A 144,179-nucleotide genomic window follows, 5' to 3' on the forward strand; every position below is an offset into this window, starting at 1 on the left:
AACCCATTCAGCCCTCTCACTACCCACACTGTGATCTCTTTAATTACAGGCACAGTATGTTTTATAAATATTAGTTTACAGCCTCCTGCATGACAGCAAGGGGAAAATATTGAAAGAAATTTTTATAATTACAGTTCAATGATCTGCATTTTAATTGAGATTTTTTACCAAATAATTTAATAGAAAGACAGGAATGTTCCAATAAAACTGATTCATGGTTAGGCATTTAGGGTTTAAATTGTCCTACTTTATTATATTTGGACCTATAAGGACATGGAGACAGGGACATCAAAATATTTCTCAGTGTTAGGGATTTTTTTCCTCACTCCTATTTGCAATATTCTAGAAAAACACATGCTACTTTCTTATGTCTGCCTACTTCTGAACAGTCAAAGTGAATTATACAGTGTTTTGAAGAAGCACTTTAATTAAAGTTGATAGTGGGGTCTCAAACATACTTGCAAAACACTTGACTCTGCTTCTGGTATTCTCTGAGATACCCTCTCTGTAATTCCACTTTGCTGGAAAACCACACTTTCTTTATTTTGCACTTGCCTACTTATCCAGTTTCTGCCCTATTTTCTCAGCTAATGCTTACTTGACAGATATTGTTATTTACCAGATAGAGAGTTAACAATGAGATAGGAGAGCTGACAGACCTTCTTCCAAGATAATTTCTGCTGCTGGGAGAGTTCCCATGTTGGTTAAGCAAGCAGAATTGGACCAAGATGTCTAATGGCCTGTGCTACTATTATTGAATCCTTATTCAGAGCTGTAGCAAACTCCTCTTGCTGTCCCTGTGGTCCAATGGATGAACACAGCCCCAATAATGCTAAACTTAATGATTAACTCCATTAAATTGTGTTGGAGAAAATTTCTCAGAGGGTTTTTTTTTTTTTGTATGTTTGTTTGTTTTTTTCTGTATTTCCTACGCTAACTAAGTGTTGACAAAAAAATTCTGGCTACCTATCCTCTGCTTCTCTTATCTCTGGTATCTGTGATACCATTAGCCAATCTTAACCAAATCTGCCAGAAACATGGAGCTTCTTTTCATGCCAACAAGCTGTGTCAGAAAGGGAGGCTCAAGATCAGATCGTGTCACTCTGTTAGAGGTGGTGAGTTTGCTTTCTGTTACCATATTTAACACATCTCAGATGAAGATCGGGTAGAAATCAGGTCTCAATAGGTGAGATATGACAAAGCAATTACCAGTCAATTGTTTGCTTGCCTTTATTGCAACTTTTTTTGTGTGTGTTCACATTTCAGATTAAACTCAGAGTAAAAGACCAGATGAATGCAGCTTGCTGCTTTCAAAGTAGTTGTCTAGTAATTCTTGTTTCCCTACTGCTGTGTTCAGAGTTCTCAGCTTAAATGTCTTTATTTTCTTTGTGATTTTTCCTTACTGCCAACTGCTTAGGCACTTTACAATTCCTACAAACACGTTTTGTGATTGCTCATTTCCAACAGGTGCAGGAATTTCTTTTTCTCAGTATAGACATAGTAAATCCAAATTTCTTGGCAAGTGCACCAAATAAAAATGCAGTTCCACCTTCATGTATATAACCATTCAAATACATCTCTCTGGGTATGATCCTTTTCAAGATGTGCAAAGGGATTGCTACCCTTTTGGATTGCAAAGATCACAACTGGAACCAGACACACTGAGAATGTATTGGAAATTGTGCTTCAGTCTGGTTCTTGTAGAGATAAGGTTGTAATGTTGGATCTTTTTATGTTCCACTTTCACTTTTCCCAGAAACCTTTTTAATCTCTCACCTTCAATATCCAGACTTGCATTTTCTCTTGTGAGCTCTCATCTATTTAAATTAGTAATCTTGGTCTACAGAGGCATAAACAGGAAATAAGAGTATTGTCCTTTCTGGTCATGGTGATTTGCAATTTGTGAATATTCACTGATTTCTGCCAAGCCTCCCTTATAGAAGGCTCTGACTGCAAACTTAAGTTTCCAGCATGTATTCTTTCTATGAAATGTTAGATTTGGAAGAACCACCTGAGTCACACTAAGTACATGATGGGCAGAAAGCTCATACTCACTTTACTTCAGGTACTTTTCTAGCTGTGTGCATATGTAAAAATAGGTTATGTGCATACACTATGCATAGAAGTCATCCATAAATAACCTTCTCATTTGGTTAAGAAAGAAAATTCATCTCTCTCTTTTCCACATAGCTTTTATAATCATGCCTTGGATATTATCCTATATCTGATTTTAATTAGTATCTTTCAAGTTAAATATCTCTTTTCCTTGATTATCTTCCTCCTTTCTTTTTGTAAGATGAGTTTTCTCTTCCAGGCATGATGTATAGCTGTCTCAAGTTATACTGTAGCTGACAGTCTCTGGCTTTCACTTCCTGTGATTACTTTTGTATACTTGTGTTCAGAGAGCTTATTCCATGCTTTGTCGTATGCTAAGCAGGCAGTCTGGTGAAAAACATGAAGTAACCAAACAAACTGGTACTTAAAACCAGGAAAATAAATATTGCACTTAATTATCTGTACTCTCATTTAACCCTAGGTGATATTCTCTTAGGTTCTGATTGAAACTTCCAGCAAGTGTGCATGCACCCCAGGAAGCAATTAGTGGAGAGTAATACCGCACTCTTCTCCAGAATGAAAGCACAATCTCTTCACTCAAAATAATACTACTTATTATTGATGTTACATCTTGGCTGATAATAAGAATGTTCAGTTGCATTAGAAAAATAAATATTAGAAAAATATGTCATGAAGGTTCTAAAATTCAGTACCTTAGACATTTTTCAAATGACATAATGATAATTTTTTGTCTTTTTTTACATTAAATTACTGACCAACAGTGGAAAAAAAGATAATGGCATAAAGTTAGTATCACTGTGGTATCATAAAGATAATTCATGTTTGATCAAATTTAGATGTAACAAGTTGAACTGTTCTTCCTGTACTAAAATCAGCAGCAGAACTTCCAGTGGGACTGGGGCAAAGCAGCTGAGTCACTTACTGAAAGCTGTAATTTTTAGGAAAAAAAAGAGAGCTCAGACTACGATACTGTCCTATGACTAAATATAGGTGAAAACTAAGCCTTTCTGTCTTTTTTTTATGATTGCAGCATGGTGAAATTCTCAGAGGATGAAAGAACAGATCTGAATGTGATATTTCCTGAGAGAAGGATATTAGTTTTATTAATCTAAATATAGAGAGAGGACGGACTGCATGAGAGTCACAAACTCCTAAACTCAGTGTGAGAGAATTATAATCACCAGAAGTATAAAACTGATATTTGTGTAGCATCAAATGAGTCCTGACCCATGCCACAAAGAAAGAAGACAGAAAGAAAGAAACCAGAAAGAATCCATTTTCAGAGTCACATTATTCACTGAGAGGAGCTCCTAATGTAGGCAGAAGGATGTGCCCTACAATGGATTGAGAATGGATTTCCTACACAGAAAGTAGATATGTATAAAAAAAGAGATTATGAGAAAATGCAACTTTGTGAGAATCCAAGGATCAAAAGATTAGCTCAGAAACTGAATCTAAACAAAAACCACTCCACTCCAAAACTGTTTTTATACAGAGAGCCAGATTGTATTCCAGAGCCTTTCAAACTTCTTTTCTCACTTAACATGTGTTTACTTATTACCAGAAAACACAGAGCAAGTTCATTTTATTTTAGTCTTCCTCCTCTTCAGGGCAAGAATTAGTCTTCATGAGGTTTTGGTTTTTTATGCTGACTCCTCCATCTCCTTAGTTGGTATTAGCTCACACTCAGAGTTATAGTAAAGCTCAGGTAGGTTACTTGAGGAGAGTTTTGTAGGGAGGCATTGTCCTTTTGATTGCAAAGCAACCTGTAAAGAAAGTACTGTGACTTTACACCACTTCTTCCCAGGGGTAAAAAAAACTTATCGAGAAGGTCCTAAAATCAAGTTATGAGGGTGAGAAACTCCCTTTCAGTCTAGAGAGAGGGTGGTTACTTCACAAGCTGGTGGTCTTCCCTTTTCTACTACCAATAGATATTTCTCTTCTATTGACAAGACAGAGAAACCAGGACTACTCCTACACTTACTGCTCTCCCCATTCATTTTTTCATACTGTGGGGAATTGGGCAAGAAGCTCACCCCTCTCGTTAAATGCAGAATTTGTCTGCCTGAGGCTGAGTGATGTTGCATTGAACATACTCCACTGTGCTGATCCATTGCACCCAGGGAGGGCTGTTGAGTTGTATCCCTTTGAAATAAAAGGTTTGTTCCCTCTCTGCTTACAGGGCTTTTTTTCCAAGTCCAACAGCATGGATCACTAGTGGTTTTTTTCTGAGTTGCTAGTTAGGGAACAGTTAGAGAGAATTATTTGCCTTGAGGGAAACACAATTAAAAGTCCTTTCAAATCAAAAAGCCATGTCTCTTCTCTAACACTCTTTATTTTTTAAAAAACTTCAGTCACAAAATAAAAAAAAAATAATATTGAAAATATAATGGGGAAATAATGGGGATGGTGAAGAAAATTATTTGGTGGCCTTAATGAGTCATATCACTGCTTTGCTTACCACCTTTTTCAGTTTCTTATTGGCAGACAAATGGACAGACACACAGGAGCATTTCCTCACTCTGGCTTGTAGCAGAGCTCTAGGTTCAGCTGCTTATGATCCCTCAGCCAGTCATCTCCTTTGCCTTTGGATAAGTGACTCCTCAGGATGCTATTGCACTCCTTGGATATTTGACCATTTCCAAAAATAATTCCTTGTGAACGTCCCTGAGTTTGTAAATTAATCATTTGAAACTATGAATCACTGAGATGTGCTACAAAGGGAAAACAATAGCCCCAGTCACAGTAAAATTTATGGCTTAAAAGCTATAAACCCAAGGCTTGCAGAAACAGAATTCTAATTTGGCTAAATACTCCAAACCCACAGCGGAGAGCGAGGGCAAAAGCTGTCTCTGAGCAGCGTCTCTTCGAGCAGCTGAAGCTGAGGCTGTGGTCTGGGGAGCTGAGCTGCAAAGCTCTCCTGTGCTGCTCCCAGGAAATGCAAATCTTCAGCCTTCCCTGCCACTCGGGGTTTAGCAGAGCAAAGATGGGACACTCAGTTCTCCTGGGAAGCATTCAGATGTTTAATTCCCAGCAGATGCAAACAGCACTGCCACTGATGACCATGACCTGGGTGTGTATTTCAGGCATGGACTCATGTGGTATCTTCTGTTTGCATTGCCTGCTGTATCTGCAGCATGCAGGTTGCCATAATTAGGCCAAATTGCCTCTCCAAAACAACATTCTTTTGCACTGCCTCCATGAGCTGGTAATATCAACCACAACCTAGTCAGTCTTAATGAGATTGTTGACACCTTCAAACAGACAAATAAAATAAAATAGCTCTCCTGGCTACAGAAACTGCTATGATTTACATCAAAAAAGCTCAATAGGCCCCAAGACTGTGGTAGAACATTTGAATTTCTGCTACACACCATTGTTCTTCAGCTTCATCTGTGAGTTTTCAGGTAAAGTAAAATGTCATCCTATTTAATTATCTGTTTATGGGTATATGTGTTTTTCTCAGGAGAAACACATTATAGTGTACCTGCCATAGAGCTCAGAGCCAGGACATAAAGTTTTATAATTGTTTTTTCCTCTCTTCTTTAAATCCCACAAAAAATATTCTTATAAATTACTTCTCCATTTTGTCTTCCTAACACTTTTTCCTCCTCTCCCAGCCATAGTGGAACTATCTACCGCATTCCTAATTTTTTTTATTAACCAACTGCATTTTTGTACTTTGTTACATATGGGTTGTTTTTCAATCTTTTCCAGCAGTGCACTTTTGTAGATGTAAATATTTTTTTTGTTTGTCCTGGCATTCTTCTTAAAATGTCCCTAACTGATATCACCACATGTTTAAAGTGCACAGAATGCTAAGTGTGGGCATTTGTCTGTAAACATATTTTATAAATACATTACTGTGCGTGGAGAAACAGGTTTTTTCTTCCATGATTACACATTTTTCAAATATGCTATGATATGATTACATTTAGAGGGACCCTGAGGATCCAGTGTGTTAATTCCTAGGGTGTGCTAGTGCATTCTAGGGAATGTGCAATCAGAAAAGACCAAACCTTTTAATATACTTCATAAAAAATGTGTGGTTACTGAAAAACATATGACTTAGTTGTATGTGCAATTACTACTTGATTGAATGGCAGATATGATTTTATCTATCTTTAAGTAAATGTTAGGGATCTGGAAAGTAACCTATGAAATGAGGTTGTCATTGCTGAACTGTTTGAGATAAAACTGGATGGAATATTAGATTAAAGCAAAACTTTTCAGTAACATTGTTCACTACCTGGAAAATCAATTTTTGTATGACCTAACAATCTCCCAGTGGGGAACTAAGTTCAGGAAAAAATAATTCCTTCAGGAAAAAATGAATCTCATATAATATTCTTTTTCATATTTCTTGCAGCATTTTCAAAGTGAAAACATTTTCTCTCAAATCCTCATTTTAGATCATGGTAAACAAAATTAAAATTTAAGAAAGAGGTACCAGCACTAATAGAAAAATGCAGCTTTCAATTCTAAAACAAAAATGGTTATGATTTTTCTTTAATCTAGTGATGAGTTGGAGGAGGAAAGCACCTTATGGAAACTACATTTCATTTGCTGCTGGCTGATTTATGGTTTCAAACACTAGCCCAAAATAATCAATTATTTCTGAAGTTTCATCATTCCAAGAGCTATGATGAAAAGTAGCTTAACATATTTAAGACTTTAATTAATTATTCCTACAACTATGGATGTCTGTGTTCAGTGTTCATAGAGAATTTGGAAAATAGCAGGAAGAAAGCTTAATGTCTTTCTTTTAAGTATGGAATTAGAAGGATGTGTCTAAAATACTCGTGAAATGACCTGTTTTTGCTAGACAGAGAGAAATTGTCAAAACTGACCAAAATTTACAAAAAAACCCTCCCCACAGAAAAAAAAAAAAGAAACAAAACAAAACAAAACAAAAAAAAAAAAACCAACAAAAAAATCCAAAAAAACCTGCACCCATCCCAAACCCAAAACACTACAAGACCTTCATAGAAATATTAAAAGGGCCTCATCCTGCTATAACTGATTCCTGAGCTTCCCAACTATTAAAATTCTTCCATCTTTGATGAACTGTTTCATTTAAGCAAAAATAATCTCCTCCTGTCTACCTCCTCTAAGAAAAATCAGCTGTAGGGAAAAATATAAAGTGGTAGGTAGTTTTATGTTGGGTTTTTTTGTCAGGAAGTTCAGGTTAATTATTCTATGTGTTTTATCACATTTCTTAGGAAAAGAGAAGCCATTTTAGAAAGTGTTCTGGATTCTTGGTTCTGAAGTGATAAAAAAATGCTATAATAAGATGTCAGTTTCTTTAATCTTCTTTTTGTGTTTTTCTCTAAATATATTGTTTTGGCTACTGAAAAGAACGGAGAGAAAAAAATCAATAACAGGAGATCATCATATGATTTCCTTGTCAACCTTTTCAGAAATCAGCTGTCAGATCAAAACCAAAAGAAACTAACACAACAAAACCAAAGAAAACAGTAAAAAAATCCACAAACTCCAACCAACAGAAAAAAACACATATGCTGTTATGCTGGCACCAGGGAGAAAAAAAAAAGGCATGCAAAGAGTTTATCTGGGACTTGGCTGTTTATAATCTTGTGGCTGTGAATCTGTAGAAGTGAAAATTGCTTTGACATTTCATGGTAGTGATGGTGTCTACACAGCCCTGTGAAGACATCCCCAGCAGCAAGTTCCAGGCCAAAGGCCTCACCTGTCTGCCTTGCTGTGAAATTCTGGGAATGCCATTGCAAGAACATCACCTGGCAAGCTGGGAGTCCACAGAGGACATTTTTTGTGCACCTGCCCCTGTTGTGCTGACAATAGGAGCTGGTGAGATCAGAATGGCTGAAGGCAGACACGAAAGTCCCCTTCCCATTCTTGTGGGTCCCTTCCAACACTGATTATTCCGTGATTTGTGATACTCTTCCCTCCTAGGGCCGTGCGCTCCTGGAGCACGGCCATAAAGCACCATCCACGTCCCTTGACCACCCTTTGCTTTCCCCACGTCCCTTGACCACCCTTTGCTTTCCTGGGCAACCCAGGGGCTGTGGCAACACCAGCCTTTCTGCTAGAGCTGTGCCTTTTGCAGGCACCTTTCCTACTGCCTTCACCTCAGAAGGAACATGTCCCATCCACATGGGATGCCTGAACCTTGCCCTTCTCATCCTCATCAGCAGACCCCAAACCACAGAGCTGTAATAGTTTCGAACAGCTTTGCTTCTGGCAAAGAGCTACAGAAATGTTTAATAATTATGATCTTCCATGATATGCAACCAGCTTCTCTTTGCCTAAACTGTTTTTTCATTTTTTTTTCCTTTTATTGGTTTAATGACAGATTAATTAGTTTTTAAAGCACTTGTATCTCTTGCCTGCTTTAGTGCTTCTTTAGATGTTTGTGAGTCTAATCTGAGCACAAGTTAGGTGGTCCTCATATTCCAGGCCAGATTCTGCAAATTAGTTTAATTCACAGTAAGTATTGAGGCACCAGGCTAAGAGGCTGGATTTTTAAAGACCTCATGAAGCTGGACTGTGTAGACACTTAAAATTCCACCAGGAGCAGTAGGATGTTTAAAGTTTTCTAGTTTTCCAAAACAACATACAAAAAAAAAGAAGTTATTTGTCTTGGTAAGAGAAGAGAGAAATGGAAAAGTCATCCTATATTTGGAGACACTAATCCCTAGAAATGGCACTACAAATACTCCTGGATTGATTGTTCAATACATTAGGTGAAAACCCAGTTCTTCCTATCACTAATAGAAAGTTGCAAGTCTTGTGCATTCTGCCAGCAGAGGAAATTCATCTACCTTTGTTATCAAGTCTTCTAGATTTTTCTTTTCAGAATTTAGAAAAACTTGTTTTTCAATCCAGAACAATATTCAGGCAAGTGAATTTTCACTTCTAGTTTAATTGGAGGCCAGCATATCTGGTTGGATTCATTTGATGGCTTTTGCAATTCCTTGAGGTTCCAGTGATTTGTGATGTCTTTTATTTGTAAATAAAGGCACAGCCAGCTTTTTTCGAGGCCTTGTTATTCTGTTATAAAGCTACATAATGGAGTAAATGCCTATCGGTAATGAGCAAGAAGCAATACTGTTGTGTAACCAAGTCACCCCCCTCTTCCTGTATTTTGATTTAGTCTTCAAAGTCCCCTTTTCTCTGCAAATATTCTGCTTTGCGCTAAATAGTTGCTGGTGCTTAGTGGATACAGAAACAGCAAGGTTGGCCTACAAGGTGGTATGAATCTCTAACTCATCCCTGTAGGGGCAGGGCTTTAGCATAAGCCATACCCAAGGTAAGTTTGAATGAGTTTGCACTTGGGATCATAGGCCAAAAGGGTCCTGGTGGTGGGCTACATGGGCAAGGAAAACTGTGCAAGTACTGATGCTGTCTGGAGATAATGACTCACTTCTTTCCAAGCATGATGTATCACAATCTAATGTGGTTTGCAGCATTTCCTGAGAGACCTGTGGGTATTATGCCAACCTTAAGATAAAAAGTGAGAGAGCGGTTCTTGATTCAATTCCACTTACAGAGGGGAAGTTTTCAGTTGTGTATTGAGGAAATGTATTATTTCCACAAAGTGGTAGCATTTAGAAAAGGTCTCCACCAAGCATCTAAAATGTCCTGTATGCAGCTGGGAAAGAATGAGGACTGGAGAAATGGGAGAGGAAATGTAGAAAATTGCATTAGGAGATTTAAGAACAGAACTGAGCACCATTTTCCCCCTTTTCAGCAAATTAAAGAGATAATTTTTAAATCCCTAATTCCTTTCCATCTTTCCCTTTTTCCTCCTAAGAGTCAGTAGGTATTACATGCCCTGTTAGAAACTCTGTTCTGTTTCTTTGTAGTCCCTGGCACATTCAGGACCCCTGCCATTCATTCTTCTAGGTGACATTAACAGCTGTTTGTCAGGAATGGTTCTGTAGTGACATTCTCACGGAGACACTGTAAGAAGTCTGCTGCTCAGGAGACAATTATCAAGCAGTGAGAACAGCACAGAAGGCAAGCATTTCAAAATGGAGTCAAAACTGTAATGAAGCATTTGCCTCAAGCTATAATAAGCCAGGTAGACTAGAGCTGAAACAATAGCATGGTGCAGACACATGTTGAGTAGATGTAGCATTGTTATTTTATCATAAAATCTTCCATATTTCATAGTGTAATGTAAAAAAAAAAAAAAAAAAAGCATAAGTTACACAGCACTACCATTCTGTACTATCTCATGGCAGATTGACACCCTGCACTGGCTGAGGGCTACCCAAGTATCATCCAGGTCCAATAATAGAAAGCCACTCAGAATGACTCACCTTTCAATATGCTCACATTCTATATACTCACTATCCTTCTGACTTCAATAAGGTGTTTGTTGTTGGGGTTTTTTTTAATTGATTTTAAAGTCACACTGGTTCTTTTCTGTCCCTTCTTTGTTTTTAACCCAAATTATTAGCTATAGGAGTTTTATTCCAGCGTATCCAGCAAGGTAGCACAGGTAAAACTTGTGGTGCTCCGGCTGAAATTAATAAGAGGACTTTTCATAACAACAGGACTCCTGGCATGCACTTGGGAGCCTGTGAACTGAATGGTGGCTTTTAAGCCAGAGCCCTGGTGTCTAATTCCTCACAGGCAGTGGGAGAGCAAGCTTTTAATCTCCATCAGAAGCGCTTCCCTTGTCCTGTGTGTGGACCTCTTGTGTGGGTGGTGAAAAGGGAAGAAAGCCCTGTCACTTCTCCAGACTTCTTGTAAGATTTCTGCTTTCCCTTCATGATGGAAACAGTGAAAGAATAGTTTCTGAATGACCTAAAACATAGGGATTTCTCTTGTCTGACCTCCCCAGCTGGCTGGTTGCAGGGAGGAAAACTGTGCAGTTAGAGATGTTAGAAAGATAGATGAGGTGTTTTTTCTTCTTTTACTTGGTAGTATAGAGGCATAATAGGACTTGAGCTGTAATCTTTCAGACTGATATTAGCCCTGGGGAGAAAGACTTGTACAGTCTTACTGTAATGTGTGTATGCATTGTTTTGATTGTGCAGCAGAGGAAAAAAATATATATCTACATTTATCACCTTTAACCCTACTGACCATATATAAGGAGATCTTAGCATTTGAGAGCAATTGAACTTGTCCTGGTCATACTCTAAATATATGAGTGTAGTAGTTGTTTCTAAGATTCTCATTCTTAAATGTTATGGCAGTACCTGAAATGAGTCAAAGTCCAGTGTAAATGTTATGTGCTGTCTGCTCTTATGTTGATATTAAGGTGGCATGTTTCCCAGTAGCAAAGTAAATAATTAGTACATGAGAAATAGTTATTTCTATTAATAAACAGCTTACAGTGCCAGTTTGCCCAGCATAAACCTATTGGATCTGTATGCCTAGGCAGCACAAATAGTCCATGGGGGCATGGCCTCAAAAATTCTAATAATACAGATAGAGTAAGGGTGGTTGCTAAGTGTCTGGAAATCTGGAAACTTGGAGAAAGAAATAATTCTGTAGTTGTGCTTCTACCTCAAATTCACCAATGATCAATTAGCTCTTGGGGATTCTCTCCCTCTGGATACACTGCCAGATGATTACCACTCAAAGGCTCTGAAGAACAGCAGGCAGAGCATGGTCTCATATGCCCTGCCATGAGAGTGGAGTTTCCTATCCATTCTAATAAGGATGATTGCAGTAATGTCTTTCTCAACTTCTTCTTCCAGCCAAACTGAACATAGTGAACCCATCTGTGTAAACTGGTACAGACCAGCTTGTCACACAGCAAAAGGTAGTCTAGTTTGGCAGAGGAGGCTGTGCAGCCCCCTTAGAAAAAGTTTCCAAGCAAAACCTGTACCAAAGCTCAGTTTGGCTGAACAACTCTTTTTCTAACCCTCCTTCAGCCTCCTTGAGAAGAGGTGAGGGTCTGGCTGAGAGGAGGGGATGGAGACTGAAGCCCGACGGCCTGGCAGGCCACCAATCAGGTTCACTGTGTGATGCAAGGAGGGAGGGCTGTCTGTCAAGAGTAGGATGATGATCTCTTTTAAATTAATTTACAGTGGTCCAGATAAAATTAACAAAGATGTTTCAGCCCCTGAACTTCTTGCTATGTGATGATGAAAGGAACAAAAGCAAAGATCGTCTAGAGTCCGAAGAGTCACCCTCACTAAGCTGCATGTGCCCAAAACATGACATGAGGAGGGAGGAAGAGTATTATGGGATAGCAGTGAGGTTCAAAAGAAATACATTAATTAAGATGATTCCTTTCCTAATAGGAATAATAGGGGTGAATTTCCTTTTACTTGAAGATGCAGCTTTCCAGATTCTGTAACACACTCTTAACAGTTGCACTAAATGATCTTAGGGGTCTTTTCCAACCTAGAAAATTCTGTTATTCATAGACTCTTTCCATCCATCTGTCATATGGTTATCAGATGAAAGGGTAGCTGGTTTGAGCTTGAAAGTGAAGACTTCTTTACCTTAGAAGTACTATTTCTCACTCCTCTTTGTCATCATTTGAATCACTGCAATATGCGAAATTGCTAACCTTAGCTCTCCTCCTCCTAATTAGGCAACAGCATTAAAACTCTTTATTAATGGCACCCTCCTGGGTGGCTGCAGATATATATACTTTCACAGAGTAATTGCTATCTGGCCCTCATTTTAATTGGAGCCCGTGGGGGGCCTGTGGAATTCCGCCTTCATCTCCCACTGGCTCATTGTGCCTGTGACACAAATTTAGAAACAGGGAACTACTTTCCAGATCTGCATCTGAAATAAAATGTAAGTGAGGGGCAAAAACTAACAATAGTTAGTAGATAAGATGTAAGAGGAATTAGACTGGAAGAAAACAAAGTCTTTCACTTTGGTTCCTTCTTTCACTGGGAGAAAAAAAAATGTGAAAAATTTTCTGGCATTTGTTTTCTGTCTTTTGTCTAACATGGTGCAGCTTGTAACTAGGTTAACCAGATCCTAAAGGAACTTAAAGAGCATTAAAAGCAAAGCTTAAAGAAAACCTATTTTGCAAATATGACCCACAGCTTTCTAGGTCCTTGGAGCTCAGGCAAGGAATGTAACCCAAATATGAAAGGAGCTGCCTCTTCCAATTAAGACTTTGTCAACTTTAGTTCCAGAAAAAAATGTTTCAGCTTTATTGAAAGTTCATATTTTGTTGAAAATGGGCCCTTTTAAAGGCACTGAAAGAAACTATTTGGCTGAATAAAACATTTCTGTCAGTGGAACTCCAAAAAACCAACAGGTTGGAAGAAAAACATGTTCATGCTTGATTACACAGACTATAGTCAGGGCAGTTTTATGCATAGAGACAACTCTTGGTTTTATGCTTTGAGTTTTTGAGATATGTGCTTTAGCTAGGTATTTCAAATTAAATGAATAGTAGTAAAATGGTAATTGTATTGTTCTTATATGTCTTCAGAGTTAATATATTCTAAGATGAGCTAATTCATATCCACCAAGGTATTGTTTCAAGCAGTAACTGCAGACATTTCTATTCTGTATAGTGCTCCAATTAATGTTTTCTAAATTATAGTCATAATCATAAGGGCTGGAAACTATAATTTTTCAGAAAAGTGTGCAGATACAATGGCATGAAAAGAAATTCTGTCTCATTTCAACATTTTAAAATAAGTTTTGTTAAATTCTTTTTGTATCAACACAGAAATAACTTCATAAAACTGCAGGTATATAATTGCCTCTTTTGAAAGTTTTTTTTTCAATATCTCACAGTTTTGACAGTTTTCACTTAATTCCACTAGAATTTAATATACATCCTTCATTCTTCTTAATCTTTTTTATCTCTAAGTCTAGGTACTGGAGCAGAGTTTTACAACAACCTAAAAATGCCCCAGTGCCACACACACAGAGATAGACAAGGCTCTGCACCTGAGTGTCAGTCCATAGTAATTGTGGTACTAGTGTTTTGTTTCTTGTCTCTGACAAAAAGCTGATTACCGTTGCCATCTCTGTGCACAGTTGGGTCTTTCTAGAGAGGTCTGTATCTCCCCATCACAACTATCTAATTAGGCTGATTGGTTCACAGTGCTGAGCCAGGTGTGTTTGGCTCAGTGTCCTTATTTCTGACTGCTTTTTTGTGTGTTAAATGAACCTTTGCTGAGGGCCTTTGTGAGCCACGCTGCCAGCTTGAAGCAAAGATGCGTGACTGCTGTAATGCTGAAGAAGTAAAACTCATCCTGCTTACATGCTGTGGGTGAACTATGCTACAAATCCACTGAGGTCTTAGTTGTTAAGTTGTGACTACACTGAGTGAAAAAAACAGCCATAGAGTTCTAAGGATTTGGACAGACATTCACAAAACAGGGATCTAAACATAGAGATTAGTGTGAGCTGATTAAACTCATTTTCCACTTAAAGGTAGTTTGGCCATCCCAGATTGCTTTAGATCTGTTTTGTAGAAGGTATAAGCAAAAAAGCCCACAGCACTTGTTTCAGGGGCTGTGAGCCTACAGCTGATATAGCTTCAGGCTGTAATTCTTGCAGTCCTTTCATAACTCAGTGATCCCATTCAACTCTCCTCCAAGGCCTCAAAAACTCAGCTTCCAGTGTTACATAAGAAATTTTTCTAGTAGAAGTATCATGAAACCATATGAGAAGGTTGATGATGGGTTACACTGGAGCAAGAAAAAGAATGAGACAGGGCTGTGCCTGTGATACAAATCCAAGAGGGAAACAGGAGTGAAGGAGGCTGCATGGTGTGAAGCAGAGTTCAGGCATTGGTTCATCATTTACTTTTACATCCAAAACTTAGAGATGTTTAGATTAATGAGATGTATTCAATCCATAGTGGTGGCCCAGGAGCTCATTCTCTGTTGGATGTAATTTTTGTAGTCAACATAATTATTTCAGCACATCGTGCCTAGAAAAGCATTTGCAGCATATATATATGTATAAAATTGGATTTTGAACTCTCCCAAATGTGCAATTGTTCTATTCTCAGAGAAACCAATGCTCTTGCATTACAGCCTTCAAGTTATCCATTGACTTTGACAAGCAGTTGCAGGAATGCTGTGCTATTTAATATGGGCTGTGAATTTAATATGGGCAAATGTTCCTTTTTGTTGAACCTTGTAATGAAAATGTCTCTAAATATCGCTAAACCTAAAACTATCAAGTGCTCTACTGGGTTCAAGTTCTGCTACAGTTAAGTAACAGTTAATGTCAAGTGCATCAAAATTTGCAGAAATCATTCCTTTAAAACAGATGAACCACCTGACAGATTTACATCAAAATCAGAGACACTTTTTGCAGTTTCATTTGATTGCATGTGAGTGTTTCATAATCTGATGTTCTGCTGTGCAAATTTAGAGTGCTGCCATTAGCTTTGAAAGCACTGCTGTAAATCCACCATCCATGTATCTGACTCAGCAAAACTAAACCCCACATTCCTTTTCAGAAACTGAGTTCATATTATTCTGTTCTTTTACCTTTGTTCTTAAGATATTAAAAAAAATTATTTTTTTCATTTTGGAGAAGGAGGACGTTACAGCTGTACTCTGTGCAACATTTGATCCATTTTCCATTTCAAATATACACTGGTATGTACAGCTGACATCCACAAAGAATTTTGCATTCAGAATTAAAAGCTCATTTGCACACAGTATACATAGTGCATTACCTCCTTTTATAGAAAGACCACTGCTCATGAGTAGCTATCTAGATAAGATCTTGCTTCAGACACATGACAGATAAGAAATCAAAGTGTTTCCTCAAGCACACTCCTTCCTCCTTTCATGTACCCACAGGGCTTGGACCAAGCTGTAGTAACTCACAGGTTTGAAAGGCTTTGTCTATGTCATAAATGTTAAACACTGAAGAGATTTGTCTGAAGAGATGAGATAAATTGTGCAAAAGTATTGCAATCAAAGGCCAAGGTAGAATGTGGGTGGGAGAGGGCAGTTTGCACTGGTGTAAGAGTGAGAGAGTAAGGAGCTATGTTTGGTGTCTCAATAAGTATTATAGGTATTAGTCTTCATGCCTGCATGGCTTAAGGCATTACAGCTGAAAAGCTGGGCTTAGGGAAGGCTCAACAGTCCTTGATAGGATACTTTACATTGTTGAATTAGAATTTCAAGGAATAAAAGACCACCTTTTTCTCTCAGTTTGAATAACAGACCTTCATGCTAGCATCAAGCTGAAACAGCCAATGAGCCTATGGTGCACAGATGTTCACTTTTAATAAATAGGAAGCAGTTTTTCCTCTCACCTCCATCAGCTAATCACTGACCAAACCCAAGCTTTCTCCTAAACATGTTTTGAAATCTGCCTGCAGTCTGCTCCTGAGTCCACGTGGTGTGAACACAGGCACACAGGTTCTATCAAACACATTGATAGACTAATCACTCTGTAACTCCATTATTTCCTTCCCCACCTGGGGAAAGAGGGAAAATCCTCAAGCAGCAGCTCAAATGGACATGCTCACATGCCTTGAGAGAATGTCCCCCAAGAAGGCTTACAGCTCATGGATTTCTTCCAGATCTCCAGTGAGTCATTAACAAAGGCCAGGACACTGGCCATGCTCTTGCTGAGCAGCAATTCACCTCCTCTACATTGGGAAAACTTATCCAGCTGGTTACAATGCTACCTAAACTGGCAACCATACTTCTTCACATCAGCCAATAAATCCCAATAGGGATTATAGTATTGTAGTATAATCTGAGTGAAAAAAATAGTAGGTTAAATTTCTTGGAGAGACCTGGAAAACCACTTGTTAGATAAGGCCCCCAGGATCGAAACTACAGTTGTGGGGAATATATAAAATATTTACATGTCCAGGGCAGATAGCGGAATATGAGCTGATAACTAAGGTGACTAATTAAAGCAGAAAACCTTTCCTTCCTGAATTAACATATAACATTTGAATGGAATTAATAGGAACCCCTGAGGTTGAAATAGGGACATGGCTTTTAAACTGTGCTGAAATGCATTGAAATAGTTACACTTCTTTGTAAGATAGACTATAGAAAAATACAGAAAATAGGAATGTGTGCTAAAAACAGACTGTCCTTTCTCCATTGGAATGTCTGACAGCTAAAACAAATTGGTTTGGCTTTGTCATTTAAAACAGTGACTGATATTTTGTCAAGTTGTTCCCTTGTGGATAGGTTCTTACAAAATGAGAGCAATGATTCCATTAATTTGTGTCTCATCTGTGGTCCCAGGTGATGTAGTTAATATAGTTTCTGTAATGTCAAGTTAATACTTTTTCCTCCTTTTGGTGAATTCTTTTACAAACTTGCCCTCAGCTTGTATTATACCCTCTGCTAGTAGAGGAGTTGAACTTGGGAACAGAGACTTTAAGCTTGAGATAAAAAAAATTATACTATCTAAAGAAATGAAACTTTCACGCATGTCTTTAAAAGCAGGCTGGGTTATGGCTCTCCTCTTTCCAGTGGAGGGCCAGCCCAATGCCTGGACATTTCACAGAGTTTTACCTCTTCTTCCGTTAATTTTTTTTCATTTTCTGTGTGAAAAGCATAGTCCCACATCTTCACTAAAGAGGAAGACGAGGTATATCAGCTGGAGACAGTGGGACAAAGTTGCCAAATGCAAATGTGCTGTTGACATGGACAGAGCTTCCCAAGAGGCCTGGTCCTTGGCCCAGGGAGCCTCTAGGGGGAAGATGGGAAGAAGTAGTACTCATCATCAAAATATCTAACTAATTTCATGAAACAAGCTGGACATCTATTCAGAGAAATAAGTGCTTTCAGGAAGAAATTTGACCTAAACTTTAATTTCTGTTTTAAATATTAATCACAATTGATAACCTTTACTATTCAACAGAGCAGTTATTTGTATTCTTCTACCCCTTTGAGAATTTTTGAGTGATCTTCTCAGAGATAAAATCAATGCTGGTGTAAAAGTGTTACACAAAATAAATTTGTATGTTTCAGGAAATACTTCTCTCACATGATGGAAAGTAAAAAGTATTTGGCATAATTTGGTAAAATCAGATGGTGCAAAAAGCACTGGAAAGAAGTAAGCAGTTGAAAGTGATAAATCCAAGGATTTTTTTTTCTATTTTTTCATTCCACTTGAAAAAAAAAAACCTGCAACATAGTTAAAGCATTATCAGAATTGATGTTGATTTCTCTGGCTAACATTTCAATGAGTTAAAACTTCAGGGATGTTTGGCAGTATTCCAGTCTTTTTTCAGTTCTGTGCTCTTTTAGGAATTTTAATTTTTCTTGGATAATTAGATCTCTGACATTAGACGCATATAATTAACAGGGAAAATGGCTTGCATGCTGGCTATAATAGCCCTGTCTGATCTGTTTGCCAGATAACTGTTATGACCTGTTTTTTTGGAATAATTTTACTCCCACAGATAGAAGCAGACATGCTTAACTGGAACCACTTCAATTTGTTTGAAAGGATGAAATCCTGGGACCTTTTACTGATTTCAGTGGTCCCAGGCTTTTGTATGCATTCTCAACATTTCCCTTTAAGATAATACTTTTTCAACTTTTTTTTTTTTTTGATAGTTGAATCTGAATGACTCCCCCATGTCAATAGAATAATACAGCTGAAACTTCATATGCAAAGCTGTATTGCTCAGAGATGTTTCTTAGAACTGTCACAGAAGCTTTTACTGTAATTTTCAAAATGTGCCTGTCTGGGTAGGAGGGAGATGTGTTCTCTTTAAACTAAAATATTAGCTTTATCTGTTGTTAACCAAAGTTCAGGACTTCAGTGTCATTCATGTCTTTTGCAAAATTGCCCCCAAGACTTTTTTAATAGCCTATTTACCAACTGCTAAATAAACACCACCTGACAATAAAGGACTTGAAAAAAATGTTTTCAGTTGCTTGTTACCATGTCTCTTATGCTACTTCCAATTCACTTTTTGTATTTAGATCAAGTTTTGGTTCACTAAAATAAAACTTTCACTCCTCATGTTTTAAGGAGTAAAAAATATGGCTGTGAGGTGAGTGGAGCCAGCACCATATTACTTTTTTTTTTTCTTTTTTGTCTGAGCATGGGTACAGGAAGAATTTTTAAGTGACTAATAATAATAATAATTTTTTAAAAAATTAAAATAATAACAAACTGAAATTAGGCTGAAAGTATTTTGGACCAAAGTGGTGTTAGGATTTTCAGCTGAGTGCTTGATTATGGTTCTGCTTTTCGGTCGAGGCCACAGGAAGCAGGTTTCACATCTGTGGCATAAGAGAAAGGTCCATTAAGCATTTTTGAAAAATCCCAGGATGATTTGAGAACAGTGTATTACAGTTCATGGAGAAATGGCTGTTAAGACATCTTCCAAGCATCCTTACAATTCCACTGGGTGCAATAGATTAAAAAAATAGATCACAGAGAATTCAAGACCTTTACCAACTCTGCAGTTAAAGCATATCATTCACATTACCCCATATTCTTTGCTTTTCTATGTGGAAGATAAAAACAGATTTCCTACAAAGCTCACATTAGAGGGTCAACAAATACAGAGCAGAATTTTTTTTTCTTAATCAGATAATCCACTACACTACTACTTTTGATGTATGGAGTTCCTAGTGCAGTGATTTTTTTTTTTCCCTATCTCTCCTGAACATAATTCCTTATCTTTCAATATGCCTACAATACATGAAGCCACTACTGTGCTAAATTTGCAGCATGTGAACATATGTGGAAGTGTATGTATATATAGTTACTGTTTAGATTCCACCTTTTTATTTTAATGTCTTTGATTAAGCCATCAGGTTTGAAAACAACACTATTCTTTTTTTCTAAAAAGAAAAATGGTTTTATACTTCTTCCTCCAGTTTCTAGTAGTCAGTGCAGAACAGCACTTTGTTTGCCATAACAAACTGAGAGGAGGGGAGAAGCAAAGGGAAAATTTTTGGTGACAAGATTTTTGAACACAATTTTTTATTGCACAAGTTAGATTTACATGCCACTGGGATTGAATAGACACATATCTGCTTTTTAAAAGATCTCATTTTTCCTGCAATATTTAAGATCAGACAGAATTCCCAACTATCTGCTAGTTTCTGTACAAGCTCAAATTAGAACAATACCTAGCTCGAAGAGCTCACAATTTGCATACAAATTTTCTGTTTGCAGAAGTTCATATTGGAGGGCTGATCATATCCCTTTGTGAAGGCAACCTCCTCTCTATCCCAGTTTGATTGCTAGAACTTTACTTTTGATATTTTCCTGTGAATCAAAGTATTTTTCTGACAGAAGTTATCTTTTTGTAATGTCTCATCTCTTGAATGTTGAAGATGGACTTCAGAGTCAGGTGGATTTCCTTGTATCTGGCATTCCAGAGGAATGCCCAAGTTTGAAACAACCCCTTAGATTAGGAGATGATGGGTATCCCTTCTGCTATAAGCTTCTGTTTTCTTTAAGTTCTGGTCTACTGTGTTTACATGTCTAACCATGTTTTTATGTCCAACCACCGGCCCTCAGTTCTGTTCTGCTTTTGGCTAAATTTCAACCACGCTGATGCTCATTGCTCAGTAGTCTGTTCTTTCCTCATGGTCCAGGTAAAGAGGCTAATAAGACATATAAGTGCTGTGGACTACAAAATGAAAATAGAATTTTGAAATTATAGAGATGTATTACCTAAATCATTATTCATGTAACTTTAACTGTCTCAGTTATCTTAACAAAATTATTTTGACCAATTATATGGATAAATCTCCAACATACTTCAGTATCCAGCTTATTCAAAATCTGAAATCATAGGTCTCAGTGATTAGGCATGTGAATTTGAGATATCCCTTTCCATGGAAACAGCAGGAAAGATCCAACTCTTAGTGTGTCCAGTGTGCACTCCCATTCTGCCTGAAGAATTCAGACAGATTCTGAGACATCAGAATGACAATTATTGAGTGGTTTTACAGCAGGTGATATGACTAACAAATATAAGGAAACCTTGAGTTATTCTTTCTTGATTCCAATGAAAGCAATAGTTATGAATGAGGAAGGTAAAGGCACTCATACTTTGGACAATTTCCCCCTTATTTTTGTTTTATTTTTCCTCTTTTATGACATTTGCATTCCTAAAATCTTTAATATCTTTGATAGTAAAATCATTTGGTCTTGTATCTGAGCTTGACCCCTTTTAATAATAAGAGGCTGTGATCTGTAACTCTCAAAAGAAGCAGTGAGTCCAGGATGCTCTGTGTTGAGATTTCAAATGGACATCAGTCATCACAGAAAAAACAACTGTATGAAATGAAGCACAATAAAAGTAGCTGTTACTTCTATGAAGAAACCAGGTTTTAAAGGTTCCCAACTACAATGCTTAGTGGTTTAAATACTCCTTGTATTCTTCATAGTAAAATCTGATTTTTTTCTATGTAAATTAACCTAAATACTTTTAAATGGTATATTTCATAGGCTCATAGGATTGTATTAATCTTGTCTTTATTAGGAAGACAAACATACCTTCATATTATCATTTTTCACAGAGTTCTAAGACTTTTTATTGTTTTAAAACAATACAAAGCATTATAGATAACCTCTTGCAGTGTTTTTAAAGTTTAGTTTTTGCTCAATTACAATTTTATTTCAATTTCTATTTTGAATTGGTAAATATGTGGACAGCTAACACCCCAGCTACCGTCATTATCTTTTAAATTTTACATCTTATCAAAGAATAAACTGAAAATATTTGGTTTTCAAGATATTCACTTTTTCATCCAATTTATAAAGGGCTGAACAATTACTTTCTTGAGTCTTGTTGGAGATCTGTGATAGATCTTTATATTAAATTACATAATTGTGGGCAAACCTCATCATACACACTTCTATTCCAGTTGACACATGCACTAATCTGATAGAGTGAAATGTAAATCTTGATAATAATTTCTTCTATTTCTACAAAGCTTTTCATTCTCTAATGTCCAAAGGCATTCAGAAGATTTGCTGTGCACTACTGAGTTCTACAAACCCCCTTTCCTGACCAAGGTCATTAGAACAATGAGAAATCTTTTTTTCATCCAAAGAAAAATACATTCTTAGTATAGCAGTTGCAGGTTTGCAGTCAACAGTGAGGTTCATTTTGCATTCAGCAGGCATGTTTGTGCCTAAATATTACAGTGACAAGCATGCTGTAACTACCTAAGACAGGAAATACTGTGCATCCACAGCCTGTTAAAAATTGGTGCATAACCGTAAGATATAAAAAAAGCCAGCCATATATATGGAACACATCCTTGTGTTCACCACTGGTTATGCTGGGAATGTTTGCCAGATTTTATTTTGGATTCTATTTACAGTCTAAGCAAAACATTGCTCTCAATGCATTTTCACTGACATTGGTTAAGAAATAGCTCATGATGACGGTATTCAATACCAGAGTAAATGGAAAGAACAGGAACCTGAAACAAATCCAGTAAAGCTTTGCAGGCTTTAATACCCAGCTCATGCCTGGAAAAGCTAACAACCAGACAAAGGAATTTAAGGAGCAATTCAGGTCAGGAAAGGTCGAGGGAAGAAAGAAGTGATTGAAGCCCCCTTCTATCAAAAATGTTTCTAAAAAAAAAAGACTGAGATCCAGCATGGTTACCCTATTGGTCCTTCCTCCTACCATATCCTGGAAAATGCTGAGGATAAAAGGGACACACACCTGGCTGAGATGTTATGATTATGTCAGGCCATTCTGACTGCTACTGAGAGTCACCAGGAGGAGTCTTAATGACTTTCCAAGGAAGTAGAAGTGAAGCAGAATCTCAAAAGAGAAGAGATTATGTTATTTATCATAATTCTGTTATCTCTCTGTGGCATGGGTACCCTGAAAGGATTTAGTACATGGCTAAATCAGCACTTCAGCAACCCACTGAACTGTTTCAGGTCATTCCTGTTACAGTCATATTGGACCAAATCACTAAATGGCTATTAAAAGGCAGGAATTTCTAGGAGCATCTGTGAGTTGCAGGAAATGTTGCTACTGATTCTTCTTTTTATATCACATTCCTATAAAAAGTGAGAAGGAATCTTATTGCCAGCAGAGATGTAAAATCAGGTCGGGACTGTCGCTGGTTATTTAAAGGTATTGCCATGCTTTTTGTAAGACTGAACATATTACATGCTGTATCTTGGCTAAATTCCATCTTTTATAATTACATCCTCTTCTCTCCTTCTCAAACATTTCTCACTGTCACAAGAGGATGCAGCACTCTTCTTTTTCCTGGTCTCGATATCTGTGTAGCAGTGTCTCAATCACATCATGACCTCCCTAAAAGATATATTCAAGTTGCCCAAGATGCAGCGTGATCTCTCCATCACTCCCTGTGGCATTGCTGTGGATGGAGAGAAAGAGGGCTTTGAAATTAATACTCAGTCAGAGGTTCCAGGTTCTTTTCCTGCTTAAGTACAAGCACAAATCTGTTGGTTTGGCTTCTTCCACAGTTACTCATTTGCTACACTCCCTGGAGCAGTGGGAGGCTTAATACTTTGCCTCTAAAAATTACTTTGAGATTATTTAGTCAAAATGCAGGCCACCAGTGTTCCATTAGTACCAGGAATGCTTTCAGAGCATTGACCAGCTTTTGCTTCCAGCTTGATGAGTTGATGATTGTGGCCCTGAGATGGCATTTAGATATGCAGAATCCACAGGGATTTGTTGGTATGTTAGCTGCTCAATGAACTGCCAAGATCGTATAGTAAGCAAACGAGGGGAGGGTGATTATTGTTAAAAATGGGACCACACTCCCAGTACTGAAAGTGATTTCAGCATTTATTATAATAAAAAGGTCTAAAGCGTGGGGGCTCGCAGTCCAAGCAGGAGAGTTCCCATCGAGGATGCTGCAGAGCCAGCGCTGGGTCTTCCTGAGCAGCAATGTCACCAAAGTTCCAGGTGGAGCAGCACAAATTCACTGGGTCAGATGCCCTTTTTATCCTGTTTTTTGTCCCTCTGGATTGGTTCCTGTTTGAATCCATTCATTTGCATGAAGGTTTAAAGCACCTGATTGGCCCATTACAGTTCTGTCCAGGCTGACTCCTTTTGTCTGGGTTTTGATGCACTTTTACTTAGGTGTAATACAGCACGTTGAGTACCGTATTTCTTATAACTACTCTTTTAACCCCTTTACAATAGAATAACTAAACCAAAAGTACATGCTTAACAATTATCAACTATTTTACACCAGTTTCTAGACTATTTTTAACAATTATAAATAAAACCCCCAGCCACGGGATACTATTTTAATCTTGTTTTCTCTGTGGGTACAATGTCTGCTGCAGAGAAGAGCCCACTAGCCTGTCACTTGGAAGAACAGAGAGATACTCAGCAATGGTCTTTGCAGTCTAGTAGCCAGATGTGGGTGAAACAGATGTTTGAGAGAAGAGTCCAGTGAAGATATCAACCACCATTTCCGGCCAAAAGCACCATGCCAAAAGTAAAATTCTCATCACAGATGGCACAAGGCATCCTCTTGTCATTTTCCACAATGACATATATTTGACAAAGAAACAGAACTACTTCTCACCTGGAATACTCAAGAAAGAGAACTATTTCTTACCTGGAATGCTCATAAATTGGCCTGAGGGACTTAGGGTGAGGCTGATCAAGTTTCACTGCAAGTGCTACTAGGACAACATTTTAATTTTTGTCTGATAGTTTCTGCAGCTCTTAGTCTGCATCCTCTTGGAGGCTGGATTCTGTGAACTTGATTCTGCTCTCTTTCAAGAGTCTTCTTTAGAGGAATCCAGACTGCAGCAACCAGACTGATTCCTCACTGCTTTGTAAACTTCTAGAGAGTGGTACATAGTAATTTAAACCAACACCATCTACAAGCAATATCATCTCTATGAGCTCCCTTAGACCCTCTGTTCAGAAGCATTGAATGGTTCATGCAGCAAGTTCTGAATACTCCCTTTCCTTTTTCCTTGTTATTTTTTTCTCTACTAACATGGAAGTATAAACAAAATCAAAATATTTGGTAAGTACTGATTTCTTGTCATTCCTTTAGTGAAATATAGCACTGTGCATGTATATCATTGGCAGAGAGGTGGTAAAATATTTCAAAGGAATGTCCATAACAAAAAAGCAAAAAAAGGGATGCAAAAACCATGCTATAGGCCATATCTCACCAGCTTAATCTCGCCACTTTGAAGGTCTCCAGCATGTAGGACTTGGCAGCACAGCAAGTGTGTATATATTCCAGGAGTCAGGAGCTTCAGGGATGCTCTTATCAGTCTGGCTTCAGCCAGAGCTTAGGAAGAACTACAGCCCAGTGAGGAGGGCTGTGCCACACCACATCCTGTCCTCTTTGTGTGTGGGACCAGAGAGGGGGAGTGAAGAAGGGCAGACAAGCCATGGCACCCATGCAGCCAACATCAGACCAGGGCACCCATGCAGCCAGCATCAGACCACCAGCAGAGGAATACTTGGCAGGGCCTCCAGGCAACACACAACAGCCTTTACACAGCCGAACAACTCCAGCTGGGGGCTGGGAATTGGTGCTCATGTTTTATTCATCCAAATTGCTTTTCCCCACTCTAGAAATCTACACTCTCTACGCTACAGAAGCTGTTCAACTTCCTCTTGTTTAGCACTGTGCTGCACTACTCCCATTTCCTCTGAGCTCCTTTAGGTAGAGTCTGATCAGCAGTAATCACAAGTCCAGCTTCTCTGGAGTGAAGCGTGGGTGAGAGACGTAAGTTCCTCTAGCTTGATCAGTCTGTTTTGCTATACTATATATTAGATCTTCGATAGCCAGCTCCCATGGAAGGAAATGAAAATGTAACAAATCCAGTTTCTTTTCCTTTTTGCTTTTTTGGTAAAATTTTATGCTTGACTCATCTTTCCCAAGCTAATTGTCAAGAAACTGACAAATCCATCGTGGTTGACAAGTGAGTAATTGGGGGAAGAGAAGGAGTGTAGCAGGTGTTAGTACTAATTTGGTAAAACAATTAAAGTAAAGAGTGGTATGATAGTCACTTACACAGTCATGACGTTACAAGCTCTTCATACAAAATGTGTGCAGGATTTTACAACACTTAGAGAATTAACTATTAACCAGCCACTCCCCAACCATTTCAAAGGTAACCTCCAAGTTCACCATAAGATGTTTTTGAACCTCTTAACAGGAAAGAGTCAATCACAACACTTGTGGGGAACCAGACTGAATATAGTTTTATGATTCTCACCTGTCAGGTTGCTGGGCACACAGAAGAGTCCTTGCGGGGGGCAGACCCCATGTGCTGGCCATGGCTTGGCTGTTCTAGGCTGGATCATCAGGGAAGGATGCTACTGCCAGAACTGGAGCATTCAATTGCGGTTGCCCTGCCAAGATCTCCGTTGCTCACAGCTGCCCTAATTCTCCAAAACTGTGGCTCTAACAAGTCACTGCTCATTGCTAAGAGGATGATTTTACAGCAAAGACCAAATCTTACTTGCTGAGTGAAGAAATTACCTTTGCACCTGGAGAATTTCTCCACCACTGAAGGGAATGGTCTAAGACACTGCTGCATTTCAGAAAGCAAGCCCTTGGAAATAAATTCTTCTTCTTTACCTGCCAAATCTGCCCCTCTGAGCTCTGTATTTCCTTTCTTCAATCTCAGTTGTTACTGCCACTGCCTCAAGAGCAAACAGTGTTCTCGTTTTGATCCCTGTAATCGTGTTAGTGTCTACAGGCCAAATAATAGGTTCTACTGGCAGACCCGTAAGACACTCTTTTGCTCTGAAGTAGCTGTACAAATAGCATTGCAGCATTTCATCTTTATTGTCTGCTAAGGATTTTGGTATTTTATATGCTCTGTTTCAAAAACATAAAGATCTTTTCCCCATCTAAGTTCTAGTCCTGAAGATTCACTGGGGATTCAAAGAGAAGCTGAATTTTTTCCTGGCTTCTGCATAGCTATTAAGAATACAGAGGCTGCAGGGCAATTTCTGCTCTTGCTTTCATCTGTATAACCCCTACTATACTGTAAACTTGCTTTCACTTTCATACATTGATTATTTGAGGTGAAGGAGGCCTTCAAGGCAGCTCCAAGTAGCAACTGTGTTTCTAAGGGATGGGGACAGAGGGGAATCTGGTATCCTCTCCCAGAGCTACAAGGTACTGAAGACCATCTCTGACTTAGATCTGACCAAATCACCTCCAAACACCTGTATACATCCACTAAACAACTATTCTTTTTCTTCTTAATTTCCAGTATGTAACTATGGCTATTAAAAACATATTTGGGTTGCTTTTTTCTGCTTTCTTTAAATGAAAGAAGTCATCTCCAGCAGCCACATGGAGTGGCACCCGCTCAGCAAGGCATATCTGGTGGGAAGCACATCCATTCAACCTTTTGCAATAGAGACCTCAGTTCAGCAGGGAAGAGAGCTGACAAGCACCTTTGCAGCAGATTTAAATCAGAGGCAGAACCTCGAGCAATATAAAGCAATCTGAGGCAGACAGCAAAGTCACGCTGACCTTCTGCCAGCAGTACTGCAGACCCAAGCGTGACTTCAGGTGCTGCATCTTCAGGAATGACAGCACTGGGGGAATCCAACAGGCTCTTCCCAATGGCTGCCTCTGTTCTGCTGCTGCCTGATGGAGTGTTATCACTATGACAACCTACAGGTATAGTATGTGCATGATAGTGAGAGCTCCAGATGACCCAGATTGCGTGTGTATGGCTCAGAGCTGGGCTTCCCTGCCTGGGAGGGGAGCAAGGAACACGTGGATCCACAGGTAACTCTCCCCTGACTCTGTCTTGTCGTTTGCTAGCAAGCTGGGGATGTGGGCAAGGTGGGAGCCTTAGAGACACTGAGTAGCTAGGATTTTAAATAATCTCTGGGACAAGGAAAAAAGAGTCATTTTTCCTCTTCTTCAGTAAAAGACATGAAAGAATATGAGGGTACCCTTCAACTCTGTCTTTGCTAGTGTGTTAAAAAGGTAAAATGCTTCTAAACGTCGTAGTCACTGCCTGCCTGTGTGTGTGTGTGTGTGTGTGCATGCACGCGTTACTTTCTTTCACTACTATGACAGCACATGCTCCTCCAGAGCTATTCACAGCATTAGAAATACAACTCCTCCCTCCAGTGCCGTGTGTGTGTCTGTGTGTGTGTGTGTGTGTGTGTGTGTGTGTGTGTGCATGTGTGCGTGGCTTGGGCTTGCTGCTTCAGCTCACTCCCCTCTGACTGTGGGGCTGGCGGTCACGACACCGCTCCGCACTTCCAGGCTTCATATGGAGGGGAGGAGTATCGTGGAAAAGCAGGCACACGAGTGACCTACAGAACCATCGATAACTTACTCCCTCGCAGCACAATCGCATAGGAAAGGGGAGGGGAGGAAGGAGGGGAAGGAGGAGGAGAAGGGGGGAGAAAAAAAGAAAATCCAGAGAATTCTACTCTGGCAAATACAGTGAAACCAAGCGGTCGGAGTTCATTTGCTCTAAAAGAGCAGAGAAGAAAGAGGACGTTACGTGAAAAAAATCAAGAACCATCTGTAGCCTTTTTTTTTCCCCTGATAGTAGCAGTGTTTTAGAGGTAAAATGATTCCTCCGAGCAGCACGGCTGAAGTCAGCGTGGACAGTGTGGAGAAAGAGAATGAAGCGGAGAGCACAGAGCAGCCCCCGTCTCCAGCATCAACTACCAGCCAGGAATCAAAGGTACTCAGAGAATGAGATTTTTTTTTTTTCCCTCTTTCTTTGTTTTGAAAAGAGATGTATTGCTTTGATTTTCATTTGGAGCCCTGTGCCAGGATCAGCGGCAGAGTGCAATGAGCCACCTCTGACTGCGGTGCCTGCTCCGACACTCCTGCTTCTTCTGAATTCTCTCTGTCACCTCAGGAGTCTGAGCTGGGGAAATACCTGCCTTCTGAGATGCTTGGGTTTGTGGATTTTTGCCTCTGTTTTCTTCTCCTTGTTATGGTAACATGCTGGGGTAGTGACGGGGCTCGGGGAGGGGATCGCTGTCAGTGGACGTTGTTAGCTATTTTCACACCAAGTATCAGATCACTTAAAGGGTTTTTGGAAAAAAATTCTTTTCCTCAAAGGTTCAGAGAAAATAATTCTGTCTGGGGGCTTGGGGTATTTCACTTGACTTTACTTCTCTGGCAGACTCATCAGTGAACTTTCACTGTTTAATGAGTCTGCTAAAACGGGAGATAAGTCACAGCTTTACAACAACGAACCTTATGTACACCACACAGAAAAGGATTTTTGTTTTCTTTTTGTGAGTTTTTCTGTGTGGTTCAGTTTACCTTATTGAAAATCAACTTTCAGCTCAAATGGCATGGCCTCTGAATTTTTAATTGACTTGCATGCGAAAAGTTTTTCTGACTGCCAGGGTGTAACTTGGAAGACAGAGGTAAAAGGTAGAGTAGTAACCTTACACAATGAAAGTTCCTTACAGCTGACTTGGATAATATGCTTTTACTGATGCTCTGTTACTTATGATTGATACCATGATAGCACCTGACAGATCTTTCTGTGAACTTCATACTGTGATGCTGTGTAAACTTGTAAAAATAGGGGGGTTCTTGTCACTAGGAGCTTACAGGTGGGTAAAGCCTCAGGAGGTGTGAGCAAAACAGCTGCTTGACAGGGAAGGTCTTGTGCTGGCCTGAGTTTAAAGGCAGTGGCTGCCTGAGTCTGATATAGAAAGACTGTTACATTATTCTGCAGTTACAGCTTTCCACTTTCCGGAGAGTGAGCTCAAATTATCTGTCTGTGTGGGTAGAGTTTTGATGTGGGCTTTGAGCTTCATTATTTTATATATTTATTTAGAAGCTATACTCCAAGGAGGAGAGCTGAGGTATTCCCTGTGTAATGCAACCTCTTTAAAAGAGCTTTTCCAGTAATAATAGCATACAATATTCACTACACACATTTAGCTCTACTGGAGTTTCCCTGGTTCATGGAAAATGAAAAGTAAATGGATTATTGGTATAAGCCTGGGCTCTAAAAGGACACGGTACCTAAATCCCACCCCCCTGAGTCCACTTCTCTGGAATTACTGAAGTGTTATATGGGCAGTGGAAAGCTTTGCCTGTAGTGAGGTCCCAAAAGTACCTGCAGCTTTCACTGCATTGCCAGCACCAGCTGCTCAAGTGTTCTGGGCTGTGCATGGGGCCTGGTGGGCTGTGTGCTCCCCGTGATCCCAGCTGTGATGCTCACCCTGTGCCAGAATGGCTAAGGAACTCCATGTGCCACTTGATAACAATGGTGCTTGAGGGATTTTCCTGCTGGGTCACGGAATGCTGTTCCCAAAAGAGACTGGCATGGATCCAAAACTCAAGAGAAAGTGAAGAGCTGCTCAGAGGGTTCCCCCTTGCTGTTTGTGCACCCGTGTGTTTCCAAGGATGACAACAGGAATTAGGCACATCTGGCCAGAGAACAAATAGGCTGCAAACTAGCTTATAATCAAACATTGTGATCATCAATTTTGTTCAGTCTTTTGAGCATTTGAAGCAATACACTGGAATAGGCAAAAGCTATGACAAAGCAGTTGATGCCATTACTTGGATAGAGATATTCTTAATAAATGAACAATCTGTGTATTCACATTTTAGAGCTGCAAATATAATCAGATAGCATGATGTATTGTCATTTAAATAGATAGAGTCAAAAGACATTTGTGATCACTGGGGTAATAAGCTTTATTTTTCTGGTCCAAGGAAGTAGGAAGATGGAAAAAATTTTGTGATTTCATGAAAATATGGTTTATGCTTGGAGGCTTTTTTATTTTCTATGATTATTTCTCAGGTACATCAGAAACTAGAGTCTGACAGAAGCATAAGTCAGTGCTTTTATCCTGTGGTATCCCATGCTGAGGGAGCGATCCTGTCGTTCACAGAAAACTAAGCTTTCTTCAGGTACCCTCTGCCGCCCAGGTTGACAAATTCATGTCTGCTGCATTTACTGCAAAACTGTTTGTGCAGTATCTAAGTAGCCCACAACAACTTTTTTCTGTGTCAAAACACTTCAAACTTGACTTTTTTTCCTGTGGCAAAGCACTCCACTTATTGTGACTCCAAATATACAAACAGAACCAACATGGATAATAGCAACCTTCAAAATGCCTTTGAAAACACTTCAGCAGAAAAGCAATTTTTAAAAAAATAATGCAGAACTAATAGCTGCAAGCTTCTTTCCAATCCAGTGTAATCAGACATTGGTGACACATAATCCCTGCTCATATTAAAGTCCAGAAATGAGTTTTATCTCGCACCCTCCAGAGTGTACTAAGATGACAGGGAGCAGGTACTGCAACTTCTGACTAGCATTGAGTTTGAGAGACAGAACTTCAGGCTGCTACCAAGTAGCTGAAATTTGGAAGGATGACTCTCCTGTGTTAGTCACACACCTTTGTTGCTGGAAAGCAGCTCACTCTTAAACACATGCTAAAGCCTCCCACCACTATTTCCTGTGGACTAGGAGCATAGTTGCAGGTGAGCACACCTTGGCTGTTGAAAGAGCCATCCTGTGGTACTATATGTACTGCTACTGTGCTAAAAACCCTAAAGCCTGAGTGACTAAGAATCTTGCAAAACTAATAATTAATTTATTAAACTAATCTATTGGCTCTTGAAAACATGTACTTCACACATCAGTATGACTTGAGTGGATACGTTAAAGTTTACCATGAGAATGACTTTAGGAGGGTACCACACAAATACATGCAATTGCTAAATTTCTTACATTCATGTAGTTGTAGTTATGGCTCCCACCTGTTTGGGACATTTATATCTGGTTTCCAAGAGGGCAAATTACTAGTTTGCCAAAGTCTTTTGTAAATTTATAACTCAGTAAGGGAGGAAGTCATCAGTTAATGAATCCTGAGGGAAAATTTCTTCTGGGTAGTAGCAATTAAAGACACACTGCACATTCATTTAACCACTAACTTAGCAATATAAGCAGAAATCTAGTGGCAGTAGAGATCATATTTCTGATGCCTTTTATCTAAATGTACCTTGGAATTTAGTGAAGAAAACTAAAGTTTGAATGAATATGTGTCCAAAGAAAGGAATCCTACACATGGCATGAGTTCTTTATGTTTTGGTGTAGCTGGCACATAATTCTGTTAACTTTATTTTATCTTACTGACTTTTGTATATGAAGAGGAAAGAACACATTTCTTCTCATTTATTTAGGTATGAATCAAGTTGTTATCACTCATCTGTGAGCAATGACTGGGGTATTCCTAAGCAATAGGGTTATCTTTGAAAATTCCTTTAACATTTTTAAGTTTTAGGGGACACCTGAGCATCTACAATGTTTGAGCTAGTGCCACTAGGGTGGATTACCACTGCTGATCTTCAAGCTATTAGAGTTCCATGTCAATATGTTAAAAGTGTTTCAGGCTTTCTCATATACCTCAGAAGGAGTATCAAGTCCTGCCCCTAACACTGTAGGCAATCTGTCATGTGAAAGTTACTTATTTGAAAATACTGATTGATTTATGTGAAGACCAATTATTTTTTTCCCACAGTTTTCCCATTTCCATCTACTTTATTTGATAAAACTGAACTATAATTGTGTTGTACTGTAATCACATGTCTTTGGAAGGATTCAAAATTATCCTCTGAACCACAAATTCATGGGTCAAAGAAATTGCTCACACTCAGGTCAGCTCGGTAATTTGAGCTGCTAAAAAAATTGAAGAACAAAAGATAAATTAGATCTCCAAATACATATGGTATCTGGACTGTGTATTTCAAAAAATAAATGAGTCAGCCTCAGTATGATATTTTCACACACTGACTACCTAGTGGACAATATTCAGGGAAATGCAGACCATTGTCTTCAAATTCAGGTATGGCAATTCAGGATAAGCAGCAGTTGTTCCAACATAAGCTAACCTGATAAGCAGTACATAAAATGGAATTTGAAAAGAGTAGGAAGCAAATAAAAGGATTAAGCATTGTCAAGTTCAAAATGTGAACTTCATTTATGAATATCCCCACATCGATCACAAAGACTGAACTTGCACACCTGTCCTGCTGGATCAATAGAGCAATATTGCTTACTTGAGGTTCAAAACCAGGTGTTAATATTGGATATTGAACTAACACAAACAGCTTGAAACTCTTTGGGTTTTGTGGGATTTAAATTACATAGAATTTGTGCTATGCTGTTAAGCAGAGATCTTCCCCACTTAAAGAGTTAATACTTTATGAGGCTCCATAGATGGTTACTCATCAATATTTTAAAAGGGCAGGGAGTATGGTGTGCAGTTAGTGTTTCACCCTCCACACCAGTGATAAATATCCAGCATGTAAACTACTGCTGTAGTCTTCAAAGGAATACCAAACAGCTTAAAAACATCCCATGAAAGGGGAAGAAAGAACAGTTTTCCTTCTCAGTGTTACTTCCATGCCTCTGTGTCAAATGGTGAGTACGTGCTGTGAAGGTAAGACTAAGGGAAAGAAATTAGTTTAAGTATTTTTACGTGTTTTGCAACAAATTATGCAAAGGAAAGTTTCATTAAAGCAGGAAAAGAATATTCTAACCTACCAATGTCTCCCCAGCAGACTCATTCTTGTGTTTACACTTATTTTGACATTTCTTTCTTACTCTTGTTCTGATAGAGACTCTCTAGTGTTGTTTTTACTGTGATATATATGTCAGATAAGTTTCTAGGCACTTTGAGATATCTAAGACAAAATAGAAATATGATCAGTTCATTCTCTTCTATTCACACTTTCAATGGTGCCAAAATGGAGAAGACATCTATTACATATCTACAACTAAAAATTACTTGACTGAAATCTGTTGTGGCCAAAAAAAAAAAAAAAAAAAAAAAAAAGATTTTTTTAAATAGTGCAAATTTTTACTGAAACAAAACAAATTATTTACACAGCTGGAAGAGAGTTCAGTCCACTGTCTCAGTCTCTTGCACTGTATTCTTCTTCATAAACTAATTCTGTTGAATTCAGCTTTTTCCACTACTTTTAAAAAGCTCTGATAACACCAATATGGTCTAATAATGGCTAAGAGATGTACTCTGTGCTTCATTCTCTTCTAATTCCAGTATACATTTATTTTTTGCTAGCTTGTGTGGCATTTTAATTTTAATAATATTGCTTTAGCTTAAACATCTCCTTTCCATTTTTGGTGCAGGTTTCCATCACATAATAGACTTTCATATCTCTTACCAACCTTTAATTTTTTATACTAAATAATCTGGGTTGAGATAAAATAAACTCTCTGTTCTTCATCTCATTCTAGTATCAGAGCAGTGCCCCCATTTCAGTATTGAACAATCTTTCTTGAAAAAGAGTGACTGAGTTTGTGAATGGTATTCTCTATGAGAGCTTGTACAGTACCATTAATTCCCAGAAACCTTGCTTCTGACGTTTATGTCTCCTTGGTGAACCAGAGGTCTCCATTCTATTTTTCTGGAATTTCCAGGGGATCCAGGCAGGATACATTTGTCTGTCCTCATCTGCAGTGGTTTGAATCAGGTCTGAAGCACAGAAGTTTGTGTTTCCAGGGCAGAATTTTACCACATTTTCCTGACTCCATCCCTCAAGATCCACACCTCCCCATATGTGACAGTGCTTCCTACCTCATTTTAAAGAAACTTCCCCACCTGACCATCCAGGAACCACTCTGGCACAGTCCCTCTCGGACCACCCAAGCTGGGAGCAATGCCTCTTCCGAGCTTCACATCCCACACTCAAACAGTCACACCAGGCTTCCTCACTCACTTGACCCCAGATTTCCCATAGCACATTCTCAGATGTTTCAATCTTTAAAACAATTTAATCACAGTGCAATAGCAAAATAAGAGCTTGAGGCGGTTGCCTCCCAGGAGGGACCCCAAGCCAAAGAAAGCCTGGGGTTTACACCTGTACAGGTAAGCGTGGGAGGTCTGGAGTCCTGGGCTCCTGCTGTGTCTCAGTGTCTGGTCACCAGGCTGTGCCGCAGGTCCCCATACCCTTTGTTATGCAAAGGGTCATCTGTTCACAGTCTTGCCTGGGGTCCTGCCACCCAGAGCTCTATCTGCAGCTGCACACAGAGCTGTCTGTGCTAAATGTATTCCTCAACAATGCCAGAGGGAAATGGCCTTATGACCTGCGTAATCTTTGCAAAAAATCCAGTAATAAAACTAGAGAGAGCAATATTGACCTTAAAACTATGTCAGTGCTGCTCTTTGAAGAACTCTACCAATGACCAACCCTCAACCTCTCCTTTCAACAGTATCCATCTCCCACTGAACTTTCCATAAAACTTATTCACAGCTTTACTTATTTTCTGTCTTTGCTAATAGATTCTTTTTCAGCAGTGTATTCAATAATTTAAATTAAGTCCAAGTAGGCACAGTCTACCTTTGACCTAATACATTTTCTAGAAAATTGTCTAGGAATTTGTACATCTTATTCATTACAACTGATCTAGGAGGATTTCTCTTTTTTTATTGTTTCATTTTGATTTGGTTTTGTCAAATTCTGTTGAGGTCAGATCTGCAAATCTGTATTTGCTGGGATCACATTTTCTGCTTCTCAACAGAGAACTCCATTTCACTTTACATCATTTCTTATTGATAAATCTTGTTAAGGAAACTTGTTTCCAGACTTTCAAAGTAAAATTTTGTAACAGAGTTTACCTAGTTTCTTTTCTCCCTTTCGCCTCAACAGACACATTAAACAGATGTTTTAATGTCATGTCATAAATTTCTGTAATCTCTTTCCCATTGTTCCACTTGTTTTTCCTCTGGATCATGGTTCTGGGAAGAAGGTAAGCTGAAGTGTTTGCTGAAGGTCCAAACCAGATTTTTATCCTGTCTTACTCTACCACAGCCTTTGTCTTTTTCTTTCCCTGCCCATTGACATCTTCTAAAAAACATTTTCAAAGAATTTACTCAACTTTTCGTGACAATTAATATCATTTGACCTAAGGAACTGTGCTTGAAAGGTCCAGTTTTATTTCCACAGTATTTGTTTTACTTTTTTTTCTTTCTCTTGTTTCCCTCCCCACCTTCTTTGTAGACTCTTTTCTTAGTCTAAATTTCCTTTTTGAGGTAACTATTTTCATGCAGTTTTCTAAGAGCACACATTCACCCAGTCTTTTTATTTATCTTCATTTCATAGCGTTAGTATTAGTATTAACAGCTTTGAAGAAATTATGTGTCTCTCACACATCCAAGCACATTCAAGACAGTTCTGCTGCTTTCCAGACCACTGCTGAAACATTCAAACTTTCCTACAGTTTGGGTCCTTCTGTGTCACACTCCAAAGAGTGATGCAGTCTAAAATATGCCTCTAAGTGTCTGAGAGTACTGAAGGCCTGAAATTTCTCAGGGCAATGGAGCACATCAGTTTTGGATTTTTCGAAATCCAAAACATGGTTTAGAGGTTCATTTTTACTGTGCACTTTATTTAATTTAAATGCAAGTAAGTCACAATAATTTGATAGAAAACTGTAATTCTTTGTTTGACAAGGGTTTTGCCTACTGCCTAGGAGCCATTGCTGCATACTCCTGACAGATATAAGATTGCATATTTGATAAATTTATACTCATGTTTGTCAGGCAGAGGACTAGGCATTCAGATGTGAGCATGAGTTGAATATTCTTAACACCGTACTCAGTCCTGCACAACTTCCAGTTGCATAGGCAAGCAGTCATTCAGTGTTAAATAAGCACTTCCCAGGAAAGTGCTGAAGCATAAGCAAACTTTGCATGTTCATTAGCAAAGAGGACCAGCTGTGAAAATGAGAAATCTATGTGTGAGTGACTGAAATAATTAGATTTTTTTTTCCTTTGACATAAACCTCTGTTGGAGGAAACGCCCTTTTATTCAGTAGACCAATTGAGAGAGTAAATGCTCCTTGTCAGGGAATTTAACTCAGGAACTCTCTAAACTATATTTACAATGGATGTCTAAAAAACAGATTTCTTGTGTCTCTGACATCAGCAGTTAAATGTGATAAATGGCTTGCGCATCTTCTTATTTATTAAAATTGGTTTCATGTCTGTAGTCTCATATTACTAGCAGCTCATGGAATTTTTCTCAACAGGTCAGCATTTCTTAGCTGACCTGTTTTTAAGCAATGAGAGTCATTTGCTAAGTACTGTCAAATGAAAGTGTTTCTGTTTAGGGGCTGCAATGGTGTTAAAAATACCATAGCATGAATAATTGTGAGACAGAGGTATTTCCCGGCCACAGGAGGCTGCAAGTTCAATATGGGATTGCAGTCCTTTAGGTGAGTAACAGCAAAAACTTTAATGCTTTTCTTTTTTGTAGTCATAATGTGCTCCATCTCTGAGTGCCATTTAAAAGCTTTATTAAAATGCCACACATGCACTGCTTTATTAATAAAGATCATTTTAGCAGTCTAGTATTCTGAATAGAAAAGGAAAATGAAGCTGACCTACAGTAACTGAAGATTAGGCTTAAGTAAGAAAGGAGAAAAATTACTATAAACTGGTGTTCACAGAGCTATTAAAATTTGCATTTAGAATTTTTTTTTCACTTATTCATCAGAGTAAGACAAAGAAATGTATGCTTTAGAGGCACAGCTACAGGCGAGAGGGCAAAGCCAACCTGACAGACTGTTACAGCAAATGCTGTTAAATATGATCTTATAGACAAATGGCCATTACCTCAGTATTCAACTTCCTTTTTTTTTTGCAAAAATTGCTCATTCATAGCTTGTTCATCAGCTTTTGTCAAACAAGGGTTGGACTTCTGGTGTGATGCAAACAAGTCACCTTCTAAAACATCACTTATATAGGTGTACTATTCATCATTGATTTGCCAGTGTTTTCTGTGCTGGTTTAATTGCTGTGGTTCCCAAAATCAAAATATCTTGAGACTGAAATGAGAGTCTCAAAGCCCTGACCCAGCCTCTCTTGCCTTTGTGCATACAGTGAGTAATGGCCTTGGACTGGGCATCTCTATGCTCACAAGTAAACAAAACATTAAGCATGGTAAACTTATAAGTGTCCCTGTCTGCTGTGCAGTTAAATTGAGAATCCAGTTGTTAAGATGTTTCAGGCTCAAATGCATTTTTAAAATGCACCTACTCTTACCAGTTAGTATCAGTCAAGTCAAGGACCTGACATACACAATTTTTGTTGTATCTCTTAGTGTACTTATTTATATTACTTATAAGTGATATTAGATGATTTCTCACTTATAGTCACACATTATCTTTTAAATTATTTAATTAAGGTATAATTTACAAGTAAACATAAGGTGACTTGCAATGATTTGCCAAATATTTCTGATAATGAGCATTCCAGTGAAATGCATGCTTGTGGAGTGCTTAAAAAGAAAACACATTCTGCTTATTTTTCAATGTCAAAATATCTGGTCCTGAGGATTTTTTCAGTTTCTAAAATGTGTAAACTTTTTCTAAGGAGCTTTCCCAGATTGCAATTGAAATTTCCAGACAAAAGAGGAGGGGGGAAAAAAAGCATGCCAGGTTACATTGTACAGCCTTACCTGTAATTAGAAACCAACTATAGGTAGGTAAGTTGGTAGTCCAGTCCCCCTCTTTTATAAATGGAACGCAGACCAAAACTTCTTTATCAAAGGTGACTTAGAGGAAAAGCATGCTTTATGTGATCTAAATTAGCCCCTCTGAGCTGAAATCTTTTTTCCATTGACTAGAGTAGGCAGCTACAGCTGAGTTAAAAGGTGAAATTTAAGTAAGGTGAACACCACTGAGATTCTGTCAGAGTGAGGTCTTGAACCTTGCCTGCAAAGGTTGGTCAGCTGTCTGTTCCCCTGCATGGCTAGTCTGTCTGACTTCCTTCTCTCCTGCCCAAAGACGTGCTGAAAAGCTGCAGTTGTTGGTTGGTTTGGTTTTTTTTATGCCAACAAAATAATTTTTGTTTTTATGCCAACAAAATCATTTTTTTATGTGGAGGGAAATCATTCAAACTAAAAATTTCTGCTAAGCAAAACTGCTGTTTGCAGACAGTCCTATAATGGAAAGTTATGTACCTATGAGAAAAAGAGAGAAAACCATAAGCCTATCCAGGCTTCAGAATGTGAAGTGCTGCAGTTAAGCTATAGCCCCAAGATGAATCATGTACCAGTTTCACAAAGTATGGGCACGGAGGAGTCTTTGGCAGGTTCACAGCAGTTAGATCTACCTCCTGTAGCTGGTTATAATGACAAACAGATTTCATCCTTCTGACCATTAAAGATTCAGGGAAAAAGTTAACTTTTGTGCTACCTCACCCACTCACACTCTGCCTTTCAAGGTTTCTCTGTTCCTATTCTCACACTAATGCTTTAAACCATGACCAGACTCTCTGATACATGAGTTTTTACAGGAAAAACTTCCATGTTTCCAGGCTTAGCCAAGTTTAGAGATTTCTGTTAAGAAAATGGACGGTGGTTCTTCTGTTAGGGAAAAGGACCTTACATAAATAATGTGCGGATGCTGACACTCATGCCATAAGTACACTTGGAAAAAAAGCAAACCCCACCATTTGTACTTTCCCTTTCACTTATACTTAGTTATTCACTTATACTTGCATTATTCACAGAGGAGTGTCTTCAGTTGCATTTAATTTCCTCACATTTTCTGGTTTTATATGGCCTGCTCCTTGTGTGTGGATACCTATTTATCCCTTGATGTAACCTCATTGTGTCTTTGTATGCCAGGAAACTATTCAAAAATTTAAAACCTGAACAATTAGATACTACAATACATTCCTTATGGAAAAGAAATAAAGCCCTTTTCCTAGTTTCCCCATCTTGTCCCCTCCTTTTGGGCTAGGTAGCTGAGGACCAGGGCTACTCAAAACAGCCCTTTTCAAGTGCACTCTGCTGAAGGTCCTTCGAGTTCCTGCCTTCCCCAGAAGCTTAATTCCTACAGACTTCCTGAGGCTGCAATTCAGCCTTTCAACAGCACTGGCTTTTTTAGCAGTACCTGCCTGGCATCCAAGAAAAATGCTCTGGCCATCTTCCTTAGAGATTATGAATGCCAACAACTAACATTCATGTTAACACGAGTGCCAACAGCTGTAATAGACCTACCCAAATCCAGCTAGAATGTACACAAATGTAAAACATTTTGTAAAGGTCCAAAAAAATGACAGTCAAACATTAAATGAAAAATCGTAACAGAGTGATTTTCCTCAGAGGAGAATGCAACTATAACTAGACGCTGGCCATAAGAAGTATGGCCAGTCCAGTCAAAAAAAGGATCAGTTCTTTTTTAAACAAGATGAGAAAGGTAGCCTATTTTTTTTTCCTGGAATTTTAGGGAACACAGTGTAATAAATACAATATTCCTGAAGTAGCAATAGAGGTAGTGTCATTATATCTTTACTACCAGCTGCTGAATTCTAGAAAGAAAAAAATCTCTTTTTCATGAGTTAATATCTCTCCAGTACAGTCCTATACATAGACACTGCGGCATATTAAAAAAAAGCAATTGATGGGAGAAGATTGATATAAATTTTCAGAATTTAGCACTGCACTTGCTCTTTAGTTCAGCAGTAGACAGTAACTGTGTTTCTGCTGTAATATTTCACATGCCTTTATAAGTCAGTGTTACTCAGTTAATATCAAGAATTTAAGAATTACACCTACTCTAACAATAAAATAGATGAGGAAAAAAGGGAATCACTTCATGGAAAAACCCCCCACTTTCATAGGATTCATATTCACATTCTTTAAAACTCTTTCTATTAACTTGACTTTCCTTTCTTCTTCCTTCTATGTCCCTACTTTCCTGCCTGCCTGAATCCCTCATGCAGCCCCATGCAATATGCTGTTCCTCTTGAAGTTGCAGATATTATTTTCATAAGACAAGGCTTTACAGCTTTACTGGTTCAATATCCCTGCCTTTCCTATCAAAGCAGTAACTCTTATTAAATTAAATAATTGGTAACTTATGTCAATGACAACAGCTCTTTTCTCTTACAACAGCAAAATTAGGAAGCTTCATTTATTAAGTGAACACAGCATTGTGTGTTCACCTAATAAAGTATTACAAGCTTTTTTTTCCAAAACATTGTTACAATTATTAGATGTTCATGTGCAAGATTTCATTAGCAACAGTTTCACTTTAGAGAGTTTTGAGGACCTTAAAAAGTCTTAATAGAAAAATTAATTCAGTTCTTCAGAAATAGTTATCATCTTAAATTCTCTACCTGTCTACATATGATATCCTGTATGTAACTATGTTTTTACATAAAACCATCTATCTCAGTATGAAACCACATTTTTACAGTTCAGTAATTATAATCTGGAAATTTTGATAGAGGTAATTTGAGAAGCAAAATTGTGCAGCTGGTGAGGATAAAAATAAAATGGCTTTGTTTTGCAGGGTTGATCTTGAAACAATAGCTGGCTGAAGACATGTTGAGCAGCTTGGAGGTTTAGGAAAAAAATATAAAATAAATGGATTAGCCTGAGCCAAAGGAGTCAAAGATAGATCATAAATCTCATACTTAACAACTCCTGCTAATTAACATCTCCAAATATACATGTTTATATTGTCAACTTTTTGAAGCAGTGTTTAGGCCTTCAAATGTCTCCATGAAGTGCCAAGTAACTGTGTGTCTGTCATCTGTATGACAGTATCATCAGCAAGTTAAACAGATTTTCCATGTGGAGTATTGGCCTATTCTTTATGTAGGACATTGAATGCAGTTTTTGCTTGGCATCACTAAAAAGTCATAACAAAAAGACAAAAGACAGAGTTAGATGGAAACTTTCTGTAGCAGTAACAGAAAAAAAACAGAAACTGGTACTACAAGCATAATTTTCCCAAAAATTTTTGGAAATGCTTTTTGAAAATTAGAAATCTACTAGAGTAGATTTGTTTAAAGGGATAATAAATGCATACTTTAAGTTGCACTTTGAGAGGAATTTTAATGGAAAATATTCCAGATCTGCACTGGATCTGAAAATAAATATATCTTTGTCATGGTGGACAGTAAGATAACTGGATGCAGAACAAATGACAAGGAAAATGTTATCAAGGTAGAAAAAAATTTAGTTGACACAGCATTTGTTATGTATGTGGTAGCTGCTATAGGACTTAAGAACTGAAAACATGAGATGAAGGACACCCTGTGGGTACCCAGGTAAAGCATGGAGAAGCCCAGAGGATTAACTAGCTTTGCTCCTCAAGTGCTATCAGCTCTGCCCCCAGATCCAGGACTTCATGCCAGAGTGGTTTTAGGACAGCAGTGTGCTCCAGGATGGTTTGACCTTATGGATCCTGTTAGACTTGTGGTGTCTGAACTGGCTTCCTGAAGGGCTGGCAAGAAGCAGTTCACATGATGAGACATTATTAGTCTTCAGGAGGGGCAAAAGGAAGATAAAAGGCAGCAAATTAGCTACCAGATTGCAAAGCTATGCTTAAGAAGAGGAAGGGTACCATGAAAAAGAAAAAATGGAAGGGAGTCAACAAATACTGCTAATATTCTGTAAGGTATAAGTTTCTATGCCATCTCTCACTGAGAAGGATTTGAAATGGGAACATGGGAACAAGTAAAATTTGGATCTGAGTCCCTGTTTGTGAACAGGCAGCAAAGAAAGAAGTGAAGAAACCTGTGGGATTGTGTAAGACAAAATATTGTCCTCTGGGCTTCTATTAAGCCAATAGGCCATATAGCATCCAAATTCTGGCATTGTGTTCTAGATCTTTCTTCGACTGAAAACCAAAGTAATATCATCTCAAAGTTAAAGCACAGAAGATAGGCAAGAATTGGACAGAATATATTCACACAAAGTATGAACTGATACAAGTGTCTAGGAAGGACAGAAGAAGCGGAAGCATAATGTTACCTGGATCTATCTATATTTGGTTGTGGAGCAGCACAGTTTAGAAAAGAGCAGTTTAAGAAAAAGCGGAGGGAATTGAAAAGTCAGATAAAGTCAGCCAGGTAGCAGAATGTCAAATGTGGCCTGGTGTTTTTTCATGCTGCATGCAGAAATCCTTTAGTTTTAATGCATAATATAAAACATTTTTAAAAGTATCATTTCAAAACATATAAACAACAAAAACACCTCTCCAATATGCCATCCAAACCCTGAGCCTTTACTCAGGGTATATGCTCACTGAAGTCAGTGGGAGTTAGCAGTAAGAAAAGATCTTTAGGATTTGGCCCAGCGACAATTATTTTGTTGTAAAGCTGAGCACTTGCATGTTTTCATTGCAAAGCAATTTTAACAGTGTAAGTTTTGAGCCCCAGAAGTAAGAGTGGAAACACTGACAGAGCATTAACCATAACAACTCCCAGCAGATCTCGGACTTCTTTTTTGTTTTAAGATGACACAAATGTGATAATTCAGTATGTGGGTTGTGGTGTTCATGTTGATTTGCCCTTGGTTAGTATCAGCCTCTCTGCAAGCTGTATTTCCATATTTGCTTCAAGAGATAAACTACCATTTAAAGTACTATAAAACAGCTCTGTTAGCAAAAAATAAAAGAAAAAAAAAGAAAATAAAATTGATAAAACATATTAGTGGAAACTATTGCTGTAGGTAGCCCAGCATTTTTTAGCAGAACACTGTTGTATTTTGGGTTTTTTCTTTTGAAGTCCAAGGGTGTAATACTGAGGCATAAGATCAACAGGGGAAATGCACATTTCATAGAGGTACAGACATGAGATACAGTCAAGGATGATTAATATTACATTCACAATCACATTTGCTCCAGATTATTCATGAGAAGGAAAAGAAACAAAACTTAGGGCCTATTATTATCAATCTGGATGACTCTCAGCAGGTAGTCACCAGCGTAGCTTCTTTCACCTCAGTGGGACTGCCTGGATTTACATCTCTCTGAAACCCAGCCTTTTAATCTCTAAATTTCATTGTGCCACATCCACCACAGTAAAGATTAATAAATGACTGAATTAGGAGTTACCAAAGGGGAATCAGTGTTCCATTTAAGAGCTGAAATGGAAAAGAGCTATCCAAAAAGAGATGCAAAATATGGGATTCCCGGAAGGGACCTCAGAGATAACAGTCCAGATGCCTTCTACATCCAGAGGCAAGAGATAACAACATCCTGATAGAGACAAAGTATGGAGATGACTTGCTGCTTAGCAACCAGGTGCCTGAGGTGGACCCCAAAGTACAAAACAAGATGTTGTAAACATCTACCTGTCTTGAAATTGAAAGTACAGGCTGATTTTTTTAAAAAATGGAAGGACTATTCCTAGCCATCTCTTGCTTTCTTTATGAGCTTTTATTTTAGTTTCAGGAGGAAAAATTTGAGACAGTTCTATTATCAGACTATGAAAGGGAGCTGCATAAGGTCTGCACCAGACACCTTCATAACCTGAATTATAAAGGATGCCCTGAAGCTGGTGCCACCCATGTGGAAACAGTTATTTAGCAGCTGGGAGAATACAATCCTGGATATAGCTACAGGATTTGTAGTCTTTGCTCCTGAGAGAAGCAGCCTGTCTTTTGTTAGGTGAGGCAGCAGGGGAGATCAAAGAGACAAAATATTTTGCAACCCTGATATTTGATAATGACTGAAGGGCTCTTTAGTTTGAGTTGAAAAATATTTTGTTTTATGCACATGTTGACAAAGGAGGGAGAACTGATGATCAGTGAGCTCAACACGGTGAACTCAGTAGATCTTTTTTGGGACTGTTAATCTGATTTTTGTCAATTGGATTGCAAACTTTGGAAAGCTACAGTACAGATTCTCTGAAAGATACTGTGACTTATTATCTTGAAATACTGCAAATTTGAGAAAGATTCTCTGCCAGAAGCAGGCTGAATGCAAACCATGGTTGAGGGTTATTACAAGCATTTTCTCCACAAAAAATAAACTTGAATCAAACCTGTTAGGAAGTTTCAAGAAATACTGATAGACACTAGACCCCATTAAGACAATGTAATATGCACTCTTTTCTTTCTTAATTTCTAATATGGCTTGGTTAAAAGAAATCAAAGGAATACATCAAAATAGAGCTGTTCAAAAAACACAAAAGCAAAAATTATGTTAGATATAAAATTTGAGAGCCTTGCATTTTTCTTCACTTTCATTCATACAAGTATTTATTTTGTATATGCTTCCTCCTTTTTATAAACTATTTTAAACTTTTTAAATGGCTGTGAATTTTTGAAGTTACAATGAAAATATGATTTAGCAAGGAAGGTAATGTGAGCTCAGGATAAGTCACAATTACAGAAAATCTGATAGACTGTCTACCCTTTTTATGCCTTAGGACTAAGTAGACAGTTCTGAACATAATAGAGAGAGAAAAGGATTTCCCTGAGATTTCATGTCAATTGATGCACTCAATAAATTGTGTTTCTTCAAATCTATCATTCACCGGACTGCATTACTTTATTCTGTCATATGTGATGCTGAATTTTGAATATATATAAAGGAATTCACATCACATAAGAGACTTTTTATATTTTTAGGCCTTAAAACTTCATGTACTTTATTTCACATTTACCTCACATATTTACTAGTCCTGGTTCCTTGAAGAGTTAGATGACACACATTAAAATGTAGGATAAGTTCAAACCAAGTGCAGGAGCAATTGTTGAGCACCAGGTGAATTCTTAGCTTGGTTTAAACCAAACCATGGTCATAGAGAATGAACAGCTCTGCTAAGCAAACTGCCTGTTTGGCTTCACTTGCAGGTTCACCTCTTGATAATTCAGATGTCTGCTAACTAGAGATGCAAATGCACAGCTGGCAAGGATGTAGTACAATAGGAGAGGGCTGAGGACATGGGACTCACAGAGACGTTTGTGGGGACAGTGACACCTGGGTATCCCTTCAGATTTCATGCTTTCAAACCCTGAGGCTCTTTCAAGGATTTTTGCTGCTACATCTCTCATGTCAATCAGAGCATTTCATTGTCATTTAGGATTCTATGTGTGAAGCAAAATCACGGAAAGAGCCCTGCCTAGAAAAGTTTATATTCTAAAGAGGTCTGAGAATCCATGAGTGGATTTAAAAAATAATATAAGATGGGGAGGAAAATCTGAGGACAATAATCAAAGCTGTGAGAGCCAAATAGAGTAGCTGAAGGTACCCAATGAATCACTAATAATATTATTGGTAGGTATTATGGAAACTGTCTCCTCTTTGGCTATTTCAGGACAATATTCAAGCAGAAAGTTTGACTTATTTACTTTTCACAGCACTAACGTGTTTGTTCTAACAACAGCTAAGCAATCTATTTGGGAAAATACACAAATATAATATATAGCAGTTTCTGCAATAATGGAGACTCCCTCTTTGTCTGTAATGGATTAAAAGGATACAGCTTCCGAGAGAGCTGGCTAGAGCAAACACATCTGCATGATAGGGCCAGATTCTCAGACTGTATAAATCATCTACAACTGAAGTCAGTTTACCTAATTATACTAGCAGAGTATTTTGACTATTATTTAGAAAGAAGATGGTAGAAAAGAAATCAGCTTTGCTTACAAGTTTTATCATGGGTGCTTTGACTATAAACAATACAACCCCTTAAGTATTAGAAATATCCTTTTATCTTGTTAATGTTATAAGACATGGTACTCCTCTCATCAGCAGGCAAACACACATACTGTTTATGAAATTGCATACTGCCTTTAGGCATGTTATAATCTTATTTTTGCTCATTAAAATGTCAAGGCAGAGCATTTTCAACTCAAAATCTGTAGAAAACCCACTCTTGTCTGTCCTCAAAAATCACTTGCTTTTGTATCTCTCAGTTTTAAGAAGAGAATCATTAGCCTACGTGCTCACAAAAAGTAAGCACTCCTGTTTGAGCTGGTTCCCTGCTGGCTCTAGATCAGCACAGCTAGCTGGAGCCCAGAAATGCCGCCAGGGCAGCTTACATCCTGGTAACATCCAGTCCTTCAACAATGCAAGTAAACAACTGAACTATGTTCTGAGAGTTGCTAATACAAATTGAATGTTCCTTGACCCAGAAAATGCACTGTACTCAGTAGAGGTGATGCCATTCATCAAGGCTTTGTTCTCTCCCTTGTTTGAACTACTTTTGGTCTGAGTCCCTTTTGGTAATAGCCCCTGTACCTGACATTCTAGCAAATATACACAATATCATCTGAGCCATGTGTGTTGAAGTCCTTCTTTTATAAAAATGTGAGAGTCAAATAATTTAGAAATTTACTCTAAGAAGCTGCAAGGAAGAAAAAATGGTTCCTTACAGAAGGTGGATGTTTATATCACATCAGAGTGAAATCTGTTGACAGAGCATTTTTAGTCTGCATACTAAACAAAATAGCTATGTTTTATAAGGCTTGCAGGATTCAAACGGGCTTGATGGCTCATTCCAGCTCTGTTAATACCTTGAATTACTTGTAGTGAATCTAATGATACTGTTACACCAGTGTAAAGAAAGGGACAGAGAACAGCAAGTAATTTTTTTTTTTTTCGTTTATTGCTAGTGCAGTAGCAATATAGCAAACAGCTGATGTCTGAAAATAAGGGCTTGGTTATATGGTGAGTCAGTGAATTAGGGTAGATAAGTGGGACTCATTTATTCATTTCTCCTGGAACACAGTTAAGAGTGGAAATGTACAACCGATCTTGCCATTGGCCCCACACTCCCCCGGAGCCTGTGCTGCTGGCTGGGATGGCTAGCAGTGACTGAGGGGGCAACAAGACCAAGCCTGTTGGGAAGCCACCTGATGTGTTCATGCTGGGTGCTCAGCAGCCCCTTCCTGCTTCGTTCTGCCCATCTGCTTCTACTGAGCAGACTGCTAATATAGGCAAGCACCAAGGGGGAATTTCGTTCCTAGATATCAGGGAGCACTTAGGAGCCTGAATAAAGTACTCTGCAGGGTGGATGCAAAGCTAGGGATTATGATGCAGCTCAAATCACATCTTTCTGATTTTTGTGGGAACTTCTTAAGTGAAAATTGTAGGAAAGCATTGGTGGTTCCAACAATTACATCAAATAAAGTCCTAGTGAAGGCAGGTGTAATTCCCATTCACAGCAAAAGCAGTGACATGTAGCTAACACTAGCAATGAATTTGAATAGCTGTTCTTTTGCTGCCTTCTGTTTTCTGCTTACAGCAGCTAAAGAGTTGTAGTATAGGAGAATTTGGAAAGGAGGAGTGCTGATAACAGAGCTTCCTGATCCCTTGAAGCTTGAAAATTCAGTGACTGGAAGGAAAATTGAGATTGTGCGGCAAGGTACAGAAAAAAAGATTAATCAAGCTCTGAGGTTGAGCTATTGCACTTATCTCTACCTTGCTTGTGGGGTTAGTATGTGCAGTCACTGAGAATCTGGGTGACTGATAAAAAGCTTTTAACTAGAAACAATGATTTTTCCCTTAGTCTAATTTCAAACCACAGGAACATCCTGGCTTTAATATCAAGGGTTCATGTTACTGTGGTGTCAACATCGTGAAGTCTCATGATGCTACCACAAGTCTAGAAAACCTCCTGTGCTTTTGAGAATGTTATTTTTATTTAAATGAAAGCTAAATTGTAGCCTCGCTCACAATGGAGAAAATGTTAAAGTCTTAGAAGATTTATTTCAAGTATGTTTCTTAAAGCCTTCTTGTACTTAGTTTAGAGGTTGTTTCAGTCCCAATACATGATTTTTCACTGAAGAGTTGAAGTATTGAGTGTAGAACAACCCTAGCTGCAGGGTTTTTTCACAAAGTTTTGTAATGTTCCTTCATAAGGTTTAACTTTGGACTCATTCACTCTGCAGAAATAAAGTGTAAATGATAAAATTTGCATACGTTCCTCTCTATTGAAATATTTGATTCCCACCTCAGGCAAATGTTACAGCATCCGTGGCATCCCAAGTGCTTTAACTCAGTTTACAGCAGAACAAAGTCAAACATATATTACATTACTCATTACCTGTATTTAATTAAATTTGAAATCTGGCAATAAAAGAATGAGGATAATCCACAGCAAATTTCAAAATGAGGAGATGGTGATATTTAAGTAAGGGAAGTGATGCTTACTCAACTGCAGTCTAATAATTACTTAAGCTTTTATGGTTTTATAGTTTATACATAACAACCAGCCCTTGCCCTTGCTTGGTCCAGCTTTTCCTAAGTAAACAGTCACATACCATTGCCCTATTTCAGATTCTCTCATGAGCCTAATATGAGAAAGGAAAGTTGGATCTGATCTTAAAACCTGATGCCAATCTTCTATGGCCCTGTATATTCTCTCTTACGCATGAAGAGCATAAAACCTGCTGATCTGAGAGGTATTTTTAACAGTAGTACTCTGTAATTAGCTGTGCAAAATGCTAGATTTTGCCAATATTCTTCATTTTCTCCAAGTCACTTCTCTACACATATAACCTATTTGGGATGTAATAGTCCCAGATTTCCACTGGTCTTTTAGGTAGCCAAACATGTATGTGTCTTCCAGTCTGAATGAAAATGGGCATGAAATCTGTATTTCAGCTAATCAAAAGGATGCCCATCTTGTCTGGGAATTATTTAACCACATGAACCCAGGATGGTTCTCAGTGAATTTCAGAAAGGGCCTCCCAAATATGTGAAGGTAACTTGCTCAACTCGTTCTTGGGTGTGTGTCCTCTGAGCATTCTGGGAGGGAACGCACAGAATACACACAGTTTTATGCCCTTTAATGTTTTTCTATAAGTTTGGGCAGGTGTAGCCTAACTTGACTTTTCTGCTTGGGGGAGGAAAAGCTTCTGGTAGATCCCTTGACTGGTAAATGGCTGTGCACAGGAGAATGGGATAAGGATAGCAAATGCAAAGCTTCTTAAAATTACTGCATACATTATCCAAACTAGCAGGACTGTTGTTTCATGATAAAACAAATACTGTATTGCACAGCTTAGGTTTCCTTCTCTGGCAGGAACAGCATTTTGAAATTTAATTGGCTTCATGTGGCACAGTAGAAATGGATGGCAAATCAATAATGGATGCCATTTCAGTCACCTTGTGGTGTTGTAATTCTCTGTGTTTTGCTGCACTAATTAGGTTTGACTTCAGTGAGAAATGTTTCAGGAGCAAGGAGGTGAATTATTGCAGAGTTCCTGGCTGTCACTGGGGAGATGAAGTAATCTCAGAATTGACTAACCTCAGTGATTTCAAGAGCCAGTAACTTAACATCCAAGAGGAAAAGGGAAGATCTCACATTCTGATGGTGCAGTCTACAGTGAGTTTTAGGCTCAATCAGTCCATGGCTTAGGCTTCACCTGAAAGAGCATCAGAAACCATAAACTGCACTTACCTTATAGTTGACATTTAATTACTTAATTGCTCGTATTTTCACATTCTCCTAGAGACTGAGAATTTCTTGCAAATGGGTCTTTCCTTCCTTTGGATCCAGGTGGAGAGAGGTGCACGTGGGATGGGCCACAGGTTCTGATGCCTCCCTACTCCCAAAACCATTGTGAAGGAAGAGATCAGGAAGTAGAAGGCAGTTTGCTTCCATGTAGCAAATCCAAACACTGTTAACTGGAGCCAACAGCAGCTCCTTTTCCATTTATTTGACTCTGGGATTTTAGTGTGAAACACTGGGTAGAGAGTTGGTGTCTCCCTCTCCAGGAACAAGCTGCTTGCTTCTGAAGGTGGAAGAGAGGCTTTCCCCAGAGTGTCTTGACTCTCCTCTCCAACTGTGTGCTGTCAGCAACATCATAAAGAAAATGGATGGATAAAGAACAGATCTAGGGAGAGCAAGTATTCTGAGGCCGCTAAGTCAGTGTGACGAACCAGTTCTATGCTTTTTTGGGAAAGCATGTAAACTCCCTCCCTTTATATTAGCATGAATTATGATTCCAAATAATCATTGCTTCTAACATAAACAGTTTCTAATATAAACCGTTCCTGCTGGTTACCACAGAGGGCCTGAGCAGCATGGAAAATTTCAGTTGTTACATCACAGTCACCCAGAGAATAGCAGTGGTGATTGAAATTATTTTGCAGTGGTTTGAATAACGCTGAGTGAAAGGTGATACAGAATTATTGCACTTCACAGAGAGCAAACACAAAGCAGACTCAGAGCTAGCTTTCCTTTTACCTGGCCTCTCCTTGTGGGATTTTGGAGCAGACAAACCCACAAATTCTTGTGGCTAATTTCTTAATTATTTCAGTGACTCATCCAGAACCCTTCTCAGCCTTATACAAAATTGGGGAAGAGAATGAAAAGTGAGAGGATGGCTAATATGGCACAAGAGCATTTACAGATAAAGAGTCTGAGTTAACAACTCTAATTCAGTAATGCCTTATTGTGGTGGCTGATAGTCTGACAATCAACACACAATACAACATACAAGAACATATGTGAATGTGTGTTACCTAGTATTAAATTAAAACATTAACTATCAATTGGCCAGCTACTTACACTCTTGCTGCTGTTAAGATTTTTGTCCTTAAAAAAATGAATAAAAGTAGACTTTCTTAGTCAAAGCTAATGAAATGCATATAATCTAAAATATATATAATATAAAATGTATATCATCTTTGTTTCTGCCAAAGTCAAGACATTTAAGTATATCAAATATATTTACTGAATTCACTTGTTGTGTATCACCATTTAACAGCTATTCCGTTAATGGCTTTACATACTGATTAAGTACTCTTAGGGGATGAATAATAAACTCTTAAGTTCCCTCATACTTGAATCCAAAGGGTGTATTCTCCCCATGCCTACAACTTTCAGCAACACTTCTTTGCTGTTGTACCTGCAAATAAAGACCAAAAGAAGCATTCATTAGGACTATCAAGGTTATTGTCAATCAGAAAACATATGCAGGGTAGGTTGTTTTCTGATTGGGATCTGTTTTCTTTGCTCAGAAATTACTGGTTTAACTTTAAGGTCAGTTTTATTGTTAAGGTCTGACAGTAGCTCCCAGGTTCACTTGGCAACAACACACCCCAAAACCAGGAGCCTTGCACTGCTTTTAGAGTAGAAAAAAACAATAGTAATTATAACTGTTTTATTTGTTGCAGCTGCAGAAACTGAAACGATCCCTCTCCTTCAAGACTAAAAGCTTGCGGAGTAAAAGTGCAGATAATTTCTTCCAGAGGACTAATAGTGATGTGAAACTGCAAGTAGACTTGATGCCTGAGGTGAGCACAAGCACTGGGCAGCTCCCCAACTCAGACAGCCAGGCATCTTCACCCACTAGAGGCCAACAGTTGCCAGAAAATAGCAAGACTCACATCTTCCAGGAGCATATCTTCAAAAAACCAACCTTCTGTGATGTCTGCAACCATATGATTGTTGGTAAGAAGCATTTTATTTAAAATCTCATTGTGCGTCCATGCTAGAACTTGCAGGATGACCTTTAACTTCTGTGAACCCAGATGTCTCCTTGAGAATATTCATATGGATTCTGGATTTATGTCATATCTGCTGCAGGCTAACAGAAATTCTACATTTGTTGATAGATGTCTTGCCTCGTAGACACATATGTTACCACACATTACAGGTGAGGGACTCCGTTGGAATCAAACTTCTGTCATTCGGGTTATACTGAGCACTAAAAGAAGCAGAAATCCATATTGCAAATGAGTCCACTATCCTCACTCTTTTCCACAGCAGTAATTTTAACATTCTTCCTCCTCGTGTCTGCCCTCACACCCTACATCGCCCCCAGTTCCCTTTCACTGTGGTGACCATACCTACCTCCCCCAGCTGTCCCTTAAGGGACAAGAAGAAGCATCTGCTGGGTGGTAGGCTCTTATCTGCTTGTGTGGGTGTGGGTGTTGGCTGTCTAGGATGAAACTTTTGGGAGACCAGGTCAAAAACCAGATATAAGAGCCGAATTTACACTGCAGACTTTCTTGGGATTATGCTAATGGATTCCTCCTATGCACAAAACCTCACATTAAATTTATACCTTTGAAAGATAGTCCTATCAACTCTCTGGAGCTGTCTATGAGTATGTAAGTTCTGGCCAGAGACTGACTGACAGACAGGAAATAATTTTGTTATTGTCTCTAGTGTGCATAAAAAATCTCCCTGCTGAGCCCTGCTTGTAAGGTAATTTTCAGTGCAATGTGAAGACCTAAAAAGCCAGCTTTCATGCAGATCATCCATGGGGCTGTGCAAGGAAAGGTCAAGAGAGAAGTGCAAGTGCCTGGAGGTGTAGAACCTGTGTGGCCGCAACAGTGGGAAGCTGCAGGAATTGCTATTCAGAAATCTGATCCTGGAAATTCACATCCTTGTGGCTAGTGTTGTGCACATGATTTGGTCTTCCCGCTTGCTTACCATCTACTTGTCCCAGCACAGTAGAGCATGAGTAAATTCAGTGTCAAATTACCTATGTGAAAGTGAATGACAAAATTTCCAAGCTTTTAGGCAGGACAAGGAGCTAAACGTGTTAATGATTTAGCTTCATGTAGAAGTGGTACAGGTCTTTGAGTACAAAATATTGTCTGCAATTTGTATAATTTACTGTAAGCAATTTACATCCCTTAGCATGGAAGTCACTGCCTTTTAGGTAACAGTATGGTAAAATCTTGAAAGATGCTGATAGGACTGATCAACATTTTTCAAATGAGGGTGCTCAGTGTTCCCCACTTCTGTGAGGAATTTGTGGTCTTTGGAAAAGGCAGCTGTCTACAGAACATTAAAATTGATGCAAGACAATCTTGTTTCCATAAATTAACTTATATTCTCACTTCACCACAGCTGTACTGAATCCAAGGAAACTAAGGAATTTTAATCACTTTTTTTTTTCTGTCACTTTCCAGTCTTTTAAGGTTTTTTTCCTACTTGAAGTGGTAAAATAAATGAAAGAGGGAAGCAGTAAAGTATCAGTATCAGGGAAGTTCAGAATTTGACAGGAAATCTGGAAAAGTAGTTAAACTGAAATAACTTTATATATGGGGAAAGGCCCAAAATTTCTCTCCTTCAGTAATGTGGATGGATGTTCTATCAAAACTTATTTTCACAAATATATACTGCAAATATAAGTTCCTTGAATTTCTGGCAGCTTCTTGCGAAGTTGTATGGAGATAAATATCATCACAAATCTGCATGACTCAGCAGTAGTGTTTCAAAATAGTGCTGCTCATGACGGATTATTGCTGGCAGCAAACTTTGCAGAGAGTAAATCCAGTTCATAAACACTCCTGCCCTTCTCCTTTGCTGGGCAATCTGTGTCCGCCTGGAATAGGAAAGTCTTGAAGCACAGCTCTAAGCTTCAAAACATCAGCTTTAACCTCTTGTGCTCTCTGAATTTTTTTCTGTTCTCTCTGCTGAGGGCTTTGTTTTTCTGTTTTGTATCTTAGCCACTTCATTAGCTAAAGAAGCCTTTTATAATTGCTGAAGAAGCTAATGTGACCTATTTTGTCTGTTAGCAGTCTGAGTCAGGTGAATTGCTCTGACCTCCTCCAGCTCATCTTTGCTTGGAGGGGAAGCAAAGATGTTGAGAGTTTTACCTTAAGATGCCTTAGAGTATTGATGCCCTGATTTTTATAGACAAACATCTTCTCTATTCCTGCCATCTTCTCTCTTTGATCCTTACTGCAGGCACGCCTGGTTTTATATAGTATTTTAAGCAATGTGGTAGATCTCAATGTTAACTGTTTGCCATTCAATTAATCCATATAAGTTGTGCAACTGTGGGTTATAGGAATAGAGAGGCAAAACAGGCAGGTTTCAGGAAACCCAGTCAAGCCTGCTCCCAAAGACAGACTGAAAAAGTCTCATTTCTGTTCAGGGACTCTGACTATTTGAAACATGGAGCTGATTTGTTCTTTCTATTTGCATTTTTCACAGGCAGTGACATTTAAGAGTAATGAGTCCATGACTTTAAATTCCTCATTGATGAGAATAAAGGCAAAGACAGATACATGTTTTGAAGGCTGGAGGAAAGATTCCAGGAAAATTATGTCTTGACTTTAGATGGTTTCAATTTTGCCACCAAGAATAATTCCAGGTTCACCTTAAAAGGCACTCTGATCTATGAACTAAGCAGCTCTGGTACATGGCAGCATAATGAACACTGCACAGCATGAATGTGCAGTGGCTGCTTCAGTCTCACTCGTGGCAGAATCCGTCTGTAGCTTCAGAGTGAGCAGGACACACGAAGCAGAGGCAGCAAGTTCCCTGTGCTGCTCTTTTCACAGCAAAATTAAAGAACTTGAAACATTATCTTACTAGAAAAAATATGTGCATCATCTCTCTTTGTGCCTGGGCACTATGAGCCAAACATTGCCTTTGGGATGCAGTGTAATCAGCATATAGATATCAGTATATTTACTCTTTCAAATGTTTTTCATGCATCCCAGAGTACAATGCAACATAATAAAAAAAAAAAAAAATATTTATTGATGTGATGCCAAAAAAAGAAAAAAAAGTATTGATAGTGTCCTTCACACCACACTTTAAAGGCAGGAGTTGGAGTGTTCCTATTAATTGTGCTAGACTGGGACTCAAGATTCACCTCAGTAAACAGAAGAAAAATTTGATACAGAAGCAGTAATTTTCTGTCAAATGAAATAATGGAGGAAATTTCACATTTGAGGGAGCTTTGAAGAGTGCATGCAGAATCCATTTTACATTAATGGGGCCTTCTCACAGCATCTAATTCTCCAATAAAACCATCGTTTCTAATAATGAATTCCACAGTAATAATTCACATAATTTCAGAGCAAAGCAATAATGTGTTGGAGCAGACTCTACACTCCTTTCTCCCACTCACTGTTTTGCTGCTGTGAGTGCCTAGCATAGGTTGGTTTAGGACTGGGGTTTCAGCTCCACAGTGGGCTACATATTTTCCTAAACATATCCACCCTTGAACATCCTCTCACAGCATGTCTCTTAGAAAACCATTAATTTGCTAGTTTTAGTAGTAATATTTATTACTATTTTAATATCTAACCCCAGCAAGGGAAAATTTTGGAAATCAAAGTGTCTTGTGGAATGTATTACTAGGTCATCATTTAGGAGGTACTGGTTTTATGGGGCTTTTATTTTACATCACAGTGAAAAGAAAACCAAGTCAGATACCTTCAAGTTTGCATTGTGTTATCTGCCATTTTCTGTGATTAGCAAGAATGTGGTAAGCTTTGGCAATGGCAGATTAAGAGAGGCAAAACTGCCTAGCACCAGCAAAGATAGATAACTGTTAAATTAATGTTGCATCAGATTATGTTTTTAAACTATGCTGATCAGAAGCAAGTTCTTGCTTTTCTTCAATCTCTGGTGTGTCATCAATCATCTTTGTGAGAATTCACTGTTGAAGAAAACATGATGTCAGTACTCTATAGTTGTAAAACATTGTGTATTTTTAAAGGAAAATCTTCATCTGTAGAATTCTCAACATTTTTCTCATTTGCAGATCATTTCCTGTGCTGATTCACATGGAAAAAATGGCTTTTTCCACATATTCCAAGCATATTACATGCAACTAACGTATTCCCATCTAAGTCAAATATAATTAATCCAGAAAAAAAAAAATAAGGCACTTTGCTTTTAAAAATATATTACTTAAAAGTCAATCTTTCAAAGCTGTGTTTTAAAGAAATATATCCTTGTTTATATTGTAGATTTCTTTGTGTTTCCAAAGTGTATGTAACTGTTTCACTCCATTCTTAACCTTAACTATGGCACAGAATTTCAATCAAACACCCGGGGGTTTTTTTTTGGCATTCCTGTTAAAGCACTTTTGCCTGGAACAAACTTGCAGGAAGAACAGAAAAAATTGTGGTCTGCAATGTCCAGTAATAGTCAAAACCAGGTCCTTCTGGGTCATGCCACCCCTGGCTAAGGTAGCTGACATATATGCATTTATAGGTATAATCAGGGTAACTGGGTTTCTGGTTTGCATGCAGATTCTCTGGACCTTTGCAGCTCTGAAGGTAAATAACTCAGTACCTGTCTTCTTAGGGAACTAACCAGATTGCAGTTAGAGAAACCTGTGGAAAACAAATAAACCGGTAAAAAAAATAAAACCAAAATATGGCAATAGCATAGCTTCCTTTCAGTCTATTAATCAATAGTGCTTAAGCAGTGAAATTGTGTTATCCCTTCAGAATTTACTTACTCCTACCACCGTCTGTTCTGGTTTAGCCAGTCATTCTGGAGGTTCAGACAGCCAAAAAAGTACCATGAATAATTCTTTCTCACTTCATCTTTTAAAAGCATCCTGTATTTCTTTATTTCATTGTGCAGTTGTAGCCACTAGAACTTTCAACCACTTTTTTCCCCAAAGCTGTATTGTAAAATCCTCCAGCAAGTTAGGGTCACAGTTGATAAATTGGCCAAGCTTTTCAAATACAGAAATAAAGGAAAGAAAGAGGTCTAAATTGAAGCTATGGTTCCCTTTTTCTGTTAGATCCTGCATTTGAACTCCTTCTCTTAGACTATCAGTAACTGGGACTAATAAGTACTGGAAAAACTCCATGGTGAGAGGAAGTGTTTATATAACTGTAATTTATGTGGATGTTTATTAAATATAGAAAAATTTCACAGGAACTATGACACTGTGCTTTCTGCCTCCAGTCTGATCAGCTCTCTCCTAAAAAATATGCTTGACTTTTTTTAAGTTTTGCCTCATTTCATGAAGTAAGCATTCTGGTTTGGTCCAAACCTGCCTATATCCAGTGTTATCCAGGTAGACAAAGGTACAGTTAATGGTTACAGATTGATCACCACTTTTTGGCAGCAAGACAAAGTAGAAGTACTCCTGGAAGCATGACTGTAACTGGCTTTTTCCAAGGCTATGGTAGTTTGGAAGACTCTTTGGACAGAGATCTTGGAAAACACAAAACCAAAAGAAGGTATTTTTGTTTTTCCTGCAGGATGAAGGAAAAAAATAATGTTATTCATTCAGTCCTGCCCTCCCCTCTTCCTAGTCTCTCCATCATCTCCCAACACAGATGACCTTGAAGGAAGAGATTCTTGTTGCCACTTCATCAGAACAGAGTTGTTCCCTGTAGAGAAGGGTAAAGAGCTTCCAGCAAGGGGGACATACCCCTGGAGCAGGGCTTGTGTAGTCACAGCCAAGCCTTCCCACATCTATTCTCTGAAGACACTATTACTACTACAGTATAAATTTGTTTTGTTTATTGTTAAGAATTTCCCTATTGAAAGAAACTTTCAAAAGCAGCTGAATCCTTTTTTTTCATTTGTGAGGAAAAGTAATAAAATCATGCTTGACCAATCTGATATGATGGCATGACTGGCTGGGTAGATGAGGGGAGAGTGGTGAATATTGACCTCCTTGACTTCAGCAAGGCTTTTGACATTGTCTCACATAACATCCTTGTAGGCAAACTCAGGAAGTGTTGAATGAGTGGTTGTTAATACGGATTGAGAACTGGTTAAATGGTAGAGACAGAAACTCCAGTTGGAAGTTCATTCTAGAGATGCTCCCCAGGGCTTGGGACCAGGTCCAGTCTTCTGCAGCACATTCATCCATGACCTGGATGAAGGGAGAGATGCATCCTCAGCAAATTCACTGTCATTACAAAACTGAGAGGAGTGGCCATTGCCCCAGAGTTCTGTGCTGGCATCCAGTGAGACCTGGACAGCCTGGAGAGTTGTATGGAGGAGAAGCTCCAGAAATTCAGCAGAGGCAAATGAAGGGTCCTGCACATGGGGAGGAATAATCCCAGGCACCAATGCAGGCTGGGAGCTGACCTGATGGAAACCAGCTCTGCAGGTCCTACTGGACAACAAGCTGTCCAAGAGCCAGCAGTGTCCTTTGTCCCAGAAGGCCAATGATATCCTGGAGTGCATTAGGAAGAGCTTTGCCAGCAGGCTGAGGGAGGTGGTCCTGCCCTTCTACTCAGCCCTGGTGAGGCCTCATCTGGAGTGCTGCATCCAGCTCTGGCCTCCTTGGGCAGGAGGCACATGGAGCTCCTGGAGCAGGTCCAGTGGACAGCTGCAAAGATGTTTGGGGGCCTGGAACACCTCCCTTAGAGGACAGGCTAAGGGAGCTGTGGTTGTTCAACCTGGAGTAAAGACAAGTGAGAGAGGATCTCATCAACATCTGTAAGTACCTGAAGTGGGGGTTGCAAGAGAATGAAGCCAGGCTCAGCAGTGCCCTGAGAGAGGACAAGGGACAACAGGCACAAACTGAAACAGCAAGATCCACCAGAAAATGAGGAAGAACTTATTTACTGTGAGAATTACAGAGCACTGGACCAGGCTGTCCAGAGAGGTTGTGGGGTTTCATGTTACAGAGATATTCAAGGCCTACCTGGCCATTATCCTGTGCAACCTGATCTAGTAGAACATGATTCAGCAGGGGATTGGACTAGATGATCTCCAGATGTCATTTCCAAGCCCAGTCACTCTGTGATTCATTGAAAAAGGGCCATTGTGTAACCTTTTCAATAACTGGTACCAGGTGCCATTCCATACATTACTAAATGATCTACAATCCCTGCCTCTGCCTCCTCCTTCCCTCCACTAAATTTACTCCTGGATTTAGGACACTTAATTTTAGTTGACATCAATGAATGGTTCTGGGCACCGAAATCTTCTGGCACTTTTGAGAGGCAGTGTGAGTGAGAATGGCTTAAGTCATCTCTCTCTGCTGTGCTATGGTTTAGGGCAAACAAAAACATTGTATTTTTTAAACAAACATCTGCAAAAAATGGTGTAAAATAATGATTTTACCCTATTAGATTGAAATTGAACCTGACTTATCCTACAGTCTCTTTCTTGAGTTAATAAGTCTTCATAACCATAGACCTTCCCATTTCTGAGTGGAGCCCTGTAAGAAGGGCCAAACAAAAGCCTTCTGGAAATATGAAGCACTAATTTACCCAAACTGTACAGTATGCATTTAACTGTTAGTTATAGACCAGTCAGGTATAGGTAATATCACCTGGACTCTCCAAAATTTTCCAACAGTGGATATTTTGTCTGATAAAATAAATAAAATGGGAATAAACAGAAGTAAAGATGTAGGAACACATATGGTATGTGCAGTATAGATGTGCTCCATCTATTCTACTCCTATTTTTTGATAAACATGGTAAAAAGTATCCAATTCATGCAGTTCCACATTTGTAGAAAAGCTACAGGGAGACATACATTATCTCTGCATCAAATCATTACTTTTCTTTGTTAACAAAGAGTTAAGCATGCTTTGAAGCAAATATTGAAAAGAAAATATTTAGTTTGTTTATCCTCTGGGAGGGCTTCCTCCTCTGAGATGAGGCAAGAATGTTATCAGTAAATTGGATAATCAGGAACTGCTTAGCTGAGAAAAGAGGGTGGAAATACATTTTAAATTCTAATTTGTTCTTTAACAACATCAGACATGTTTCACATTTGTTACTAGACAATTTTCAAGCTCACTTTAATTTGGGAGAAATTGCTATTAAAATGAAACTGCAGTTAATCCTCAGTCAAAAGAGACTTTAAAAAATGTTGACCAACATTTGCTATTTAATTAGATGGAAAACAGTAAGCATTTCTCAAACATCTACAATTAATATTTTAATATTATGTTAGCCATGGTGATTTTTAACCAAAAAGTACATTAAAACAACCAAACACCCTATTCAGTAGTGAGTAGGCTTCTGGTACCATTGCACCTGGTATCAGCTCTAGTGAAGGATATAATGGCAAGCTCAAGGTTTTTTAGAGGCCAAGGGATAAAGCAGAATGCAAGTGGGGTTTTTATGTCCTGCTATGTACTTTTCCAGAGCTCATATGGGATATTGGGTGTTTACAGATAAGCAAATTAAGTGCATCTTCTTTCAAGCTGACCTTCTTGTAAAAACATTATTTTTCTCTTTAGAGTCCTTATCTACCAGAGTGTGACTGTTATGTGGATAATTACAATGCTGAATAGCTGACAAAAGCATTATCCAGAAGCAAAATTATTAGCAGCTTTACCTTAATCTGAGTTGCAGAAATCTTGAAATGAGGCACTTAAGAGAAATGCTTCTGCAAGAAATAGCACACTGCCATCGTGTAGAGTAAAATGCCTACCCACATTTGCTTGCTGCTGTCCTTAATATAGAAGGATGTCTCAGAGAGCAATGATCCTTGCTGGTCACATGGATCATTGCATGTTTTTCTACTTTGGTGATAGGAATGCAAGTTACCACAACTTCACCAATGCTCTTCTCTGAACTGCTGAAATTTTATTTTTCCAGGTATACACAATACGGAGCTGTTTTCCACTTTGACAAAAGTTTATCTTGTCATCAGAAAGTTTATCTTGTCTTCAGAATAAAAAGCATCTGAAGGATGCTTTTAATTCTGAAGACATGCTCAGTTAAAAATGGCATGTAGTTAAAAATTGTGATTTCAATGTAATTTCCTTTATAACATGCAAGGAATTGTCTGTGTCCATCATTTGACAGAAGTTTTTCTTATTTATTTAAATAGTAATTGGTGCCACATGGAAGTGTACCTGTAGGTATGCTTTAGGCCAGTAGTGCTATGTGCCAAGTACTGAATTCTCCAGGTTATAATATCTGTTTACAGCAGCAAGGTGAGATATTGTCTGTCTTGCAGTGTTTATTACACAGTAAAAAATTCCAATGTGGAGAGCATCTGGGTACTAGGTTTTATTGAAGAAACAATGACATTACAGATTTTACCCTATTTAGTTTTTCTTACATTAACTTTCTCCCTCCCCACCAGCCTTTCATCCCCAAGTCTCCTCCCTGCATGGAGGGGTCACTATTAGTGACATTGAGACAGAAAGTAGTATTTTGTTCCTGCTGTGATGCTGCTTGCATCTGTGCATCTGTGCTGCTTGCAACTGTGCCCTCTCAGGCACAGTCCTGGGCATCCCCTGTCATTGATGTCCATCACTGAATGTCCATCACTGATGTACAACATTGATGTCCATGTCTTCATCTTCAGGATCTTCCTGCATTTCTCAGATCCCTCCCCAGGCCAGGAGCTTCACCTTTGGCCCCCTTCTTCTTTCTGAGAGCACTTCTTTCTTTCAGAAACTCATCTCTTGGCATCAAAACTTCTTTCTGGAAACCAAGCTCACAGTTCCTCCAGTCTACATAATGTATATGCATAAGAACAGCACATGATCAGCCTTTTAACTAATGCTCTGATCTCCTGTCTCTTTATTAATTGGAGGATTTGGGATACACTGCTTTTTTTTTTAGTCAGTGTTATCAACATTTACAGCAGCTAATAGTGTTTGCAGCTTGCAAGCAGCAGCCTCTTGTCTGAGAGTTCAGGGGTTCAGTTTCATACATTCACCCACACACTTACACAGCAGTTACCTGCTGCCTGCTCCTGTTCAGTATTTCAGCTGTTTCTTGCCTGTGACAGCTCCTAAATCTTAATGTCTGTATAGACATTCAGCTCTGTGCCAGTATCTTCTTACACATTGATCTGCTCTTTGCTGGACTTTAGTTATATGTTATAGCTTGGTACCCTGTACAGCTGTACAACAGACAGAGAGTACCTTCCAAGCCATTTGCTGCTCCTGTGGGTGTCCCTACAATTATGGTTAATTAAGGTTTTTGGACAACAAACCACAATGGTCCAAACCACATGTGTAGATGAGAAAATCTATGGCTTATGTTGACTTGGCTTGTTCCTACTGGAATCCAGGGTGAATTCAGGTAATGCAAATACTGTCTAAATATGGACAGTTTATAAGTAATGCATTGAATTATTCATGTTGATTGACAAAATTTTAAAAAGCAGTTTTTTAGTGATTTTGATTAACTATTTAAATATTTAGAAATAGAGTGAAATTTAGCTTAATGTCCCCATTTTTTTCACTGTTCAGATTGACCCTTGGGTACGTAATGTTCCTTTTACTTTGCTGAGCTACATAAACTTCTGTACAATCACTTGACAGAAGCTTTTCTTATTCATGTAATTAGTAATTTGTGCCATATGGAAGTGTACCTATAGGTGTGCTTTAGGCCAGTATTGCTATGTGTCAAGTAATGAGTTCTTTCAGGTTACAATAATGAAGGCTGAGATTGCCTCTTTGACAGTTGTAAATGAAGTGGTTTTACTTCCCAACCTGCGTGATTTCACTGAAATCAGTAACTATTTCTGGAAAAAAATTACCAAGACTCCACCCCTCCCTCACTCCCCCCAACCTGCACTTGATATGAAAGGTTTAACTTGAAAAATTTTCCATTGCTTGGAAATCAGGAAGAATTCACAGAAAACAGGAATGTTATTGGAATGGGCTGCTCAGGCAAGTGGTGGAGTCACTGTTCCTGGAAGTGTTTAAGGAAAGATTGGATGTAGCTTTCAGTGTCGTGGTCTGGTTGACAAGGTGGTTTTAGGTCATAGGTTGGATTGATGATCTCAAAGATCTTTCCCAAACTAGTTGATTCTGTGATTGAGCATTTCCCACATGGAAAAAAACCTGAAACACATTTTGTTATAAAATGTGTTTGTAAAATTCTGAAAGGTAGACTAAATGTAGAAATTACTAAATGTAGAAATGCGACTAAATGTAGAAATAACTTCCCTGAAAAATGATTCCACCAAAGTGGTGTAACTACCCAGTTACTTATGGTGGTGCCCTGAATTCCCTTTAGTGCAAGCAAATCATGCTGTCAATTACACCTGTAGCTTCTGATGAGATTTTCCTTAGCTATGTGTGATCCAAGGGAAGAAATGGCTTTGGAATGGAATTCTGTGCATGTGGCCAAATCCTGACGAAGCACTAGATTTTAGCTACATATCGTTATTTTCTGTTGCTCCATTTCCCATCTCCATCACTAGCTACTCTAGAATGGAAAAAGGAGGGAGGAAGAGGAATTGTTGTCCTGGTAAGTCATACTTCAGCACTTTGCATGCAAGACCCATTGCTGCAGGCACTGGCAGTCAGTTTGTGCTAGCACAGATGTTTTCCAGCTCCTCTGTAATGGTGCAAGGCCCTTGGAATATAAAGGTTTTGGAACATGTGATCAGCCTTACAAAATTCAACTGCTTTTTCAAAGTATTTCAAAACACAGGAAAAAAAAGGCTGCAACTGATGACTTTTCATTTCAAAACATGTAAGAACACAGGTGCAAATAACCTGAGCCTGTCAAAATGGAGATCTTATTTGAAATCTGACTTTCATCATCTTCACCTCAGGAAGAGTTACTTAAGATGCTGTGTTTACTAATACTACTGAGACCAACATCAGCCATTCATCTCTGCTTGTCCTCATTTGAAATAACACATTAAGCTGAATTTTTCCATGTTCCCTTGTCCTGTTTAGTTCTGTCACCATCACTTCACACAGTCAAGTTTATGCCTATCCTCTTGGAAATGTTTTCCTTTTCAAGGGCCTATAAGCACAAGTTCATCAATCTTGAAAATTATCTAGAAAAGTAGGTATCAATAAATCAGTGCCAGTTTGTTCAGAGCACAGAACGTTAGACATGACTTAGCATGTTTAGTGTTTAGGGGATGGGGACTTTTTCTTTCAATAATAGCTGTTGGTTTATTTACCATGGCGTACCAGCATCCTAATTAACATTTAGATTATCAAAACCTGAGATGATATTTTAAGAAATGCGGAGGTGGATATTTCCTTTCAGGGATAGACTTTTATAGCAAAGCTGCTGAATATGTGAAAAGCACATTTTGAAAAAAAAAATTCTTATGGCCAAATTTTTAAAAGGCTTTATTTTAGCAGGGATATTTTTCATCTCTATAACCGTCTTGCAGAAAAACCTGCCTATTACTGCCTCATTTTTTTCTCAGCATGTCATTTCTAAAGAAAACTATGTCACTAGGAAGTCAATTCTAATTTTATGCACTGTTTTGTAGCCTGCCTACATGCAAGGCAACTTTTCTTGCTATTTAAACATTGGATATTGTTATGGAGAAGCTGGGGTAGGGGCTCAAATGGACCCACACCTCTCAGTGACATATAATCTAAAATTCATTCATTTGAAAGGATAGGTACCATGATTGGATATCAAGTCCTACTCTACAGAACATAAATATACAAGCTCCAGCTTCTATCCACACCCTGTTTTGTTTAGAGTGGCACAAGATAAACTCAGGGGAACAGGACACTTCAGGCAGTCAAGGCATCATGTCAAGACCTAGCAGCTTGCTCCCAGGTTTTCCTCCTCTCATGCGGTTGGACATTCCCGTACAATGTGCCTCATCCCAAGAAATTATAAATTTAACACACCCAAAGCTCTGTACGTTTTGAACTGGCAGACTTAACTGTGAAAAAATCCAACCCACAATTTAATACAGAAAAATAATGTCCCTACTAAAGAGTAACTGTCCATCAATTTGAATTCTCCATCAGGTAACAGGCAGCAATGACGTCCAGTGTTCAGCCCTCTAGGGTGGCTGGGGAAATCTGTGTTCAGGCTTTGATCTGTGGCTCACCTGATGAACAGCTGAGGATCCATGCCTCTGTACTCTCCAAAATATCAGCTGGGGAAAGCAGCATCAGTTAAAAAAAAATAAATCAGAAAGGTGCCAGGTATTAGGACATTCCCAAGGTGGCAGGAGACACTCAGGGAGGCTGGAGGCTGAGGAAGGATGAGAAAAGGACTTCCCAGCTCATTCTTACAAACCAGCCTAGTGGTTTGGATGAATTAGGCTCAACATTTTTAACTTTAAAAATCTGGATGTTCCATGTAGAAAATGCTATTTTCTGATCTCCTCTCTATCTCTTGATTGAGATAGAGCAGGAGAAGGAGAAGTGCTTGTCCAACAGCAGCCAGCCACAGAGGCAGGAAGTGGCTACAGAGGAATTTTTAAAAATAGTAATCTCTTTCATCATCAGAGATTTTATGCAAAACCAATTAATTAAAAACTAAGAAGGAGGGATGAGAGTAGACTGGACAAAGGCTTAGTGATAACTGCAGAGTCACCAGTCCCCTCTTTTGTTATGGTGACATTCTAAATCCTTCACTGCTGCAATACTGGCCCAGCTTGCTTAAAATTCTCCATTTACCATAAAGTTTGGCATGGATGAGGCTTTCTGGTGACAACTATCAATGCATTTAGGGAGAAAGGGGCGAGACACTCATTATTTTTATCAGCCTCCCACAGCAGAAGTTGGAGTTCTCTGGAAATTATGCAATTTTAAATATGTTTATTTTTGAAAGTTTTAAATCAAAACAATTTCTGATTGGTATGTTCCTCTCATCTGGAATAATAAAAAATAGAAGTTGGGTCATAGCTACATTAGCTGGAGACAACAGTCTCCCTGTGTCTCTTTCCCTTCCTCTTTCTCTCTTCTATAGACCTGAATGTTTTTATCCTCTCCTTTCTGTTTTTTCCCCCACTTTGGCATAAGTGCCTAATATAGTTATGTTTACACAGTCATTATAACATCATGTTGTTACCAACATCTGCAGTTTTCTTTGAAATTTCTCCAGGCTGTAGGGCTCATTCTCCCTCTCCAGTTATTAATCTTATGTTGAGACTTGGAACAACAGGCAGAAAGCACCAGCCAGCAGTGCTGTGGCCATAGCTGTGCTGGCCAAGAGGATGATGCAGGTTCCTTTTGTGTGTGTGTAAAAATCAGATTCTCATTTGCATTCCTTAGGAAAAATGTGACTTTCCTGAAATGCACAGTAGCTACTAAACTGCTTTTGTAGGAAACACAGACAAAAAAAGTTGGAATCAAATTCTGCCCTGTTCCCTCTGTCTTTCTCTGCCTCCAAATATTTCCATTCACCTATATTGAGGTGTTCTCTTTCCATTTAGGCTTTTTCCAAAAAAGATTTAAATTTACAAAAGTGATGCAGTGTGTCCTTTTAGGTATTTAAGGTCATATTATCAGAACAGTTTAAGATTCAATTTTACATGACTGTTCTGGAAAACCTAGCCACTGGTTTAGATATTCAAATGGGAGCTGACCCAGTCACAGAGTATTTCTAGTGAGGTGTTATTAAACATGACCTGCTTCTCAAAACAATGCATCCTTCCAGACCTAGGTGCCTGGATACATTAGCTGATATCTGAAGAAAATTGATGGGCAGAACCTGATTTGTAAGTTTATTTAAGACCTACTCAGTATCCTGGCCTGAGATTTCCTCCTTTTATTTTCAGTGAACTGTTTCTTTTGTCAGTTTTGCGTTTTTTATTGTTTGAAAAAGGAATAACAGCCTGTACAGACTTGGAGATAGTTGATACATTAATGAATAGGTCACAGAGGACATTTGTTCTAATATCTGTGTGGTTTTTTTCTCTGTATGAATTTCATAACTACATAGACACTACTTCATTCACTGAAGGGAGTATGTTAAGTGTTCATAGACGCTATAAGTCAGCTAAACATGTCTAGTAATTTCCATTCTAAACTCCCACTTTTAGAGTTTGCAATTTTTATAACTAAAACACCAGCATCTGGGCCAAAATTATATTAGTGCAACCTCTGACAGTTTACACCTTATTGCCCTAAATGAGACCCATCTCATACAAGTTTTGGCAAGCAACAAAGACGGTGAGCCCATAAGAAAACTCTTGAGGCCGTTAATCACTTTGTATTTGGAATAAGGCTAACTTGGGACTCAAGAGATGATGCTTAAAGACCCATACTGACTGAGGAAAGTGAAAAATAAATGTTGAATAAAACTGCCCATTCATCAAACACTGTATGCTCTGTTTGGTGAATGATGTAGTGTACCTTGAATAAAAATAGTGAAAATCACATCCCAGACAGCAACCAAAAAGCAACTGAGAAGAATTTTGTTCTGTCCCGCTCAGTATTTACCAACCAGTTTAAGTAACCTTAGTAAGGGTTTTTAAAGAAGAAGGTAGGAGCGGTGATTACTTTTTGAAGGTAAAGCAAAGCTATCAAAGCAACAGTTTACTCCCCCTTTGAATGAAAACCAGACAAAAAAGCAGTTAGGTTACTCCAAGTGGAACTTAATTGTTAAGCTTTTAGTTCCTCTGTTTCTGATCCATCACTGACTGAAATAATTCCAGGTGGGCTAAGATATAGCAGTGACTACTGTATGTGAGTATCAGTAGCTTCCAGCTTTGCTTTAAGATTGGTATAGGGGAATACCTGCTGGTGGGAATAAACAGTAGGCTGCAGTCAAGCTATCAGCTATTTAGGGGCATAGGAATCAACCTAGACAGTGATGGTCAGGCTTGCAGGTCATCAATGTGTGTTCAGCAGATGTCCCTGAGGAGACTGTGTTAGCGTCTGAGACTTCACTAATTGGAACACTGCAACTTCCAGACAGCGCTGTAACTAGCTCAAATGTGAACTCTCTCTTTACCCTTCTCCTGCCCTATGCTTCAATCCACAGAAAGATTAAGCCAGTGGGAATAAGCATGCCACAGAGAGGCTTTCAACTTCAAACAAGGCCTGGTACCCTATGGCAACAAAGGAAAATGATCCTCAAATAGTCTGCCCTATTGTATTGTTGTAGCAATTGCTATTATAATTACTATCTTTGTCAATTTTTTTTTACTTTTCTGAATCATTAATACCACTTATTTTCTATTATTTAATGTATGTTCAGACCAAATTCCTAACTTTATTGGGAAATAATGTTTCAACACATTGTTATATCCTATGCCACTACTTTAGGTATAATGAAATAACTCTCTCATACTGGTGCATGACTGTAGAACTCTCACTGTACTCACCCAGCTTTAAATAACATCCTTGCAAGATCGGTGTTCTGCCTGCTTTTTCAATATTTTAAACTACCAGATGTCTCCTAAAACCTACGCATTTAGGCATCTGCAAGGTCAATGAGTGTGCATAAATGGGAGGCCAGAAATTGATGCAATGAGTCAAACCCTGGTCTCATTTACACCTGTACTGAATGCAATCTCTTAGCTGTGATGTGAGCTGTGATTGCACCTCATTTCTGAATCTCAGAAACTTTTGGGTCAGGTACATTACCAGTATGTAGTTATCTGATTCCTGGCGTGCACTAGTTTTGAAACAGCTTAGCCATAGTTCTCTGAGTGATTTAGTGTAATGGGGAAGAGAAACTGAAGAAGGAATTATTCTGGGGGAAAAAAGATTTTTTGTTGTAGAAATGCCGTATTCAGAGCTTGAGATATGGTGGTTAAACATAAATACAGCATAAATTATTGTTCTCCAAGCTGCATAGTTATTCCTCAGTGGGACACAGGGAAATGCAGGAAATTTTTTCCAAGCTAGCCCTACCATAAACCAAGTAGTTAGAACTGAAAATAGGTTGAAGATTGGAGATTTTTGTAGTTACAGGGATTTCATTTTGATTTACAAAGACTTATTGTAGACCCAAGTGTGTGACAAAAATACTTTTTTTCTCTTTGAAGCCACTACTTAGCACTCAGATATAAAAATATGGCACTTAGCAATGGAAATATATTGTTGTTCTTTTGTAATTAATTGTCTTACACATTTCCAAATGATCACAGACTTCTGTTCTGAAAGAGCTGGGGTTTGATTTTTGAAAATAACTCAGATGCTTCACATTCATTTTGCACATCATTTGGGTGCAAAATTGTTTAGACAAATGTGTATCTTCTGTGATCACATGGTTATAACATGTAAGGACCAACATCCACCTTGCAAAGTTAGCATTAAAATGGCTGGAAGAGCATGACATAGCCAGCAGGAAGTACTGTGAGACTGTCTGCCTCGTCACAGCTGAATCTTAGAAGTAACTTGGTACGGACCAGCATGAGAGGAGAATTAGACCCAGTGTAAGCACTGACGTGTTGCACAGGCCAACTGTGATGTCATTTTCCTTTTCTCATTCTGCCCTATAAATATAATGAAAAACTGTTAGGGAACCACTCTTTTCTCAGTGCCAATTGTTGATCACCAGGAAGGGTGATTCAGCACTTCATCATCAGTAATAAAAGCACAGAGCCACAGAAGTCAATATTGGTTTGGGCATGTGTAATTGAAAAGAAACTGTAACTGAAAAAATCCTCACAGCGCACTAATCCAAGTGCAACCATGCAGGAAAAATAAACCAACAAATAGGCATAACCAACAAACAAATAGTGTTCTATTTTTTCTATCCTGTGTTTGTTAGGAAAAAAGACCCCAGAAAAAAGGATAGAAAGAATGCCTACACACATTGAAATGTGGCTAAAAGGGGCAACAAGTGGGAGCAGACACTCACCCCACTCCCTTGAAGTCCCTGGGGCACACCCCACACTTAACCCCATTCGGTCCCTATCACTCCAGCAGTCTCTATAGGAAAGTGGGGAGGATCTTGGTTCCCTGTCCTAAGGGAAGCACACAGGTGAAACGTCTTAGCCTGGCTCACTGCAACAACCCATGGCTACCTCAGCCTGCCTTACCTGGCTTGCAGGTGGCCACTCAGACACCTCTTCCTCTGAAAGCGGAACACAAAGCTTGGGTATTGGCACCAACTTGATGAAACCTTCCCTGAAGTGCTTCTTTCTGAGGTAGAACTTCAGTGAATGAAACTGGCAGTATGTACTAATGAGCTAAATGAGTACTTTCAGATGCAGGATCCTTCTGACTAATATTTATCATGTTTGACTAATGAGGGCTGGTTAAAATGTCAAGAGTTTTTAGGATTTTTTATTACCTTGTTTCATACTCACTCTCACAGTAGATATAATAAACAGATCTGTTATTTACTCCTTCTGTTTACCCAGTCCTGTAGGAGATAAAAGAGTTGCTGCAGCATCGCTGCTTCTGCATAGTTTAAGTAGTGTTGTGGTTGTATGAATAAAAGTGACTGTTCCTGCCTGGAAGCAAGCAGACTTGGGTCTGTCATTTAAGAGTAGGTTCTCACTGAAGCTAATGCAGAACTACGTTTGGCCTAGTGGGAGAATTCAGCTTCTTTAAAGCAAAATTTCTGCTGTAGCTCCCCTACCTGTGACATACAACTTTTCCACTGACAAGGGAGGAGAGCATGGGCAAACTCGTGGCACCCTCACTGGCCCACTCAGGGACATGGAAGGAGCCCTTCCTGGACCCTCTGAGCACCGGCCCAGGATGGTGAGAGCAGCAGTCCCTGGGAGCAATGTCAGTATTGTTTTGAGCATGTGTAATTGAAAAGAAACTGTAACTGAAGAAATCCTCACAGTGCACTAGTCCTGTGTAACCACAAAGGAAAAAGAACCCACACAAACAGGGATGTGTTTGCCTGTGGGTGGATATGGCAAGAGAGCTGGGTTAACCCTCTCACACCTGCCTGTAGCTACCTTTTCACCCACAAAACCTGGGCCTCTGCTGATGGCCCAGCTCCCCAGAGCTGCTCGAAAGCCTGGGTGCTCCTTCAGTGGCCATGCACAGCAATGCCAAGACCTTTCAAAATAACAAAGGGGTTTTGCTTGGTGTTCATGAGGCAGAGGCACAGTTAGTCAGATTATCATATAGCATGGCATAATCCAATATAAATCTAAAGGCAGCAACAGCCTGGGGGACAAATGGGGAGGCTGCAAAGAAAATGGGTGTATGGACGTGCATTTTTAAAAGCAGGTAAGGCAAAGAATGCTGTCAATAGCTGCTCTACTGCAAGTGACCCCATCAGTTCTTTCAGGTCACTTGTTTAAATGGACAGAAACTATTGATTTTGTCTAATTCAGTCTCTACTGTGCATTTCACAGGGACAAACGCTAAGCACGGGCTGCGCTGTAAGGCATGCAAGATGAGCATCCACCACAAGTGTGCAGACAGTATTGGACAGCAGCGTTGCATGGGCAAGCTGGTAAGTGAGCAGCCCAGGACAGCTTGTGCTGGAGCCATTTCTTTGTGTGTCTAAGCCCCAGGTGTGCATTTAGCTGCTGCACTAACAGAACCCACACCAGATCACTTTACTGAGGCAGGAAGAGTGAAGCCAGGTGGTGCCCTGCTGTCAATTCAAGCAATTGCTGCTGCACAAGAATGCAAACAAAACCAAAGCACAAATGTGGTCTGCTTTGTTGATGTGAAAATACAGTTACAGAATACAAATTTAGCTAGCTAACGTAATTCATTACTTTGATTTCAACTGTGCTTGCTGCAGTGTAAACCTCTCAAAGAATGCTATAAATTAATCATAGTATTTCTGTAGGGTTTAACAAATAAAAAAAATCCTTCAAATTATGTTTTGTTGTTTTCTCCACTGTTAGGGCTTGAATAAAAAAAAAAAAAACATAATTCACCTTAAAAAGAAAACCAAGGGATATTTCACAGTAAGACACTACAGACTTTGAAGCAAATTTTCAGCAGGAGTCTGGGAGGAGCCTGCCTCTGTAAGGGCACAGCACTTTAGGGCCTGGGTTGCCTTCTGAGTGCCAAAATCTCATGATTGGCAATGACAATACACTGTGTCTGAGACAATTCTAACCCACCTTGTTGACTGTTACAGGACTATGGTTCCTTCTGGTTACTTTTGGAAAAAGAACAATTGGAATATGAAAAGTGATAAATAGATTCATGTTTCAGATGTTCTCAGATTTGCTGCAACTTGAAGGCACTTGAGACAACTAACACAGCACAGTTTTACTGTGTTAAGTGATGGGAAATGCAAGCACTGACTTGAAAAGTGCTACAAACTCCACCTTTCACTGGAAAGATCTTTTCTGTCCAAGAGTGTTCACTGAAAGCTGTTGTTGTTTGTATCCCTGAGGCAGGTCTCCATGTATCTAAGCCGTAACCATAGTTCTAATATGAGGTATTCTTGTACAGGAAGAGCTGAATGTCAAGCCCTGGACAAGGCAAATATTATCCTATGTTAATTGATTCATGCATTTCTTGATTCCAGCCTCAGCTCTTGTAGCTACTAGTTTACAAAAACAAAAAAAGAGAGACCAAATTTACATCAGGAAGTTGCCAGCAAAGTCACAGGAGTTTTGTGAACTCGTGTTGATGCCCTGTCTGAATCTAGCTTGGGGGCAAACAAAGGCTGAAAAGTCTGGAATTTATTCCTCTAAGACTCCAAGATTATCAGTCCTCCCCTCAGTCTTTTTCAGTCTTTTTTGCAGCTCATTACCTAAAGAACTAGTTGCGTATCAGGTTTTGATGTACACTGAACAAAAGATATGGAAAATATGCACATCTCTTCAAATCTTCCTCACTTTTCACTGTCACTAGAAGTTCTCACAGTCTGCAGACTTAGAAATTGGAGAGACCATTTGTGAAATTCCAGTGCCTTGAAGGCATTCATTTTGAGTACTAAGAATTTGCCTGAACTGAGATATGTTTTTTAGAGTGGTATAGGCACCATTATTTGCTATATTATGGTACTCTTTAATGATAGAGCTTGAGTTGTTATGGTGCATTTTTCTACAAATGGACACTGTAGAAACATCTGGTAACAGCTTGGAGAGCTTTATGACCTTACAAGCCAAAAAAAAAAAAAAAAAAAAAAGGCAGTGGAAGCAGCAGTAAACCTTAGCAAAACCTTTAGAAAGGCTCTAAATTTCTTGGGTTTCACATGTGCATATGTGGGAACATGAGGATTTGGAGTTAGGGTGGGGAAGGATGTTTAACAAATATGTTAAACATATGTTTAACAAATACAACACAACGCAAATTCACATTCTATAAGAAGATAGGGAGAGGGAAACTTTCCAGAACCACTAATGATTCAGCATTTCTACTGCACTTAATTAGTATTGCTTTTATGTAAGACAAAAGAAAAAGGAGAGCTGGAAATGAGCCCCTCCTTCCACACAAATATAGGAAATATATTTTTTTCTAGGCAAAAAATCAAATAAACATCTGATCTCTAAACCTCACAGAGACTGAACAACAGGAGGCAAATTTCCAGCCTCACCACAATGTTCCACCATTAACCATAGAGCTGAGGCTATTTCTACTTCATCAATCAAGGCAAGCAATTCAACTCACTTGTTTTTGCTTTTTCTCCCTCCAGCCAAAGGGATTTCGACGATACTACAGCTCACCACTCCTCATTCACGAACAGTTTGGCTGCATCAAAGAAGTGATGCCTATTGGTAGGTTTTTTGACTGCTTTTGCATTCAGTCTTCCCTTGGCAATGCTCTGCAACAGCAGCAGCAGACTTCCAGCCATGGTCTTTACCCCCAGCAGCCATCCAGCCCCTTTCGGTGACTGGATGCCCTTCTGCCATCTCAGGAAATGATCACTTCAGAGATACAAAGCTGGAAGAGGAGAGGGTGTGCTCATTGTGTGTTGCACTCAAAACCCTGTATACATTCCTTCTATACCTCCTAGCTTTTACCCTGCTTATAATAACAACTACCTGAGATCAAGGTAGGAACTTAAGAGTGAAGAAATGCTGAAATATTGAGATGAGGTTCTGAGCTGGTTAAAAACAGATAAAAGACAGGAAGATAAAAATAGCAGGGGGCATTTAAATCACTGGTCTGTCTTTTGAGGGATGCTGCTAGGTTCCTGTCCTTTTTCATGCATATTTCTTACTTTCTTCATATTTTTCCTTATTGATCATGTCTACATATTGTCTGACTACTTGAAAGACCACTTTTTCCTCACTGTAATACCAAATTTCTGAAAAGAAACATTTTGAAATGGAAGAGTTAAGTTTATTCTGAAAAATATTTTTCCCCACCAATACTCAAACCAGGCACACCTGGATGTGCAAAAAATCAAAGCTAAAACCAGGCAGTTAGTTTAAAACTACTTGTCCGATAACATTTGTATTGGTACTGTCAGCAGTTTAAATAAAAATTAATTACAAGGATTTAACCTATGTTTCTCTTTCTCAAAAACACCCATCATTTTTATCAGAAGTAACAGAAACATTTTGAATAAACTCTGGCTAAAAAATGAGGTGTGTTTTGCTCTAATCAAAATCTAAAATCTGTTGTATTTTCTCAGTACTTTGGCTAAAATTTCCCTCCTACATAGTGCTACAAATGTACCATTTTCTACATGCCCACAGGCTTGTGTCAAAGGAAGTTGAGGTCTAAGAATGCAGCATGTGGAGGAGAGTTTGAACTGAATTTGCTTGTTCCCAGTGAAGGCATCCATTTCTCTTCCATTTTTGTGGCTAGCTATGAGGGAAAGCTACTGTTGAGAGCAATCCAAGAAGTCACTGGTAGGGACAAAAATGGATTAGAACCTCCTGGCACTTCGTCTTCTTTACCACCACATAGGTTGCACCAGTGATGATTAGGGAAGGAGAATGGCAGGTGAAGAGACACAAGGCAATGGCTGAGAATGGAAGAGCCAGGATGAGAGGATGATCTTCATGGGAGTAGAGAGGCAGCAGAAAATTGATATAAATTCCATTAAGTTCAACACTCACTTTTTATCAGGATAAGTCTCTCAAATTGTTTCTAAGCAACTTCTTGTTAGAGGTAGGCATTGCTCCAAGTTAAGCAGGAACATGACCAGAAACATCCTCAAGGTATTGATTAATGCATGTTTTGCTCCTTCTGTTGCAGCCTGTGGAAATAAGGTTGACCCTGTGTATGAAACTCTCCGCTTCGGAACGTCCTTAGCCCAGAAAACCAAAAAGGGAAGTTCTGGAAGTGGATCTGACTCTCCCAACAGAAACTCTGTAAGTATCCCACATCTTTCTTCCATTTTCTTTCTGGTGGAGCAACATATTCATTCATATGACATTGTGTCAGAGCTCAAAAAACTTGTATTTCAAACTGTAAAAAACCCTAAAATCTTACTTTCAGCTTCCATATTGAGACTAGAAAATTTGCTATTTTTGCAAATTCAAGTTTTAAGTTTTAGTGGGCTCTTGAGAAAAAGAAAAAAAAAATATTAAATTAGCAAACTGTTTTTATCAGATTGGAAAAGGAAATATTAATATTTTTATTTTTCATATCCATATAGAAGTGTAGCAAAGATATTGAACTGTCAGGCTCGAGCAGATGCATACTGCCTGTTGTTGATGGTCGCTATTTGCTCTTCATACAAGTGATAACAATGAGTTGGAGTCCTCAGAACAAATATTTAAAAGTAGATGATCCCAGTACAAGTCAGACAAAATTAAGACACTGCTGCTGAAATAAAACAAGGGACTGGGACCTCCACCCCTTTCCAGTGCAGAATCATGAGGATGGCATTACAGATCAGGGCTTCTCTCTCCAAACCCCAAATACAGTAGGTGTGGTTAGGTTGCTGTATCCAGACAGGGAGGTTTTAGCCTTAATGTTTGTCATTCACTCTCTCCAATCATAAAAGTCACTGTCTTAAGGACCATGGCAGAAGAGGTAAAGAAAAAGGAAAGTGATAGTTCGCATGGCCATGCCTTTGCTGTATCCATACCTTGTTCAACAGTAGCAATTGCCAATTTCTTCCTTACAGAAGAGGTTATTTATCCTAGTATTGGGATTCACGAGATCAGGAGCTCCTTCATGGTGTTGAAAAAACATTTCCTGCCCTCAGCCTCTCATAAACAGGCACTTAACACCTGTGTTTGAGGTTCTCTTCCATTCCCAGGAGATCCTCCCCATGCCACCCCGCTCAGATCCACATTATCAGAAAACTCTTCTGTGCACACCTTGTAAGACAAATCACTGGGCACAGAGACATGATGAGAGTTGGTCTCCAGGTCTCAAAGAAAATATTGATATGCTTAATATCAAGTCATGCTAATATCTGTATATGTTTGTTACATTTCCCTGGCATTTAAATGCATGCTCGCTCACACAGCTGATCTGTTATCTCAGGCAGTATAGGTGGACTCTAAACAAGCATCAAGTCATGTCAGACAAGAAAGAAGACAAACTAATTTAAGCAAGAACTAAGTGAAGTCTGCAAGGAATTTATTAAGGGACATGTCCTCTATCCACCCCCATTTGTGTCTTAAAAGGAATTTGCTAATTCCCTTTTTTTTTTAAACCCAAAGTGACTCTACCTTCTGTCTCATTATTACATTTCTTTCTTTCAATTATTTAATTTCCTTTGAAACAAAATTTCTACAAATGTAATTATTGCTTTCTAAATCAATAAAGATTATGTTGAATTATAAATGAAAACTCAAGCGTAGAAATCACTAATGCTGTGTCAGCTTACTCTAGGGAGCTGATCATAACTAGGTGGAGTGTGGGTGTAGAATTAGGAACGCAAGTTCATTACAGGAATTTCTCCAGGGTATTGAAGCTGAGAGAGAATGTAACATGTGTCAGCATACAGGAAATAGAGCACATTATAGAATTAAATAAACAGGCCTGAGAAACCATAAATTCTGCCAGCACAAGCTTGTGGATTGAAACAAGGTTAAAAAACAAGGCAGACACAACCGTAAATGAAATGATGGAGCTGAGGACCTTTAAAATTGATGGGTGACCTGGGAGGAAGTACTGACCAGTGACTGCAACAGGGGTGTGGCACAGAGCCCTTAGAAGTATGTGTAGTTAGCAACTCACAGGGACTAGACCTTTCCCCAGTGATCCTCACTTAGGGCTGCTCTGCTCCTCTCCAAGCAGGAGCAGCAATGCAGCTGTGCTGAGTCCTAGCTCTGTGAGATTAAATGTGCTTCAAGGTTCTGCCAAACTAGGGACACCAGGGACATGGGGACACCTGGGGTACTACTTCGCCTTGCAGGTGGTGTCCAAGCTGTGCAAAGCCTCGCTCTGGGTCAGCACAGCAGAGCTGCTCCTGATGAAGGTGATGAAAAGCAAAGGTGACTGACTTAGGAGCTGTACCTTGCCTCTGCAGCCATGAAGATTCCATACTGCATGCAGTTCCTGTAGACAACCTCTACTCTCTGCAGAGACAGCCACCTTCCTCTAAACTAGCCAAAGTATTTTTAACATGACTGAGCTGTGTGGACTTACTCACTGATTTTTCCGCCCGGATTCTGCATTTCCCATAAAAGAAAGTGGCCATATGCTCCAGATTTACTACCTACTGCTTGCTTCAAAACTGTGCTTCTGCAACCCACATTTATACGAAGAGGCACTTGAGGTCATGTAAATGTGAATCTTGTTAGTTTTTTGTGGATCAGGTCCTCTCAAAAGCAGCTTTGTACCTATATCATTTTGATTAGACCATTTGTCATGTAGTCATTCAGTGAAAAATCATTAAAGGTAAATGAGGTTGCCTCAGAAGGTTTTGGATGAGGTAAACATTGAAGAGACAGTCACTACACATCCCATATGCACTAGAACTTAACAAAATAATATTAATTGCTAATCAGCAATTATGAAGCTAGTCTGTGAAAACTGAGGAACATGTTCTAGCAATGAGCTGAAAAATAGCTGGGACTTAGTCTTTCAACAAAGCCAGTCTTTCTCTTCTCCACCCAGCAACCAGAATCCATAGATACGCTCTACACTGGATCTGTGTAAACTTTGCTAGTGCAGTGCCTTCTCATCCTCGGGTGACCTATTTGGGCAAGATGCAAGACAAACATGACCTGCTGCAAAAGGCTGAGTCTAAAAACAAGGAGCAACAGAGCAGCAAAATAAAGTATATATTCTCAAAATAGCAAGGGCAACAAGATAGCCACAAGACACCTGTGGCACAAATCTACTTTCAACACCTTTTTTCATTGGTTTCCTTCATGGAGAAACAGCTAGGAAAGTACTAGATAGGAGAAATAAAATTGTGAAAGCACTTTCTAAAAAAAGCTTTGCTGTCAACATTAGTAAAAGGAAAAAAAAAACAACATAAAATCTATAAAGTCAGATTCTGTTCCCTAAACAAAAACAGAAATGTTCCTGTGATGCAGGCACAGGACTGCAAAGCAATAGAGCAAGTTGTGTGTACAGTACAATAGTAAAGTGTCATACACATTAAATCCTTCTTGTGACTTAAAATTTGTGAGCTAGAAAAAAATAAATGTTAGGAACAATGTAAGTACTTACATTTATTCAGATTAGAGAAAGCACCTGACTCAAGTTCAGTCTTTGGGTTTGTTTTTTCTTTTGTTACCAAAGGTGTAGCAGGTTCAGTGACTGAAGTTTTGTTAAGGTCAGACTGGCACAGAGTTGTTTGGAGCAGCTCCTCATTCCTCTTGGGCTATACAAGGAGAAGCTGACTACCCAACCAAGGAATCTGGTGCCGTACACAGAGTATACTTCTGAGGCTGGAGATTATGTCATCCCATGTTTTCCTATACTCTGGAACACTGGGTCCCTAATCATGACTGACATTAATATGGTACAAAAAAGAAATCATAGTAATTCTCAAAGCAACACTTAGGTTTCAATTTCCCTAACCATACTGGCCAGATGACTGTTTAAAAAGAAAGTGAGGGCAGATATTTAAAGACTGACTTCATCCACTTCATTGCACTCTAGCTCTTTCTTTTACAGCATTTTAACAGAATTAAAATGACCCTTACATTACAGTTATTTTACTGAATAATGTATTCGGGACTGACACATTAAAATTCAGTAGTTTCAACTAATGTTCAGTCTCCCTAGATGATAGCTATTTAGTATACCTGCAGAATCTGCAAATCCCTCATGCCCTTTCTGTTTTGCTCGGAGAAACACATTGCTCAACATAATCCTTTGTTCCTTAACTTTCACTTTATTTTATACTGCAGAAATCTTTTGTGCTCCAGACTCCAAGCTTGGTCTGGAATTTTTTTTCCTGGCTTCCACTGCTCCCTGTGCAGTAGGTATGTGTTGTGCATCATCAGATCCAATGTTTTCTTCCATCCCACTAGGCTGACTCTGCTCTGCTCTGACTCCCCTCAAGTACTGCATTTCCCAAAGGTCCTTGCTGTGGTTTTATTTCACTTAGTCGATCCCTTTTTCTGGCTTATCCTGTCTCATTTGTTGTTTCTGTCCCTGCAGACAGCTGACTTGGTAGAAGTTCCAGAGGAAGGCAATAGCTCTGCAGGCACCCTTGACATAAGCAGAAAACGCAGCAACAGCGGTGAGTGCTCCCAGGCCAGGACAGCCCTCTCAGTGAAAAGGCCCACGTACAGCTATGCCATGACCATGTTTTAGCAGTGTTCTAGTTTCCAAAGCAGGAGGTGAATTGGTGCAAGACTTTGGAGAATGCTTTTTGCCATCCAGATGAAATTGAAGCCACCACTTTCCTTAATGTCGTGTGTCCAAAAATGCAACTGGACAAGGTTCAGGTCCACTCCCTATCTCTTATCTTTACTTCATGATCATGACTGTATTCTTAACATGCTTCACTTCCACACTGGCAAAGTGGAACAAAAAAAAAAAAAAACTTTCTTTTCCATATGTTTGATTTTTCCACATGATTTTGTATATCATAACCTCTTTGGGACAGAAAACAAATCATAAAAGATTTTTGTGTCTGTAAAATACACAACACAGTGAATTCTGATTATAATTGCATCTTCTTAGTGCAACTGTAGTATGTGCCCAGTAATATTAATGCCCCAATTCCTTCGTTTGATTTGCAGTACAAAAGTAATGTTTTTTACAGCACTGGTTTGATGAGATTTGAAAACCATCACAGCAAGAGTTTACTAATAAAATCTCAGCCACCAAGAGTTTGTGTTTGTGATCCTGTTCTTGAACTCAGTCATGGCAGCGGAAGTCATAAACAAAAAGAATTATTGCTCAGCACAACTTCAGGCCCAAACTATCAGAGCAACTTCTCTAGCAGCACCTGAAATCTGCTTTGCTGAATCTCACAAGATGTACAGAACAAAAACAAATCACACTGAGTATAATTTTTTTTCCTTCATAGTACCCCCAGTGCTCCTTACATACTGCTACCAATTCATGTGGGTGAAAGGCCAGCTTCAGCTGTCATTTTATTTATTATGCCACCTCCTTATTCTTTTCCTCCCCTCTTGGTTCTATCACCTCTCCTCACTGTGTTCAGTCATTTCCTTCCTCTCATTTTGTGAACATCTCTTCCATATTATCTGATTTCTCTTGAAAATTTTGTTTTCTGTCCTGAAAGTGCAAGTTGACCTGACTTGGTTAAAGATAGAAAATTCAGTCTGCACCACATTGTTTAATCCTGCCCACCTGAGATTGAATCAGCCCTGTTTGAATACTCAGATTAATTTTTTATTTCTTTGCAAGTCAATAGTTTCAGTTCTGAAACACAAAAAACCTTTTTTTCTCTGAGATCTGTATTCACTGAATGTACAGAAAAGCATTCAAGGAACTTACTTAAAGAGATTAGTTTAAAAACTCAGCATGTGTCAAGCCTCCAAATAACTTCTGCGGCACATTAATGATTCCTTTGATCTGCACTGGCTTTTTTACAATCCATCCTTTAGGGGCTCAGGGTATAAATTATGCATTGGTCACTCCAAAAATTTCTTCTTGGTAGATTTTTAATAAACTGCCTGCACTGTTTGCATAAGCTATGGAAATGGTAAAATCTTTTTCAGAATGTAAAAATCCCTAGTTTTTGCTTTCTTTTTCTTTTTTTTTTCTTTTTTTTTTCTTTTTTTTCTTTTTTTTTTTTTTGTTTTTTGTTTTTTGGTCTGCTGCTGCTAGGGCAAACAAGTATGAAAACAGATGGATTTCTTTTGTGTGGAGACATGAATAACATACCTCTATGGCTTTCAGATTCAAGTGCCTCCTATTAACATCCAGAGAACTAAACATATATTAAAAATACAAGTACATTCAAAATGTTTTTACAAAGTGACTCATGACTCCTTTTTCCTCAGCTGTCCCCTGCCTCTTTATCAGGAAGTTCCACATTAATGCCTGTATGACTCAGGTCCATTCCGGTTGAGTTTGTGTTGTTGTTCTTTTTTTTTTTCCTATTAAAATACTGTTCTACAAATAAGTATTTAGGAAAATGTACATTTGATGCTCTTTGGTAAAGTGAAACAGCAGAAAAGACAGCTTCCAGAAAGGTAAAAAGACCCAGCACATGCCATGGCCATGTCATTTTCCCTGTAGAACTCCTATGATGACAACTTCAAGGGGAAATTCTTTCATTCAGGCCCTGGTATAAATCCCATGAAGTAAAGCTTCCTAGTTTTCATCTGTGAGATGGCATACCTAATTTCCATCCCTTCAGCCTCCTCTAAGCCAGTTACACTTTTTCACTGCTGTGCCCTACTGTCTGTCCCAATAGCCAAAATGTACTTTAGGTGACATCTATGAGTCTGTTATCAACAGTGATTTGAGCACTTTCCCTTTGAATAAAATATGGGACGTCCTCCTTGCAAACCCAGTTTTGGTGAGCACGTCTCAGCCAACACAAGGACACAGTTCAGCCACCTCGCCACATGTGCTGGGTCAGCTCCACAGTTCACAAGATTGTACATTAGTAGCTTGCTTTATTTTCTGTCACCAAACAGGAATTACTCCAGACATGAAATACTGAAATACTTTTTACTTCATCTGGTGAATGACTCTTTGCAAGTCCAAAAGGCTCCTGGTTACCCAATTCAGTACTCACCAGAACACCTTTAATTTGCCTCCTAAGTCCTGCTCCTCAGGAAAAGCAAAGCACAGTGATTTGAGTAGGACTTTAACCCTGCCAAACTGTAATGGCAGCATTTTAAACCCCTTCATACAGATGCCAGACATATATATACCCCTATATTAATGATACAGAAAATGAGGTTTATTTCTAAGGTTTTCCTTCTCGTACCTGTGATAGCCTGCAGGGTCAGAGACCCTTTGCAAGAGGACTTGGTGAGGAGCATATTGAGGCCTCAGGTCCACTGCAGTCAGGACAGCCAGACACAACTTGTGTTGACATTTTCACATTAAGTGTGGCAGGTATCAGCTCACATGTTCCCTTCACATTCACAGATTGAACTTTTTGACTACAACATTGTCTTACATGTTGCCAGAGAAGATGTGTGTGCTCATGAATGCCTGTCACTTTGCACAAAATCTTTCTTGTGCATGTTGTGGTTGCCTTTTGGCTTTGTCCTTTATCTGTTACAAGAACACTGTCGTGTTTTTCAATATCCAAGTATAACTCTCTACTATCAAAGAACCTTACTATTTCCCTCATCAACTTCTCCAGAGACTCTGTTAGGCTGTCAACTACCATGTAGACTAGTCCCAGAAATATGTGTTAATGAAAGTAAGGACAAGCAAGTGAAAAAACAGAGGAGAAAAATTCAGTGGATTGGTGTTCCCTGGACCTTTTTTGCCCTGCGTGCATGTAACTGTATGGCAGAGAAACAAAAAGAAAATGCCCCCAAGTCACCTGATAATACCACTTTGGAGATTGCCAAATTGTTAGAGGCTACAAAGTCCAGCTTCTGCTAAAAACACCTACAGAGGTGAATGGTAGCAAAATATATTGATGGTTCTAGGATGCTCAAAGACTCCATCTATGAAAAAAACTCATATTCAGATTTTATCCAGAAGCAAGAAACACTGGGGAATTATTAAAATGTGAAGGGGGAATTCTGTCAGAAGGATAAAGTCACTGTGTTTTTTCTAGGGCAATAACTGAGGACAAGTATCAGTCAGCTCATGAATCAATTAATTACATTAGAGGGTAACTAATTACTTATCAGGTATGTTAGGTGCTGTGACTGTTGTCTTATTCTATGAGTTTCTGATTTAGTAACTTAGAAGCAAATATTTACATCTACAGGCCTATGTCTGAGTTTACCTACCCTGATTTGAAAGCAATTCAGGTACCTCCTGTAAATTCAAAGAGAGAAGTAGTGTATCCAGTGCACCTCAGGAATGGACTAGTGGAGAGAGAAGGACCAAAGAAGGCTATCAAACACATAGAGGTAGACGTCAAAAAGAGGAAGGAAGAGGGTTTGCATACAATCTTTCCCAGTATATGATAATCAGCTTTTGCAGGTGCTTTAAAATGTAAATACTGCTTATCCTAAATATGACAATCCAGTACTGAATGTGAGAAAAAGCCTGCTGGGCTTTAGTAGTGCACTTACAGTACCTAGGTTCTGTTCTTGTGCATATCCATCTGATTAAAATGGTTCATTTGTTACACTTGTAAATTCTGGAGAACAGAGATTGGGTCATGTGCCAATGGCATCTGTGCTTTTGTTGGGAGTGTAGAAGGGTTCAGAGGAGACCCCAAGGAATCAAAGAAAATAAGGGAGAAAGGGAAGAGATCAACAAAATCCAGGTGATCCTGTTAAGGTGAAGAGTCTAAAACTACTTCTAAAATGTCATGTGTTTTCTTTATTTCAGTGTTTACATACTCTGAAAATGGCACAGAACACTTTGAAGAACCAAAAAGTATACATTCCCCGGTATGAGCATAAGTTTTGTGATGATGCAATAGTAATGGGAAGTCATGTAAAACTCTTGTTTTTATGGCTGTCTGAGGACCTTGACTAGGTCGGATGGGTCACTGATATCTGACTGTCATGTTCTTACACAATTTCTGGGCCACTGGCCACAGCTGGAAGCAGTATATATTACTGGATGGCTTTTTGATTTATCATTTGTCATCGCTTTATGGTTTTCTGCTTATTGCAAATTGATTTGGGAATGCAAAAGATCCAGTGTGCAGGCCATGTAATTATAATAAAACTGCCATAACGTAAAAAATACAATTTGATTTGAAAATTATTTAGTGTTTACTTTGGCTTTTTCTTTTTTTTACTCCAGATTAATCGTGGAAAAAGTGAGGAGAGTAGCCAGTCTTCTCTGTTGTAAACCCAAGACAAAAATTTTCACACATTAAAATCCCTTTAAGAAAGTGATTTTCCTGCTCTGAATTTGGACCTATGCACTGTACAATTCTAGCTCCATCCATAATGAGAACTGTAGACTAGACACCTTATATAATGTCAATAATACACTAGTGGGCTCATAAGAGCTTTCATATATAATAATGAGAGAAAAAAGGCACACTCACTTTTAAGATCTTGTCCCAATGTCCAGTCAGTGCAAATTTCTGCTTGTGTTCTTTGGAAGCCTGGAATTTGATCTTCAAGTTCAAATAATTTTCTCTCTAAATTAAGATAGTTATTCTGCCTTAATGACTTGCAGTGTACCTGGGCCATAGTCCTCCAAGTTGTGAGAGCAGAAAAATGATTCTGGATAATTTATTGTAAGATCAGGTTCTGGTTCCTCTGTCTCTAACAAAGGGAACCAAAATCCTTTACAAAGCAGATATTTAAATTTTCTCTTTCTCTTTTTTTTAAAGGGACCATTTTATAAAAGCACGTTACAAATGAACACCTACGTTGCCTTGTACAAATTTGTACCACAAGAAAATGAAGACTTGGAGATGAGGTAAACTCCAAAATATTTGTTAGTTACATTTGCACTGATGGTCATATATGACTTTGGGGAAGAGAGGGTTTCTTCTGACATTTTCAATACACATTTTTATAGACATAACCATCAAGATACATAGATGTTCTCACAGTTAAAAAGAACAGGTGACCAATTATTTTGGCAGGGATACAATAGATTAAAAGTTTCAAAAGCACTTATATCGCTTTAGAAGCAAAACAGCTTTCAGCTATAAAATATTCTCAGTTGCTTTGTTTTTAAATCAGAAATTTTCAGCTAGGAACTCTTCAGCAGTTCTCATGCTAATGCTAAAAATTTTACCTGTCATATTTGATCCTCCCTTTATTCAGTTGAGTCTGAAAAAAGAGAATGGTGTCCAGCCTATGGATAGCAGTGTTTTCAGTGAGAACTTTGCAAAATAACTTTGTTAATTGCTATTTTTAGTACTTTTTCAGTTCTGCATCAGTTGCTTGCTCTACAAGGTCTAATCCAATGAAGGAAATGGACAGCTTTTCTTTCACTTAAATTATTTTGTTCATGCTACTCACATTTTGCATAGTCTTGCTGGAGTTCTTACTGCGAAACATGTCACCTGTCTTCACGGCATCCCTATATCAAAATAACCATGCATGTGCCGCAGAATTTAGGGAATTGACAGAGGAATGCTCCTCTCCTCAGCATCTCCAACACTGAAAGCCTTTTTCCTGTTCCCAGGTGTGCATTCTCACTGCTCTTGAACTAAAGATGGGGGTCTAAAGCAGAAGTTACAAGTTTTCCTATCATTCTGCTTTAATGGTATTTCCTGACCATTATTTTAGGAATGCCAGCTCTTCAGAAAATAACCATAGTATATGGCAATCTTTAGTGCAACTTGCCTGCTATTCTGCTTAAAAAATTCTACTTTGCATCCTACTCTTTCAGAGTGTATTCCATCTTGTGCATTTCTTCCATGACATAGAATATCTCTCAGACAAGCCTGCACTGGACTACCATCCTCATCCAGATGCAGAAATCCAGAAAACACATCAACCTTCAAAATCCACCTGTTCCACATTTTAGGGGAAAAAGTAGCCTGTGGTCTGAAACATTCTCTTTCAGGGGACATCAGTCTCTTTCCAGGGATACCAGCTAAGATTTAGACTAGTGGTACTCAACCACAGCAGCGCTGTTTGTCCCCTTGGTCAGAAATTCAGTAATATACGTGTTAACATTGTTCCATAAGGGATGCCCAATAGCTGCTAATGTTGTTTCATTATTGCAGAGCCAGGCAGGATCCAACTCAATTACATGAATTCCCGTTTAGCATAGTTGAGGTGCTTGGAGGTGGGTTCAGCAGAGCAATGTTGTCAAGCACGGTCCTGGGAACCTGATCAGCTCCATCATAACAAAGGGAAGTAGCAGGGGAAGGACCTGAAAGGAAGAGTTAAGGCAAATTTCTGGAGTTCCCAGCTCATCTCTGAGAGGATACAGTGAGTGGCAGATTACTGCAGTGAAGACGTGTAGCCCTGATTTCAGCTGAAATTAGAATTTACCACAGCCTGGATTTCTTCCCAAACAGCAGGAGCAGTCAGTCAGACTTTCCAGTGCTCTGACATAAGTAAAGTAGGACATTGAAGTAATACACTTATTCTAAGAGATGGCCTTACATTACAAGAGAGAATCCTAAAGACAAGCTACACCATGTTTCAAACACTGCAGTGAGTAGACTAGACTAGACTAGACTAGACTAGACTAGACTAGACTAGACTAGACTAGAATAGAATAGAATAGAATAGAATAGAATAGAATAGAATAGAATAGAATAGAATAGTTGGACGGGACCTACAGCAGTCTCTGTAGGGACTAGCCACCTTGCCACCTCCTGAAATCCAGGTCACTGAGGTAGAGCAGACAATTTATCCAAGGTTGTAATTTACAGAAGAAAAATATGAGATCTGGCTGATTTCAACCAGTAGTAAGAACCAAGTGGACTACCCCCTATCAGGGATTAGCAGCCTAAATCTAGGGTGCAAGAGTAACAGATCCAGATGGAATTTCTATTTTGAATCCTTTTTGGGAATTAAAGACATCTACATTAGCTCTCTTCCAGGAAAAAAAAAAATCAACAAAATTAACAGATCTTCAACCTAAAATTGTCTGTGATCAGGCAAGTGACAGGGAGAGATTTTAGGTTCAGTTGCCAGCTTTCTCTGGCAGACAAATAAATTTATATTTTCTGAGTTATTTTTTCTAACAACCAGGCTGAAGAATACAGGTTGGACAAGGCATTCTAAATCCTTCTTGTTTAAACTGTTTTTCCTTTCAGTGTAAGGACTCCAATATTGGCCCTGGTCTATTCTCTTTGAAGTTATGTGTTCCCTTGAAATCTATTTGTGTTTCATACTAAATATTAACTGTAGTAAAGGATTCACATATACTTTCCCATTTAAAAAAATCTTTTACCAGTGGCATACCAAGTTGTCTAGCTTCCCTCCTCATCTCAGTAACATTTAATTACTCCAAACACACCAAAACAGGTTCTTGAGGAAGGCTTAAAGAAAATCCTGTTTCAGATTGCACAGTGTTAGAAGACCAAATGCCTTTTTCTCCAGTTATCAGCACCAATGATAACTGCTTGGAAAGTGGACCAAAGAAGCCCACCACTGACCACACCTGCAGCTGCATCCTGGGCAGATCAATATTTTCTATGCATGCTCTGAAAAAGCCTGTTAAATTTGACCTGTTATCCATCATAACAGATGTTCCAGATGTGTTTGTAGGCTCTTGTGCTGATATCTCAACAATACAGTGAGCCTAACAGGGAAAGCGGAATAATTAGGGGTCACCAATTAATTTAATTAAGATCAAGAAATGTCTCTTATCAAGCAAACAGAGCTTTATGGAGTTAATCCTTTCGGAAATGGTCTCCCACTTACTTTCTACAATATACCACTATTATAAGTACATAGGAATGTTGATGAAGTGTCACCAGTTGGGGGGAAAAGGTCAAATAACTGTTCAACTACCTGCACAAAATCAGCTTAGCAAATTCTGCTATTAGTGTTTCCAGCCAAATTATTCTCCTAGCTCTGCTTTGGAACAAGTCAGCTGGATGCTGGTACTTAGCAATTACAACTCAGCACCACACATTATGAAGGTAAATATGTCCCATTCAAATAAAAAATACATTCTTGGGCAGAATTATATCCCTGCTGACTAACTGCCTTTGTCAATAAAACAGAATTATTTTCCTGCCACTTTCCTTCTGCAATCACAGCTTGAAAACACAGATGATGAAGTAGTGTGTCCCAACAGTGTGAAATGTCTTAAAGTAAAACAATAATGCCTTTAACAAAGAGGGACTATATTTTAAACAGTTCCTTAATAAACGGGAAGCAGAACTTCCAGTTCACAGATATTGTCCCAAAATAAAGAACTAGCCCCAAGATACAGTCTGTCTTTCTAAATTAACATGTGTGACTGTAGAAAACCTTGCCACCTTATTGTGTCTGCCTTCAGTGAATGCTCAGGCAAAATAGCCACCTAAGGACCACCTTCCTATTAGAAGGGAATTGTGAAAGATGATTCAACATGACAATTAAGTGATTCCTCTTCTAATTACAGGCCAGGGGATATGATCACACTTCTGGAAGACTCTAATGAAGACTGGTGGAAGGTATGTGCTAATCAGTTTATATCTGTTTTCTTTCCAAAAGGAAAAATATCTTGTTTTCAATACTGAAATTATATCAAAGCTTCTACTGTTAACAAACTTCTACTATCAATATGTTTCCTTCACAGGGGAGAATTGATGACAGAACTGGATATTTTCCTGCTAATTTTGTTCAGAGAGTACAACAGAATGAGAAGATTTACAGGTGTATCAGGACATTCATTGGCTGCAAGGAACAGGGACAGATAACTCTGAAAGAGAACCAGGTAAGATCTTCTGTGCTGGACCCTCACTGGACTCAGTAGAGCATCCAGCAGTTTTACCAATGACTGAAGGGAAAATTGTGAAAGATGAGGACAGGCAGATTTTACTGCAATTTTACAAGATTTATTATTTCTGTGTAACAGTGGTAGCCAGTTAAGGGCACTGTTTGCCTTGTGCAAACACATATTCGATGCCTAATAGAGCCTGAATTTTAAGTCTCACAGACATTCATAGTGATACTTCACATATTTCTCACTCTCTTACTGACTTCAGAGGGATAAACACAGAGTCTTAGCAGTAGACCTTGTGTCCCTGAAAAATGATCTGGCTTTCTCCTCCTTATTAGAACTAATCTAATAAAAGATAGTGCCTCCCTCCCCAGATCTTAACTTACCTAAAGACCTAAACACAGCCCATTGTCTTTGCTTCAACAGGAAAAGAGTTAAGACAGCATGTCACAAAGCTGTAAATCCTAAATTTGACACTTGTTCAGCAGTTGCAAGGTATATTTAATCCTTTTTTGTGTGTGTGTGTGCACCACCACCTAAATCCCTCTCTACAGGCTGTAATATATTTTAAGCTTTAAGTGCTCCTGTGAGCTTAAGTACACTATGTGAGGACTTGCAGGGTCCCCTGGTGTATTTTCAGCAGCTCCTTCTCTTTTGTGTCCTTCAGGTGGGTACAACAGGCACAAGCCATGACCCAAAACCTGAATTAAGGGACAGGTTTGTGGCATAAGCTTCTCGAAATAGGATGATGACATACTAAGGGTACACACAGCTTGAGTTCTCTTAAATCTGGATGCAATAGAAAGGTAGATTTTTTTTTTCTCACTGCACCTTGCAAAGCCCAATGTTTATCTGCCTCATTAGGTCTTTCCTTTCCTGTGGCAACTGTGTCACATCACCAGAAATGGTTTGCCTTATAGCCTGAACAGCACTGGTTTTAAAAAAGTAGAGAAGAAGTCAGAACCAGTGTGGACTTGAGAGCTGTATATTTTTCCATACAGAACTTTCACAGTGCGTCACTGCACTGGTGGATAAGATTTACTTACAGCTTGGTTGCTGCTGATTTGTGGCATAGCAAAACATAAAAGTGCTAACAATCCTTGGGTGCACACAGCTTTTGAAGGAAGGCACAGAAACACAGTGACCAGAATATATTTTAACTGCCCCTGGACACACAGTACAGTCAGCTCTGCAGTTTCTAGAAGGAAAGTTCTTATATTTTTATTACCCAATATCTCTTTTATTTTTTTTTCTGTCTGTGCACACAGAAAAAAAATAAATATTTCCAGAGCAGAACAAGAGCTTTTGGAGGCTTTATGTTTTAAAATAAGCAATACACAAGGGCAAAGGTAGGAGATGGCGGTGTTGGAACATGGCAGGCCAGCATGAGGGAACGATCAAAATCGGTGTCATTTCCCATTAGTGGGAGTACCAGATCATCTCTGTCAGCGTGGCTACTGCTGCAAGCAGTGAGAGCCCAGCTGCTTGCCTCAGTTCTCACAAAACCACAGATTCCAGGTGGGCAGTTCTGGCATCTAAACTCAAGGGCCTTCCTATTGTCCCTGTTTCATAATAGCATCCCAAAGGGAGCTCAGAGTCAGGGTGCCTCTTCCACTCTGGCAAGGCAGGGATGAATCGATTCCTAAAGAAAGGGATGAATCAATCCTGTCCCCCTACTACCTCCTTTTTTAAAAAAAGTTGTTCAGCTCTATCTCAAGCCCACAGAAATGCTGAGGCTGAATATGAATGCTGTCTGGTGCTTGCTCCATGTGGTAGAGGCTTCAGAGGAAGAAAGAAATAAATATTTATTGTGAAACAGGGGGCAGAGATCAGAGATCAGACTGCAAGAACACATGAATGCAGAGATATGAGAGAAAAGGAGCATAGCAAACAGATCCCTCTCCACTCTCACACCAATTATGCAAAAGGGAGACATTTAAGCAGCTTGAAGGCCATTTTGACTAATTTCCAGGTGGGACAGCCACGGTGAGGCCATGGACATTTATCTGCTTCCTGCTGTCCCTCCACACAAGGCACAATTTTTAATTTTTTTTTTTTTTAATAAAAAGACAACTCTGCCTTCACTATGGACAAACTCTTCTTGAGGAAGAGATTTTAATTGTTATTGAGAATTTTTTACTTTAAACATTTATTTTATATTTCCAAAGTCAAATTTCCTTTCTTTCTCTTCATCCATTTCTCTTATTTTCTGTCTTTTATTTTTCCATTGTTTTCCATGTGAAGCAGAGAAAGAAGTGCAATAAGGGAAGGCATGGATAAAACAAAGTCATCTGAATGGGACTTCTGGGAAAACTTAGGCAGAATTTTTTTTTATTTGTCTTTTGGTCTGTTTGGAATTTCTGTGGAATGTCATCAGCTGTGTAACCTGTCTCTGGGCACAGTGTTCAAAGTGCTGTGACTGCAATACATCTACTATGTGCAGAGCACTGACTTCTTCCAGATCAGCAAAGGAGGAGATTATTCATCGCTACTTATTCCTGTCAAGTCTCAATTTAGCTAGAAAAACTTATTAACTGGTCTAATAAATTCCTGTGACTATAGGATGGCAAAGTTACTTCATTTTCCATGTGGTCTAACAAGAGCACAGAACCATTCTGAAAATGAAAGCAAGGATGATATACTAACAGAAAAACTTATCCAGTGACAATGATATTACTTTTCTTTATATTTCTTTATACCTTCCATGTTTTATCCTTCAGGTCTCTGTCCTCTCATGCTCTATATGAACTTTTCTGGGTAGAGTCTACTCTTGTAAGGCAAAAGACAATAAATTCACATCCACAAATCCACATGACTACCCTAAGAAAAGCCATTTTAGTCAAGCAGAGATACTTTCAAGTTTGAGACACAGGGAGTGATACTTTTTCTGGAATCATTTGGCAGTTTCATGCCCTAGAAATAACATTTGAAGTTTCAGCTTCATACGAACCTTCCTGGCAAAGCCAATATTCAGGGAGAGGGCTGAAGAATAACCAGTTTTTTCACCCATCATGGGCAATGTGCACAAGCTAGTCTTCACAAAAGATCCCTTGAAAATTTTACGATGCAATATGAAACCCAGGCTGGAGAAGAAAAAGTGTACTTCTTCTGAGATGCCAACATCCTGAAGTTTAGGATTCACTGACAGATTTTTGAGTCTTAAAACCAGTTCAGAAGATGATTTGGCACCATGATGCTCAATCAGGGATCTGTGGGAGATAGGCAGGCATAGCCATTGACATCAGTAAAGCAAGATTATCAATAAGGAAACCAAACCTGATCAATTTCAGTAGTTTTCCACACTTTTAAGCTGTTCTCACAAACATGAATTACATAATTTCCAACTCTGACTGTATTATCACTTGTATATATATATAAGATTTTCTCCAGCCTGTAATTTCTGCCTTAGACTACCCAAATTCATTACCAAACATTATACAAATACTTATTTTCATGACAACAGGTTCTTATTTGACCTTTGTTCACAAAAGAAAAAAAATGCAATATCTAATATATCATCAATATTTGGAAAAGCATGTCTTAAAATATCTTTAAGGTTTTTACCATCCTTATTTTTTAAAGAAGTCAAAATAATCTGCTGTTTGAATGTCTGCTTTTACTTTGAAAAAGATACTACTCACAACTTTGCCTGGCTGCCTCTAACATGTACACTCACACTAACACAAATTAGTTTAGAGCTGGGCTTTTTGTATTTAAATAGCACAATTTATTTTAAATTGTGCAAGTGAATAATAAAGGTTTTTTTCCCTGTTATTATGCTTGGGCCTGCTTTCCTCTGTTCTAGATTCTACTTCACAGCATCCAAGGGAGGGATCACATTTTCATGGGGGCACTGGCATTGTGCCAGTGTCAAACCATGACATTTGGGCAACAGAAACTACCCCAAACAGTGACATTTGTAACAAACCAGGAATCAGAAGCTCTTTGCCTCATCCAGAGTGTGCTGTGATTTTACATAGAAGTCAGTGCAACAGACCCATTTTGTGATGTTTTTTTACAGATGTCTCTCATCCACAAGGCTAGGCTTAATAAAGCAGGACTGAAGGACAAGTCTATAGACACAGGAAATCCACCTCTCTGAGGTCTTCTGATTAGTCCAAATGCTTTGCTGCTACCTGGCTTTTCACCTCATTTCCTAGGCGTTACTTTATGTCCCCATATTTTTGGGATGCTGTAAAAGAAGCTGATTGTCTAAGAGCATGACTCAGCTGCCTTTGAAAATCAGTTTCATCACAGTGACATATGCATTCAAATTAAATCACTTAAAAGGCAAACTGATCACTGACAGTGATGCTGCAGTTCTTCATGTATCCCCCAGCTTTAAGTCCTGCACCTCACAGCTTGGCCAAAAGGAAACAGGGTCATTTTCCAGCTCTCACTGATTTCCATTGACAGCAGTCTTGCTGAGAAGGGATGGGTGTCCCCATTCATTCAGGGATGCTGAGTGGCACAAAAGATTTGTAAGAGTCCAAAACAAGGGCACAGATCATTATGCATCCAGTCTAGTCCAGGTCTTCTTTAAAGCTTTAAGTGATATAGGTAAAATGAGACAGTGTTCTCGGTCCAAAAGTTAGTGAAACAACTGATACAAAACCCTTCATCATCATTTGCATTATGACTCTATGGGTATGGAAACTGAACAGCTCAGCATTTCCATCACAAGGCTCACATAGGCAAGGACCTCAGTGTGCTGGCAGCAGCGGATATAGATGCTCACAGTGTCCCTGTGCTGTCATTCTTGCAAAAAAAAGACTTGAACTTGCAGACCTCTTGACCTGGCACTGTCTATGGGCTCCAGGATAGCTCTTGAAATTGTACTGCCCTCATAACCTCAGAACCAGTCTGTGGCTGTCAGATGGGTTAATTGCGTGGAAGAAAAAAGAGCTGCAAAAAGTTACAACAATTTCAAAATTACTCCCAGAGAGGACTGGCCATTTAAGCTCAAATTCAAAGCACAGGACTTAGACTAACAGGAATGACCATGCAGGTCAAAGGACAATTTCCTAATTGCTCATCACCCCCACCTGCTCAGGGCTGACTGACAGATAAAAAATCCTCAGGGCAGCTGTTGACAAGATCAGACAAGTCATAATCTGAATGTTTGGGGGAGTTTTGACTGGTTTTTGTTTTTTTTAAAGACAATGAGATGAAAGAATGGAAAAGTAAATTTATAATAATAGATCCCACTTTCAGATAATTCTGAAGATAACTTTTGAGTGAGAAATAGCCTGAGATGTGGTTTCTTACCCTCTGGCTTACTCCACTATTAATCTCTTGAGCCAGAGTGCAGGGGGAAAATCCCAACCACCCCCATTTTGGTTGCTACTAAATTCCCTGGAGAGTGGTTTCTCTGGCTCACTTTTCTAGTCAAGCCAGCAGCCTGCCACCCAAAACATGCCAGCCTGAGTAGCTGCCATTTAAAGCAGTTTCCAGCTTTATTCAGAAAACCATGACCACCTGTCGGTACCTGTGGCACCTTGTGCCTTCAGAACCATCGTTTTTGCCATCTCTCATCAGAGCTAATCCCCAACAACAGCTGATTCATTATGTGAAATCCAAAACTCTGGATGCTACCATGTCCTCATCTGGGATTACTCTCAATTTACACCTATGTAAGAAAATCAAGAGCCAAATCTCCAGGCTACAACTTGTGAGTGAAATCCTTGGCAGCATACATAAAAGGGGATGAGAGCAAAAGTGGCCATAGATGGTATTTTATACAGTCTTCTCTGAAAACTGCAGAATTTGGAGCAGCTCCAGGGCTTTGCAAAATTCCAGCAGCTGTCACAGACCCAGGAGACCTCCTGAGCTGCACAGGATTATGAAAGTGTTACATACTGTGGCCGAGCTTATTCTGCCCCTGAACCCTAATCTTCCTTGGAAAGCAGTGAGAAAAAAACTCTGCCATCTGGGGTCTGGCACTTGCAAGGCTTAGTGTGTTAGTATGAGAGAATTTCAGCTGGAATTTGGGAGAATTCAGATCTGTGTATTGGTATGTAGAGTGAGAGTTCTCACATAAGGCATTGTACACCACATGCCCAGTGAAGATCTAAAGTTACTGCTGTAGCAGAGGACACTCACTGATATCAAGGAGCACTCAAACGAGTAACAAAAAAAAAAAAACAAAAACACTCCACTGAAAAAAGAAGAAATCTGACATATTTTTCACTCCAAAAACAAAAACAGTATTCAGAAAACTCAGTATTTTTCTTTTATCAACAAATCATTCTGCTGGCAATACAAGACAACAGGGGAAACTACTCTGTTCTTGCAATATGTTCTGCACAGCACCAGAGATGCTAAGCAAAACAATGCACCAGGCTTAGTGAGCAATGTAGACCTGATGGAGATGTAGTAATTTTGGGGATCCTATCAAAAAGCTAGAAGTCTTGCAGATATCTTCAGTTAGGTGAAAAACAAATAATGTAGTGAATTACTCCTTTTAACCAGACAGCTCTAGTTATGGAGAAGCTGCAAAGGTTCATGGCAGTAGGGATCAACTGAAAAGAGGAACTTGTCAGCTATTGTTCCTTCCCACACTTGGATAGTCTTACATACTTGGCCATCCTTACTCTTGTGCTTCTTTGCAGGGTTTTTCTCTCATCATTCCTTTCTTGGAGACAGAGACCAACATAGACAGCAATAGTTAGAAACACTTTTCTCTGTCCCCATTGCTTTGCACCTCTATTTTGAATGGTGATATGACTGCAGAGGAAGCAGATGCTGTGCTGGGGATTCATGACATAAATGAGCTTGGCTGTTTTGCAACAGAACCTAAACTAGACAGCATCAATTCTAGACCTCTCCCACGCTTTCTGTGTGATTTAGCCCAAACAACAATACATTATTCTTTCTAATTGCATGTCAGCCCTCTTGGTGTGTTCAGTCATTCTGCCCCAGGGATCCAATTCCATTAGTGTTGAGTAGGCAGGATAAGTAAGAAAATTAATGAATCCATTTGCTTTCCAAAACTTTGTTTGCAGGTACAGAGATCCACCTACCTATTTGCAAATACGAGAGGTGGTAAATATGAAGCAACTTCACCACCTTCTTCAAACTTTTCATTTCCTTCTGGCAGCACCAGTGCTGCTAGTAAATTTTATGCAACAGGACAAGCTGGCCTAGAATTCAGACATGGTATTTAGGTATACCATAATAGTCATGCTGAAATGGATTTATCCAGGAGCACTTTAGAGCTATTTTTGTTCATTTCATATCCTGTGAGTTATTGTAAATAAACATTGTAAATACTTATCAGACAGAGATGAGTGTTAGTCCAGATAGAGGGCTGGCACTGACATCATGAGAAATCAGTGTGTGGAGTGGTCTCAATAGGACTGTCAGTTTTCCAGCTATATTTTAACCTTGTTTGACTAGTAGGAAATATATAGTTCTTTGGCACAGACGTTTGAAAACAAGCCTTTATTTGGTGTGGTGCTGTGCCCAGTCTAATGTGCCTGTGCCACTAGGCTTTCAAATGGCTCAGCCATTACCAGATGTTTCAAGAAGGGCCTTCAAGTGGAAATGCCTGAGATGAGAAAGGTCAGGAGGAAATTAAAGCCTTTACCACAATGTAATATTTGTGCTATTATAAAGACCACATGATTTCATGACTGCTTCCCTGTGGAGTAGGTGTTATGGAAACACTCTCACAGAGTTGGATTTGGGTCACACATTTTTATATTCCAAACAGGCATCTGCAGGTGCAAGGACTGAGTAAATATCATAATCCACTGCTTTTCTCAGAAGAACTGAGGCTCCTTTAACATGCAAAAGAGAATATGCTTGCATTCAGGTCAGCTGCTGCAAGTGACCCATAATTACTTTTCACCATCAGATGTTGAGGGAGACAGCTCCTGACCTGAAATACCCATTTTTCTCATACACAGACAACTGCAGCATGATCATTACAGTAGGCTGAAGTCAACATTCATGTTTCAAAATCTTTCATCCACCACAAAGTTCTTAACAATTTTGATACGTGGCACTTCAGGGAGATAGGGGAAAGGTAAGTCTCTAAATATGTGAGTCTGAGATTCTTATCAAAGCAATGAGAGTCCAACAGGGATTGTTCTACTTCCAGAAGTAACTAACAGGATGTCTAGCCTGCCTGGTATATACCCTGGAATAATTTGTCTCTTTGATCATGGCAAAGAGCTTAACATTTTCATACCTTTTTTGTATTCAGATTTGTGTGACTTCTGAAAAGGAACACGATGGCTTTATCAAGGTATACAGCGGGAAGAAGAAAGGCTTTGTCCCCACAGACGTCTTAGAAAACATCTGATTCCAACAGCCCACTCCCTGCAGTGGGAGCCCTTTGTTGGCAATGCCTGTCTGCCTCATCTCACACTGTGTCAACCCAGATGGGCTGTCTTGCAGATGTTCAGGGAAATAGTGAGAAAACTGCAACAACATGAAGAAAAAGACATTTAGACTGCCACAGCAACACTAAAAATATGAAAAGTTGAATGTTTGAAAGAAAATGTAGTCAGAAACCACCAGGGAAATGAGAGGCCCTTGAATTCTAACAGGAGTAAGGTAAGAGAGGAAGAAAAACCAAACCTGGGCTAATTTCTGGTGCAAGATGGCTGCTACAACCCTGATGAAGACAGACAGCTTGTTCTGAAGGACTAAACTAGCGTCCTGTTCTTGTGTCTTAGAAAACTGTTGGACTGCTTTCTTGTTTGAAGTGTGTATTTTGGGGGAGGGGGGAAAATACCGTTCAAACTGTCCTCATACTACAGTCCAATGCTTGTAGTAGAGTGTGGCTGTGGTTCTACAGTTATGTCCCCAGTATCAACTGAGTTTAAGCGTTTAGTCCTGGTGTTTAGTCTCATAACAAATCAGTTTGGAGACACCGTCTGAATGTCAGTTTGAGAAATGCACTGTGCCCTGGAAGCTGGCAACTTTCTCTTTCTGTGCAATCTTCCTGTAGGAAAGAGTAGCGAATCTGTGTGTCCTTTGTTTTCTCTGTATATGAGCAAAAGCTCTCAGCGTATGTTGGGTGTGTGTTGGCTGCTCTCATAGGTCACAAAAATAGCTGATCCTTGGATTCACAAGCCTGCTTGGAAGCATCGCTCTGTGTTTCCTTCACCCTTATCTGTTGATACAGAAAATGGGTAAAATGCTGGGAGACAGCCACAGGCTTGAAACATTTTATATTTTTCTGTGTTTATTGCACTTAAAACATTTTATATATTAATCCTATTTATAAAAAATAAAACAGTTGTATAACCCACTGGAAGGCTGAAAATGCTAGGAAAGGACAGGCTGCATACAAGACTGAAGTCTGTAATTATCAAAATGCAGAACTTGTGACAGAAAGGCACTGAGTGTCTTGGTGTGCTCACACACCAAAGCTCTCTTCTCCATTTGCTAAATAGAAGTTTTGCAGATTCAGCAGTAAATAGACCTATATAAATTTTTTCTTGGCATAAACCACCATGATCATCCCTTGAGTCTTTTCCATGCTAGTGTGAATGTTCAGACATCCCTACTTTGTCCATATAAGCCTCCATTTTCAAATGTGTTCTGGGCACAGGAACCTTCCAGGGAGTGGTCTGGGGGAACTGTGAGTCTTGAATAAATTACACAAATCAGTCAGTGCCAATTCTGTTATAGAGCAGGATTCTATGATATTTGAAGACAGGGAACCTAATTTCCAAGTATTTAATTGGATGTAATTGCACCAAATACACTTAAACAGCTTAGCATGTATTATGACATAGAGATTAAGCCCTATCCTAAAGCTCCCTGCTGAATTCATGCCTTCTTTGACTAGCTTGAAACTAAATGCCTGCCTTTTCTGTGACTAACCACAAATTGGTGTCCTAAATCCTGCTACTGCATGCCAGGCCAGCATAGGCCTTTGCAAAGTTGATGCTCTTTCTAATAAAAGCAGTTACTGATCCTGTTCCCATGTATTGAGTCAGGTATGCAATCTGTGTTGCATAGCCCAGGTCTCAGTAGCTGAGTTGCCCTATTTGAATTGCTGATCTTGCTCAAAGCCTTATAAAATCCAGGTGAACTCTACAGTTGACCAGTAGTTCTCAGAGCAGATCAGTCCCTTAGAGACATATTTTGCTGCTCTTGTGCATCCTTTAATTGCAGAGGAAGTTGCAGGGCTGCCAGCTGCTGAAACATGGCCCTTTGTAATGCAGCCGGTCCATACTGATTATTAACAAACTCCTGGCTGATCAAAAGTATCTGATTTCATACCTTCTGTGGGAATATCAGCAGGTTTTTTTTTTCCACGTCAAACAACATTTGCTCAGCTCATTTTCTTAAACAACCAATAAACTCAGTGAGAGAGGATTCTGATAATCCTTAAGGATCAAGAGGAAAAGCAGTAGAGACATATTAATCCAGTCTGTTTTATAAGATTATTTTTTATAGATATATTCACCCATTCAAAGGAACAACTCAAATGTTTGTTACAACTGAAATGTTTGCTACTTTTGATCAGGCCTGTCAAGTGGAGAAAAGGAAATCCATATTAATCTATACATATGTGCTATTGTTTACATTATTGCATCATACTGTGATTCCCCCCTTTTTCAGTCTTCTAAGACTTTGATTTATCCCTACAATATGCATCATACTATTCAAAGAATTATATGACTATTACCTACAAATCACAATGGCCTTTAATCAATGTCAGTTTTATTCCTTTTGATACTGAGCAATAAATAATAAAGTGACTGAGTAAAAACAAAAAAGGCCTTATGTGGACTGCATTACATCTGAGAAACTATTGCTTCTGAACCAAAGTTTTTGTGTTTATTTTACTTTGTGTTTATCTTTACTTTGTGTTTTTGGTTGGTTGCTTGCTTGCTTTTGTCTTTTACTGGGCTTTTGCTGCCATTTAATATGTAGATGTAATTTATGCCTAATTTAGCAAGAAGCACATATCATACATGAGTCTTACTTTAAGCATGTGATTCATTGGCTATTTCCATGCTTAAAGCTGAAGTACTTTGCTAAATTAAGGTAATTTTACTCAAATTTATTTTGGATGCCTTACTCTTAATCCAGACAAGTATTGCATCAGTTTTTTTACTACCATAAGCAGTTTGCAATAGGTGCTGTGCTAGCAAGCAGTTAAAAATCAGACAGAAGATGGAATGAATTTTATCTGACATGTTAAGAAAAATTGAATTTCAGGAGATAAATGCTGCTCAGATTTAATTTAATATTCTGCTTAATAAAGACTATGTGATGGTTGGGAGGAGAATAGAAGTGTATGTGTCTTGGCTTTTTTGCATCAGACTATGGAATTTTCAGTTACCCAACTTGAAGCACAGTCACTAAACCCATCAGCAACAGATGTTACTGAGCATTTCCATTTAAAATTTACAGCACTTGCCACTTTCAGCAAACCATTTTTAATGTATTTCTGCAACGTATGTAACATGTAGACTCAGAGGGAAATTTTGTGGTAGGGCCAAACTGAATGTTTCTGGCATATCAGAAAGTAGTTTTAGCCATTCAAAGTCTCATCACAGCATAAAACTGCCTATAGAATATTTTCCTATGTGCTAAGAACAGCTGACCAACATGAATTGAGTATGAGCTGCCCAAATCATGATCCTCTCCCTTCAGTAAATAACACAGCATCACAGTTTACTATGACCTCTTCCTACACTTATACTCGGTGACTCCATCTGGAGATAGATGCTGCAGCACAACACCATTCACCATTCATTGCCCCAGTGGAACTACCACACTTATGCCTACAAACTTTGGATACCTTAGAATTGCTTACAGCCCTTTTTTCTAATTATTTGTCGAGATTTAATTGACTAAATATAGCACTTAGTGCCATCAGAGGAACATGCACAGGGTCAGCAGAAAGTGTCATGGGAGACTCGGAAGAGCTGCAACCTTCTAAAGAAGCCACTAGAGACCATATAGGTTTTCTAAAATGGAACTAGACAGATGTCTTTGTAAAATTAACCTGACTCATTTATTTTAAATATGTGCAGACAAGTCTGATTTATTGAGCATTTAAAAGAGATCTTTCGTTCCATAAAAGATGCTGAATAAATGCAGTATGCCATCTCAATCTTATCCCATTTAAATCCAAAGTAAAAAAGAACCCATGAATACCATAGGGACTAAAGTTCATTATTTTGCAAAAAGCTCATCAGTGTTACTCTTCTCACAAAAACTTATGATGTCATTTGTCTGATCTATTTATATCTGTACAAGATAACACCTGACTACCACATATCTTGTACTTTTTATCCTACCTCAGAAAGTACTGCTCACAAGTATTATCAGAAATGATCAAAAAGATGCATTTTTCCCCTTTTTCTTTTTATAGAATTTCTTTTGCTGGCTGGTGGGTAAGGGTCACTTCCTAAATAGAACACATAAAATATAAGGAGGGGGGAGTGTGAATGATATTCCCATGCATACTCCTTCTGTACTTTGCTTTACTACAAATAGGATCAGACCAACACAAGTGTTTCATTTCATACTTGAGGCATTTCATAATAAATGCAGTCCCAAATTATCATCCAGATTTTGCACACTACATTTTGCAACGCAAGGCGAATAAATATTTTCCCCAGTGGGAATATATGTCATCACAATGTTGAGTTTTCCATAGCTAAAAAGAGCATCTGGATCTAAGAGGTACATGGGAGTTATTTTTAAAATCATCCTTTATATAGAAAACTGCTATGTGCCTGGAGAATGAGCACTTGGCAGGGTTGGTACAAAAGAGGCCCAGAAAAATTTTAGTAGGACTGCTGCAGGTCAGCATGTACATCCATCTCCTGAGGGCCCCAAGAAACTCTGCACAGCACTTGCCTACATTAATGTATTTTTTTCAATCAAATGAACTTAAATTTCTTATTTTATTCATGTATGTACAAGCAACACATGTATAAATATGTATGTATATCTTATATATACATTACCATAAATCCAATTGCAAGAGTATATACTTTAAAAATCTGTGATGACTGAATTTTTCCTTATCTTACTGTGTTCAGCACCGAGATACAGTAATGGATGGTGCCCAGTAAGTACTGAGACAGGCAGCTAGATGGACAAAGTCTTATCTGTATTAGACAATATGTATGATATATAAAGCCAGAGTTGCAGCAGTTGAACTGGAAATAACGCAACACATCAGGCAAAGTCTAGATGCTCACTGCTCTGAAGTGCACATCATTCACCACGCAAAGAGAGAGGACTCTATGCCATGTACAAACTGGCAGACTGAAAACTGTCAGAACATCATGCGGATCATATTGCTTTGACCCAATGACTCACAATAATGAGATATTGAAAATAAATAATAACTTCTCCTGGGACACCTGAAGGAGAGGAAGCTATGAGGCTTTAAAATGTGCTAATCAGTCACACATGCACACCATGAGAAGCACACCTAAATCTACCTTCATTAGAATGAAATAAATCAATGTCTGGATAATTACTATGCTACTAGCAGTTTTCCAGCTGACAGGGTCAGAGGCTGACAAGACAAAACTGAGAGACCGTGAGAATTGTTTCAGCTTTGCATCTCAAACAGAAAAAAATGAAACATAGCTGTGGGTGAAATTCAATGTTTAACAGAAGCAGTGCAGCAGTGGTACTGAAGCAAGCCCTTCAATTTGTGTTGTCTGTTCCATGTAACCCTCTCTCCCTGGCAGGCCCAGGCAGCAGAGCCCACCCCTTGCTCTCTTCCAAGGGCAATACTGCAGGAACATGGGCACAATTGCAAAGTAGATCTCTGGGCTCTTTCCGGACTGCCCACCCCATGCCAACAGAGCCAGCCACTCTTCATTTCAGCCACTGTCTTTCCAGCCATTCTTCATTTCAAGGGTCATACCACTTCAGCTTCTGGCTACCAACTGCTTGCCCTTGTGTCTAGAATAAAAATAATAATAATAATAATACCAAGGGAAACAGCAGCTAAATAAAGCAGCAGTCCCCAAAACCTTGGAGTGTGGCCTTCCTGCAAAAAAATGGTGGTTCTTTGTGCCTCCCTGAGAGCTGCCACTCACTTCTTTTGCCTCTGGTCCTTCTCTGGGCAGGTTGCAGCACCCTTCTCACAAGCTATCCTCATTTTACACCCACTGAGGCTCACTCTGTCCTGCCAGGAGAAACCATTCAGGTCCCTCCAATGCATCTGCTCTGCTAAATGTTTGCTGTCAAGCTAGTTGTCCCAAAAAAGGCAAGTCTGGCATTGGCCCTGGCTCAGCAGCCTTCCCACAAGGACATCTGTGAACTGCCTGAAAAAGCCTCTTTGAAAGGAACATGGGTCTACTGTGAGCCCCATCCCAACCAGCACAGGGGATGGGCAGGGTCCACTTCCATGTGATGAAGGATGGAAGGGGGAAAACTACCTTATTGTGAGCCATTGGAACAAAGTCTATGTCTCCAAGCCCAAGTGTTGCATGAGTCATACAGACCATGGAAGAGCAACTTCTGGTTTTAGCCCATCCACATTCTTTATTATTCTGTATCACCAACATTTTGGCTCAAGAAATGCAAAGTGAATGCAAACCTTTCTTGCTTTCTCTTTCGCTCGCACCACATCCTAATCAACTGTTGCCTTGTGTCTTTCAACTCAGTCTTATTAAGTTCTCCCCTCCCTGGTTTTTCCCTTCTTGCCACAGGAGATGCCTTCTGTGTATATTATCCAACATCATCCAGCCCCATTGCTGTACCTGTATCTCAACCAGGGCTGAATACAGCCAGCACAGCCACCTGGTTTGCAATTCATCCTGCTGCAAGGCAGCATAGGGTCATGTGGGTTCTTTAAAATTCCATGGTGGACCACCTAAACATAAGTAGACCCTAGATGAATACTGGGAAGCTGAATTATTTGACTTGTGGAATTGAGTGTGATCAGCCCCCTATTGGTGCTATTGGTATTTATATGGTTTGTAGAATTTTACCATGTAAATCAAATGGTAATACACAATACACAAAAATAGTCCAAGATAAAATTAATAATTTACTCTTACCCCTCATACCTGCAGCTCTTAAACTTCCTGCTGTAGTTTTTTTGTAGAGGTGCATGCAGTCTTGTGGCTTCTGGAGGTTACTGTAATACACATTATTAGTACAACTGGCAGGCAAATCTGCTTTACTGACATCCTGAAACTAACTCACAGGTGCTTTATGGAAAGGACAGAAAATTTGTTTCATTCCTTTACGTAAATCTTCATCGGATGCTAAGGCATTCCTTACAGTTTTCCTTAGGTGTGCAAAAGCTCCCACATACCCAGCCTGGAAGAGAGATATTTCTTCCTGAAGACTACAGCACCAAAAGCAGTGCTATCCTCCACACCACTTGCAAGGGTCTGCTCTCTAAAGACCCCAGGGACACCACAAAGCACCTGTGCTGATCCTCCACCAAGTACCAGGAGTGCAGTGGGACATGCAAGCCTGCATGAAATGTTAACGGGGACAACTTCTGTCTCCTGGACACTTACACACAGTTTGTTCAAATAAAAGGTAGCAGGCTGGGCACACCTGTGTCTATGGAGCTTTTGTCTTAGGTTAGGTCTCAGCTGCCCTGCAGCAAGGCTGGAGTGCCGGGTTAATGTTAGCTGTGCAGAAAGGACCACTTCCCAGTCTGGGGTCAGGCAATATCTGCCCAGAGTTCTCCATGTTGTATTCATAGGCCACAATGCTATAGCCTGGTTTCTCAAAAACCCCTGTGGCCTTTATGTTGGCTTATGTGACATTAGTAAAGTTTGTGAAAATACAGGCTGCTTCTCTGCATAATGCACCCCCCGACACACAAACTATAACACACAAGCTGAGAGATCAGATGCTGGAGCAGACACACAGTTCTTCATCTGACTGCACTGTACTCACCCCTCAGACTTCAGTTACACAAGGTCTGTAAATTGAGATGTTAGCACCTTAATTTCTTGAGTTTTAAGCGCTCTTTAAGAAGTCTTCCTGCTTCAGTGCTCCAATTCCACCACTCATAGAATTAGCTCACTACTCACATTTAGTGTTAGCAATTAATAAAACAATCTGCAGCAGGCCAGAAGCATCAAAGGAGCCTCTTGCCTTTGGTGCTGTCTCTGTGAGTGAACTCCTCTGCCTGCCAGGTCAGCGTGGCATTGTGCAGTAAAGGTAATAGGAATGGTCTCTCTTGCTCTCATTCTTTTACGGGGGTTCCAGGTTCCACCTCCAGACTAAGCCACATCCTCAGCCCCTAAAGTCCTTTCTGAAGGCAGACATCACCAGGTTGTGGTCTTTTCAAATTTCAACTTAAGGATCAGGATGATATCCCCTGGCCCCTCAGAGTAATACCACTTTCATTGCCAGCTTTTAAAGATGTCACCCTTTTGTAAGTCAGGTTTCACCTTCTCTTAAGCAATATCACTGTCACCTTATTCTCAGACCATCGAGTCAAGCAAAGTCCTGACGAGTAGCTAGAGCAGCATCTAACATAATGTTCTAGCCTCTGAGTCTCTCCATGAAAAGATGAAGACTCAAGCAGATTTATACCTGCTTAGTGGAAATCCAAACACAGGTGGGGTACTTGCCTTCCCCCACCTTCTTGGGAGCCAAGAAAGGAAGAGCTGACAGTGCTAATGAGCTATGTAGCAGGTGATGTAATTATCATCTGAGAGCCTGAGTAGGATGAGACAGATGTTACTTTTTGGGTTCATTGCTTTATTAGTGACACCTGCTAACCAGCTTATGTGATCCACCCCTTGGCACACCAGATACAGACTATATTAACTGAACTGGTTTGAGTAAAATCAAATAACTGTAGGTGATACCAAAGGCTTCCCTTAAACAGTGTGAGTCCCAGCAGGAACTGTAAACAGGGACATAGAAGACTCTTAAATAGAGTAAATATTCCTGCTTCCTGAGAATCTGTCTCAAGTATATTATGTGAGCGCAAGTCCCTTATTCTCAAAACAGAGTTATCAGCTTTGCACAGAGCTGCTGAGGAATGGTGACTCTCTACTCAGCTGCAGCCTGAGAATAATCTAGTTAACCAGGGTTTGAGGTTACTGTAGGAAGGGGGGCCCAGCTGATGTTCACCTGATCAGAATATATGGCACTGAGGAATAGAGGCAGTCTCACTATGGAGAAAACAGCACAAGGAACCTTTAAGTGTGTGAAAGCCACAGGTGATTGTCAAATCACAGTCAAGCACTTGAAAAAATGCCCAACATGACAGATCATCACTCAAAGAGGCAGGATGTGTTTGAGTGATTGCTGTTGCCCTTGAGAAGATGAAGGGAAGCAAGAAGACTTTATGGATCAATTTAATTCCCTATTTCCTGCATGGAATATCACAACAACAGCTGTATTCTGTGTGAAGTTTGGATCTCTGTTCATCCATGCTACTGAGGGGTGAGAACAAGTGGACAAGGGTGATAAAAATCCATTAAACATGGACAAGGTGAGTTCAGACTATAAAGTACTTTGGGTCTTGTACCTCTTAAGTCCAAAGTGTTACTACAAAACAGACACTGGGCAGAAATTAGTGCTCTATAAATCACTGTAGATTGAATTAGATTAACTCTAGAGTTACACCTACAAAAAACATTGCTCTTGTCCTTAGGCTTATCTAGATTTTGAGGAACAACATAAGAGCTTAAAGGAAGGTGGTGTTAACAGTGTCAACAGGCACAGAAGAAATCCATTTTGTGCTGCCACTCCAACTTGACAAGAGAAAAAAAATTAATCCTTTTAAGTTACGTTCCTTTATTTAAATATTTTTCAGGTAATTAACACTGGGCACCAACAGAGCTGATGGTCCTTGAAGAAGAGTGAACCTTTTATTACTATTCTTGTCTTCCTTCCTGAAATGATTGAGGTGAAAGAAAGGTTAAAAAAGAGAGTCTTTTCTTGGTTGTCTTATTTATTTTGTCTTTCACATTGGTTCCAGGAATGGAAAGTCATTAATCACCTATCAAGACAGCATATAGGAGTTGCCTTGGGGTTAGAGAGGATTGGAGAAGCCAAAATTAAATTGTCATTTAAGCACAACAATTAATTTAAATTAGTAATATGGAGAGAGGTTCTTCATTCAAAAGTAAGTAGCAGGTGATAGGCAACAGATTTGGACTGCTATTAAGAAAAATTGAGTGAAGAATCTCAGCTGATGAAGATGGAAAGTAGAAAATCAGTTATAAGGTAAAAAGAAAAAAATAGTAAAAGAACAGAGGAAAAAAGTTTATAGTGATTATCCCAGTTTATTTATTGTTTTACATTATTCAGCTGGAAACCTCTGGCTCTGCCTTTTCTCCTTATTATGTTAGCTGTGTCAGTACTACACAGATGAAGCAGTGGGAGGCAAACAGCAGCACCTTTCAGGCTCCCAGAGAAGAACACTTCAGGCAGCAATTGCATTATGCACATCTGCGACAAAGTTTTCTCTCCTAGTTAGACTCAGGAGAAACTGCAGGTATAAATCCTGGAATGCTGCAGCTGCTGAGTTGATGATATCTCATTTCATCTTTTGCTGGTTTCATTTACCCTGTGCTTTTGGCACAGCTGATGACAATTCCACCAGGCTTCTCTTCATGCAAGATTTCCTCTGTGGAAAGGACTCTCTGGGAAGCTCCTGCTGACCACTCACCTCTCCCAGATTTGCTGCAGACTTGCAGTGAGGATTCTTACTGCAAAGACAAAATGACTGCAACACCTGCTTTTATGTCCTTTCTGAAGGAGGTGCCAAAAAAACTGTTGCCTAATGGACTGCCTTGAAGAGCCAACACAATACAATAAATCCTGACCACAATCTAAAAATACCGAGAAGATTCCTATGAGGCCTTTCCTCTGAAAAGTCTTACGTTAAGAACAACTGGGGATTAAATGGTTTGTGCCGTGTTCAGCAACAAAAAGCCTGCATTCAGAAAAGTCATTGGGAGATAAGACTTGATCAGCATACAATAATTTAACTGCAATCAGTTTTCACATGGGTTACATCCACCTCTTCATTAAGTTCAATACATTATTTACTAAATAAATTTGATGTACCATACCCATGCAAAATGCAAAAAAAATCCTGATGGTATATTCTAAATTGGAAGCTCAAAAAATCCCAACTTCAGCTACTACAAATTGTCATTTCTATAAGAAAATGGCATTAGAAAAGAATTTAACATGACAATGGATACTGCTCCATATGTACTTAGATGTGTACAGACAATGTAGGGGCTACTGAGTTATGTGGTGTCAATTTGCAGGTTCTGCTGTTCTTCCCTGTTGAGACTGTTTGGGTTTTCAGCCAGGTATGGTACACCAGCTATGTTGTCACAATCCAAATCTGCCATTGGAGCAGCTGCCATAAAAACCTTTTGGTCTCAGAGGAAACTTGAGAAAGGGAAAAGTTTCCAGGAGGAAAAATTAATTATAAATTCATAAATATCATCAGCTGACTATAAATTGTTTCTACCGAGAAAAAACGAGGAAACAGGACTAAGATTTTATTTCAGAGACAGTCATATTTTCAGAATTTCTCTCCATGCTATTACTGAATAACTCACAGTCTTTAAACTAGGGCAGAAGACTAAGATTTCATCTTCTCTGCATCAAGAATGTCCATCTCTTACTGAATTCTTGCATGCAACCATCAAAGGTCAGGTCCTCTTGGAGCAGACTTTAGTCCCGGAATGCTGGTTTCCAGATAAATTAGTAATTGCTCTCTCACTCACCTTCATTAAAAAAAGAGGCAACTGAAAGAGTCCCCTTTGAGTTGTGATAGGTGGCTCAATAAAAAGGCATCCACCCACCTCTTGGAGCTGACAAGAGATTCATTCCTCTGCTACATTTGTGAAGAATCCAGCCATGACTTTTTATTTCCTGTTAAATAAAAGAGCAGTTTTGATAAATCTTTGATGACTTCTATTCAAAGTTCAATGTTTGGTGCAATAATCTTTTTTTTTTTGCATAAGTATCCTGTTCAGCTCCTAGGCTAAAGCATGCAGAGTCAGGTTGATCTAGAGCATCAATCTTGAGGAAATTGGAGACATCCATAATAAGCTCTCAGACATATTTGCAATGCAAAGATAAACACCATTTATGCATGACTTGGCTCATTCTAAGTCTTGAAAGACTGATAACACCCAAAGCAGCTGTGACTGAGGTTCACAGACTGGGCTGTCATTTAGTGGACATTATACTAATTACAATCCTGCTGGCTGCAGAGAGGAATTGTTCTTCAATGATCTGTGATGTCGTTTAAGGCTGCTGTAATCACATGTATCACATTTTCATTAACTGGAAATAAATCTCAAAGAACTGCAAATAAATCTAGGGGAAAAAAAGTTCATGTAGCAGTTTCATCAAGATTGGGAATTTGAAACTAGCTCTGCTGCAACATGGCTGATTCCACCTTCTAAAAATTATGTTTTCTTCGGATGTGTTGGCTGGTACAATTCTCTTTGCATGCACTATTACTGCTCAGTTTATGGGGCATGACTCACAATACAGAATGAAGCTAGAGAAAATTGAGCTTCTGAAAAGTGAAATTAAAGTGGAAAAGCCAAAGGAATAAATAATTCAATACACAGACAGGTCTGGAGCATACAAATGAGATGTCTCGGGATAAGTTTCAGCCTGTCATCCAACCCCTGGCAGTGGGCTGTGAACATACTTTATCTTTTTAGTATCCTAAGGGAAGATTCAAATAACTCTACGTGCAGCATGAGGCCACCTGCTACCAAGTGCAGGTGTGCTGGAACTTGAGGATCAAACACTTGTATTTTTTCCCAGCATTCTTTTACCTTTAGTCCTCTGATAAGCAGTCCCAGACCACCAGCCAGCTCAGCCCCGCTGCATCCTGCAAGGACAAACACTCACAGCATCTCCCTGTGATCCAGGTCTCAGCACTTGAAGCCATTCCCACACAGCAAACCTGCTTCTTCTGGATGTAGCGGGTCCAAGCCCAGCCACACACCTTCCCTTGGGAGGAAAGCTGCAGTCCAGCCTTGCCCCCACAGTAAAGACCTCTGTCGTACAAGTACCACCACAATTATTTTTATGTTGGTTTTGATGGTTTGTTTGGGATATTTTATTGAATAATCTGACTTGAAAATTTGTTTCAAAGTTCTTCCTATGAACTTTGTATTTGTCAGCTTGGGTCTCTTACAGCATTATGTGACTTCAAGCATTGCTTATAACTAATAAATATTTGTGAAAACTTTGCCCATTTTTAAGGAAAATACTTTTTTTTCACTTCCAGTGTTTCATACTGAATGGAATACACATGCAAAGCACATTGCATGAGCTGAGCAGAGCATGACTTACCACCTCTGCTGCTTCCTTTGGAGAACAGAAGAGATAGCATTTTGGGCAATTGGAAGGCAGACAAAGAGAAGGAACAGTCCTTTCAAATCTCTTGCTGCTGTGGTTGTTCTGTAGATATACGCACAAAACTAAGTTAATTATCAGGCCTCTTTTTTTTCCCCAAATGACTATCACGCTGTAGCAAGATGCAGAGGCTAATGTTATAAAAGGGTGGATGGTTTTAAATTAAATTAAAATAAAACAATAACTTCATAATGGCTTTTCCAGAACATAAGCATCCTTCTAGAAAAAAACATAATCAGATGTTATTGTAAAAGCTGATAAGCTTTCACGCCCAAATTGCCACAACATTAAAACCTAAATCCAGGCAACTCATGTATTGTTTGTTATCCTTAGTTTTTCATTGGGCATGCCACCTGCCCTTTTGTTCTGCCTTGTTTCCCATACTCAGAAATGAGCTGCTAAAACTCTTCTCAGAAATGCCAGGATATATGTGCCCAGGAAAGTCATCTTGTGTTGGCCTGCCCACTCACCCTCCCACTTGACAGACATCTTTTGTTAAATCAATTCCACAGGAAAGCCAACAGAACTGGTTACATCTTTAAGCAAGTGCCTATAGCACTTGAATTCTGATCACCCTTGAAACAACTGGGAGTAAAAGAACACTGTCAATGGCTTCTATTCTCTTGAAGAAGAGTGGAATCCCAGAGGAATAACTGAAATACTTGAACTCCATCCTTACTTTTAATATGATGGACTTCATCCCCATCCCAAGCCAAGTCCCAGAGGTGCCATTGGTGTTTTGTGTAGGCAAAAGTTTTAACTTTCAAAAGCTCATGGCTCCGACCAAACAGGTCTTAATCCTGCTTCACTTGATGACTTGAGAGTCTTGAAAGACTCTCACAGAACTGCTAATGTTGATGCTGAAGTTCCATTTTAGCACTAAGTAAATACAGCTCTAATCTTTTTGGAAAGTCATAACAAGAGATACTACAAGGAGGTGAATCACCTGTAAACAGACCCATTCAAGCATGTTTAGACACAAGGTCTGTCCCAGACAGATCTTTAGAGATAAAAAGATCTTCAGATCAGGACAGTCACATTCTGGAACTCACTGAAAAGAATATAAGTTCTATAGGTTTCCCAACCAGCACAAAAGAAGTTTCAGTGGGAAACCCTAGGGTTTTAATAAAAGATCCTAGAACACATTTTAAAAATAAATATGTGACCTGTTGTAAGGGAGATTCTGTTACCTGCGCAAGCAACAGAGAGAAGTTGAATACTAACTACAGAACTAGTTGCAATTTAGGTGCTGAAAAACCTAGTGCTGGAAAAGACATAAAAAATTATGTCAGGCACATCAAAAATTACTTTCAGCAAGACAGTTACTTAAAGACTCATCAAAAAGAGTTTCTGAGTAATTTTTTTTTTTTTTCCCTTGATGTTATTGCTTTCAGAGAGCAAGGCCAAGGCCAGTGACAAGTTCTTTCAGACAAAGACATAAAAAACACCAAGACCTCAAAGATGAGAAAAATTCACATTTTTCTGAAATGTTTTCAGGAGCAAGGGTAACTGATTGGACAAGATGCCAGAAGAATGATAGGGTTTGACAAAGAGAAGACTTAAAAAAGAATCTTCATTCTGCACAGAAGCTTCTAGCCTCAAAGAATAGTAACACTGCAAGACCAGGAGTAACACAGGAAATGTGAAAGAAAGTAAAAGGGTCATGTCAGAACTTAACCTCAGAACTATCATTGAAAATCTTTGTTATTAATCTGACACATAAAATGGTATTCAATCACTGAGAGTTGTTCCCTTGTAAGTATCCTTACTCCTATTCAGAGTATTCATAGAACAAAAAAGAACAAGTTTCAATTACTTTAAACACTAAAAATGGCACTTACTTTGTAAAGAAAAGCTGCACAATTGTTTACAGCGTTAACCAGATTTTTCAATTCTCTAACTACAGTTAATCAGCCTCAAAACCACTTAATAGTCAAGCAGTCACTGGGAGAGGAAGGGGAGGAGGGGAAAGGTTTGATGTCACAGGGGGTGTCAGAGCAACCCTAACAAAGCCAGAGAAATCACAATAATGTAAAGCACATTGAATATAAAACACACACATATTGCAAACCACACATATTGTAATCGTGGGGACTGTGCCCTTGCCGACATGACTGGCACATGAGTCAGCAGCAGTGAGAAGCAGCCCTGGGTGCTGACAGACACCTGCTCAGCCAGTCCTGTAATATCCAAAGGGCTTCCCACAAAAGCATTCTCCTAGCCAGGGAGGCAAGACCGGCATTGGAGGGAAGTACCACAAACTAATCCAACAGCCACTTGTGCTCTCCTATACCCTGAGGTACTGGTTTTATGGAGGAAAATATGGTGGGACCAGAGAGGTTCCCTTGGTGGCCAGGCCTGGCATGGGGTGATCAGCCATATGAGTTCATGTGTCACTGGTGGGAACAGAAGATGTGGTGGCAGGTGTCCACTGGAAATGACACAGAACATTCCTGATCAGTGTTTTGGAAGCAGCTTTTCTCCTCTTCTACATAACTATACAATCTTTTAGTATGGTCCTGGGAAGTGTCCTTTTTTCCAGTACCCTGTTTGACTTTGTTGTTGATGTCACGGAAAAAAAAAGTAGTCAGTTGTTTACCAGAGCATTCGATTTCTTATCAGCAGATCTGGCTATGAATAATTATATCACTTATTAATACCTAGTAAGCCAACTAATGGGCTACAGATGCCTAACAAATAACAGGATGAGACAAGAAAGGGCAGATTGGCAGGAGGTTGTTTTCCTTTGTGAGCGTTGAATTATAGAACTGGCCAGGATTCAAAACTATGAATCATTAAGAACATGCACACAGCAGTTTTACATCAGTGAGCTCTATTGACTGTAGAGGAGCTAATATTGATCTACTAAACATATGGGAATAGGGAAGCAGGTCCCACATAGTTAAAAATGTGTTTTAATGTCTGTCCTTTGAATTGTGTTTTTTCCCTGAAACACCCACACATTTCTGACATCATGACCAGACTTTTATCCAAAACTATTGAAAGGACAGGTCTCTTTTCAGGTTCACATTGATAGAAATCTTTGAAACGTGACTGGAAACAAGATCATTGTGCGTTACCATGCTTATCTTGTCTTGTATCTCCCTTATCACATTAGCTCAGTTTACAGTACCTACACTGATGTTTCTATTAACTGAGGTGTTTCTGAATATAAAATAAAAATAGTTAAAACATTATCTTTCCTTTCCTTAGTAGCTGGGATGCATCTTCATTTGTGCAAATGAGACAAAAAATCTTGCCTCACTAGGCTGCAGACATGACTGTTGAGAACTCTGACAACACCAAGAAGCTGCTGTACAGCACTTTAGGAAGAGTGAATGTTGCATTCAGGGAAGTCAACTAGAACTGCTTTTCTACCCATAAATACACTTCATTGTCCATTATAGGAGATAGAACAAATCAGCCTAATGCTATTAGAGGCTATTTCATGGGGTAACAGCAAAAAAAAAAAAAAAAAATTAAACAGGAATATTATTTAACCTGTTTTATTCACAGGATTTGGACACCCTGGACTAACGTCTGTTAGGCCAGAATATGGGCTTCTGCCAGCGTGTTCTATCACCAGTTTGCATACAAATAACAAATAAACATTTAGCACAGTGGCATGTAGAAGGTAAACAGTGAATTTGGATCTTAATTATAATATTAATTTTCTTTATGTGCTTAGTTCATGCCATGGGTCATACTTGCACCTTGAGAACATATTTGCATCTCTCCTCAAATCTTAAACATTTGCTTGAATTTATTCATAAGAGTCCTCACCAACATAGTCTCTACCATCTCCAATGACTTTGTGCTGACCCCCTCTTGTTTTATTATTCCAAATATCTCAGTAGCATCCCTGTCGCTCTGAGCCATAGTACAAGCCTAGATAAATGGGAGCTGGACATGGTCCTCTTCCTTCTTTTTGTTATATGTAGTAGATATAATTTGCGCCATTTCTAATATGACATATGTGATATTGAATATTTGTTAGAGTATACACGTTTGTATTAGGATTCCCTCCACCCTCATAGGCAAGACCAGGTGTATCTTAGAAACTGATTTACAAGTAAGAAGGTGCGGCTCGCCAGGAGATGGGCCATGTCTGGGGAGATACGGGTGGGGGGAACCCCAGGTGCTGATTGTTTGCGTGAACAATCCGAGATGGATACTATGGAAATCCTTGGGCAGATACATGTGAATGCAGTGTTTCAGAATTCCCCTAAATTTCATCAAGGGATTCAACAAACTCCGGACGCTGAATTGTTCTCCCTCATCACCAACAAAGAAAATCTTATTAACATATGGACTCTGAATAGAAGAAAAGACTGATTGCTGAAATCTTGGCCTCAGGTGGAATTTTCCCTATAAAAACCGCTCGGGCCAGGACGGAGGCGTGTGGGCATAGAGGAAAAACTCTGCTGAGGCTGACTCCTTGTTGCACACCCAGGGCCGACCCCGGGCTCGGCTCTGTTCTTTCCTTGTGGCTGGCTAGATATAATTTGATTGCAAAATAAATATTTTATTTTTTCATATTAATTTGGCTGGACAAATTTTCATTTATAACAATTCTAACAAGCAGGAGCACATCCACAAACACTTAACTGTCTCAGCAACCTTCAGTAATAATAATCAGCCCTGCTACTTGTTGAAATACAGACAAGAAACTCTCTGCAGGGTAAGGTTACTTGAAATACAAGACATTCTTCAATTCAAATCCTGATTTTCCATCTCTTCACTGTAAAGAAACAGGAGTATGAGATATGCATCAGTCTCAAGGCAAAGTCTGTTTGCAACATGACCTCCAAACATTGTGGCCTGTGCACCAGTAAACAAACTAAGCCTGATGGAAATCTATCATTTCAGCTTTGGCTATTGAAAACCAAGGATACGTGTGATTTAATTTTCAGCTGTTTATGAAAAGGATGAACAAGGCACAAAGCTTTTTCATTTCTCCATTTAATCCAACCTGCCTCCTGGAGAAACTGAGCCATAGCCCTTTGCTGACCCTTTTCCTTTGCTTTATGTAAGAGAAAGAGAGGGAGACTAAAGGAAATTTTTAAAAAGCAAGGGAGATAAAGTGATGTCTCAAATGACCAAGGCATTGAAAAACATTCTAAACCACCAATTCACCTTAAGGTTTCCAAGTCTCTGGTTTCACAGATCGTTTCAGGGAGCCAAACTTTATGCCTTGCTGTGGACCACAACATTATCAGCCTCTTCTACTGAGAAAAGACATAAGTTTTTAGATGATGGGGAGCAAATGAATATTTGCTTTAAGACTAATCTTGGCATGAAAGGTCTCAGAGAAGGACTAATTTAGGGCTGATTGGTCTTGCACAGACATTTTGTATTGTAAAACTTGACCACTTAAAGTCACTCAGTCACAATAAAACTGTATATCTACTTGCATCCCTGCTTTCCCTAAGATGCTTTTGGAAAAAAACTACATCCCTGAAAATTTAAGTTAGTGCAGTATTTGATATTTACATTCCATGTGTAGAAATAAATCTATTTCACCACAGAGAGGAGAGTGTATGCTAATGGAATCAGGGCATGACAGAAGCTTTCTTTTACTATCAAGTACATTTTATGCAACTATTATATATTTTTTAATAAAATGCAGCCTTTCTGACTGCAGTAAAGCTGCATCTGCACAAATGAGAAGAAAATCTAGCTTACAGAGCAAGAGACAAAAAAAAAAAAAAAGTGGGAACCCTTATTTCCCTGAAATAAGATGGGAATACTTCACTTAAGGAAACTGAGAAGCTTTCAAGAACTGAAAGTTACTTATCGTACTTTTACAATTATCAGATTTACACCTTTTATTCTATAATACATTTTTAAACATAATGAATCAAAAGCAGTTTGAATCAAAAGCAATATTTGGTATAGGGTCAATTAATTTATTTTGCACTGGGTTTCTAGGATTTCTAATTATTTTTTTATTATTATTTTATTATTCCTAACACCTATTAACTGTCCTCCCCTTCAATTTAACATTCTTCATCTCAGACAAAATCCTGGTAAAATTTGCACACCAACTCTTTTCAGGCATTGTGACTGCTGGATTTAAACCACTGCACAGTCTTTAATATCCTCAGAATTTAACACGTCTTACACCTGCTGAACCTTGAGCAAACTCTTAGAGAGGTTGCCAAGCCAGTCCAACTGGAAAAGGAAACTTGAAAGTTGCTCTGTCAGAGGCTTCTGCCGGGGTGCAGGCACTTGGTTTCTTGAAAGGGAAGAACTGACCAGGAATGGTGGGCAGAAACCAGAAGAGGTTAGATCCTGTCCATTTTGCAGCACAAAAGAATGTAGTCCTTCAATTACCACAGGGGTGGGAGGAGACTCACTTTGTAAAAGGGATAACAGAGAGAAGAAACACGAATTTGAGTGGTCACAAAGACATGAAAGCAAACAAGATTCTTGCTACATCTGAGCTCTGGATACCATGAGGTTACCCCATTTTCAGACTTGTGTTTCTCACCATTAGTTTATTTGATGCTGTCTGAAGTAATACAATCCAGGGAAATAAAATATCCCCACTGGTTCTTTTCACACTGATCCTGCACTCTGCTTAGAGGTTGGATTTCAAAGTTTCCTATTCATTCTCTGTACAGAAAGCTAATTACCTTGGCTAGATGACAGGCCATGTTATTCACAGAGTTACACTGACAAACCTAGAAAATGAACTGAGGATCACATAAACTTCATAAATCCCATTTCAATGAGGTCTTAAACCAAAAATTCTGAAGAGAGTTGTCATCCTCTGACTCTTCTTCACCTCTCAAAAGAATTCTGTCCAAGAAGGGAGATGCAGAATGGAGATTGCTATCAAGAAAATCAAATTTACAAGAGAAAGGGCTATACTGCTAAGTTCTTAATGAGAGTCTTCAGTTACCTGCACTGTTAATTTGTTTTTTTAAACATGGAATTGGAATATAGAACTGATCATAGGAACTCTAAATAAAAAAAAAAAAAAAAAAACTGAAAATAGGAACCTGTACAGTAAGTATTCATGTGGTATTATTCATAATAGAAGTGGAGATACAGCTGCTAATGGAATTAATGACCATTAAGGACCAAGAGAACTGAAACTGATCCCCCAAGGAAAAGGATTTACAATGCTGCCTCTCTCTGCCCTCATTTTAAGACTCAAACTGGTTCACACTGTTAATGGGATAAATATTCAGCATTTTTCTCTCCTCTACCATCTGCCTCTCCTATTTTTACCTTGGCAGGCATCATTACCATAATATAGTCTCATTATGTTCTGCATTGGACCCAATTTTGAATGTTTAACAAGAAATCCTCCCTTGTCCATGTACTGCTGTTGAACCCAAAGGGACTATTTGTGGGGTGATTGTTTACATAATTAAGGATTGTGCTACAAGATGTGGAGTTGACTTAGCAACATGTTCTTTGTATTTAATAAGTTCTCTTAATATATTTATTAACCAAGTAAATATGTTGAAGCATAATGTAATCATGTAATTATTATTTGACTTTTTTTAAAACAAGTCAGGGAGGCAGAAGGGAAGGGCAGAGAATCCCACACTTACAATTACCACGAGGCAGGTCTCAGAAAAATGGAAATAAGGAAAGGAAGACACCAAGCAAACTGAATACTGAAGATAGTTGATACAAAGGAATATTTTAAAAAATGTATGAAATATGACAACTATGATATACAGTGATTTTGCAAAGCATCTAATACCGTGTCACAAAATCTCACTGTTAAAGTCAGTTCAAATTGCTTTGGATGTGAGCACTGTCACCTGGACAGAAACTTGATAAACCAGCTGTGAATTCTGGGTGATGACAGAAAACAGCAACATGAATCTGAGACTCACATAGTTGTAGAATCATTAAGGTTGCAAAAGACCTCTAAGATCATCAAGGCCAACCGTTAACCCAGCATTGCCAAGTCCACTCCTAAACCATGTCCCAAAGTGAATGTCACAGCTTGACATTCACTGAACGTTTTCAGGGACAGCAATCTACCACTTCCCTAGACAGGTTGTTCCAATATCTGAACACCCTCTCAGTGAAGAAACTTATCCTAATATCCAATCTTAACCTAAAGCAACCTGAGCCATTTCCTCAAGCTGCTTGTCCTGTTGTGCTCTTGCTTATTACTTGGGAGAAGAGACAGATCCTCACCTCTCTACTTCCTCCTTTCAAGTATTTTCAGAGTGCAATAAGGTTGCCCTGAGTTTCCTTTTCTCCAGGCTGAACAACCCCAGCTCTCTCAACCTCTCCTCATTAGTCTTCTCCAGGCTCTCCCTCAGTTCTATTGCCCATCTCTGGACATGCTCCAGCACTCCAGCATCTTTCTTGTAGTGATGGCCCAGAACTGGATACAGGGTTCAAAGTGAGGTCTCACCAGTGCTGGGTGCAAGGGAATGATCACTGCCCTGGCTCTGCTGCTCTTTTCCATTGGACAGCTTTCCAGCCAGATTCTGCCCATATCTGAGTTTTTGAGAGAGAGGACACTGTGGCAGTGTACCACACAAGTGAATTTAAACGTTTGATTGAAAAAAAAATTAATTGTATTCGCAGGTTTAGGAAAAAGGAAAAAAGGTTGATGAGGAAACAGAACAAATAGTACTTAAGGAGAAATACAAATATTGTTCAGAATGAAAGAACATGGACTTAGATCTGTTGCAGTCTACTTACCAGTTTACATTTTAGTCAAATAACCTTTGCAAGGGGTAAATACCCTGACATCAAGAGTAGGAATGAAACAGGTTTCTTAACCAGGTTGTCTAGCTGCCTTTCCACAGTCTCATGGGGGACCACCTCAGACTGGAAGATGCACAGACACACCGTGGTGGCAGGGACTTGTGTCTACCTCCTACCCTGAGTTCTGTGCTCACAGGGGCACCTCTTTGTCCAAGTCAACATCACACCTTCCTGCCATGCCTCATTGACATCTTTCTTGCCACCTCTGCTTTGCCTTCCCTCTCCATCAGCAGAGTTCATCCATCAGGATTAGGTCAGTGCAGGCAGGTTCACCCTCCTTTTTGTCCCAGGATCTGTTGCTGAGGGCAGGAGTGCCCCTGTTCCAGCTTGAGTTACTTCCCACCAAACTGGAAGAAATAGTTCTGGTGGCCCTTTCCACACCCCTCCACTGGAGGGGCAAGGAAAGCAAAGAGAGAAAAGCAGAAATTAATTCCAGCTTGACTTCAGTGCACTTGTTAAGAGTGCTCCCTGCCTGCCAAATGAGAGCACCATGGAAACAGCAACAAGCAAATTAGTGAATTAGAAAACACTGATCTTTGCAAATTGTAGCTGTAGCCACAAAGCCCCATACAAGGAAAAACATACAAATTCAGAGGCACGCGACAAAGATCTAATACAAGTGCAGAGCTCCCTTGTCTAGCCAGAGAAAGATGCCAAATCACAGCTAAATGCAAGGAACTGAAGGACTGATTTCAGATGGGGGAATGGTGTTTTCTCCACTCTGATGTGCTTTTGTTGCCAGCAGATTCTTGACATGGGAGTCCTTTGAAGGAAGAATTGCGTGTAAGGTTCTTGTTTAAATAGCAATACCAGCAAATTTCAGAAAAAAAATCTGAATAATTTGAGCCTCAGCTTAGGAAAGCAAGCACAGGTAATTTTAGCAATTCATTAGGTTCTTGTTTTTTTTTCTTTTTGTTTGCTTGGTTTTTTGAGGTTTGTTTTTTTGGTCTAACAAAAGAGAATTTTATTGGGAGATTCAACAAAAGATTAAAGATCACTCCTCAGGATGCTTAAGAAGTATCTTCTAAATGTGAAGATGGAAAGAACAAGCATAAAACTGAAAATATTTTGAAAAATACAAGACATGGGCAACCTACCAAACAGCAGAGCTGCTCCAAAAGAGATTGTTGATAACAGCTAAGAATTGTGATGAAGGATGAACAGCTGAGTTTTAGCTTTCTTGAACTGGAGCCCGGGGTGACACATCAAGAGGAAATGCCAGACAGACAGGCTGAAATTTCATTTGGACACAAGCAGATGGGTCTGGAACAGAGAGATTGATCTGAGGCTTGTCCATATAAAGACAGTAATTAACTTTGTATTCACAGATGAGTCAGGTTGGTGAGCAAAGAGAAGGAAACCACAGGCGGACTGCTTTACAAGGCTCAAAGTGTGAGCTAATATTTTCCTTCCCTGTCTTCATGCCCATGAAATAATGTGTGCACTTTCATATCACTTGCTTCAGTGATTTCTTAAGCGCAGAAATCAGATTTTCCACAGACCTGAGCCTTCAGAAGAATTCTACAATACTAAAATAGGTTACTAACAACAGCACACATTGTCAGAAAAACAAGATTAATTTCAGTTTTGGGAATCTAGAGGGTTACTGGCATGTTTACAAACAGTGAGCTATGTATTAAATATTACATGTGAGTGATAAACATTTTGTATGACACTTTGAGAAGAGAAAAATAAGTCCCACTGGTGCTGAGAGACCTGGAGACTGAAACTACTGATCTTCCTTTTCACTGACCAGATGTGGACTTCAATTCTTTCTGAAGCTTGTCAAGGGAGCATCAGACTTGTTTAGATGACAGAGGGTAATTCCAGCACGGGCTCATGTGGGGCATGAAGAGTTTCTTTGACTCCTGTGGACACCCAGAAAATGAATCCATCACAAGACAGGGTCTGAAGTGCTCTGTGATCAGCTCATCTTCACAGAAACACAGCTTCTTCAGTGAAATTCCCAACAGGACATGAAAGATGTGGGGTAACCCTTCATATTAACAGTAAGGCACCTTAAATTGAGCTAAAAAAAACAACTTGATCTGGGATGTTTCAACACCCCTCACTTGCTTCACTCACTAGCCAAAATCAATCCTGCAAAAGTCCTACTTGGACAACTTGAAGACTGTCTTGAGTCTGGTGCTTGGAAATGCAGCCCAGTTGCAAAACCTCTAAAAATCTGTGCACATCCATACTTGCTCTTATCATCTCTGTCAGCATCTATCTGCCTCATGCTTTTGCCAATACCCACCTACACATAGCAGCCCTCAGCTGACTTTGGCAGCTGCAGTACTCAGTAGCCACCAGCTGGTCAACACCAATGAATGCTCTCATTACTGTTGACTTCTACACATCCAGGAGCCACTCCCCCCTGCAACATCTCTGGGTGAAGGCAACGCAGGTGCCCAGAGCCCCTGGAGGTGTGCACAGCACATGTGCACTGGCTGTTCTCCACAGGCCCCACAGCATCCATAATGTCCACAGGGACACTGAGGCTGTGAGATGGATAAGTATGTATGTGTGCCCCTGCACAGACAGCTAAAGAAGGAACATTCTGCTGCATATGAATCTTTCAATGCAGGGCTGCACATTTGGAAGACATCAGTTTTAGTAGATCCAAATGAGCATATACTGCTAATTTAGTTTGCCACTAAGCACATTTTGCATCAGTCTTTATTAGATCTCTCTTTGCAAAATGTACATTCACTCAAGTACCAGAATTTTCCTCAGCTTCTTTGTCTCCCTTTTTCTCTTCAGGTCATTTGATGATTGACAGCTCGATGTACTGCAGGAACATTGGAGGGTAAGAGATAACTGTGTGCTGCAGTCAGAAGGTCCATGCTGCATAAAAATGTATTCTCTTCATTATTACCTATTTGACAGAGATTTAAGAGGGTTTTGCAGCTAAGGGCAATGTATAAAAAGACTACAGATCATTTCCAAAAGACAAATTGCAAAAAGTCTGGCAAATCTACAGTGAGATATACTCACCTACCTTAAGGAGGAGATGAAAGCACATCTGCAGGGTGCAACTCCACATCATAGGAAGGAAATTGAAAATAGCAGACAGCGGTACAGCTTGTTACAAATTCTGAGAATTATATATGCTTCCACTGGAAAATGTAAGTTGTTGAACTGAGAATCAGTAAAATCCCCAGTGTTTGTTTGTTTCTGTGATTGTTTGACAGTTAGCAAAAGGAAAGGCAGACACTTTATCTGCAGCCATATGAAAAGAAAAATCTGCTGCTTTTGAGCTGCTACTGAGCACTGCTGGAGTTGGAGTTCATTTCCCTATTGCTCCCATTTTCCCTGTGGATCTTAGGCCCCAGTTGGATCACACCTCCCTAGAGCCACATCTTCCTTCCCAGAGACACTGCTGAGCATCTCCCAGCAAGGCAAGGGAGAAAATGTGTCATTGGAGGCACAGCACATCTGCACCGGTGCCAGGAGCAAAACACAACCTTCTGTGCTACTCTCCTCCTCTGTCCTCACCTTCCTGCCCTGGTGCTGGGCCCAAACACTTGCAATGTCATGGTGAACATGATCCCACATGGGACAGCCTGACAATCAGTGCTTGGCCAGAGAGCAGTACAGCAGGGAGCGGGGTCAGGGAACTGGAGGTCCCATGAGGATAGCTCAGGCAGATGGAAAAATTAATAACACATCATAATGCACAAAGCACTCAGAGAAAGCCAGTTTTACATCTTGCATGTTGGTACAGATTATGGGAACCCCATCAATCTCCTCTTTAATTCATGACTGCTCTGTAGCACCAGCCATTAGGACCCTCATGTTCTCCCTGGCTCATCTACATAATCCAAAGGTGCAGGTAGAGGTCTTTGATGACCTGAAAGGTCAAAGAGATACTAACTCACAATGCATTATAATATTATATGTTAAAGAAAAAATAAGATTTGTGAATGGTCAGATGACAGATGCAAGAGGGGGCTATCCACAAGCTCCTGAATTCAGTCTGATCACAGGGACACACATACTGTCTGTGGGCTCCTTTGCAGAACTCCTGTATTTAGATAAAATACACCCAACACTGCTTGAGTGCTCCATTAAAGCAAGCTCATCTTTGCAAGGAACTGTGCAAGGCCTGTATTATTTTAGCCCATGAGTGCTTTGCTTTTAGTGTTCATTTTTGAACAGCACTGAAAATATGTGCTTTCATCTTTGCCACTTTGCAATGCCAAAACAAAAATAACTACTATAAACAATATTATAAATAAATGCAGAAGTAAGAAGGCAAGTCATTAGGAAATTTCTCCTCTTGCCTAAATGGCAATGATTACACTCTAGAAATAATGCCCGTGGACAGTGTTTCCAGTGTGTCTCTCTGATGCCAATGTAGCACAAGCCTCTCCTCTGTGAATGCATGACTCTCCTCCACAAGACACTTTCATAAGCCCTGTAGGACACTGAGACAAATACACCTCTGTCAGATATGACTGATGCTGGCAAAGAATTTTTAGGTAGGTGGGCACATCCTCTGAGAACATGCTTACACAGGCTCATTTCCATAGGGACTAAATTGAAGAGGGCAAACCTTTGTGATAGAAGGCACTTGCAGCTAGCCTGTGATGCTACCCCATCAACCTAGATACTGGAAAAAGCCTTGCCACTTGAGGAACCTACAAAATATGGAATAAAGGGGCAGAAAAAAATGCCAAGAAGTCTGGATGAGCAATGATTTGGTTATTTGCTTTGGCACGTGCAAGGAAATCCACAAACCTTCTTGTTCACAGCAATCCCAGTGTCTTCATCAACAGCAATTTGCCTCCTGGGCCTCAGCTAAGCCATGTTCAGAGCAGAAAAAGGGATAGGTGGATTGGCTGTCTGATCCCATAGGCACAGGTCTCCCTGCTGTCCTGACTGTTCAGAGCCCATAGAGAAGAGGGGTGGAAAGGCTGTCAGAGGTGACACCACTTGTCTCCCTCTCTGCTTTGCCGTGCCAGCGACCTTTCCCCACCTGAGCTAACAAACTGGAAAGGGAACATCTGTTGGATGGTGAGAGTGGGACCGACACAGCACAGCTCTGAGGCCACTAAACAGCAGGGAGGATGAGCAAGAGAGAGATGAAGCAGCACAGGAGGCTGGGGGGCAGGTACTGCCTTGCACAAAGATGTGTGCAAGGGTTTACTTGCCTGGGACCTCTTGTTGTTCTTCTTTCATTTTTGAATGAAATAAAAGAAGCATATGAAGAAAGAGGCAGCGAAAGAAGAGCATCTCTAGAGCAAAGCTGTCACTGAGTAACTCGGGAGGCTTTGTCCTAAGATAGAGGATCCAGTTCAGCTCCCTCTCAAATCACAGGAAAGGCTCTCATGCTCTGCTCCTTGCTTAGCAAACTACAGCTCTGCAGCCTGGTTCCAAGTATATCCTTTCACCAGTTTTTAGAAAATTCTCTTCACCTTGAAGTCAAGTCATCAAGAGACATACTCAGACCTTTTAAAAGTTTTACCCCACAACCTTACAGACATCTACAGGGTCCACTAATCTGGTTTGTGTCTCACTAACCTGGCCTGTGTACTTCTGCCTAAGAATGCAATCCTATCCTGCCCTTTCCTTCCCCCAAGATGTCCAAGCAGAGAAAAATAGAGTAGCTGTTTTGTTGGTGGGACAAAAAACACATGTCCTCTGTAAGCCACCAAGACAGATAAAGCTGGCTAAAAAAATCCTAAACCCTCTAAATTTAATAAGTGTCAGAGCATTGCTGATGCAGTGCTCAGCTGATGGATGGGGTGCTGAGAGCAACCCAAAAGTCAATGCCACTCTGAATGCCATCTGCAGATGATAAACTACCCATGTCATCAACATCAATAGGCAGCTGCATTGATGACAGCACTTTGCCTTGTTTAAATCAGGGCCAAGCTTTAGTCAAACAAGGGCAGAAAGGGAAATTAGAGACTGAAGCTGCTACAGCCTGAAGACAGAGCACAACTCAAAGGCCATACACTTCAATGAAGCCACATGGATACAATCTCCTACCTTCATCCCAGGTTCAGTAAAACTGAAATTATATGATCCTAAACTAATCTTGATGGAACTATTTCACACAGGCAAAGGACTGCACTAATGGAGCTGTATTTGCTCCATTATTGGAGTGTATAGTAAAAGTGTTTTGTGGAAACAGCTTTCTCTTAAACAGGCTTGAGCACCCACTGGAACAGAGGGAAATTTGGAGTTTTCTCCATGCTCATATTACTTTTCATTTTTCTGTCTTAACCTAGAATTTGGTAACAAAACTATAAAGACATTGAGTTAGGTCTCATACAAAGGAAATATGGAGACTCCGTTGAACATTCTTTCTCCATCATCTTTGTTGGATTTTTGTTCCATGGAATGCTGTGAAGACAGTTACTTAATTGTTCCTCTGGATAGCCTTTATTCAGTGTACAGATTAGATCCCTGATTTGGTTTCCCAAGGGTTTTGAGTGTTTTGCATTTGAGAGAAATTCTTTGGGTGTCTGGTAGAAATAAGTGAAACAGAAATTCTGTGTAAAACCACACAGGCTAGAGGGGTGAAAGAGTCTCATATGTTCTTAGAGCAACAACCAAATTCTTGTCTGGGTCTGGATTGTGGCACACTACCACATACTCTCCTGATTCTACAGCCCAAGTGGCTTTTGCTATCATTACAAAACAAAGGGGAATCTTGAACTTTAGACTTTGCTAGCTAATAATAAAACCAGTGCTAAAGAAGAGTCCTACAGATAACCTCAACAGAGGGTGGAGAGTAGGAGTTTAAATCAGTCAAGCAGTAAATTAGGATGCATTAATGGGAAAGCATAAGGAGTTCACAATACTACTGAATTTACCAAAATTATCAGAGCATGTGCCTGACCCAAGATCCAACTCTGGGGCTTTCCTGGACTGTTCTGTTCACATACTAAAAAAAAAAAGGTTGGAATAAGATTAGAGTACCAGAAGATCCACTTAGGAGAGGAATGAAGAATACAAACACTAACAGAGCAGTGCTCTCCATTGCCTAGATGACAGAAAAGTTTTGAGGAGTTATAAAATTACGCCAGAGAGTGTGAATGTCATGTTCTGCTTGTTCAAAGCCTTCAAGTTTCATCAGGAAACAGTTCATTAGAAATTCCTCCACAGCTAGTACAACATGTCTGCATTGAATGACTCAAATATTCTTGAAACTTATTTGAAAACTACAATATAAGCATAGTGTGCCTATAGTTGCAGTAGCAGACACAATAATAATTATTAAAGTGAATGGATGATCATCTTCATGGCAATTATTATAATGTTGATGTGGATTGCTATTAATTTTGAGAGTATGATAGTGTTGACTATTCCATATTTTTAGAGAGCATGATATTCTACTTTTTGATAGACATCTGGGTTACCACTCAAAAATTATACCAGCTAAAAACATCACTGTACGTTAAATCGCAGTTGTTTTTAACCTTCTTTTTCTTGGTACCAATATCAAATTTTCCACTCTAGTCTTTGACAGTACAAACCAGCTCTTAACCTGATTCATTATCTAGAGGAAGGATGTGCAGTGCCTAGCAGGCAGTTAAATAGTCCACATTGCAAAACACACAGGTGTCAGGCACACTGTACACCAGGAAGTTTGCTTTGCCAGCTCGTCCTCTCACCTCTCTCCTTCTAGCTGAGGGTAATCCAGGGCTCACCCCCTAACATCTGGGTACCTACCTCCACAGAGCAGCTTTATTCCCTTCTCTAACTCTGCTGGCACCTGCCAGATGCCTCTGCTACACCACTGGCAAGCAATCTCTGTGACTGTGGCTGGCACAACTGCTGTCTTGTGCATCTTTGACCTTCCCAGATAGTGCAGAACAGATCTCTACTTCTTATTTGTCCTTGAGAAGTGAAAGTAGTATGCAGTAACTTTCATTGGATGCCATTGATTTAATGCATCTCCAGATTTACTTCTGCCTTATATAACTTCTGGGGTTTTTCCAGTAAAATTCCACAGGACTCACATACAGATATTTTCAAGCATTAGAACTTACAAAATCAGATCCTGTTGTCATTAATTTTATCTTTCCTTTTCAAAGGGAAAAATACAAGCAATAATCAGATATGGGTAATGGCAGAATGGATCGCTGTTCCTTGTAAAGAGCACTTTTGACTCTACATCCAGAATTCTGGCTGCTTCAATTTCATTATGGTTTGTAAATACCTGTGTTTTCAATGGAGGTTCATCTCCTCTGCCACCAGAAAGTTAAATGCATGCTTACTTCTCAAAGTTTCAGGTCATAGAGTCAAGCATCTTCATTGATCTAGTTAGTTGTCTGACAATCAGAAGCCACAGCATCCCACTGGAAACTTACACTTCTCACATACTCAAACACCCAATTCTTATTTCTTCCCTGTAGACAGATCACAGGCAAGAGCAGCACCACAGTCAAGAGCAGCACCACAGCTTTCACTTGTTAAGTCTCCTTACCCAAAGATCAACAAGCTCTGGAACAGGTTGATGCCTATGCAGGGGGGCATCACACCTTTCTACTTTGTTTTTTTTTTTTTTTTTGGAAGCAGACTCATCCTCCATTACAAATTATCTCTCAGATGTGAACATTGCATATTTTACGTTCATCACTCATCATTAGCCAATTACATTAATGGAGATGGAGTATATCAAACATCATTTCCACAACCTCTGTGGACACCATTGGATAAGTTTTGCTCCTAAAGTGTAATCATTAGCACATGCTAACACTGGAAAATACAGAAAATAGAATAAAAGTCCTGTGAATGGCAGCTACAAGACAACTATTCAGACCAAGACATGCATAGGAAATTGGATACAGATGAAGTCCCAGGAAACATTAAATATGGATGGGATACCTTGAGAGAGGAAAGATGAGGTGATATGTCCCAGCCTTAAAAAATGCACTGGGTTGAAAGATTCACTGCTAGAAAATTCCACTATGATCAGACACCTGCTGCATTATCTTGTGGAACATAGCTTGACAGCCTTTGATGTATTTCAGGGAAGCCCTATTCCTCTGAAAGGGTGAGGCCAAAAAAAAAGGAGAAAAATCCTGCCTGGAGACCTTTTTTTAGTGCTTGTATTTCAGAATGATGACAGCTAATTATAGCAACCACTCTTGTTATGGGTGACCTGTGCTCAGAGTGTGTGGTACCTTGTTACTGGAGCAAGCCAGGGAAATTAATTAAATCACCTCAGTCTAAGTCCTCATGCCTTCAGAGCATCTCAGCATATCAGAATCTGGCCCCTGGTTAGCTATGCAGCCATCCTATCCCCCCAAAATTCCAGTACAAAAGGACTTTCTGCTGTAAAGGCAAACTGCTGCAACAATTCATCTCTGAGTGGGCATCTGAGCCTAGAAAGCTGCAAAAGAATCCCTAACAAAAAGGAAGAGGTAATCAACATACCTAAGGCCTTACTTCAACTTAATGTCAGGGATAAACTCATGCTTGGCTTTCTGATAAAGTGCTAATGCTTAAGGGAATGTCTCTATTCCTGACTTGTTCCTGTCTCCATGAATAAATTCATGCCACAGACTCATGTCACAGCTTGGTTAGCTGGCTACCCACAGACATCAAAGGAGACATGAAACTTTGAAGGGAGGGGCTGAGACATCACTGTGAAAGGTGGGCAAGAGAGATTTGTCTTCCATATTTGTTAAAAGGTCACAGGAAAGAAATTAAAACAAGTAATATTTTCTCTGGACAGAGGAGGCTACCTTTCAATGAGCTAGAAAAATAGAATCCTATCACTGTTTCAGCACTCTAGCATTATGGAAGAAAAAAAAATCCTTTGAAATGCCAAAAGATAATTTTTTCTTTGAGAAATATTGAAAAGGTTATTTAGGCAATGTGATGTTTCTTGGGATTTTTTTTCCCAAACAGAATGTTTTTGTATCTGCTGCAAATTTTCTGCAGTTCAATTTGACTTCCATTTTCATTCCATATGAATCTCCATTAACCTCCAGGCTCTATTTTCTTATTCTAAGTCAAATTAATTTAATCATGTTGCAGACCTGTATGTTTTTTGCAAAAGAACTATGATAAAACTGAAGTAATTTGAATGCCATGTTACTGTATACCAAATTACTCTGCTAGTACAGAAAGTAGTTCAAAGGCTTTAAAAATACAGACTGCTTTTCCTTTTTTTTAACATTTTGTGAAATTGCTAAGAAGCTTATTGCACTGTTCAATATCTGTATTCAGTGATAAAACACTCAAATATGATGATGCACACATGCACTTTGGAAGTAGTTTCAAAGCTTTGATGGAGCACTTAAAAGACTTTGTGTGCAAGCAATGCAAAGGGTTAAAAACTACCAATTTGACCCGAATGGGGAAAAAATATACTTTTGTATTTATTGTGCTGCACAACAAAACAACATGTCTTTCCTTTTAGAAAGCCTGGGACTAACATGATCAGAAAATGTTAGCAATGCTATCAACCCAGAAGGTTAAGAGAAGGATTTACTTATCTGTAATGATTTATTGGACTGACAAGACAGTGTACAAATGGGGCTAGGAAATGCATGGGCAGAAAATCTTAGAAGGATATCATTGTGTCAGGGCACTGAGTAGATAGATCCTTTCAGTAATGAAGCAAGTGTTCTAATTCATAAATCATGTTTGTCAGGAATAAATAAAAACAGAATCAAGGCTGGTACCTCCTTGTCTTTAGCATGCACAGACAAAAAAGGTTCTCTCCCTGGAGCACAACAGAGGAGGAAGCATTATTTGCTGACCTACTCCAAGAAGGCATGTCTTTGTGCCATTTTCCACCTTTCCTGTTGAGTTTGTGCTGTATATTATCAATATTGGCTGTTGATGCCAAGGTCTCAGTTGTCACCTAAGTGCTTTGCTGTGACTTGGTTTTAAACAGCAAATTGTCAATGTCCCTCCAAGAGATGGACACTGCAGTAAAACCTGTCATTTACTTTAATGGCCCAGATGTCAGAGAGAAGTTTTCTCATGGCAGATGAGGCTGTCTTTTAATCCTCCCCCTCCATACTGAGACTGATGGGATTGCATTCTTACCCATCTAGCAAAGCTCCACACATATATTAGCCAGAGCAATTTCCCACAGGGTAATAAACAACCATCAGCCTCTCACTGACATTCACTGGATGGCATTACAGATGAGATATCCAAGGACACTTAACTTCAGCAAATTTCAACACTGGAGCAAGAGCAATACATGACAATGCAAGAACTAACCAGAAATACTTTCCAGATACACACAGGATAAGCATGATGTGAGTGGCATACTCTTCATCTTCTATCTATAACATGGTACAGCTTAGATCTTGGACCTATGCTAGATCTTTCCCTGCCATTAAAAGAGAGTAGCTGACAAATGTCAACTCAAAAAAATAATCATCTCTCCTAAGTTTTATGATTTAAAATTTAGAGAGCTATGTTAGTCAGCTCTCTGGTTGCCTTCCATAGCTGACAAAGAATCATCTCCATAATGCAATTTGTGCCACTCTTTTAATGTATTTCTGCCAGAGTGTTCTTTAAAAGTGCCCCCTTTTACCTTTGGGACAGAAAAATATTCATCCACCCTGTTTGAGATTGTTTAACGTAACAATGCAACTGTGCTCTTGAGCAATAACACATTTTGTTTGCCTGAGACTGCTCACATTCTGCAAATCTTCTTCAAACAAGAAGTGCAAACAATTATGCTGAAGCTATTAAATACAGAAGAGTGAACATAGTGGGTCAGACCAAAAGTCTAGGTAACACAATATCCTGAATCTAACAATTCCCCCAGGAGATGGTCAGGGTCACATACTTAAAAAAAAAAAACAAAAAAAAAAACAACAAAAAAAAAAAAACCACCCAAAAAAAAACAAGATCACATAGTTTGATAATTCACTGATTTATCTAGCCACCATCTAGCTCCATTTTATCCTCAGCGCAATCTTACCTCTTTATGTACCCTTTATTTCACCAGAATTAAATCAGTGACACTTTACCCAGAGTATGTGCAGATTCTCTGTATATCTAATTCATCAATAATACAATTTCTTGTCTATACAAGCAGTGTGCACCAGATCACTGGTGCATTTGCACATTCAGGTAGATTTAAATGATGTGAGAATTTTTGCAAAAGTCTTTTTTTTTTTTTTATGGAAGATGACTTTGTTCATCTGCATTTCTGACACAAAGCAGAGATTGGAAAGACTCCCTATATACCAGACTACAGGGCTATATCATGACCTCCATACATGCAACATAACCAGCACTGTGAAAATGGGAAACCATTCCTGATGGAAAACATTCAAAAATGCAACTATCCTGCATTGGACCTTGGTTTGGAACAAATGTACTCAAAAGTAAAGATGTTCACTGTGCTCACTGTGTCAGATGGGCTCACGTTAGAGAAAATGAAGAAAAAAAATATAAGCCATAAGACATAGGGGAGAGACAGGTTTGTGCCATTAGGAATAACCTTTTGTTTTGAACCTCCTGCCTTCACTGGGCCTTCCACTCCTAGTAGGGGTGTGCCTGGAATACCATAATTTGCAGGTTTGGGGCTTGATTTCTTGCACTGCTGTGTTGTAAGACAAGATTGATAAAACTTGAGTCCATCTTTCCCTTCACTGAAAAGTAACTTCACAGTGATTCCTGTTAGTTTTGGAATAGGTGTGAGTGAGAAGTCACAGAAAACACTGTGAGCATGTACAGATGCAGAAACAACTTGAGCTGAAAAGTGTCCGTACATTCTGTCTTTGCTCAGGACATGAATATGTAGAAAAAGGATTTGTGGCATAACAGTTATGGCAACAAATTTCAGGAGATGAACAATGAGAGCTCCTAATGACTGGCACTTTTACAGGCAAGAGGGAGAAGACAGAAGAGAAATCTGCTCCTTGTAGAGGTAGAGGGAAAGGTAGAGGTAGACATGTCCTTGGCCTAGACAGGAAATGTTTGTAAATCAGGGCACTGTCTATGTGCTGTTTCAGCTTGTTTTCTCCAGCAGCAGCAAGCCAGCTCACAGCCCCTGTGATGCTCCCACGGATGATTTACAGAGGTGTTGAGCATCCAAGGGAGTATCCAAGCTCACACACTGCACTTGTCCATGCAGAGCTGCTAGGAGAGAGCTGTATCTGGCACCCTTCTGCAAGGCACAGAGACACACTCAGCATTTGCAGTGAGCATGTGAGGGAAGCGAGGCTTTTATTCATGCCAAGCCCATGAAAACTGACCGGGAATAATGCTGGGAAGCAGAAATTTGAAATTTGTGCAGGGATGTACTGTATATATATATATATATATATATATATATATATATATATATATATATTAGTCCTGTCACTAGTATTTCACTTCCATTCTTTCCAGCTGAGAAACCATAAGCCAGAAAACTTTTTGACTATTCTAAGAAACTTTCTCTTCCCCAAGGGCACCAACCACCCATTACTCCATACCATACATCACTGTCCACCACTGGCAATTCTGTTACAAAGAACACAGGTCAGTTTGCAAGGGTGACTTAGCCCACTTAAACATTTCATTCAGGTTGTTAGAGGCATTTTAGAGCAAAGTTAGCTGATTGAAGGGGTGAAACAAAGATTTGATTGAAGCACAATAGTGTTTGTTTTCTACTTTTCTTACATGTCCTACCACACTTTGCATATAGAGAACTTAAATTCCTTTCATATATTGACAAATTATCTTTATCCATTCTGAATAATGTATCTTTCCCCATTTTGCATTAAATATGGAGGCCTGAAAACATCAAATGAGTTTGTCTGATTTCGCTTTCTGAGAGAGCTAGGAACAAACTTGGACTATCCCAGTTCTTAATCCCTTCCTTGGACCACATGGAAATGTGTTTGATATAGGGTTAACCCATCTATATTATACAAGATCAAAATTAATCCTCTGCATGTGAGGAGCAGGGTGGAAGATTTCTTTGTTCCTTCTTGTCTATCTCACACAAAGAGGTGAAGTAAGGATAGAAATTGCTCTGTCTTACCTCTAGGAAAGACCTCTTATCTCTAAGTTCCAGCTTCTCAGGCTGAACCATGCTCAGACAAAAGTGGAACTAAAAAACTCTCTACATCCAAGAAGATTTGTTATATTTCCCCAGTTTTGCACTTCCTCCTGTAGAGCTTTCTGAAGCCTTTATCAGAGGAAGGTTATATTGAATCAAGGTGGAAGATAATAATTTCCCATTTTCCCCAGTATCTTCGTCATCCTTTGGCACATGCAAAGTTCTATATATATATTTTATGTCTTAATTAAGGTAGTTCTCCACAAGCACATCTATATAAAACCATACTCATGGAGATGAGATAAATTTACAAACCCACTAGCTGAAAAAAACTCAAACCTCAAACAAACAAACAAAAGCAAAAAAAAACCCAATATAAAATAAGTTTCTTTTTATATGTTTAAACCACCAACTGAAATACCACATGATACCTAGGAGAAACTGTGTTTTGGATGTTTTGCACCCTTATTTTTTCCCTATTTTTCCAGCCTATGCTGGCTGGATCAAGCTACAGGACTCAGTATCTCTTGCTGCTCTAAAGGGACTTGAAGGGAAAGCAATTACACAGTAGCTTTGAGAGGAAGAGAATAACTGTGGCACTGGAGAGGAGTTTGGAGCTATGATGGCTGTAATGTAGGGAAGAGTGGTGTTCCAGAAATGCTTTGAGTTTAGGCTGAAACATTTCACTTTGGAAACAAGAAATGCACATGCTTGATTTTAACTTTCAGTTGCTCCCATTTTTTGAGTAAATAAAAGGTGCTGAAAGGCATACATGGAAGGTTTCAATCCAGCAGGGACAAAAATGTGCAACAAATCACTATTTTTTAATAATGCATTTTCAATAACTGATCCAAGAAAAAAAAAAAAAAAAAAAAAAAGGAAGAAAAGGGGATGGCAGGTTAGGACTTCTTTACAGAACTCTTTTACAAAGTGGCTTGTGCCCTTCCTACTCCCCACTGCATCCTGTTGCATCAGGAAACTTCAGCTGCTGTCAGAGTGTCAGAGTGATACAACTGTCAGGCTTAAGAAGGCAGAAGAGGAAGGTATTTTCCTGAGCCTGATCCCTTCAGAGCTACTGCCTAAGCAAGCACCCAGTGCTCCTGTGGCTAATCCCTGGGAACACTAATCCTGCCTGTGAAGAATTGATTTGTTGATGGGTGACAGTGCTCTTGCACTGCAGCGGGACGGGCAGTGCCCTCCACACTGTGAAACTCACCTATTGATCCTTCTAGAGGGATGTTGTACCAGCAACACATCTATCTGTTATTACTGCACATTATGAGGCAAGTTTACAAGAAATCCATCAAATTACTAGCTTTCATGCCAAACCCTCATTAAACTATTAGTTACTGACATTTTAGTAACAGCATTTTCTATTAAATTATAAAAATAGCTGATTGACACAAGGTTTATCTGTGACAATTCATGAAATTCTGGTTTTAGGAAAATTATGTTGTCATTCACAGGCTTCAGTATTTAAAAAGCATTAATTCAAATAATATTAAATTGAAATTTGGCTTATTTTAGGCAATTCAATGGTCCTTCTATGCGTCCAATATGTTAATGAGAGCTGATGCTAACCAAGAAATCTATTGAAAAGTAGGAGGAAATACTTCAGATGAACAAAAATTCGCAGCAGTTTAGAAAGCACTATCTTTAAATAAGGTTTTGAAAAGTAATGCTACCATCTCACACTTTTCCAACTGGGTAGGGCATGACTGTTTCAAAATATTTCTAACCATTAAGATCTACAGCAAAATTAAAACTGAACTGTCAGAAAATATCTAGGACACTGTAGGGAAAACTGTGTTTAAAGCAAGTTGCTGTGTTCTCCCTGAGATTTCTGTGAGGGCAGAAAAACCATTACAGAAAACAAAGAAAAATAATAAAGTGTCACAGCCCAGATTTAATAGAGCAGAGATTATATTCTTATATACTATTTGTATATTATTCTTCACAATATCTGCTGACTGCAGATATTACAAGTAGAGCAAATCATCCTCCTTTGGAGGGCCATGGCTTTTTGGCCAGGCATCACATCACTGGACCAATCTTGCACCTCAAGAACTTTGCCTCCACCATGCTTCACCCAGGGGAGTGGAAGAAGGCTGCAGCACACTCTCAAATACCAAAGCTACTTTAGTCTTCCTTCTTGACCCATTTTTTCTCCTTTCTCTCCTTTTTTGTTTCTTGTCAGTCTCTTTTCACTGCTGTGGACCACAGGGCTGTAGCAGCCCTTTCATACTCACAGTTTTTTTTTGGGGGGGATAACATATCATCACTGCCTTCCCCAGGGCAAACTTTTACTCCTGGGGTTGAAGAGCAAGGAAGGGGGAAACTATAGAAACTAAACACAGCCACTGATGGTCACACACTGGAACAGGCCTCAGAACTTCCCTGGTGGTTTAACTGCAGAGTTGTGCCTGGCAGATCCAGGAACAGCCAAGGAAAACAATGAAGTTTCATTCTAAACATCATAAAAATGCACCAGCCTCTTAAACAAACATTTAGGGAGATTTTGTTGTTCTGCAGCCCTTGTGGCAAATATAATATTGCTGTTTAATGCACACATAGCTTGCTGAGAACCACACGTCTTTTGATGGTCATGAATTAGGGCCTTCCAGAATTTTTCTTTGAAATATTTTGTGTTCATTCAAATAATTAAAAAGGTTATAGCCACTGTAATAATTATCTCAAACAGAGACATTAATGAATCATTCATCAAAAGGAAGGGAACAAGTGTTATATAAAGTGCTTTAGAAAATTTGCCTTTGTTTTAGTAATTTAGCAGCTGGCAGCTGCCTCATCTTCGTGCATACACACAGGGATTACAAGAGAGAAAATGGGCTTAGAGGTACCATGGAGAAAGGGTAGGGGTAAAATTTTCAAAAGACTCTATGTGGTTTACATACTCACATACTACCCAAGAAAACAACTTTTGCGTTTCCATGGTGCTTTTCTTGCAAAATTATCATGCAGAAATCCAGTTCCCCTGTTGGCTCTGCAGCCCCAAGGCACAAAGGATACAGGGACATCCCCACCCACAACCCAACCCACTACACTGGCCAGGAGTATGGGCTCTTCTCAGAGACTGGTCCCTACAGAGAAAGACCAGTGTGACCAGCACAAAAACACCTGTGCCCACAGCTGCTTCTCCAGGCTGAATGTGAGAGAATTTCAATCCAATACTGCAGCTGAAATGCTCCTTCTGCCAAAGGGTCACATCTACCCACTTACACAGTCACATTTTCTGGCTTTGTACCTGTGCTTTGTCATCATTAGCTGCTTAAACAGAAGGCAGATGACTGCCATTGTGCTGGGCTGGGGATTTTTCCATTTCTCTCCTTAGTGTGATGGGTAGTGTGTTATTGAATAAACAGACAAGACAGATCCTGGGAAAGGTCAGAATTCATTATGAGCAAGAGGAAACAACTTATCCCCCACATGCATATAATTGGGCCTGACTTCCATTAACATGAGGCAAACAGGCAGCTTCCAACTGGGTACCTCGAGGCAGTGTTCTAAAAATAGCTGCAGGCTCAATCAAGTTTATTCAGACAGGAGTGAAGGCTAACACAATAGCTAACAGGGAACCACAAAGGAGATTAGGAAGATGTGCAAAGCAGACAGCAGGTGATTGCCTGCACCTCGGATAAATATTTTCTCCATTCATTGTTAAGTCCCCCCATTCATTGCTAAGTCACTCAACTCAATCTGGAAGGAAAAAAAAAAAAAAAAAAAAACCACGTGAAATCTTCCAACTGTTTTCACCACCTCTTTTGTGAAGATCTGATACTGAAGCAATATTCTTTTTGCTAATACCCACATATTTTTGACACTCTTCTTTCCCTGCTGTTAGTTTTCAGACAGCCAGAGTCCAATTCAGTAGTCAGTATCTAGGGGGATCAGCTGGTCAGATGCCTGCTGGCTTTTGGAGGACAGGAGCACCAGCAGGATTGATGCCACCTGCCACAGCCAACCTTCCACTCTAAAGGCAACTGTAACTGATGCCTCCCAAAAGTTAATTGAAGTCTTAGGATGCCCCTGGAGAAGACAGGTGGTGGCAATGTTTCACTAGCATATTTCTGCTTTGAACTGAGACAAAAGAGAGTGAAACTCAGGCATGTCCCACCGCAGAGTTTGCAACGTACCCAAATCCAGCTCAGATCAGGCTAAATGCACTATTGTAACTCTCAGGATGAACATCTGCACCTGCTTAAGCTGTTTTAACTTAAATTTGCTCAGCAGATGTCTCAAAACAGTGCAAGCACTCAGTATAGTCAAATCAGCCTGGCTTTGTACCAACACGTCAGAACCATTCCCACCAAGAGAGTCACTCGGGGGAGGACAGGGGAACTCAGTGTCAAAGGTCTGGGCTTTTCCTGGCATTCTCAAAATCTCTTCTGCCTCTCCACTGATTTAATTTGGACAAGGATAAATACAGCAGACTGAATTTTATTCTGCATGGGTCAAAGGCACTGAAGGTATTGTGGTGTGATATTGTGGGAATTGTGAGCTCACCCACTTTCCTGGGCATAGAAGTGGCACCAATGGAAAGTGAAGGCACTAATCAATTGGCAAGACTGGTGAATACAATTGATAAAATGGTTGATAAAATGATGTGAGTAAAGTAAAAGCCCTGACTCCTATCTTAGCTTTTACAGGGAAGATTCTCAACATCGAGAAAGCCAGATGAGAGCTTCATGTAGGTTTCTCACTGACAACAGAACTGGTAGGTTGGAGGAAAAAAAATGTGTATATATGTATGTATATATATCTATACATCCATATATATATATATATATATATATACATCCATATATATATATATATATATATATATATAAAAATTTCTTACAAAAATATCAAAAAAAATCCAACATGGTAGTCTGCTAATAGTAATTGATTTGAGATATTACTCTGCCCTCCAAAGCACTTTGGTAGCTTTCCCAAGAGAGGTGTGATTTTTTTTTTTTTTTTGTATCTTTAATGACACTCAAGTCAGACAACAGGCAGTTCATGTAATTCATTAAGTTACATTGCTGCTTGTCTTGCCAGCAGCAAGCAGAAAAACACCGACTTGCCCTTGCACCATTTCTGTGCCTATTGATTATATCATTAGGTAAGCAAATTGGTTACCTCACTTCAGATTTGATGCTAAATTACAGTCACTAAGGTTTGCTATCACCTTAATAGGGTATCGACTGCCGTGAAAGTAATATGTTGAAAATCCCTGTATCCCAGGAGAAGTGATTGTGAAGGAGTGTTCCCAGCTCAGATATACTCTCCAACATGACACACATTGTAATAAGTTGTCATTTATATCAAGATCAAAATTCAAGTCATTGTATGCACTGCAAGCATTCATTTCAACAGATCAAGTAAGCTACCCATCAAATACTGATTTCCCCAATTTCCCTGAGTTAAATTGCTCTGTCAATGGACAGGACACTGGCCTTTCTGCAGACAGAAGCCCTCACAATGTGTTAGTGATGGCTGAACATCCTAAGAGATGGAGATATGGCAGATTTATGGGAGCCTCCATCTGCAGGGATGCTTCTCTGGTCCTGCAAGTCTGTCTCCTGGGTTTTATCTCCAGCTCTGCCACTCCCTTTACTGAAGATGTTCGGCTCTGTTCACCTCTGTCCTGGTGAGACAAGGGGACTGTACTGCTTTCACCAACGTGTGAAAGAGTCCCTGTGAGGGGAAAAAATGGTCAAAGTGACTAAACCTTACCAGGTATAGGAGTAGCTTAACCCCAGGTCTGGCTCTTCCTCCTTACAGAATACATGCTTTGAGCTGGAGGTATAGCCAGCAAATAATCTACTCCAACCAGTCCTCAGACCCAATTTTCACCTTATAGCATAGATGTAATGGGACTGTTTGGTTTTGTGTTTTTTTTTGTTTTTGGTTTTGTTTGTTTGTTTGTTTGTTTGTTTTTTCTAGTCTGATCTGCTTAAAATCTTTTAGCAGCCCCAAAAGGATACAGCAAGTCTGGGCTGAAAGCACATCCTGACTTCAGCCTCAGGGAAAGCACATTGTCACTGCTCTGCAAAATGCCCCAGCCTATATTAAAGGGACAAAGTCACAAGGCCAGTTTCTCTCCTGAAAGCAGAAAGACGGGCAGAGATGGCTTTTGCTTGGGTCAGGATGATACCAGCATCCCAGAGGTAGTGTCGCCATCCAATGCAAACATAGCCCCTACTTCTGCTGGGCTCCTGGTAAGTGAAAAAGCAAATAGAGTCTTCTGAGAGGATCTCTCTGTTAGTTACAGAAAGTGTTCATTGATTTTCATCAGCTTCTAGATTAGGCACTTAATTATTACTAACTTTGGCTGGGGATTGCAAAGCAACTTAGCAAGGCAGTTTAGCAGCAGAAAAACTGGCAAATACTCAACTACTCTGGCCCTTCATGTTTAGGCTCAAAGTTCAAGCTTGTGTCAAACACACAGGTTATCACCTACTTAACCTAGAGAAAACAGGTTGTCTGCTTTCTGGCTCTGTTGTGTATCTCACAAATCAGCATTCCTTCTCCATGTACACATCCACGTACAATTTTCCTGGAGTTTTGCTGTACAAGAGAGTTAGCCAGTGAGTTGTTTGCATTTCCCAAGAAGCAGCATCAAGAGTGTGTGACACCCCTGCCTGCAGCATGTGATTACAGTGAATTGCAGAAGGCTGCACAGGCAGGTCATATGCCACAAGCCCCACAGCCAAAGCAAGACGTAGAGGAAAGAAGTGAACATGGGGAACTTTGCACAGCTGAGCTTCTCAGCCTGGAGGAAAACAGCCCCTTTGCCATTCTCCAGGATCTCAACTTCCTTTTTTCCAAGAAAGAAGCAAAGCTGTGATTTTCCCAGTGCAATTAGAAAAATTGGTGAACAACGATGAACAAGTAGCTCCCACCATGGGTGAGGCCACATGTCTAAGGCAGGATGTTGAAATAAATACACTAGGGAGGTGCTTCATCCCCTGCAGCTTCTCCCCAAGCTCAGAACAGACATTAGGAAAATCCATCAAGGAAGGACTTTATCCCAACTACATAACCCCTGAGCAGTTTATTGCAGGATAAATATAGCCTTGGCTCTCTGAACCACAGTAACTGGATGATTATAAGTATAGTTTCTTTGTAAAGGTATTAAAAACTTTTATCATCATCTCAGGCATTGAATTCAATGAGAGATTCACTCAAGCACAAACAAAATTCTAAGTAGCTTCAAGGAAAATAGATAACTTAGAAGATCTGACCTGAACCACAAGAAATAAAGAGTTTGAGGCATATTTGTTAGTGGAACGTATACTCCCAAAAGAGTAGCCTAATATTTCTTGAACTTTATTAGCTTTATCAATACTGAGTGTATTTGATGGATCTCTTTTATTATTTTATTTCCAAGCAACGATCCATGTATCCTATCAAAAAACAATTCTGTGTGTCAAGTTGACAAATATCAGATGTGCTTATTTCCCTGACATTTGAATTTCAAAGGAAATTCATTTTCACTGCTCCTCATTTGTTTGTTTCCATATTCCCAAGAAGTTGCAAAGCTCAGTGCTTTTTCTGGCAGGGCAATCTCAGCCCAGAGCAGGGAGAGTGTCCTTCATGCAGTCTATAAAGGAAAGCACAGACAAGAACACCTGCACAGGCAATCTGCAAACACTAACTTCTCTCTCAAAAATACAGCAGAAGACAGCAATTGTAAGAACTGTGCTGCTGCCTGGGGACCTGATTATTCCTCAGGCTTCAGTAACACTCTATGCCTGAGCCTGACTGGCTTTGTAAGGAAGTCATCTCACAGTTCATTGCTGCCCTAAGGAAGATTGCAAGGACACTTAATCCACTAACTGGGCACGAGCATGAGGAATTCATCCCTGCTGGAACGTGGGTCAAGGCTCCCTGTGAGCCATGAGTGGTTTCCATGAATCACTGTTTTTGCAGTGAGGAAGCTCCTTCCCCAGCTCCAGCCACAGTTCCAGCCACAGCTCTGCCAGGCTGAGCTGCTTGTAGCCTCTTTACATTCCCATGTCAAATGTTCTAGGATCCAACATGTGCAGAGGGCAGATGAGCCTCCAGCTGAGCTTGCAACACCTGAAGCTGCACATTCTACATGTGTGCTGATGAGCTCACAGCATTTTTCACTCAAGGTGCTCTTTGCTGAAAGAATCCTTAGAAAAAATCACAGTGAGCAGCTTTCTCAACAGCATCTTGGGATGTTGAATCCCAGTTTCACAAAGTTACATGATTTGGTGTGTCTAGGCCACTTAGGTGCCTTAAAATTCTCCATCAAGAGATCTTTTTTTACTTCAAATTTTAGGAAGAAGCAGAAATTACAGCAGCAGAAATTACAGGGTACCTGGCCCTGGATAACAAGGGATGATGTGAAAGGGATGCAGGAGTAAACAGTGCTTGCATGTAAAGTCCTGAGGACCCTGTGCTGAGACAGTGCCTGCCTCAAAATTCATGTTGCCAAGAGAAAATTAACAAGAGTTCAGAGTCTGCCCAAGACAACCATCAGATGGATCAAACAGGAATGGATGGGAAATTCTGTAGAGATTTGAGGAAAGGCATGAGTTTGGAATCAACTGCAAAAGATGCCTGAAAATTTAAAGGACTGGGGAGAGAACCAACAGCGGCAGGTAAACCTCAGTTCAGCATTGCCATAAGGTCAGGAGGGCTAGTTATAAGAGGAAGTTCAAGCACTTTTAAACTCTAATTAGCATCTTGAAAGTTTCTAGTCCATGGTTTACCTGTTGTGCTGCTGATGCTAATGTTCACCAATTGTTTGTTTACTAGATAACCATAAGTGCTTTGATTCTGATTTGATTTAAACCATGCAAGCCAAGCAGTTGTTCCCTACAGCAAACCAGAAATTTTCCTGACTGCAGGGGACATTAGAGATTTCTGGTTCCAAATCCCAAATCCTTAATTATTTCTGAAAACATTACTCACCCAGCAGTAATTGTCCCCATCATCTGGAAGTTTAGAGCACCATTTCAGTGCTTCATGGAGTGCTTTGAGATAAAAGATGCCATATAAAAATATTTTATGTTTAACACTTTGGCAGGTGTGACATTCCATCTCATAAAGGATAGTCAGAGTGGTATGCAGGATAACATATTACAATTTTACCGTATGAGTCAACTCAATCAGAATTTACGTACTTATCTAGCAAATAGGATAGAGCAAAACCAGAAACAAGCCAGAAGGGTTTGGTGGGTTGGTTTTTTTTATGTTATATTTAATTCTCTTTCAAACTCATTTTTTATTATTTTTTAAGAGCTGAAAGAATATGATATGTAGAATAGATATGTAAACTCAGATGTCTTTTCAAATGGGAGCAGATAAATTCAGAGCCCAAATTTTAAAACCTATATAAACGTTAGAGGTTTCTGGAGCTTCAAGTAGAACCATATTGCCATTTATGCTCTTTTCATGGCAAGGCAGATGCAGTCCCAAACCCAAATAGACCTGGATAATACAGATTGCTCCCATTCAGACATTTTCTGGACTTGTGCAATCAGCTGTTTCTCTAACAGAAACTACTTGGCAGCCTTTTTAGCACACATAAATGTGTGTTAAATCCTGAAATTTTATTCTTCTGAACTTGTGAATATGGCTGATCTCAAGCCCCATAACTATGTGTTGAGATTCTTTCCCTTCAGTTCGTTTCTTACTCTCAATTTTTGGTGGGGTTTTTTTTTTGTTTTTGTTAGGGTGTGTTGTTTTGGTTTTCTTTCCAGGGGCTTTATAAAAATAACATTAAAAAAAAAAAAAAAAAAGAAGAAGAAAGAAGAGAGAAATTTGTACACATACGGCAGTTTATTCACTAAGTATCCACCCAGATTTGAAGTGTGATGGGCACCAGTAATAACTGCAGGTTTTTCCATGTTGGAAACAAACTGCAGGAGAAACCAGGCTCAAAGCAATGTCTGCAACACAGTGGCAGAGATGAACATTGAGAAAGCACAGGAGTCACTGGTTTGTCTTCTGAAGCTTCTCTGTGTCCTTCAAGGATGTAACCATGCCCCAGATAATGGACTGCAACAAAATTTGTTTATTCCCACAATTCTTTCTTAAGCTAAGGCCTAAAGCTCTACAGTCTTGGATGCACTTCATTCACCTAAATAAATAAATAAATAAATAAAGTGTCGTTCCAAAAGGCTTCCCTCCAAAATTTGTACCTTGTACACAACAGAATACTATGCATGGTCTATAAAGCTGGATATCAAACCCACCTTTCACTGGTGAAAAAAAGAAACAGACCCCCTACTTGCTTACAGATTATGTATGTACACAAATGCTCAACACATTGCCAAGCCCACTACAGACACAGGGTCATGCCTGACACCTGTCAGCTACTAAACTTTCAGGGGCTGCAATGACCTCTTTTTGGACAAAATCTGCACAGCAAATGTAGAAAATTCACCCTTATTTTCTTGGTCTAAACGTTCAGACCAGGCAGCCATCACTTATGGAACACATTTTTATTTTTCATGGTTTCATAGAGTTCTGGCTATTTCTTTTCCTTGACGTGTGCAAAGCATATTTCATTTAATGTGTAGCTTTTTTCCTTCAAGATATGCATGTGAACAGCTTCTGCAACTCTTTCAAGGGCATCTTCAGAGCATAGTTTCTTGTTAAAAGTATTTTTTGGACAGGAAATCTATTCTAAAGCAAACTATCAACCAGCAATTCAAGCCAGCCCATTTAGTGTCCAGGACACTAAATTAGAGAAATGATGATCCTTTTCAGTACCCAAGTGTCCTTTTACTTACACGATTACTCCTCTGGTGTAATTCCTCACTCATGCACACACAGTCTCCCACATCCAGAGGCAGCTATTATATAATCCCACCACGTGATTTCTCAGACAACACTCCATTTAGAAATCCCAAGATCTTGTGCCTTTTACTAAGAAACAGCCAGCAGTGCCTAGGAAACAGAGCAAATGCTGTAGAACTCACATCATGGAAGAGAAAGCAATGCAAGCCCAGAGCAAACCTCCTTGCCAGCTCAGTGACCACCTCTGCCAGGTCACCCCCAGGGCCTGGGGCACGAGCATTTCCCAGTGACAGACAGTGCCCACAGGACTCTGTCCTTCAGACACTGCCAGCACAACAAGGGCTCCAACTTCCACCTACAGGTGAGAAGAGAAAACGTAAAGAAAATGAATTTCCATTTTACTCAGTGCCTTCACAGAACTTTGTCTCCCCTTGCTTACACCTTATTTTTGAGACAAGCATTATCACAAGAAAAAGAGCTACCCATAAGGAGTGCTGCAGCCCATGGTCCACCTCAGGTCACAAATCCCTGCCTCTGACTTCTTCACTGCCACATCAGACCCCCTTCTGGTGCAGGGCTCCCACCAGAAATGCTGATAGTTCAGGGCCTTGGGTTCTGCTTTTTGGGCA

The 144,179-nt window shown here is 39.4% G+C and overlaps 1 protein-coding gene across 2 annotated transcripts; it reads left to right on the forward strand.

The window, feature by feature from the left end:
• The first annotated feature begins 27,518 nt into the window (after positions 1-27,518).
• STAC (SH3 and cysteine rich domain) lies at positions 27,519-98,637 on the forward strand. 2 transcript variants are annotated; one of them, XM_021553321.2, is made up of 12 exons: positions 27,519-27,608; positions 28,501-28,638; positions 51,844-52,120; positions 71,330-71,430; positions 73,582-73,663; positions 75,096-75,211; positions 79,419-79,500; positions 83,715-83,776; positions 84,679-84,767; positions 88,374-88,425; positions 88,551-88,688; positions 96,904-98,637. In XM_021553321.2, exons 2-12 carry the CDS (start codon positions 28,522-28,524, stop codon positions 97,000-97,002), a joined length of 1,215 nt encoding a protein of 404 aa, XP_021408996.1. In that variant the 5' UTR covers positions 27,519-27,608; positions 28,501-28,521; the 3' UTR covers positions 97,003-98,637. The 2 variants fall into 2 exon arrangements, with proteins under 2 accessions (XP_021408996.1, XP_077642718.1); XM_077786592.1 differs by lacking the exons at positions 27,519-27,608; positions 28,501-28,638 and adding an exon at positions 28,668-28,859.
• Positions 98,638-144,179: the final 45,542 nt, after the last annotated feature.

Source organism: Lonchura striata, chromosome 1 (genome assembly GCF_046129695.1).
Source record: "Lonchura striata isolate bLonStr1 chromosome 1, bLonStr1.mat, whole genome shotgun sequence".
NCBI classification, from domain to species: domain Eukaryota; kingdom Metazoa; phylum Chordata; class Aves; order Passeriformes; family Estrildidae; genus Lonchura; species Lonchura striata.

Excerpts from the sequence above, each read along its gene's own strand:
- STAC (XM_021553321.2), top strand. The coding sequence starts at position 28,522 with ATGATTCCTCCGAGCAGCACGGCTGAAGTCAGCGTGGACAGTGTGGAG. Across the intron at positions 52,121-71,329 it reads CTGCAACCATATGATTGTTG|GGACAAACGCTAAGCACGGG; the intron begins GTAAGAAGCATT and ends TGCATTTCACAG. Across the intron at positions 73,664-75,095 it reads CAAAGAAGTGATGCCTATTG|CCTGTGGAAATAAGGTTGAC; the intron begins GTAGGTTTTTTG and ends CTTCTGTTGCAG.